The sequence below is a fragment of the Amblyomma mixtum genome, chromosome 2 (genome assembly GCF_055824585.1).
Source record: "Amblyomma mixtum isolate Tamu chromosome 2, ASM5582458v1, whole genome shotgun sequence".
In the NCBI taxonomy this organism is placed as follows: domain Eukaryota; kingdom Metazoa; phylum Arthropoda; class Arachnida; order Ixodida; family Ixodidae; genus Amblyomma; species Amblyomma mixtum.
This window is the reverse complement of record NC_143013.1, coordinates 256,816,102-256,960,280: the sequence shown is the minus strand read 5'-3', so window position 1 is coordinate 256,960,280 and position 144,179 is coordinate 256,816,102. Positions and strand designations below refer to the sequence as shown.

Below are 144,179 nucleotides of genomic sequence, written 5' to 3'. Positions count from 1 at the left end.
GAAGATGAAACACGTAGTACGTGCATGCCATATTTACGTATGTATACTACTAGGGTATTAAACACTGTTATAAGCACTTTCCCCTGCACCAAGTAGAGGATTCTTGGACATCAGTTTTAATTGTGAGGAAACGGTTGAATACAATAAAGTACTGTTATGGAAATATTGCAGGTAATGACTCAATCTTCCCGTGCTTTGCAAAATCTTCCTTTCAAAGTTTGTCCATCGTTCGCAACGAGTCGTTAAGACTGGCCTAGAAGACCAATAGTAAAGGGTGATCATACCAAAAATGCTAATCGCAATAAAAAGTGCAAACCTGCCAAGGGGTAAACTGCGAATGTATCGATAGGTATAGAGAAAATTTGCGATATATGAAAAAAAGTTTGTTCCTTAATGGCTTCTCGTTGAAAAATGCGCTTGTCCATAATTTCTGGATATGCTATAGCCAAACGGGCGAGTTGGTGGTACATATTGAAGGCAAACAGCGCAACGACGCAGACAGAGTGGAAGAAAACACAGGACAAGCGCCGACTCACAACTGAAATTTATTTAGTTTACTGAAATTTATTTATGAAATTTATGAATAACACTGCCGCACTGGCATCGATGATAGCTCTTTAGCTGATAAGTTGGCCACTTTTTCTATAAAATGTACTGCTTTCCTTGAATAAATTTCAGTTGTGAGCCAGCGCTTGTCCTGTGTTTTGTTCCACTCTGTCTGCGTCGTTGCGCTGTTTGCCTTCAATATGTACAACCAACACGCCCGTTTGGCTATAGTGCTGAAATTAATTAATTAATTTATTTATTTATTTACCCTAAAGACCCAGAAGAGGACATTACATAGGGGGGGAATGATTAAAAGAAAGCACACATAACAAATCAACTCATAACAAATCATGGTAAATATACACAAGGCAGAGTTTCGGTAACATTTGGTTAAGTGCAGTATAACACATTGAAACCGCAAAATTCAACACGTTCAAACAAGTGAGTAATAATTCGGGCAAAATAAGTAACTACAAATACAATGGCACACAAAAGAGGCTCCGGAGCTGTTCAGCACACAAGAAATGACAAAGCAAAAAAGGACCGCCAAAAAGTGACGGACACGGTAAATCATCTAGCACTCTATGACGCATTTTCCGTGTTCAGAAATGTTAGTAAAGCTGTTTGAAAAGATGATAATTCAGTATGGCCGACAATGCTGGATGGCAATGAGTTCCATTCATTTATTGACAAAACCAGCGGTGACTTCTGATATTTTAGTGTGCGATTTCTTCTACTTCGGGCTCTATGATTTGTCCTAACCTGGATCTGGATAACAGTACTGCCGCACTGGCATCGATGATAGCTCTTTAGCTGATAAGATGGCCACTTTTTCTATAAAATGTACTGCTTGCATTGAATAAATTTCAGTTGTGAGTCAGCGCTTGTCCTGTGTTTTCTTCCACTCTGTCTGTGTCGTTGCGCTTTTTACCTTCAAATTCTGGATATGGTTTCTAGCGTTTCTGTCCTCGCCCACTAGAAGGAAAGGGGAGCCACTATTTTTTCTTAGCGGGCGATATCTTCGCAGTACATTCAGACAAACACCTTTCGTAACGACAGAAACTGTCGGGGATAGCGTTTTCTGAAGTATGATCTCTTGTTGTCGCGACAGAGCTGGTTCTGGTGTGACCATACCGGTGACTGGACGACAAATTCTCGACAGATTATGAGTTCGAGGGATTCGTAACGCCCATACTTTCTTTCACTTCCAGCTGGAAGCAAAATATGTTGACTCGCGGGGATGAGACCTGTACGGCAACTGTTTATATCGGGGGTTTCACTTAAGATGTTCTGCAATATTTAAAAATGGGCTTTTTGAGCTAGAGAAGTGCTTTCATTGCAATAGCATTGTCAGCGGTGTAGCTCACCAAAATACACATTACACCGCTGGTTGAATAGTATTGAATGGGCAATTTTAACTATTTTATATTGTTAATTTCTCTATTTTTTGAGGGGCATTAGCTCATCGTAAGTAATATTCGTATCAGTTTTTAGAATTTCGAAAGCGCAATTACCCTCGGCGCTGCAGCGAAACAAATTCTGGCTACCTCGCGCCAAAATGAAAGCGTTATCGAAAAGTTCGCAGGCAAAGCAGCCTTTTCAACCCACATTAATCGTCTAAATAGCCAAAACTTATTGAGCCATAGCACCGAGGGTAACTGTGCATTCGAAATTCTTAAAACTTGATATGTATATTACATACGTTGGGTTACATGCCTACCAATAAATCATAGATGACAGGAATAGTTAAAAAGTTAACTATTCCATATTAGTTAACCAGTCCACTATTTAGCGCGTGTTATCTGTTTTCTCATGTGCTACGCCGGTGAAAATGCTGTGCCCAAAAAAGTTCTTTTGTAAATCAAAAAGTTTATTTTTAAAAACTACAGAAAATCTTAGGTGAGCACCCGGTAATACATAAGTAGGCTGTGGTACCTATCCGCTTTTTCCTGCGCTTACAAGTGTTCCCAGTGCTTCCGCGTGAACTGTACCTTGAGGAGACGAACGGTTAAAGAAAATCAAATCAAATCAAATCAAATCAAATCTTTATTTACATCATCCAGATGCTAGGGGCGCAGGCAAAAAGCTCTCACTGGAGCTTGATTGAGCGCCTGCACCCCCGTACAAGGTTTCAAGAATTGTTTAATTATAAATGTTGGCAACAACTGACAAAACAATTGCGTGTGAGTAAAGAATGAGCAAGACACAACTGATAGGAAAAAAGAAAAAAGAAATAAAAACAGACAAACCGGCAAAAGCAATAATATGCAAAATAAAGGTTTGAAAGACTAACACAAGACATTTAGCAATGATGGCAAGTGATAGCTGAGTATTTGACGTTCATAATTAGTTCGCGTTTGGGGAATGAACCATTAATCACGGTTTCTTATGGCCTGAGTGTGTTCTCTGGGTGTTAGATGAGACAAAGTTTCAAGAAAATTACGGTAGGTATTAGTACTTCTCTTATATCGTTTTGCTAAATAAGACAAGGTGGCCTATTGCTGCACAAAACTGCATGACTGCAACTGCTGGTTCTGCGCAGTTTTGCTAGACCCAAGACTACCACCCGCACACCGCCTCTCTCACCGCCTCAATATTTTATGCACGCCGGCACTCACCTTCATTGCAGCTTCTGTATAACCCACTCGAAGCTATCGCAGCGCGTCCTCCATTTTACCTTACCCCGTCTGTCACGAAAGCTGAAATGTTGCGATGTTTTATATATCCTGACAAACATATGCTTCCCAGGGTGCCAAGAGATGAACTTTTGGGTGCAAGTTTTGGATTCAGATAATGAGAGAGCAGTAATTTTGACATGCTATGGATTTTGTACCAGTTTAAGAGCCCGTTGCTCGTGGCCATGTATTTCTGACTGAAATTCACTGTGCTGGCATTGAAGGAAAGTGCCTGCTAAATCAGGATATATGTGTTTTTGTTCGCACGTATAGTCCCGCGCATGCTCACATTCGCTACATAAATACTGAATGCCTTTGAGAAGCCTCTAACGTATGTATGAAATTTATTCGCCCAAATTTTGGCTTGCAGATCATAGTATAGTTGTTATTTTCATAAGAAGAAAGCTCAGGTAGAACTCCCCCTTAGTAGATACTTCGCACAGAAGCTCTCACACACCGCGCGAAAATTACATGACAGAAGATTTCTCTGCAAATGCACTTGCCCCTAGCCAAAAACATCTAGAAAAAGTGCAAATGCTGCAAAAAGTAATTTGAAACGAGTTAGGACATGTACTCGTATACCTTTGGTCGATTGCGTTCGGTTCACATGGTTTGATTTTCAGCCATGTAATCGGGATCTTATGGCTCGCCTGGAACTGTAACTTTTGTGGAGTGAGAACAACCCTCTTTTTTCCTTTGGTGTGCCGCAACAGCTTGACTTTGGGGCTAAAACCAAGCCATGTGACCAGAACACTTTTGACCAATTCTCTACATGCAGGCTTGTGTCTTCTAGGGCAACTGCAGCTCCTATTCTAGTAAACATAAGGAAGGAAGATTCACATTCCTGCGGCTGCAATTATTTCTTTCATATGGTGGTAGTTGCTTTAGGTAGAAAAGATTACCTTTAATGTTTGATAAGTGGAATCGTCCTTGTAATTGTGATGTTATGTGCGGGTTTCTAAACAGTGTGTTTGTAGAGCTGCCACCCATGCATTTTATACTGAAACTGAATTGGCTGCTTCGTTTGGTAGCATGCCAGGTCAATTCGACCTAGAGAGCAATAAATTACAAAACTGTACAGAGTCCCTTTTAGAAGCGATACAACCAAATTCAAACTAACTTTACGTAACACCGCCTAACAAAAGCTATCAGCAAAAGCATCCCGCAGAATAAGCTGCTAGCCTAAGCATGAAGCATTTATGAAGTTGGAAAACAGTGTATTTGCACGCACGTCTTTCTTCGCCTCCGGTGAAAATTTCCTCTCAACATAAAGCTGGCCGACTGAAGGCTGCATGTTGCCTCTTTCATCTACGGCTTCCGTGCAGATGTCTCGTTTGTCTTTGAGAATCCGTCGCTGCTCGTGAACGTTTAATGGTGTGCCCTTACAAAGCTGGCAAACGGGGCCAGAGCAGCTATACTCTTCCAGGCTGCGTAATTTCTTATTTGTTGCCTGTGGTTAGAAAAGAAGGCAATCAGCACGCATATAATGGGCGCATAAGTGATTTCACTGACCGCTGTATCTATAGCGTTGAAAGGCCGCATGGAAATTAGATAACGCGAAGAAAGAAAAAGAAATAAAGGGAGTTTGCATAAACACTTTTCCCACAGGAAACAGTTACTTACCTTTCTGCTAAAGGAAAGGGAGGAAAAGGGAGAAAGGACGCTATTACATGAAGCTTAACAGGCTAATTGTGAGAGGGGCTGGTTTTTATCTGCGTGAAAAAATAATGTCGGAAAGGTAGCCATATCTGGGCACAAAAAAAAATTCAAAAAGAAACAAGCCAAAGACTCAGAGGGGGAATGGATTGCTCAGTCGCATTTCCTCTTCCCCGAAATGGATTAAAAAATTAAGGAATTGTTCATAACTGTAAAAATTCTCTTGGACTTCTTTTCCCGAGGCAAATATTGAAATCGATGGTTGTACTGCTGGCCACCCTTTACCCTAAGTGTCGACAACTCAAATTGTGTTGCGTGCATGAGTCATACTTCCGTACGATCATGTTTAGACATGTTTTTGTGGAGGCATTTCACGAAAATTTACGTCGCATTGCCAGTGCTGCTCACTTCAGTCACTAAATGCGAATTATTCAAAACGTACTCTTTTACGCGCCATTTCAGCGTATTTTGCATGCAGCGCCCTCCCGTGTCTATAAACACAACAATAGTAGTTTTGTGTGGTGCCGACAGACGGCAGGACCTAATCGTTTATAATATTGCTGATTTGAAATTTTTAGGCGCGAGTAAAAACTCCATTCATCGTGTTACCTCCCACATGAAGATTACGTTGGTGGCGTTGAGAATATTGAAACTTTTAATCAACCGAATGAAAATATAAGAAACAAATAACGTGTAGTGTCCAATATATCTCCCACAAAACCTAGAAAAAATGCGTTCTGTACACGAGTCAACAAATGGGACTTGTATGAATAAAAAAGCCTGAGGCCGTTCGCATGCAGAAGTATATAAGGGCGAGTTCGCCAGGGTGGCGCCAAAATGAGCAGTAAGTTCAGTAACTGCGTGGTGATCTAGATGTTTGACAGCTATGATCGTAGTAATATAACCCAACAAACACAAAACCTCCTCAGAAACTCCAAAAAAGGATGGAATGTCCCAGTCCCACTACAGCATTTATGAAACGTTTCCAGACCATAGAGGCAAGACATAGAAACACAAGAAAAAAGGCAGTGCTCCCACTAAATGTCTAGAAACGTTCTTTCGGGAGTTTTAAGCAGCAACAAAAAAGAATTAATGCATTTTGGTCTCAGAAAGCTAACTGGGTATAGCGTTTTCGGGACCAATGGTTTTCAACAAGAAATAAAAATTGACAGCTCGCTGTCTTTTCTCTCTCCCTCGCGCCACAAGCTGCGGGGAGAGAAGGTTTTCCTCTTGTATTCGCCGTTTTGAGAGATGAAACAGCAGTTTCATTCGAACAGCCGAAGGAAACGGTAAACCCCGCATCTCTCTCGGCGCATGCGTTTCTCGCACGTGGGCCGTCGGCTCCATGCTGCAGGCAGGCGGCGGCGGTCTGCATTTTCATCGCGCCGCCGGCAGCGGCGGTCACCAGCTTTCACGTCTTCTAGCGTTTTCCCAGCTTGCGCCCAACTTAAACATTATGTGGTGGTCCCTCCAGGCGTCTCCGACTATCGGCACTCCTCGCTGCGCCGCTGTCTAGCAGAAGTGCAGTAATGGCCTCCCGTCGCTCGCCCGGCTTCCTCGCTGGACGGACGCCATTTTGCGCGCGCTTATTCGCGCTGCCCGAGACGTTCGAGCACAAGCCCCAGCGCGTGGCAGTTCTTGCTCTCGTCACTGCGCCAACTGGGCTATCGTGGACTTCGTAGCTACGGATTCACGGAAGTTTTCCCGCGCACCTCGGCGTGCCCACACCATTCCTTTTGGAACTGATGCCGCGGCGGCGCATCGCAAGACCTTTACGCAGCTTCACGGCCCTACTGATGCCGCCGTTCGAGGCGGCGTTCGCGGCAGCGGAGTTCGTGGCAATAGGTGACTCATCGCACGCACCCTGCATTCCTCAGCGGCTCCGACAACTGCAGCACGTTGGTGGTGGCAGCGTGGCCGTCTACTACGGTCTGAGGCGGGAGGGACCTTCGGAGGCCCAACACTCCCTTTCTGCGAGTGCCCATGGATTAGCCTGCTCTACCTAGTTCGCCACCGCGCAGCCATCCTGCCGCAGCGGTATAGTTTGTGCAGTGTTCGCGTGGTTATATTGACTCTCTCCCACTGGATTAATCGTGCCTTGATCTCGACTCCCAAGCTGGACTGTGCCGCATGCGCGGTCTGCCGCACCATGGATGCAGCGCGCCACCGCACGTACCTGAGCACGTTCACCTTCCCGCCTGGCTCCAAGCAGTCTTATCCCCACACTTAGTCACAAGAAAATAAAACTCCCAGGATCGTTACGAGGGTGTAACGCGTATGTTTGAGCGCTCGCTGTGCTGTGAGAAGGCGCAGGACAGAAGCCTGCGTTTAATTTATGGTTTCAGCTGTTGCAGTGATGTATTTCATCCCTGGGTTTCCGTAGGCAACGTCGTCAAGGTATGTTGGTTTATTTTAATTAATTATTTAATTTATTTATTTATTTATTTATTTAAGCATACTGCAGGCCCTTTTCGCACTTTTTTTTATTTTCGCCTAGTAGAACTAATATTTTTTTTCTGTTTTGATAACACGTCGCTGAAGCTTGCTCCGAGTCTCTAAGCGTGAGGGGGATTTCAACTTGAAGAAAATGCGTGACCTGAAACTGCGTGTCTGCAGCGTACGCCCATCTCGTCTTTTCTTTTGTCACCCAAGTTGCTCTTTACATACGTTTGCTTTTGCGTGTGCATATCTGCTTTTGTAGCCCTTAGAATGCTCGTTTAAGGTGCATCAACTTTCAGCCTGTATTCTGTTTTACTTGCTTCATATTGCAGATTTCTCAGGGCTGGAGAAAAAAGTGGCCATCATTATATGCATGGTGCCGTAGTGTATGTACACTGTGTATTCAGTGGTGCATACGTTTGCGTCTGCTGTTTGTATTCATTCAGATTTGCGCCGTTCAACGTAAGTTTTGTTCGGCACGGGCTTTCAATTCGGTCTGTATTGTTTTTCTTTGACTGAAACATGAAGGCATTTTGATTGTGGTGGTGTATGGTGCGGTCGCCGGCATGGACGACAGGATGCAATTCGTGCTAAGAGCACAGCTACTAAACTGAAATTACTTCTGTATGGCGCTGCTATTTGCTCTTATATGGGCCAAATCGGGTGACTTTTTGAGTTCATATTTCTTTTGTGTGCAAAATGCTAGGACATTTCACGTAAACGGATAAGTGCAGAAAAGCCGAGCCAGCACGCATTCAGACAAGTGGAAAGGTGGATTACACCACCTGTAACGTAAGTATGCACCTGAAATTTGGCACATATGTGCGCTTGGATGCCTGAAGGCTGCATGAAAAAGGAGGAATAATTTTATTGAACCAGAGCCGAGAAATCGAGCATTAACCTTTTGGGGCTTTCCATGGGACGCACAACTTTTTGGACATTGCTAGTTGTGGGGACGTTTTTTAGATGTGTTCCGGAAAAATGAGCACCTCCTGGGGAGATTCCAAATGTCCCGATGGGTCATTTTTGGGAGATTTTGAGGAGGTTTTGTGTTTGTTGGGAAAGTACCGAGTTTTGTAAGCACATCAACAGGAGAGCCCGTTTTCTAAAAATCTGCCGCACACCAACCAGAGGATGTTTTTAAAAAGTGAAGCTTGATTACATTCCGTGCTCCGCCTTTCATTTCATTTTCAGTCTGCCTGCCACGGATGGTGCCTAATTTCTCGTTATTACGCATCTGCTTAAATGTAATATGGCAACCTTTTCTACGTTCATCAAAGGTGTCGTAGCTACATTAACGCAACACTTTAAAACTTCCACTGGTTTTCACAAGTAGTTACGAGCGAATGAGTGTTGAGCCTTCCAAAAAATTACTGTATGTAGAGTTCAAAAACACAACGTAATTTTATATAAACATCAGGAACTCCATGAGCGCATGAACGCTTAAGCCTCTTACACCGAGGTACGTCAAAGAGGTTGGGAATTTTGGAACATCTGTTTCGAAGGCATACAGTGCGCAGATATACGAGGTCTGTTAGAAAAGTATCCGACCTTTTGCCGAAGAAAAAAAAACTGGCATAACTGGAGCGTTTGAAACCTAATTACCTTCAACGTAGTCTCCTTGGGACTCCACATACTTCTCCCAGTGGTGCTGCCATAGTTGGAAGTATTCCGAAAAGGCCCCTTTCGGAATGTAGTTTAGCTCAGCTGTCGTTGCAGCCATAATGTCCTCTCTTGTCTGAAATTGCGCTCCTTTCAATGGCCTCTTGATATTGGGAAACAGCCAGAAGTCACAGGAGGCCATATCAAGAGAGTAAGGAGCCTGCTGAACTACAGCAGTCTGGTTTTCCGCGAGAAAAGTGTGAATTTAGTGCGAGGAATGTGCAGGAGCATTGTCATGATGGAGGCGCCAATTTCCTGTTGACCTCAACTTCGGCCTCTTGCGCCACACAGCACCACGCAGGCGACGGAGGACATCCCTGTAGTATTCTTTTGGTTAATGTTTACTTTGCGGGGTGCGTACGCGTGGTGTGCCACACAGAGGGAGTCAAAGAAAGCAGTCAGCATCACTCTGACATTGCTGCGCACTTGGCGGGCCTTCTTTGATCTTGGTGACGTGGAATGCTGCCATTGTGACGACTGGGATTTGGTTTCCGGGTCGTACCTGTACACCCAAGACTCGTCACCAGCGATTATGGTGTTGATGAAGTCGGGGTCACTGTTTGTGGAATCCAGCATATCCTGTGCGACGTCAACACGAAGCTACTTTTGCTCCACCGTGAGCAGCTTGGGAACGAATTTCGCCGCATCTTTCTCCATGGCCAAATTTTCGGTGATAATGGAATGTGCAGAAAAATTGGTGATGTCCACCTCTTCTACAATTTCTCGGATAGTCACACGATGGTCCCGCGTCACCACAGCGTTCACTTCGGTAATGACCAGGTCATTTCGGCATGTTGATGGCCGACCGGAGCCTGGCTCTCTCTGCACCGATGTGCGGCCGTCTTTAAATCAATTGTACCACTGCTTAATCTGTGTGCTGCTCATAGCATTGTCCCCGAAAGCCGTCTGAATATTCAGAATGGTTTCCACTTGGCTGTCGCCTAGTTTCTGGCAAAATTTGATGCAGTAGCGCTGCTCCTGTCACTCCGCCATTTTCCTTGCAATAAAAAACCGACGAGAGCACTGCGCACTGCCTCACTCAAACGCTGCGCGCCAGTGACTGACGCTATCGGCAGGCGAGAAAAAGTTTGTGCATGCGCACGAAGGTTCAAGGTAGGCTGGTGCAAGCGTGCTTGTTTCAAATCCATCAGGTGTTCGTAAAAAAAAGTAAAGTCGGATACTTTTCTAACAGACCTTGTATATGGAAGAATCGGTGCTCCTGTAACTCAAGAAGCCTGAAATACGTAACGGAAACTTCTGAAGTAAAAAACAGCAGTCCTACCGAAAGTGCGATCGCAGCGTGTGTTACGAAGTCAGAAACTGAAAGCGTCGTTAGAAAATAATCTCGTTCATAAAATTAGGCGCCCTTGCCAAGGTAGTCTCCAATGCTGCTTGGCAAGAGTATGATCATTGTCCATAGTAATCATTCTGCGCCTGAATATTCATCCACAAACGAATATTTTAACAAGCCAAACATAAAATTTGGGTATATTTTATATTCGAATGAGACTTCTCAACCTCTATTCTGAATGTAAAATAGCTCCTCAATCCTAGTTTGACCCCATTGGTAGGTTACATATACACTCCTCTTGAAGAAAGTCATACACGTTCCTACTTTCGGGTGTATTTCATTCAACTCGCTCCCTATCGTGGGAATGGCACATTTATACAGTCAGCTCTGAGTCTAGCATCTGCCAAATGGAAAGCAGCAATTATTATAAACATGAACAACAACGTGAGTTGAATTCACCTTCTACTCAATGGCGATACTTCTCCATTCCTCTGGATGCTTGGTTCTTTGCCTGAATACCACGGTCGCATGTGCGGAAATCTACAACAGCAGGGTTATCCTAATATTTTCTTTGTGGTAGCACGATGAGAAAAATCATGGCAGGATCTCATTGCTCACAAAAGGCAAGTGGGTTCCGAGAAGGAGAGAACTCAGTCGTTTACAATAAGCAAAAAACGGTTAGGTAAAAGCTTTAAGATGCGGGAAGTAAGATAGTGTAATAGCTGACCCACAACTCTTATTTCTGTTCTCCCGATCGCTATTTTTCACCGCACAAAAAGTACTGCTCCGAATGAAAAAAACAACAAAAAAATACGTGGCATTTGTCGCTTGGGAAATCTAGGTCGGAGCTCGTACTGAGTTCTGGATTCGAATTTAAAGGGGAGCATGTGACTTATAATACCAGAGTGCAACCTTTGTAGTATTTAAATGCTGTGGTCACTAAGAACATCTTGCAAAAAAAAAAAAACGGTTTACGAAGAGGCATTTGAATCTTACCGCAGTGTTTTTCGCTTCAACTCGCACATTTTTTTTTTTTTTGCTGTCCTCATAGTTTCAGACAGAGATAAGTTCTTCGTGACCTCCATTGCTTCGGATACTTGTAATTCATACTAGAGTAAACTGCAGGTGTTGCATAGCCTTGCAAGAAAAGAAGAGAAGCCAGGGAAGACTTTCAACATGGTGAGGTGCACACTACCAAGTGAAGGTTTATTCTTGACATGAAGAAAACGATAAGGCGAAGGGGGACGAAAGAAGAGTCGCTTGATTACACGAGGCAAGTCAGAAAATAACAGGTTGTTTTTAAAAATTGCTGCGTCGGGTTACTGTTGCGGCTGTCATGTACAACTCTGCAAACTTTTCTGAATGCATGGTCGTGAAGGTTCAAATACAAGATACTCACAAAATAAATTGCAGACATTTAAACAACAAGTACAGAAAGACGTTAAGTACTGCAATCATGGCATTTACAATATGTAAAGCACAGAAATATTCTGAAAAAAAAAATTTAAACAAAAATATTGCTAGAGAAAGAGACGAAACGAAAAACAAATTCACAAATGTACAAAACAAAAAAAAGTATTTAGCCCCACAGTTCTGTACAAACAAGAAAATTTGTTTTCAATAAGGCCGAAAAATTGCGTTTAAGTTTGATGTCATCGGGAACTTCATTCCATATCTCGGCACCATTGTATTCTAATAGCGTTTGACCGTAAGTGTTGTTAATTGTTGCGTTCAGCCGTCCAGGCGCTGCCTTAACGAGCGGTTAAAGGAGCACCGGTGGTGGTGGTGATCTCTTTTATTACTCCCAAAAACAGGGGACCAGTCCAAGGACCGGTTGCGCTGGCTTAGAGGAGGTCGGCGGGGATTCCTTGGGATATCGCGGCCTCCACCGCTCGCTGGATAAGCCGGCGTTGGTCTGTCGGCTCGGAAGTACGCCGGACACTCCCACGTCTCTGGGTGTTTGAATTGTTTGTGTTGTAATGTGTACAAGTCCACACCATGTGTATGAGAGTGGCCCGAGCTGAGCAGTGTTTGCACATGGGGTCTATCTGTTGCGGAAAGATCCTGCTGTATAAGAGGGGGTTTGGAGAACTGCCAGATTGTAGTTTGCGCCATTGGACGGCCTCGTGTCTTGTTAGATCTCTGTGTGCGGAAGGATAGAGACATCTTTCGGGCCGGTAGCGCTGGAGTATGTCCGTGTAAGTGGTGAGTAGAGAAGCCCGTGAGATATTAGTGCCAGAGGAAGCAGGGAGGCTGATCATACACTCTGCTCGGCAGCTGAGATCTCGGGCGAGAGTGTGCGCCTGGGGGTTTCCGCTGAGCGATTCGTGGGCTGAAGCCCAAAGAATTAAGCGAGAGTTGGAAAAGGATGCAATAGAAAGGAGAATGTGTAACGCCTGGCAAGAGATACGGCCAGCATCGTAGTTGCGGATAGCCTGTTGAGAATCACTGATGTCGATTTTGGTATTAGGGTCAGCTAGCGCTATGAGCACCGGAATTCGAGCCCATGACATTAGCATGTCACGTGCAGCACTAAATGAGAGGTGCGAACTGCCCACAAATCGTCACGCTGCGTCAATATTGAACCTCAACTGACATCCCGTTGCGTTGCCTTTCAGCATCTGTGGTGGCTTGAGAAGACTTGGTATTGAAACAAAAATTTTGCAGGAAACCTGGCGTTTATTGCTGACACGAAGAATGAATTAAACAATGAAAAACAGTCATGCTGAGCATTAAAAGGAGTACGGCTAACAGATCTGGCTGTTGATGCTTGCTCCGTTCGGTGGCATCAGGTGGCATCTGTCTGCCTCCTCGTTGGAGTTACATTTAAAAGTTATGTTGAATGCCTTGTAACCATACACGACTTCGTTCAGTCTGAAAAGGGAAAAAAACATACATCAGGGATTATTGCGCGAGAGCGTTGTTCCTAATTGCCCATTTGCCGCATTTATCTCTAGAACCTACGATTACAGACTATGCGAAACCTCAAAACAGTAATTGGAAAAGGAAAGTACTGTCGTGCGACTTCTAGCAGATGTGCAAAATAATATCAAAGTACATGCACCCACCATAATTAACAACCGAGAGTAAAAACACAGAAAACAATGCTTAGATTACAGCCACAGCAAAACCAACTACCAAGGAGACTGAACGAATTGAGCGGCAGCAAAATCTTCCTTGAAAATATCTCCTTCAACGAGCTAAGAGCTGATTTTATCAGTTGAGGGTTGTTTTCTTGATATGACGAGGCCATACACAGAGGACATCACTGTTCTAAAGAAGCGCAGTCGAACTCGTTTTACGTCTTCTTGTTTTAGTGTTTGCAAAACCAATTGTTTCGAGTGGAAGTTGCGACGAGTGTTTTTGCCGGCAGACTGCTTTTTTTTTGCCGGAGACTACTTGCACTCATGAGCAATTAACCTCTTGAGCTGCTGCTAAAACGCCCCCCCCCCCCCCCCCCCCTACCTCTTCCGGCCAACCGCCGGGTTTGGCAGGCAGGGTCCGGGCTCAGTAGAGTGATAACGTTGCGTGTCCAGCCGTGGCCCGGGCCTGGGCTGTGAGTGTCGCGCCCGGGCCAGGCTTCTGTCTCAGAATGCGGCCCGTACAGTGCTCTGCTTCATTGCCTCAGGCGGCCAGTTGAAGCCGGCCCGCTTATCTTCGCCGCATGTTCACGCAAGAATGCGAACGCTGTAAGCAAGGAGGGCCGCATTGCAGGGCATCCGCGACAGTGAGGGAAAATGACAGCCTGGCCACAAGAATCCCAACGGCGTTTCCCTTGCTCAGCTCGCGCCAAGCTCCGTGTGGTCAGGAACGATGTTCCTGCGCCGGATACAGGAGCGTCTGTGACAAATGAACGTTCCTTAGTGCTCCCTTTGAGACCAAACAGGCTTTATTTATATGGCATTTCCTTTCCCTTTTTCCGGCCTAAGTGGCTTCCATCGCATCATTCCGAAAACAAGAACATATAAAAACCCAAAATGACATTCAACGTATCTGTTGCCTGTGGGGTCTTATGGATACACTCGTTATTATCACATGTGGCTGAGGATCTCGAGAATCTCAATGCCACCACGACATCAACACTGTCTATATCCGCTTGAGAGAGAGTGTAGACTCCGCACTGTGTGCCGTAGAAGACAAAAAATAAATACCGGTGCACACCTGATTGAATTTTCGTGCTGACATTGATGGCCGTTAAGATATTCCCCGAATAATTTTGGGCTACGCCATAAGAAAGCGGCGGCGCTAGTTTACTGCCTTGTTGAAGCCAAGATTTATCCAACTACACGGTACCTGTTTCGCAGAAGGCGGCACTGACGTCTCAGAGCGCCTCATATATGCAGGCGCCTCTTTCTGAGTCACGCGATGAATTTTTTAAGACGTGGGAAGCTGAATCAATTAAAGTTTGCGGCGCGATTCTTCCACCTTCCTCAATGCAACTGAACTGACAATGACGAGGATGAGAAAATTGATTTTATACTTCTTTCAGCATTTGTGCATGCCATGCTGACTTTTAAGGTAAAGCCTTAAATGACTGTCGTCCGTTAAAAAAGCGCGTCACATTCGTTTAACTCGGGAACTAAAAAAGATGGAAGGAAACCAATGGTTGCTTCTGACAGAGGAGGAAAAATGAACCTAGAAGCCGAGTTGGATGACTGTAGATTAATTAGTTCATTAGTTAAAGGCAAAAATGTCGAAATTGCGTCGAAATAGCGCGGACGTCGATATAGCCACGGGAACGGTGTGACGTCACATCCATCAGAAGTTGTCATGACATAGTGAAAATTGTCACTGAATGGTCGGAAAAACGTCGGATTTGTGTCAAACTAGATGGAAAAATGTGTAATTAAGCGAAATTAACACTTAAGATCTCCGAAAGATGTACAATTTGGGTGTCGATATAGCCACGGGACCGGTGTGACATCACATCTACCGGAAGTCGTCACGGAATAGTGTCCTCGGCTTTCGCCTGTCGACACTTTAGTTGCCAAAGTGCCCTCGCAATTTTTTTTAATAATTTCTCACAGTTGCCATAAACGCGCAATTTGGGCTCGCTGTATGCTATTTAAAGGAAATGATGTAAGCTGTCTTTATGGAGGAACCAAAGAAGGCTCCTGCTCCTATTCTAATCGGTCAGCCAGTTGGAGTAGTCCTCCTTTCTTGTCGCCGTTAGTCCCACTTCCTGTAAAATTCGTATCCTTGAAGCCCTTGTCCTTGCACAAGTCCGCGACAAGTGACGAACGTCCACCACTGCAGCCCGAGTGGAACACCTCGGGCAAATGGCGGGTCCTGCGTCTTCTTCAAAGTCCCGTCGGCACGTGACCAGCGGGGTAAGGGTCGCCCTAGCCCTGATCCTTCAAAGGGATACCTCATCCAATCTCGTTAGGTTATGAGGCAGGGGAACAATGCACGGAGGAGTGAGTGCACGTGCACCTTTCCATAAAGAAGATGCTAAGATGGCGAGAGCGAAGCATGCATCAAATGGGAGCTTGGTGGGGGATGCATTAGTGTTTGGAGCTTGGTGAGTGAGGTTGTCTACTTTTCTCTGCTCAGAGTTCTCAGCATCGTCTTGGGTCCAGTGTACAGTCGGGGTCAAAAGTCTCCGGACCACGTGTTCCTCTAACGAAGCCGATAGCTCTGCTATTAGACGGCGGCTGGAGACCGCACTTGTTCAAGTAAAAGTTAAATTTTTGTTCTTTCATCTCCACAAGTGCGGTCTCCAGCCGCTGTCTGATAGTAGAGCTATAAGCTTCGTTTAAGGAACACGTGGTCCGGAGACTTTTGACCCCGACTGTACCTTGATGTGTATATTTGTTTTCATTGAATGCATGCATCTCCTGTTACACATAGCGTCTGTCACTGTTTTCAGTTGTTTTATGGTGGCTAATGAGTCTGTATAGATATGACCTTCTCTGATAGACTATTTTCTCACTGGGACATGATTGTTTATTTGTTCATGTATTCATTTATACAATACTGCCGGCCCTGGAGTGGCCCAAGCAGGAGGAGGCATAAAAATAATAATAATACAACAGAACAATACGAGCAGAGATGCAGAAAAGATTATTGAACAGTGCACGGAATACCAAACCAGTCAACCAGCTGTAAGAACAAATCACGGAAAAGGATATTACTACATTTTTTTTTTGAATCGCTATACTGTGAGGACGAGTCACGTCAGAATATATTCTGTGCTGGATGTGCATAGTAGTAAGTTCATTCTTGGAGAGATTTAATATTTTTTTTTTGTGACCGGATACAGTTCTTTCGGCACCCTAAACTCGGTACACATGCCATAGCTGATCTCTCTAATCGCTCAGAGATCAAAAAATCTAAGGAGCATATGGACAGCGCTCTTCCCACATATACGTAAGTGAGACATATAATTGAGGCGCAATAAAAATGTGTCCTGCGTTCATCGCAGCAGTTATCCTAGCAGAAGTTGGTCTCTTTTTTAGGGTAACGTGATATTCATGAGCATCATGGAGTTCTATACACCAGAAATTAATCTACTGCACGCCCATAAACGCAAGAAAGAAAGCAGACGACTTACGTTTCCCGGTAGAAATCGCTTGACTGGTCAGCCCTGGCTTGGATTGGGTTTTCGTTTACACTGTATGGGCAGTAAAGCTGTAATAGAGATGAAAAACGCCGTCATATTGATATTTATTTATGAATTTATTTTGACACCTAATCTTCATAAAGCTAACTGTGAGAAACAAAGTTTATCGGATATGAATGCTTTATGACGCGAGAAATGGCCTCGACTAGAACTGTTAATTAACAAGATCTAATTAGGTGGCGGTTAGATGGCGTGGTTGGCCAGGTAACCGATGGACTATTTAGGTTATTAGCTTTACACATGCAAGGAAAGAAAAAGAAAGCTTAAATCGGGTTGTTGGAGAAAAATTAGTGAATAAAGAGCAGCCCTTCGGTGCTTTTAAAGGTAAGCGTATTGTTCTCTCATATAGTTCAACGGAGGCTCGCAAAAGGTACATGCAAATTCGCTGTGCCGGTGAAGCTGTACATTTACACGGAGCCGTTCGCTCTAGATTTTCCTGGGTCGCCGAAACAGGAGAAAGTAGTCATCGCGGTTACGTTGTGCATTCTTGGTACTCACGTTTCCAAATGCGATAAAAAATATCTTTTGTTCAGTGTCGAACTTCTCTCCAGGAAGCAAGAATGGGGCAGTGTAATTTGATTTGCTTCGTCTTAGAGCCTGCAAGAAATTCAGTGAAATTTTACCTGCTTTTCTAAAAGCTAATGTGTAGTCACTGCATTTTTAGATATTTATATTCATTTGTAATCATGATGAGTATCAACCTCTGAACACAGAATAACGAACAATATCACAACATTATGGTTGTGTCGATGGTATCTTTCACGCCGCAAGCAGCTGTACTGCTCCAGAGAACTCTCCCTAAATTTTTAATTTGGTCCTGCATACAAGGGAGAGCTGTGTCGTAATGAACATCTTGTAAACAAAAGAATTGCACTGACGGTATTTGTGCAGAAAAGAAGGTTATGGAGACACGAATGCAGCAAACGATATTGTCGCGTATCGGTGACAATGCCGTAGGGAATGGATCAGCAGAGTGGCATGGAATTCAAACGGTTTATTTCGGTGACTTCCGCCCACAAAGAACTGAACAACTAGGCGGCGGCGGGAGCAGCAGATGTGCTCGGCGGTAGCTGAACACAGACACCACCGATCTCGACGGCGCTTAACTTAAATCCGAGGATGAACTTTCGCGATAACGTGTGGAAACCATAGACAACGGTGTAAAAGAAAGAGAAACAGCTGTACGCAGCTGCACTTATTCCAGGAAAATCTGGTCGAATTTCGGCTTACAAATTGATAAAGCCGCGTGCCAGGGGTTTCGAGCGTGAAGACACAAACATGACAAAGCTTCGCGCAAATATTGGTACCAAGCTGCAGTGTCATATTGTGCATGTCAAGCCAACATTTATCTGTCGAATATCTTTCCTCGTGTATCCAGTTTCTGGGATGATACTACGCCGAGCGCTCGTAATTTATGTGGTTAGCTCGAAGACCTTAAAATTTGTTCCTTTGTAACCTCTCGTATAACCTTGAAGAAAGTTCTTCAAGGTTAGCACAAAGCTTTTCCGTGCCTCTGTTTCACTTGCTTAACTCGCTGTCCTTGCGATGACTTATGAACAATATATATGTAGTCATTGCAAGTAACACTAAAAAATTCAGTTTTGCTTAAGAAAGAGTATCGGTCGGGTAGAAAATAATATAAATTAGATAATCACCTTGAATGCTGTGCGAACTCCGAAGTAGTCCCGTAGATGGGCGTAGTTTGAGCTGCGGATGTCCTGAAAAAAAAAAATACGAAGAGCACTTGCTACTCTGACAGCCCCGTGTTATTCAAACGTAAAGCTTAGAACGTGCAAAGATAAAATGCCTGTAGCCTCAATCCATGTAACAGAGAAGTCGAGAGGGCCCGTGTCAAAGTTAAATACCTCAATATGAAGTCTACGCAGCTTTAATGGCAGCCACAAGGATATAGAATGTTTTCATCCGAAGTACAGACTCCAAAGCTGCACAGCTTCCCGTGGGCACATCAAAATTGGGGAGACATTCTCTGAATATCACGCATAACCAAGTAACAAGTTTTCAAATAACATTTTTAGGGATATCTGTACTATGTAGTAAGCTGCAACAAATAACTTACTTGCGTATCATTGCATTCTTTTGCATTATTCAGGCAAGACGATGATTTGCAGAAGTTTTCTTTGGTACTATCATTCCAGAAATCCACAGTAATTTTTGTGCCATCTCGGTATGCATCTGGATGTGGCATGAAATATTTTGGCACAAACATTTTAGTTCACGTGAAACGCCGTACAAACTAGCCTTCAACATGAAATATCTAGCACTGCGCAGCTGAAATGACAATAGAATTCCGACTGAACACCATTTTTGTTCTTGTTAGTGTTGGAGGTTGATTCGTTATTACTGAACACATTTTCATCAGATAATGTGAAAAGTCAGTTTCATGGGGAATACTGTGCTTGTAATACCATAGGCACTTGGCGCAAATACCAGCGTCGTCTGTGTGAAGCATCGGCGAGTGAAACCTTCACCCACCTTTAGGGTCAACCCAGCTCCTCACGCGTGCTCCATCACCAGAAGTTCCTCCCACCACCAACCAATCAGTCTGCACCCTCCACAAGACCTCTAACCCAGAGGATCTCGCACAGCAGAGCAGCTAAAAAGATCGCAGACGATCAATGCGATTCATTTAGTACAAATTTGCGTGAATATTTTGTTCACGCGTGTGATATCTGTTACTTCCATTCATGTTCGCAAGCAAGGAAAATACTGTGTATTATTTTCAGACTGCCTCCTTGCTTGTATTCCGGATGACTCAGCTCAATGTAAAAAAAGGGTCTACCGGTTGCAGCGCCTTTCATCGCGTATGCCTTAAGAAGCAACGCCACCTTTATTCCGAACGGCACTGTGTGATGCTTCTGAACAGAATATTTTAGTGTGGCCTCAAACAACATTCGAAAGACACAATAAAATAAAATTTGAAAATTCATGGGTGGGGTTGGCCACGCAGCTTGGACAGAAATCTGTTTTCATGATTTCGAAAACTATTGACTATTCTGTGTGCATCGACTGTAAGAAAGACGCATTTTGCTAAGCACCTCTAGGTTGAACCTTCTTAATATATGTTGTTAGCTTGAGCTCATTCTATTTTAGCCGGCTTTCACTACTGGATTTACTACAAAAAGAAACACGGAATGGAGAGCGCCACAGCCATGGAAGTGTAATTTTTCGTAGACGAGTTATACTGCTGTGAACTGCGGCCGCTGTATTGAAGCTGACTGCCCCCGGCCTTCACAGATTTGTTAGACCATGTGACAACTGTACAAAGTAAAGAGCTAATCAATTAATTAATTAAGTAAGGCTGAGATTTACCTTCCTTCGGAGTACTGAAAAGTGATGACGGAAAAACCATGGTGTGCTTTTATACATACTTCAGGCCAGTTAGTCCCCCATGAAGTGGACTACGAATGATGCTCATCTCAGATAGATTATTGCCGAGAAAAACCTCTGAACTATGCCTTCTCGTCTTTCTTCATCTTAGAAAAGAAATCTGGTTTAACATGTGGATTTCAACAGTAAAACCAGCTACTCAAAACTCACAGGCTAAACATATGTTGCAATACATCGCAGTATGCCTTATAGAGAACAATGAAGAATCAAAACAGCCTGATGAAGTTAATGCTGTGTCAGCAAGCCATACACCTATTCATGAGGTATAAGCGAAAGAAATGAAGTGCACGCACAGTCAAACCTGTCAATGACGTTGGTGAGCAGCTGGGCGAGGATCGTTCCTATCGTGCCAAAGTTTAAGGACCTGCACATTAAATAATTAAAGAAACGTTAGACGGTTTTCTTGGGTCAAGAAGTATCACATCTGTTCACCTTGGAATCGGGGGCTTTCTGTAATGAGTAGCCAGTGCAGCAGCCGGGTAAACTGGAAGGGAGCAGAGATGCATCCAAAATTAGGGCTAGCAGGCACTGTAGTCCCTCAACTTTGCGATTCAGTTCATGTTGCACTAATATATTACATAAAAATATTGACAAGCTGGCGCATATTCCTGACACAGACAGTGAGTTGGTTAACTGCGAATAAACTAAATGATTTCGGTTACCCTATAGGAGTTGAGAACCTGTAGAGGCTCAGCTATGTACAACGGTAGACGGTGATTCGCCGTTTTCCAAAGACCCTGAACAAGAGAACCTGTAAGAAGCTCAGCTATGAACAGCGGTAGACAGTTTTTTTCCAGTTTTCCAAAGAAGCTCAAAAGCATTTTTAGATGAATAGATTCAGAGATTTTGGAACCTGATACAGGCAAGAGCTTTGCACTTTCGAACCCTTGTACAGTACGCCATGACAACATGTGTATAGTTGAGGCCAGAATAACACGAAACACGCTCCAGCTTTCTAACTCTTCGCTGCGTTGAATGAAGGAAATTCAAAGGATTCACATTCACTACTAGTTTACAACTCATTGGTGCTCACTAACACTTACCAAGGGTCTCTGTTGGTTCATTGTAGTATGCATGGGAACTCAAGGGAACATCTTCATACCTTAAAGAAACGTCAGAGCGAGAAATTAAAATGCTTAGTGTGATCTGGCTTCTCCGAAAAAGGCTTCAAACTAAATCGTCCCATTTAACAAGCGTCGGTAACTTATTGGCAGTTATGAGGCCCAGAGTTTTAGTGCATAAGTGCAGTATAAAATATACTGAGTTACTGGCCCTTTTACGAGATTATTATTTGCTTTGAAATATGTGACATAAGAAGTCGACGTTACCAAATTCTCCTCATCCTAGGGTGCAGTAATTGCAAGCGTAAATGACATGTTTAATGCAGTAAGAGAGTGCTGTGAATTTGTTCCTTGGAAAGTGTACCCTTGCATAACTTCATAGAAACTTATAGATAAAAATCTTCTCATATATGTACTCACTCTTTATTGATATATGTTTTACTGAGCTTGAGAAGTTGCTGGTTATGATCGTTCTCCTTCATCCAGAAATAATGCTTGACGAAAGACTCACTCACGCGTATTTTAGGTACCTGTAAAAACATGCACGGTAATAAATCTATAGAATCCTAATACCCTCGTAAAGAAAGTAGCTTTTTATTATTTCTGGAGTGTGAACTTAAATTCAAACTTATACATAGCAGTAAGCACGAAAATAAGTTGAAAGCTGCGTATGGAATACAAGGGACGTCGCAGGGCCAGGTTTCGGGTTAATTTGGATGAATAGTTTTATGACGCATATAAGCATAATGCCGGCACCGTTCATGTCAGCCGCCGCAAAAAGTGCTCAACAAGCCGTCCCAAATAACGCCAGCCAAGTCCTGGATTACCGGCTGTATATTTGGCAGCCTTCCATATTCCGTGAAAACTATTTTGCAGGGGGCGATAGGTACGAAGCCTGATTACGGTGTGGCTTCGTACGCAGCGGAATATAGTCCCTACTTGCACATATTCGTTTTCTCTGAAAGCATAGTATTCTATCAATATTCTTTACATTGGGCATATTTCTCTAACAGAATTGCCAACTGATCATCCGAAAGTCAGGGAAAAAAATTGTTTCCTGATTAAAACAAATTTTCTAGGCCATTCTTGTTGCAAGAGACGTTCACAGATGGCGACAGCTACACCCAATACAAAATGAATGTACTACGAATAGACAAACGTGTGAGAGCCAGGTGCACTGTCATGCGGCTCCTCGTTATTCTAGGCGACGGCGAGAAACACGCACACAGCGTGATCCGGGAACTGATTTAGAGCTTCATTATATTTGGCTCACATTATGTCGGATATCAAAGATGACATGTAGGCTTGAAATTATACCATCTAATGGACAGCCAAATTGCGGAGGCAAATGCCGAATCATTTTACGAGTTGCAAATGAGTCTGTTTTCTTCAGTCGCTTATAAAGTGTTAGTGCCCTGCCGTAGACATTCAACTTATGTTAGAAGCATGCTGAAATTACACGTCACTATACCGTAATAGACAGTTCACAAGGCCACTGATATCATTGATATCAACGCTATCAAGTCACATCTTTCATTTCTGCTCTTCTTTCTTTTACGGCCTACGCTTGCATATCCATTTATACGCAATCAGAGAAAAGTAGCCGTGCAAGACTAGTCTTCTTCACCAGTTTATTTCATAATCAGCCTGGCTGCATACGGAAAGAATTTATTGCACAACTGTGGGGCGAAAATTTTCGCAAATTTTACACCGTCATCAATAAGTTATATGACTATCCTGCGCAGTTTTGGGGGCCAAAAAGACTTGTTATAGTTTCTTTTGATCAGAAACTCTTGTCAGAGTGCGTTCTTTGAAATTAACTGTAGGCAATAATTTTTTTACGGCGTGGATCACACTATTTAGATTGCAGAGTAACATAATGCAAATCGCGCTTCATTCATGCCTCCATAAAAAAGATTCAAAGGTTTAGGCCGATATAAAATAATTATCGATAAGTTAATTTTCTACTTACGAACTTATACAAGGCGTTGAGAGTGGACTCGTTCATCATCCATTCAGGGTATCCGATTACGGTCTTCATATTTTTTATCTGTCAAAGCCAGCGCAATATTTGTTTAAGCTTGCAAATTGCGACAAATACGTTGTTCCTTCCTTAACAGTCTTTTGGGTCTTCTTGCTGACTAATAATAAGTAAATTAAAAAAAAAACCGCATCTCACCCGTTGAAGAGCCCGTGTTTTGGTACGGTTTGACATCCAGCTATTATTTTTGATGACATACTTGAACGCTGACTTGACAAAATCCATCATCTTCAATACCTGTTCAATTATTTCAAAGTGTATTGATTAACCTTGTGCCTCTTGGTGTACGAATTGGTACTATTCCATTGATTTTGATACTTACGCTCTCTTTGGAGTTTTCATCAAATTTAGCTTGGCTGTAAAAACTTGCTGCAGCGCTTTTCATAACGTGATGATTCAGAAGCTGGTGCACGCAAGCCACTTTGGTATCCTTAATTTCTTGCTCAATATCATCGAGACCCTCAATGGACGTGTTTTGTTTGTATTCTAAGTAAATATTGTGTAGAAGAGTTCCTTCAGCTTGAGCCATTTCTCTTATTTTCGTCCACAGCACGTAGTTTTTCAATGCATTTCTGAAAGCACGAGAAAGTTGCGCAGCTACTTGACAAACCGATCCCAAGTAGTAGACGTGAACGCTATCCTTTCACCCACGAAAACTGCTAATGAAGCTGCTCCTCAAGTATTTCTTTTAGGTCCTTTACTTTTTTTGTTTTACATAATTCACTTACCTTAAGCGCTTTTTAAAACTTGGTGCCTTTTATATGCGGGTGACATCACAGTATTTATTTCACATTACTAATTGAAATCGTTCCGGCTCAGCTAAAAAGTTATGTAATAAGTATTCAGGTACGCTGCACCGATAACTTGCTGCCCATCAATGCGTTAAAGAGAGCATATAGAGTATTTCATTCACCCAAAGCAGTATTACTAAGCCTTCATCAGTGAAAATCGGTAAGCACTTAGTAAAACTTCCTGACAGTGTTAATTTCGTGGTTGGTGTTTTAGATAATAGGCTCAAGTTTCATCATCATGTCAAGTGACTTTTCCAAAAAACTTCATCTGGGACTGATAATCAAGACTCTCCTTCCTGAGGCAACACATATTTCAGTCATCTGTCTCTAAAGCCAAGCACTTAGACTGATGACATACAGCAAATTTCGCTGCCATTCCATTCGACACTATTCCAGTCTAAACATTCAGCATCGTCGCCAACTAGTTAAAATTGTCAGTGATTGTTTATCGGGTTATTCATCATTACAAGGAACTTGAAACCTTCCCCAACCAGTATTTTAACAACATCAATGAAAATAGGTCTCCTGCCGTCGTAATCATCTCCTTTAAGTAGTGCTTACTAACTCTGGAAAATTCTCCGCTATATTCAATGGTATAACGTGATGAAATTCCTAACAATACAAAATGAAATCATTGCCCAACAGTTTCATTTTTCTACACTTTTTAAATATATTAATCTTGCTAGTCGTGATTTATTTTCTTGTACCATTATGTTATTTTCGTTAATCTTTCCTACTGTTGTACTCCCCTCATATTGCTGCTTGCTGTGCTTTGTATGTGTGCTATTTGATGGTTATTTACTACAGATGTTGTTATTACTAAGACCATTTTACTTCATATGATAGCAACTAGCGATCACTGCCTTTGTATATGTTTAAACTTTCTTTCCCATAGGAGGTCCCTCCGACGGCTTTGTAACTATGAAACCACCTACAATACTAATCTGTTGCACTTATTTTGCTTGTATTCTTCAAGCCCCATAACTGAACCCGACTCGGAACGCCAATAGTGGTTCCATTATCGCGCTAAAGAGTTGTACCCTTGTTATTTATCGTCATCATTATGCGTAATATGTACACTCCACTAAAATGGCCTCTCCCGCTGGCCTTAATTTAGTCCTGCCCTGCGCCACCTGCGGTCATCCTATACCAACAAACATCCTGATCCCATATACCCAACCAACCTGTCTGTCGCTCCCTGCTAGACTCATTCCTGTGGAGTCCAGTTCACTACCCTAACGACCTTCAGTTATCTGCTCTGCGCTTTATATGCCCCGTCTTGCCTATTCTGCATTGTTGGTCTCAATTTAAATTAGGCTGCGTTTGTTCTCTGACCCATTCTGCTTTCTGGCTTCCTTTTAATGTTAGCCCTATTAAATTTCTTCCATAACCCACTATGCTCTCCTCGATTAAGTGCGATTCGTTTTTGTTATCCTGAAGATCTTTGTGCCACGTATAAATACTCGTAAAATAAACCTGTTTTATATGTTCCTCGTGAGGAATACGATGGACGAATATCGAAGATTTCATACTCATTGCCGCGTAAAAGAAGCTAACCGCTACTCAGTGAAATCTAGGAAAGCATATGTTTTTTTTATGGTGCTGTATTAATTTCAGTTGGAACATAATTTAATAGAATGTAGCGGCAAGTAACGTACAGAGTATAAGTGGTCATCTTTTCTTCTTTTCTAGGTTAAAAATTATCTCGTAAATAAAATAATGACGCTGTTAATTTTTTCCAATTCATTCAACTCCCCTATTCAAAAAGAAACAGTTCGCAAAGGTTTGCTTTCTTTCAGTACCTGTTGATTTTTTGCACGTTTGTTCGAACAAGGCCCTCGTTCCCCTGTCATTGTCTGCTTAAACCCAGTACCACGAAGATCACTTGTTATAAGTGTACATCTTCTGCTATTAGCGATGAGGGAGTACTTCGTAACTATAATTAGTCATGACGCGGATGAAAGAATAATCGGAGCCTCTTGATCCATTTTTCCATTTTAAGTTCTGAACCTTTTGCTCGCGGTAGAAGGCTCACCACTCTGTGTAAGCCTTGAAAGGCAGAAACATGCCGATATGCCAATGAATAGGTTCACATAATCTTTATCAAGCGAGCTTCACTTGCGGAGTGTTTCATCCGCGAGCAAAGGCTATCTTGATGGGTGAAACTTGACTTCAGTGACGATTGTACATGTAAAAAAAATGTAAATCTTGAAGTCATTGTTCATATAAAACCTTATACTTTTCCTTCGACAAAGATGGAACTGCAGCGCGCAGCGTCGGTATAGATGCAGCATAGCCTCAAAGGTATTTCAAGAAATGCTTCGGCGCGGCAGACAAGGACAAAACGTAGAATAACACCACAGAGCGCCACCACTCTGTGGCGCTCTGTGGTGTTATTCTACGTTTTGTCCTTGTCTGCATTTCTTGAAATATGTATGACCAACTGGCCTACAAAACAACCCTTCTCAGCCTCAAAGGGTCAACCTTGCGTCTTCGGTGTTTCAAACCAACAGATTTTTTCTCCATATATAATACCAATTATGTATTATTATTGTCTCTGATGCAAACGTGAACAATAGTCTGAAGCGTATGAGAGTGCACGAGAATAGTCTGAGAGTATGAGAAAGAAAAAACCTTTGGTGGAGCAACTAAATAAACATAATTCGACTTTGTACTAGGCAAATCACAGCAAGCCAAACCTAGTTGCACACAGTCACAGGCCGTACAGCGCATCAAGTGATGCTATAAGGCAAATATCTAACAAGAAATGCACCCAAAATGCCATGTTATTTCGCATACATTTTGTGTTATGTCCTTGGGCGCTTCACAAGGCTCTGAACAGGCGAGTACAGTTGAAGACTGGCCGGTGCGTTTCTTTTTTTCTCTCTCTTTGGCTGGATTTGGTGGATTATCATGTTCGTTGCTGTGATAAATGTCTGGGGCTCATGCTCTCACCACAAAGTGGTGTTCTGAGAACATTTCTCAGTTTCGTTCTATGTATTTTCTCTAGACATCATTTCCTTCACCAAAGCTTTTCATATGCTCAAGCCGATATTGCACTGCATTGACTACTTTTTTAAAAATCTTTCTGCAAGCTTTTTCTCTGTAGTTTTTCACCATCCGCTGATATGAATATTGCTGTGATAATGACGTTTACAAGTATTTGCTTCTTCTGTCTAGTTTGACTGTTTGGCTTTCAACCGTTGGCATCTAGTACCGGCGGTAGCGTTAGGATTGCTAGCAGAAAATTCGTCTTCCTTAGCCCTTACAGTCAAAGGGCTGGAGATGACCATTGTCGAAGACGTAAAAGAATCGAATTGCAAAATAAGGGCAACAAAATATGCCCCTGGCTTTCTTGGTTTTCGCAAGATAATTTGTTCCGGCATTTTCGCTAATAAAGCTTCCCTTATCACTCGAGCGCACTGCTCTTCGCGTTCACGGGTTCCTTCGAGTAAATTGCCATACTTACATATTTTCGTGATTCTGTATGAAATTGACCGCGCTCTTGAAATACTCAAGGTGCTCAACGAATACCGGGGTACTTTCTGTAATATTAACACCAAGTTCTTCAAAGTCCTTGCGGAGAGTCTCAGTCATAGAGAACTAAACAAAAAAGAAACGTCGTGATAATTAAAAATCGCCATCGTTCTTCATGAAGCAACTGGCGTGTTAACAAAAATAGCGAAATTTTGTGTTTTCATTCAACAGAAAATGTCAATCATTTTATTCACAAAAGGTACATTTATTCAGCCGAAGAGAACCAGAGCTAGCCCTAAAGGGTCAGAAAAGCAGTAATAGTCTGTCACAGAAAGAGTGATAAAAAGTCTTGATGTTCAGCAACAACATCAATGCACTCGGAATAATTTCGGTTACATCTATCGCACCCTTTATTTTTATGAAGATCATGAAGACCCTGCCTCCACTGAGAGCGGTACCAGGATGGGCACTGGGACTGATCGCCTCTGTTGTGTTCGCGAAGAGCATGTTTTGAAAAACAGGCAATGCCGTCAAGCTTCTTCGTAATAGTATCGTAGTCATTAGGAAGACTGACACTCCGAGAATTATGGGACACCAAAAATTTTGAGTACGCAGCATACCTGAGGACAGTATGCATACGCTTTATTACCTGAATATTGTGTGGGTATCCGTTACTTTTTCAGAGCTAGTTCTAATATGAAAGGAAACATTCAGCTTGCATAACAAATTTCTAACAAATTTTCTCATGTTTTCTGCAAAACATATTAAAATCTCTAATGGGTATGATACGTGCAAAGAAAAACTCTTCAGAATACAGAAAAATGTGTGTGTCACATTTACTTACAGAGTGATCATAACGTGTTCTCTTTCACATAAATTTTACCTGTACGTCACAACTCACTACGGCAGCATTCTCGATATGTCTGCGTACTGTAAACCTCCACTAAGGCTCAGTTTTCTTAGTTTAAAGGAACAGAAATGACGATGAAAAAAGGATGAATTATGTAATCGACCCATCACCATCAGGTTGAAGACAAAATTACTCAGCTTACATTATTTCCAATACTGTGGCTCAAGAGCATAAGATCCATTTTTTGCCTGGCCTCTTCTGTTGAAGCAGCCAACTGAAAATGAAAAGTGATCGAGTGTTAGGTGCTCTGACATTGCGATATTCGTTTTACGATTTCCAAGGGAAAAATTAATTGTCACATTAAGAAGCTGAACTCAGCTTGGCCAAAGAGTTTAGTTTCCAGAGATAGACAGGACATTAATTGTAAGGGCAAAGGCAAAGAGCTATATCACGGTGTCGGGCACTGCACTCGAACTTCTGAGAGTCGAGGGCCCCGCTAGGGCTCTCGGCTTTCGAGCCCGGACTTGATTCCGGCCGGGCAAATACCACGGCTCTCGATCCGGCCCAATCTCGGTGGCCTCAGAAACGCAGGTGACAAACTGCATTGTGCCGGCGTATATACTTCGCTATGCAAGAAAATTAATAACGCACTGTCATGATCAAACACACCTTAGCTGACAGAAGGCTGCAAAAGGCGTCACGGCGTTTTCTACATTAGAAGCTTGAAGCATCAGACACTGAAACAAAACAACCAGAAAAACTTGCAGGTTGTTTGACGAGTTCCACGAAAAGCGAAGAATTATAAGAAATGAAGTTACGGTATGCAACGCAAGTCCGACGTGCCTGGTGCCGACTAGGACTATTGAGACGGCGCAGGGAGGGGGTCCTTGGAAGAGAGGAGAGGAGGACCCACTCTCATGGTCCGAACACGTCAGTGGCAGCGGCTGCTCCATCCAGGGGGAAGATTAATGATACCGCATACTATGCTGCATAATTCGCATCCATCGTCTAAAATTTCTCGATAAAGGATCAATGGAAATTTGACGAAAAGCCGACGGCCAAAATGAACATATTACACAGCTGTACTTACTGTTTGGCCGGCTAGTAGATATTTAAGAAAATACAGGAGTGCAAACCAATACAACGACGAAAGGCGAGGACAGCTCCCTTCTTTCATGTCTTGGACTGCACTCCGGTATTTTCATGAAAACGAACAAGTTATGACTAAAACTGCTTTATGTGAAACATGTACACGGTCCCACAGAACGAACATAGTCTTACGTAGTGCTCAGCCACACAGACAGACGTACGTTTTTTTAGTAGACATTATGCTACATATATGGTGCTTCAGTGACGCGCAGAGAATGTTTAAATAAAATTACAAACACCGCGTGTACTGTAAGAGGGCCTTTAGGGGTATCTTGAAATAAATAACTAAATAAATTTGAAATTTGCAGGAACTTGCACCACACCTTCGTTGCAAAAATGCCTCTGCGGCGTAAACAGTGACCGCCACGTTTCCGCAGCGTATGTCGCCGGATACACACAAATAATTTTGACTTTTTGTTTTATCTGCACAAGAGAGTGACACGACAGTGCCGTAGCTTTAGAGCCAATTTAGTCGGTCTTGAGAAGAGCGTCTGGAGTTCCGACGAAAAAAAAAACGGGGACACAGTGGCTATTTTAGCGTTGGAGCAATTTTTATTTTCTGAAATAAGCTTGAAATTATGCCACACATTATGTATAAACCATGACAGACTTAAAAAGGTTGCTCTTAAGTGTTTCCCTTAATATTAAGCTTTTCCATTAGGCATCACGTGCAGAAAGATTGATCACAGAGTTGTGAAGCCTTCATTTTGGTATGCCAGCTAAAATGAAATTTAAAGCCGTCGCTAATAATCCGGAGCGCGAAACTACAGAAAAGGTTTTCAACTTGGAATCATAATTCCAATCACATTTAGAGTTTACGTATACTTTTGACTTCATAGAATATAATATTACTGTACCCTTGAGACATGTGATAAAAGTACAGGTACAAGTGCAAATTGGGAAATTTATGCGGATCCTACAGTGACAGGAATAGAAGAGACTCCAAGAGCTTTTTTTCGCTTTGGGACAATTTTAAATCTGCAAAGTGTTTTCCGCTACAGAACTACAGTATTCATTCTCTACGAGAAACGGCTCTGCATGAACGCAGTGGTTCTCAAATGTTGCTACTAATCTATTCAAGCCGTTGATGCCTTTACTGGCCATAACTTCGTTAACCAGAAGTCGAATATCGAGAAATAGGCTGTACCACAGTAACAGATGCAGTACCGGTCACCTAATTCTCAAAGTTATTTTCCCGTGAAGGAAGCTTGTTACTGCCCTAATTATGGCAGCCAGCGGTAAGATAACCAACTACCAGGCAGACATACCTTCCTACAAATCAAGCTGTCTTTGTGAACAGAAATTCAATCATGTTGACGCGCTCTTTACTTTGCGTAGGCTATTGCGTCACTCAGCACATGGGTCGAGCTCCCATTGACATTTTGCTGGGAGCTATGCTAACTCGATCCATCTTGTGTAGCGTTCTTCGCTCTCTCTATGCTTAGTCTAAGACTTGATAACGAGGCAACTTACTCTTCTAATTGCTTCCCTTTTCTCTAGAGAAGGGCAAAGATCTTTGATTTTCGAACTGTGGCAAACAATTTACTAACACAGCTGTACGCACTTACCTTCGATAAGTTTTTTTCAAAACTGGTGATGTCATCAGCCACTTGAGCCGCCTCTTTTTGAGTGACAGAGGCCTCTCGTAGTAACTGTATGGATTTTACTATGAATGTCTTGTAAGCGGCTTCTAATCTGGTTTGCTCAGCGCTGTAATCAAATGAAGTCTCTGCGACCACGCCATCGCTTTCATAGTCGGAATAATCTATCCCGGACACATAAAAGTCATTCGGCACGGTCATCTAAAAAGAGGAGGGAAGGCCAGTATAAATCAAATGCTTTAGGCTTAGTTGCCCGCGTTAAAAACAAAAAATTTTACCACAATAGTTGGTGGAGAGTTGTCATCGGATACAAAATACCGAAACACAGGCCTAGGACCTGTCAGTTTCAGTATACTCTGGAAAGTTTCCCCGCGTGCTGGTTTCAATACTGGCCACATTCCCAATCTGTAGTGCCTGAGAACGTTCTTTATCCCTGCCTGCAGTGCTTCTTTGCGTTCCCCTGAGAAGAAATCATGAATGGTTGAAAATTTTACTCGCTGTATACAAAGTTAAGCATAGACACTCGAGACGTTAAAGTGCAGGTCAGATAACTGTAGTGTTTTAACGGCATGCTGTTTGTCTTCTTCCGATTTAGTGTGCATTTTGCTGCAATAGAATGTCTATCGTTCAACGTGAGCGTACTGTATTAAGCTGCATGATCACAGCGAAGAATACTGCATGCAGTCACGCGCACTTACGTATCCGATGTCACAATGCGAAGCTCAGGTTTTCTTAGAATTAATAGGAAAACAGAAGAGAGTGACGAAAATAAACGTGTCATTCAGCTTCTCTCACCTGAGTTGGCACATGACTTGTAGGCAAGAATCAATTTATCCGTAGCGTTTGGCGACCGTTTTGATGGTGCAGTCGCGTTTTCCAAAAGATCTACAGTAAAAAAAATGGCAGTGACTTAACTCAGCTAGGTCAGGAGATACGTAGCGAGAGTACGGTTAAACTTGATTACATCTTGTCGTTTAGCTTAGTTTCTCTCCGGCTACGTCTAATGTTTAGCTCTGGTGGTTATCCCCCCGTTGCGTCTGATTGCGGCTGCATTAAAGACTGGACTTTTGTTATGCAGCACAGTTTACCGCATTTATCTTATTTCCGGTTCTTCGTCTTGTAGTTGAAGCCTCGCTTCTTTAAATCTCTCCGACTCACTACCCATATCTACCGACGGGTACAAGGAGCCGCCTTCTATACATATACAGCTGCACCAACCACCTCCTCCTACGGCGCATGCGCACAGCTGTTGCAACTCGGTTTCGCCGGAACACCGCGGCACCGGCTCCCCCTGTGACGACACGCCAGATAGCGCGGTGAACGGCGGCCGCCAGCTGCGGCGGTTGCTAGGCAACGGCTTAAGGTCACGAAACGTCCACGGCGAAACTGGTGCCACGGCGAAACGGCGAGACTTGCGCGTAATGTTGCTCTCGCTACACAACAATAGTTGAATCTGCTGCATCTCACTCACGCGAATATGAAGGCAACCCTTAAATGTTGCACAACATATGTAATTCTATAGGCTGAAGCCTCAAATAGGTTAGCTATATTAGCTGCAAGGAGAAATTTGTTGTAGGCAGTCCAACACAAGGCAAGCCTCTGATGCGACTAGCCTACTTACGGCCATCTTAAGTATGTATGTCTTTTTGTACTGTCGGTCTGGAAAGGCAGTACACCTAATGCAGGAAAACAGTAGTAAAAGAAAATGAGAGCACTTGCCAACGAGGTCAGCGACTGCTTTTTTCTTGAGTTCAGTTCCTTCGAGTTCTTTATCGCCTCTCCACTTTCCGCAGACGTAGTCATGGAAATCATCGCATGGCTGAGAAGATCCCATTTGGTGTTCGATGCGCTCAGCTGCAAAAGGTGTTTTATAAGGATGGTAAGAGTCCGTCATGCTGTGTAATTTCGAAAAACTGTTCCCCAATACACGAAAAGCTCGTTCCTTTCTTACAGTGAGCAGTGGTGGGGAAAGATAGAAAAAAAAATAGGAGGCGACACTTAAGCTCCGCCTTAACGATATGCCGCGAGAGCATTAATGAGTTAATGCCCATATAAGCGGAATTGGTCATTGTCAACTTTACGTGCATATAATTCTGGTAGTCCTCACTCCAATCCTTCTGCAATGGCGCAGCGGTTAAGCGATGTGCCACTGCCCTGCGATAGCAGAGGCTGCCACCGGTGGGTCTTGTGCGAATAAAGTTACTCTTCTCAAGCACCCTTTCGCGATAAATCATTAATTTAACTGCCACATGCTGGGGTGGTTAGTTTGCTCCGAATCTGGTGGGCAGGTTCTGATGATGCCACAAGGACACGTGACCTTGGTAGCCCACCTAGATTGCTTCTCCGAGAGTGGCTGCCTGGGCCACCCTATTTATCGCTCACACGCCGACGGCGACGCCGGATTTTCTGGACAACAGGAGCCTTAACGTTATAGCGTTAAAATGTAAACTGCGCGTTTCTTTCACGTCAGCTTTTCTTTATTATATTTCACACAGCATGCAGCGACTGCTTCATTCCCCACCAGGGAACGAGATGCAAGAAGAACATGTCTTGCTTTGAAAACATATTTACCTCACAGCAAATCCGTTTAGAAAAAGTATAGTGTTCCTACTGTGGCCCATGCTGCAGTAATTGTTTATCGTAAACAAGCGTGGAACACTTACCGACTGCGATACATTCTGCTTCATTGCAGACGTCTTGTTTTACGGCGGTAACTTGTATACCTAATCAAAAGAAGCAGGTATATTAGCGACGAATTGCGGGCGGGAAATGTCAGTCAATAAAGCTGGTGAAATACCGAATAACGAAGGATATCTTTGAGTTAAAAAGTATTCTAATCAATAAGCACTGCTTATGTTAAATTAAAAAAAATATGGCAGTCTATTGCCAGAGCAGATTTTAACGCGAACGCTACCCACCCGAATACGATGTTCTGTATGGAGGGTCCCTCATATCATTTTACGCAAGGGCCATACGAAGTGTGTGTTCATTCACCACATCCATATCAATGTAGAATGGAGCCCTAGAGTCATAGCGCATAGCTGTGCTCGAGTTTGAATTTAGCTCGGTATTAGTGTCGGTTGTGAAAGCAGTTGATATTCAGGTAAAAGTTCCCTGATTACAGTCAGCTAATGTCATGAACCTAGCTTTCATATATGAGTGCTGACAAGGCTCAACTAGTTGATGACCCGAATTTTTTTCATTTCGTTTTGTGTGTGTTAGCTCGTATATTTTCCGTGATATAAATTTACGGAGGTGCGTTTCCGAAGGTGCGTTTTCGAAGTGAGTTTCCGCAGTGAACGCAAAGTACCATCGGAAAATCGTCTCTCACCTACTACCGGTTCTAAATTTCCCCCACACACTGCCTTCTGCATTGTAATTGCCGTGCATTCGTGCGTCGTTTATTCTCTAATCTATTTATTCTGCGACATTGCGTATAGCACAGCATCACCGTAAGATCAGCGCGTGCTGCGTATGAACGCGTCCTGAGCGCAGAAAATGACAATACCGAAAGTTACGAGTGTTTTTACGTGGTTATAATAAGGCAACGTAGGCTGGATGTTCTGCGTACACGCAACAGTCGGTTGCATGTGCGTTTGAACTAGTTTAAAGTGTCGGTCATTGTATATTTGTTTGTTTTTTGCCGCGCTGCGAGCGTAGCGAAGTCCATAAACGTGCACAGTTTAGTATGCGGTCGATGTATTTTCGTCACAGCTTGTATAAGCTGCCTGTGGGCTAGCAAACCATTCATACCTGCCACTGTGCGCACAGCGCACATACATAGCTCTCCATACGCAAAGAAAGTGTCTTACCGTTTACATTTTTTTTTTGTTGCATTTCGGGCGAAAACACACTAAGAAGCAGGGCAGAGTTGCCATCGCGTTGGTCTTACTATGATGCAATACAATCAGCTGTGTTGCGGTGCAAAAAATTTGTTTAAAAAGCGATATTATCACATCGACTGCCGTGAAGCAAGCGAGCAGAGGGAGAAATTTGGAACCGGGAGTAGCGGCAGCAAACGACTTTCCCATAATCCTCTGCGCTGCATCTAGAAACGCAGCTCACCATAGGGCGGCAGTGCGCAAGCATTATCTTCCGACCAGAACTCCCATGTCCGCTAGTAAGAAATAAGTGTTCTGGTTCAGATATTTCCCGCAGTTTACAAAAGCAAAAGATTGCGCGAACTGCAACATCAGATTCTTCTCAAATTCTTCTTTGGCGTGGTTCGCAGCTTTGTCGATTCGAAGGCAAAACTAAATTTTAAAGGTGACATACCGTTGTTAACTGTACTCCGCGAATGGACGCGGGCGACTGTGAAGAAAATGGCCGCGCAGTAGCGTCTGTGACAAACGCTTGGGTAAGGTTTAAGTCAAAAGGTGGGCGGCCATAAATATGGTGTTAGTTTGCCCGCAAAGCTACTATCTGTTCTAAGATTAAACCACTCATAATATAACGCAAGTTAAGGTTTTGACGATACCTAAGGATCATTTGTCTCCATATTGCTATTGTGCTTTTCTGTGCCTAAACAGGGTTTGACGTTCAAAACAACTCGTTGTCATGCGCAGCTGGATTGTAGAGGAATGTTTCCGCATTCTTTAGATTTGATTCCCTATTGTAGATGGATTTTCTGCCTAATTTTTGACGAATCAAAAGGTCGATCTCACCAATTCTTTACTTGTTAAGCTTAAATCTAGATTGAAAAGAACACAGTCCAATGTAATACGAGAACTCACCTTCTATTGCGATGATTATCAAGCACAATAGTCCAAATGCCACAGTATAGGCCATTGTTCTGCACAAGATGCACAGAGTTTTCGGTTAGCCACTCACGCTTTGTGACGTGTGTCCGACTAAGGCATCCCCATATGACACAAACTGCTTAACCGCAACCTCCGATTCCCTGTACACTGCAAGGCCTTTGATCAGCTTTACTATGCATGTCATTTTTTCTTGCCATAAACTACAGGCAGCTAGGTCTCAGCAATTGTCTCGGCTTTCTCCCGGTTCCGTCACAAAACAATCTAGATCTTTGATTTTATTGTGCTGTGTGATAATCAATACGAATAGCTGATGTGAGGGTTGCAGTGCTTTGAATATATGACCAATAAACGGCTAGGGAATAAGTTATGCACCGCAATATTTAGAATATGTCGGCACGTATAATTAAAATCAAGTGAGTTTGTGACCAACTTTGTCTTTTGTCCTTTATTTTCCAAGCATCAATTGTTCACTATGAAGGTCGTGTGTGCTGCGGGGGCATTGCCCGGCCATTGTCGCTCTGCGCGGCTTCAACAGTATTTATCACTCAGTGGCAGTGGCCCCTCATTATCCCTTGCTCAGAAGCATCATGGTGGAAAAAGTGCATCCTCTTCATTTATCGTAAAAAGGTTTTACCTGTATGCTCGCGGGAGGTTTATCTTTCGGGTCTATTAACACGCTAGCGTTAAAGGGACACTGAGGAGAGCTCTATTAATATTTTTTTTATAGCAAAATCCGATAGTTCGGCATTTCATGACTTTGTTGCCACTTGGCCGGCAGCGAAAGATGTATTTATTTCTAAGAAATTTGGATTCGAAGTTGAAATAGTTTTTCCCGCCGCTCTGATTGAAACTTCGGATTCTGCTATGACGACACAGAACTAAGTGACGTGAAACATGACATTCACGTGACGTAACGCAGACTCCGTGATTTCTGGCGGCCAGCAGTGCGGCCCAGCAGCAGCCGAAAAGAAAGCTACCGCCGGCCGCACGTTGAAGTTATCTATCGGCTATTGCGGCCGTCGCTTCGTTTACATTTGCACCGGCGTTTTGCCAGCGTTACAATGGATCCCGTTCTCGAAGTCGTCAACGAAGTTCTCGCAAATAGACGCATTTAGCATACCGTGTACCTTGTTACCGTTAGCCGAATACCGGGAGCCCCCATACCGCTGAGAGCAAGCGCTGATTGGTCCCGGCGCCGCAGGAGCGCGCGTAGCTATCGGGTACGTGGCGCTATCTGGCGACGTCAAGGAGATTTGCGCATGCATTTGCTGCGCCTCAGTGATTCGTAGCTTCTCGTGTCCTAGTGTTGCTAGAACTATTGGTTCTAGCAACACTGTTTTGTTCTATGACGCCATGAAGCTTGTACTTGCGAGTTTGGCCTGTGGCGGCGATACCTGTATTTTGGTTCTTGCTCTTTTCTATGTTACAGGAGCTTTGTTGTCAGTATGAATGGCGTTTTTGTAATCAGGAGCTGGTATTCTGTCGATGCAAGTCAACTTCAATTTCTCCTCAGTGTCCCTTTAAGAGTCCTCGTCCAGCGATGAGTACAACGTCGTAGCTGGCGTTGACATGTCCAGAAAATCGGGATTGGTCGAAGAGGCAATCACGTCACAACCACATGACCTCGCGCAGATAATTCAAACAACCCACAACGTTCGCACAGTGCACAAGCGATGACGTGACTACACAATTTTGCACTGATCTATGGACACGTGATTCCACTACCATTACGTAGTAACTCGTAAGAAATAAAAAAAACTTAGAAAGAAAAATAGTCGAGCCTGGACTCGAACCTCTGCCCCTTGTGTTGCGAGATGTGCGCGCTACCCCTCTATCACTGATCCATTTTTTTTTTCAGCATAGTATTTATTGCAGTGAAACTGTATTCTATTTACACGAGCTATTTACAAAGCTTATAGGAAACGCCACGAAAGACATCTCAAGAAACGACAGAGCAGCAGGCGCTAGACGGGAGATAAGGCTGAGGATGCCACTAATAAGTGCCACTCCAGTTTAATGTCTGTCTGCTTATACATTTCATGAAATGAACAATGATTTGGAATACATGACATTTCGTCGTAAAAACTAATTCACAATGCCGGTCAATGCTCTATGCCGCTTTCTCGAACCAAGCGAAGGGGCAAGGTCACTTTTTCAAACGGCACACACTATAAAGCGATTTTCTGTAGGGCGACAGGCAAGTAGATTTTGTCCAGTCACCATCGCTAATTTATGTGATTATGTTTAAAGTAAAGTCAGTTTTGTCTCAGTTATTGTTAAAATCCTAGATATATCGGCTTTGCTGTTCCTTTCGTGCCTTGGGCCCCGTTGGGATGAAATATGAAACGAAGCAGTATAAGTGCGTCTTGTGAACAAAGCATCGAATAATTCATAATTCGTAATTCGTAACACTATTCCGTACAGGTGCTGATGAAGAAAAGGAGAAAATTTTATTATTCGTTATTGGTCCTTGCATTAACACCTCGAGGATGCTGAATAAATCCCAGGTTGTTTGAGCACGAGAATTAAAATAATTTAATCTATTAATACGATGTTAGTGCTTTGTTAGACGAATAGCAGCTTTAACATAATTTTTGTATTGATATTTCAAAATTTATTTTATTTGTATATACTGCAGCTCATACACGGGCTATCGCAGGGGTAGACGTATACATTACAGTATAGATACATTTCAGAAGAGATGAGGCTTGGGCATGTTGGTAATAGCGCTTGTCTGTGTCTCCTCGCTTGTCCTGTCTTCTCTTGTGCGCTATTTATTTCCCTTAAGTATAGATACACCATCGATAAATGACTGTCGTCAATGTCAGCAGTTAAATCCGGCTTCGCTTAAAACCACAACGAGACTTTTTTTTTTCTCGGACCTAAAATTTTTGACGAAACATATTTTTTGTTCTTATGCACTTTAAGCGAAAAAAAAAATAAGTAACCTTACACGCTTTTTAGACTTTTCTACTGCTCGTCAAGGGAATAACTTTTAGGAGTTGCCTTTTTTTCGGTAGGTTTGACGTCAAAATTTCTTCAAAATACGTGACCTTTTACGCTTATTTCCAGAAGAAGCACAGAGTTGGCCTCGAGGAAAACGGTCCTTATGAGTTAAAAAAAAATAGCGGCTCACGCATGTATGGCTTCAGCTCATATCTTTTTTTTGTAGTTCGTAACCATGCGATTACAAAAATAACAAAGGCTGACGTAGGATAGCCTGTTGTGTCAACGTCCCAAGTTGTTAAACCATCAACCACCCCTCCAAGCAACGAAGGTGCAAATGATCCACAAGCGAATATAAAGATAATAACAAGCTCTTTAAAAATTATTTTTATATCAGCAAAGTTCGAATGCATACTTGACACCAGAGAAGTTTTCGGAGAGTTGGCGACTGATTGTTACGAGAAAATTGGGGCGCAGTAAAGGAGAACAATGATAAACTCGAGAGGATGCATGACGAGCTATGATACTTGAAAAGAGGCTTAATTTAGTCGGTGATATAGCGCACAAAAGATAAATAAAAGAACGAATGAGAAGGAGATGATGATGAACGTTTGCTATTGTGGAGGTTAGATGCTCCTGCTCTACCCTTGACCACAATTTAAACAATAGAGTAACTGGGTGATGGCCAGCGCTTGCAACTTTGAAAGGTTGGCTGTCAAATATAGTCAATATCTTTAGTAATCGACCTCACAAAAAACACTCTGGCATTTCCTATGACCGGCTTCTGGAGGTTTGTTGAGGGAAGCGCCTCCTGAGCACTTATACATAACCTACATAGTTAGCTAATGACAGCGTTTTTCAACTGTTTCATGTTTGGAGCTCAAACAAGGATACGATCATATTATCAGCGGGTCAAGAAACAATTCAAGGGGGGGTGAGATATTCAGGAAATAAACGCACTCATTTCGTGCGACTGGGTTGCTCACTCTGCACTGAACGCTGATTTTGTTTGTTCAATGAAAGGTTCCTAACCCAACCACAAATTATCCCGAGTTTATGCCTGAGCAGCCTTGAGCATGCTGAACTCCCGCAACTGGTGCGACAGTGAGGCAATCTCCAGTTTCTGCATCAATAAGAATGTCGCGTCTGATATTGAAGAGTGGACTCTGGATATTTTCGGTACCGATATGATCGAAGAGATTTGTTTATTGTGCAGTATAGTATAGTATAGTATAGTATAGTATAGTATAGTATAGTATAGTACAGTACAGTACAGTACAGTATAGTATAGTATAGTATAGTATAGTATAGTATAGTATAGTATAGTATAGTACAGTACAGTACAGTATAGTTTAGTATAATATAGTATAGTATAGTATAGTATAGTATAGTATAGTATAGTATAGTATAGTATAGTATAGTATAGTATAGTATATATGTTCTTTTATACGACTCTTAGGAACAAGCGTAACGATGGCAGGTTGCCAAAATTGACACGAAGATCTCGAGAACTCGACAGAAATCATACCTGCGCAGGCATAAAGTGTTCCGGGGCCGGGCAGCTCTATCACACAGATCTTTGCGGAGTCTTTGCAAAGAGCAGAAAGCTTTGGCACTGTTGGCAAACCAAACATTTATATAGCCTTTCCTTTGTTTTATTTGTAGATTATTTCTTTTTTTTTTCAAAATAAGAATCCTTTCTCCTTCATTAAAGAACAGAAAAAAAAGGTTCCTGGGAAACACATTGTTATTGAGTTCAGGTGATCCTTGTTTTTCTTCGTGATGCTCTTAAGTTCTCGACATTTGAAAAGGCTGTTTTCCAAAAGGGTTCCGCGAATATGTTTAGCCTATTAAAATTATTAAAATATCCTGCTCTTGTTTGGCGTCTTATACTTAATTAGCACCCGCTTCTGCATTTCTTGTTTTTTATTCCAAATTTTCTATCACAACTTGGAATTCACTAAAATGCCAGGGGTAACTGAATACTGATTGGCTAACCATGTGTTTCTGTTTTAATTTTTCTCATCTATTAAGGCAACGAGGAAACAGAAGCTGAAATCTGCGACTAGGTACAAGCTTTCAATTTTCACAGCTGGCTGCCGCGGCTACATTTGATGCATGCGAAATATAAGTACACCCGGCTCCGAGATCTCGTTGCTCTTTAAGAACCTTGCCTGTGGTCGATAATATGTGATTCCCGGCAGAGCATTGCCTGCAGTCTTTATTGTTTAGCTTTGTTACATTAATGCACCATTTAAAAATCTGTTTAAAACGCGCAGCTTTTGCTACCAAATACTGCTTAATGACCACTAAGTGGAAATGGTTTGACAACTACTAAGCAATGGCCTGAATTCTTTCTTGCCTTTAAGATACGGTACCTTGTGCACATTCAAGCGTTAGTGAGAAGCAAAGCTTGTTTTGTGCTGAAAACCGTTGCTGAACTGTTCCGCCGTTTTATGGCACGTTCAAAGTTAGACCTGGTTTTTTTCATCAAGCGATGCACAGTACACGAAACTGTTTTCGCGTGCAGGTGATACGATCGGGCGGACAGAGACTGAGAGGGTAATTGTTATTGTTCTCTTGTTAGTAACTAACATCTATTAATTAAATTTGTAGCTACTGAAGCTGGCGTGCGTGAAAGTTTATACTGGAGGCTGAGGCAGTTCATTTCTAGACAAATCGATTTGATAGGATTGTCCTAAGAACGTGCGTGTTCAAAAATATTTGCGCCTTCAGTTTTTCAGCTCAGTATGCGTAAATCCGCGTGCAAGGTGGTGACGATGGGCACAGAACTCCTCCTATATATTGGTTATTGTTAAATATTCCTTGAGGCCTCCATGTGGTAGTGCTGATATTTGGGATAGCTTGTTCGACTGTGGACCAAAAAAATCTAAAATGAACAGTTTAAATCTCATGCTTTACTTGGCGGGGATTATAATGTTGCCGGGTTTAGAAGGGATGACAACTGTGAGGAAACTGTTAAAGATAGATTGCCATCATACTAATCCTCCTATCGCTTTCTTGAAAAAGCAAGCGCGCCTTCTCCCGTACCAGTAACTCAGGAGCATGCGTGAAGTGACTGAATATTTCACCTCACTTTTATAAGTGTCCCTGAGACTCTTTCTGAGAACTTGCGTGGAACATTTAAGCTATCATAAAATGGTTATTATGGACTGTTTGTACAGAGTTCCTCCTGTCCCTACCAGGTCAAAGCGTATTTTTTAATGTCCGAGGGAGAACCTAGATGAGTGCAACACGGGCATGACAAGAGTTTTGCCTTCGTGCCGTGAGATTTCTTTTACCGCTCAGCTGAGCGCAACTGGAAATTTCTCAAGGGGAATATTCAGGAACTGTTTGGGACTTTTATTCCAACCATCTCATACCAAACACATGTAAGACATCTGTGGTTAAACTCCAACATCATCCGTATCAAAAACTCTCATGACAACTGATATGTGTCTTGTATCAATTCAAATTTGCAACTCATAAGTGAGATGTGTCACAAATGAGTTTATAAAGTTTATATTGACTGCATACGAGATATTTGCGTCATGAACTTGTCTCGGATGAATTCATATTTGCTGCATAGTGTTCCTATGTGTCAGAAATGGATCTCACATAGACCCCCGTGCAGAAGACGTCGACTGATACGAGATAAAGGAGCAGGCTTCAGCTTAGATGTGTCTGTTTTCAAATAACATCTGCCTCGTATGAAACAAAAGGCAGCTCATGACGGCTTCGTATAAACTCGCGCATGTTTCGTGAAACATACGGTAAAGAATCGAATAACAGGCGACCAATCAGAGTGTTTCTGGGATTAGTTATTGCAGCCTAACATACAACACGGGCGTATACGCGGGTTTAACACTGTAACACAATTAGATGAGTTCACATTTTGCTCAACCTTGATGTTGGTAACCAGATTTATGCCATTTTTATAAATTTCACGAAGGCAGTTGACGTCATATTACCTTCTTGACTTCTTACTAAACTTAATGCTGCACTAAATAATCCTAATTTAATGAATTGGATTGCAGTCTTTTTGTCATTTCGCTCCAATCCATCTCTTAATGTTTGACTGACTCTGGTGCCCTAAATGCGAGATCAGGAATGCCCGAAGTCTCCCTCCTTGGGCTGCTACTATTTTTAATATACATGACTGATTGGTCACTATACATCTCTTCCAACACTCGCTTCTATTTTTTTAGGGGCAATAGCGCGAAAGACAGGAAGGAGATGTATTACCAGCCCGCCTTTTTAGCTATAGTGTTGAGATTCTTCTCAATGCTGAGTTAACGTGAATATATCACCTCCAAGAATCATGTGCTAAGTTTTGCAATTGGTGCAACGGTTAAAAAGCGAAAATTATTTTTGATAAATTATTCGTGATGTCTTTCTGTAACAGATCTACCCCTTTCCCCTTTCTAGGCGACTTTTTAAAGGGGCCTACCTTAGGTTAGGTTTCTGAGTATAAGTTTTTGGTGTTATATTTACGTATAACGTGTCATGGTCTAATCAAATCGGCTACATATGGAGTAAAACACTACGAAAACCAGGCTACCTACGGCGTACGCTAGGTCGTTTTCCTAAGGGCACATAGTTGCTAAATGGGAAATATTTAATCTGTTCTGCTTTTATTATGCATCTATAATCGTATCTATAACCGTACAAGGCGTTATATTTTAACAAGTTAGAAACCATCCAGAAAAAAAAGCTGTTCGATTCATATGTCGTCGTTACGATCGCGCCCCTCTGCTACACTTTCTTCCCTGAACATTACCCGATCTCGTCGATTTATTGAGTGTCGAGGGTTTACTCAACTTCATTAAAAAGAAGCTTAAGAAATTCTGGAGACCCATTGCACATTCCTTAAAAGTAGCTTTCCTGTTTTGCAGATAACCACAGTAGTCCTCTCTAATCTTCTAGACTCGCAAACGCAGTATTCTAGTCAGGCCTCTGCACCTGCTATGCAGCCAATTGCAGTTTTGCCTGAAGGCGCGCCATTTTAGTAAGTAAGCAGCGCCTACGCCTTCCACCTTTAGCTCCGCTCACACCCGTGTGTTGTTCCTTAAGAGCGCTAAACACTGGTTAAGTAATATTCTGACAAACCTGTTCACTGAGCCTCTCAATCATGGGCGTCCCCCAACACACTTAAATACCACCAGAGCCGTTGCTGTGTTTAAAAGAGAGGATCGCCATTTGCTATAAACTACCGGTGTACCTCCCTAACGTTTGGTTGGTTTGGTTTGGTTTGGTTTATAGGTTTTAAGGTCCCAAAGCGACTCAGGCTATTAGGGACGCTGTAGTGAAGAGCGCCAGAAATTTCGACCACCTGTGGTTCTTTAACGTGCACTGACATCGCACCGTACATGGGCCTCAAGCATTTCGCCTCCATCAAACTTCGACTGCCGCGGCCGGTATCGAACCCGCGTATGTCAGCAGGCGAGCGCCATAACCACTTGGCAACCGCGGGGGCTAACTAGTGCACGTAGTCAGGAAAAAATTGGGACAGATTATCTGCAACAATGTTATCAATCACCTTTATCAAAGTGATCTGATCTTTGCAAACCAGCATGTATCCCTCGGCAAATTGCATGAAGAGAATCAGAGAATCAAGTATTCGAATTCATTTTTGAAATTTTTTAATCTGTGCTTTTTAGAGGACACTCATGTTGACTGCTTTTAAGAAAACATTAGGTAATATGTACCTAGCTGTTACTTGCCCCTTAAACTTGTAGACCGCAGCATAAATCTGTTCTTTATTACTCGGATAAAATGTTTTTCGAACATATATAAATAAATTGAGAGAGACAACTGCAAATCCTTAAATGTTTGAGTTTGCATCCGTTTTTCTCAAAAAGTACTATGGGGTCCCTACTATTCCTTTTTCATGTTAGACTTGCCCTGCCCATTGCCTTTAGCGACGTATCTTTTTGCCGACGAAAAATAGTTCACAGTGTAAGGTTTTTCAAGAAGACCTCAATAAGTTTTCTTTATAGTGGTGAGAATTGTTGATGAATATTTGTACTTCTAAAAGCATGCTCATTATTTTTTGACTAGCGAAAACGCCTATTATTTACAACTAAACTACAACTGAACTAACTGAAGCCTAATTGGAAGTGCACTTGACTTCCACTCTATCTTAGGAGGTCCAATAAGCCATGCATTATCGTCGGCTAGCCGTACCTTGATTTTTCTTTGTCGGTCTTTCCGTTCTTCTGCAAATAACACTGAATTCATTGCTTACAAAACACTCCTTGGGAAAAGAGTAGAATATGGCTCCTTAATTTGTAATTCTCGTCCTCAAAATATGACTAACCGCCTCAAGCCCCTTCCAAATAAAGCAGCCCGATACTTTTTGTCAAATTATAACCGAATCTCTAGTTTGTTTGACATCAAATTAACCTTATCTTTTAGACCTGGCTGAGACTTAATATTCAGTGTAATATTTGTTTCACACAATATTCTTTAAGACCCCTAAAAAAATAAACCTGTTTTGTCTGCTTCCTACCCAGGTTTCTGCTAGAACCGCTAACCCTTGCAAAGCTTTTCATTCGCCGTCGTGGACAGCATCGTTTTTGCCCTGAACGTTTCTCTGAGCTATTTTACCTTGGAACAAAGCCGCTGAGTAAGTTCTGTCCCTAAGTCGTGAAAATTTTGTTCCGTGGTCACTGCTACCTTTAACTGTTTTTAATTACCGGAGCGGTGGCCTAGTCGTTTGAGCACCCGCCTCGCATGCGGAAGGTGCCGGGTTCGATCCCCAGTGCCACCGCTACCCACCGGTGACACAATGAGTACAAGTTTTCCCCTTGTCTCGTTCTCGGCTTATTCAGGGTGAAATGTTGGGATATTGGTCTTTGATCCCACCTTGAGTAGAAGAAAAAAAAAACCTTGCGCCATGGCGCCGTTTGGCCGCCGATGGCCTAGCGCCATAAAAATTCATCATCATCAACTATTCTTATTTACCATTTCTGCTATTTATTCGTTCTGTCGTCGCCGCTGTATTGCCTGCCGTCGATATCATTGAATAATGTTTCTAGTGGTAATTTTACTACGAAATCAGTACCGTTATCGCAATGCGGCGGCGTCTGTCAGTAGTCTCAGATAAGGAAGCCTTCGTCCTCAAGAACCACCTATCGCTAGCCAACTACCAACCACCCACCGCAATCCTCAATCCGACTTTCTGCTTCACCCCCGCCCACTTTCACTCTTCAGATGCCGCATCCACCACCCACTCACCAAAGTATACCTCCCAGAAACACTGCCAACCTTCTTACCACAACCCTCCACAAGGTCTTCCCCCACTAGCGACACCGTAGCAGCAGAATGAAAAAAACTGGCAGATGCTAAGATGGTCTAAGGGAATGAACTGCCTATGCAGACTGCGCTTTTAGGATGATGTTTTTTTTCTTTTTTACGCTTTAACATTTCATAGTTTGTCCTTCGTCGCATCGTACTGCCTGAATGTCGCGCCAATTAATTTCGCTTCACTTCAGCTGGCTTTTGCAGCTCGCTAATGATTTTATCCTTTACATACGGTGATTTTGCACTCGGTTCGCTTTAGGCGGCACGTGGCTCGCTAATGACTTCTTTACGCTTTTACATTTGCTGCATTATGCACATTTCGCCTTATTTGGAGCGCCGCGTTGGATCAGCCGATGACGCGCGCTTGCTGACGTGATCGGCTCCCGCGGAATTCACTTTAGGCGCCGCGCTTTCCCTCTCTCCACAATCGACGCTCGCTCGGGGGCTTCGCTATTCTTCCGCGTCTCCGCCTTCGCTATTACAGATTTTCTCTCTCGCCTCTCGTCGAGGACCGCTTGTTACACTCGGCGGCTGGTTTCACTTCAAGCTCGCTGCCGGCGTCAGAGGCACCCCTCAGCGGTCACGCTGAGACGCACGATGGCATTTTCGTCTATTGACGCTCGTACTGCGTACGGAGTTAATGCGACGGTGGTGTCGAATTCAAAGACGCAGTGATATTGTCAGTTGGCCTCAAGCAGCACCCTCCTCGAGCCATCTCCATGGTATACTCAGCAGGTAAAAAGCTGGCTTCACGCCCAACCACTCACCGCTATCTTCGACCCATTTCCTCATCACACCTCCGGCCACCTTGACCCTAGAGAAAAATACTGTCGCGTTTGTGAAGCCTCCGCTTAGATTAAAAACTCTCCTTGGAGTCAAAGCATCAAAGTAATCATCAAAGGTAAATCTAAATGTCTGCGCAGAATTTCCGCATCAGATATTTCATTTTCCCGGAAATTTTTTGAAACATATTGGTTATGGAAATTTTGTGCTAAAAACTGCGTGACGATGGGTGACGTTGGCGTGCCATCTGCTACTTTAATATAATTCTACACCCCCCCCCCCCCCCTCACGCCACCTTTTGGAATGCCCTTTGGGCATTTAAGGGTAGAAAAAATAATGGTAATGATTGTAATAAAGCTTGTTGCGTTTTGGTTGCACAGAAAGTACAAACAGGTCAAGCGCTAATACGTAATCGCATCATTGGCGTGTCGGGTTTATTGTCCCTAAGCCGCATCTGGGCAAAGGGAGGTGTCGTAGTAGTGAAGACTTCTGATCAATTTCTGCGGCCAGCATTTCCCGCACAGCACACGGGCGTATTTAAGCATGAAATGCTTTTAGCTCAAATTCTGAGCAGTCCCAGTTGAACATCCTTCCGAAAGCACGGCTAAACTGAAGCCGAAAATGAAGGCAGAACTGGCAAAAAACGGAGATAATTTGCTTCTGAAACGAAGTGACATAAAAAATAAGCGCCGAAGTGCCTCAGTCCGGATCCGTGTCCATGCTAGTGACAGCCTAGTAGATTGCTCGCCTTACGCCTTAGACCACTCTGCCATAGCCGCAAGGATCAAAACGACTTTTCCAACCGGTATTTTAATATGTTGACTGTTTTGCGCCTAATATTTGACGCCTCAATGAACTGAGGGCTTCTTTACTTGAAGATAACTGAAGTTTCTTTTGAGTTCAAGCTGCATAGGTCTGGTCAGGTGGAGTAAAGAGACAAGTCTGCGGCGTACACTCGAAATACGAATACACCTAGACGGGAGCTAGAGGACCACTTTTTCCCTTTTTACTCCCATATAAATTGGTTGGCTTATGGGGTTTGACGTCCCGTAGCTTGAGTCACTTTGGGCCATTAAACCCCATAAACCAACCAACCTATATGGCAGTAAAAAAGGAGTAAATTATCCTCTAGCGTACAAAAACTTACTCCCTTTTTGCTCCTTTCAGTTTAGCGTGCAGCAGTTTTAGAAGAGACACCGCTTAACTTCGGGCGACGTTTGCTTCATATTTACTTGAGGGAGAGGGCGAAGATGGCAGCGCCTGCGGGCCGGTGCGCTTAGCGCTTTGGTCGTGGTTGTTTCGTTCTGATAGCTCCGATCGCTGCAGAGCCGGTGCATCGCTGCTGCAGCTGGCGCCATCTATGGGAGCGTCTTGTAACCTAAACCAAAATTGCTAAAGTGATTATATAACAAGAATGAATGGCGCCACATAGACCATGCCACTCTGAAAATCTCAGTCGTTTAGAAAACCTGTTGTGCAATTTCTTTGCAATAAGTAACGCGATAGTCATCCTAGCTTCAAGTTTGGAGCACCGGCTAAATTTCAAAATGAGCGTTCCATGGCTAATTTTGAACTGATGTGGTCAGTGAGTTTCTTATTGTCATGCATAATGCTGTCTTAACGGTCTCATGACGCTGGTATGACAGTCTACATTTCGAGTCTAGGACGTTCAGTGCATTTCACGTCTAAGGCAAGAAATGTACAGTTGACAGAATACGAATATACCAGAGGGAACATACCTGCGCTGGCACGCCGTGTCCCTGCAGCTCGGTCCTGTCTGGTGGGTTTCCTATAGGCAGCTTTAAAGAAATTGGAGTGTAGAGATCACGCTTATAAGCTCCAACTCATTCTAGAATTAAAGATGGTCGTTAACCCGATTTTCACATAGCGCCCTCTTTCTGCCTCATTAAAACCGGTGAGAAATCTCATGTGAGAGGTCATTGTCTTCAAACACAGGTGAGCCGCCTTGATACACCCTGCTGATATCTCCAAGCACATGTCCCCTTGAACGACCTCTGTCAAGAAAAAGTTCCGCTAATCTGCCGAGCGTGTGATAAGACTGGTCTGAAGCAGATATTACTGTTTAGCGCCCTGCACATTCACAAGTACATTTTCCATCATCTCTGCATTTGTCACTGTCTCTCTGTAACACGGTTAAAGGCCGCACTTTTAGCAAATGTATGTACTGCGGTGGAAAACAAAGGTTCCAGTGTATGTTTTATCTTCAGCTTGTTATCTCCCACACAACAAATTATAGTGCGATGCTTCTTGTGCTTCTTGTCTTACTGAACAATACCTGAGGTAAGCAGTAATTAGCTATCCAAGGCACTAAGTGTTACCGCTAGGGCTTTAAGGAGTCCGTGTCGCAGAAAGGTAGGCGTCGGCGTCGTTGACCATGAGCGAAAAAGGCACGAAAGGTCCCCAGAGAGAGAGAGAGAGAGAAATGGACGGAAAGGAATTGAGGTTAACCAGGCTATGCCCAGTTGGCTACCTTACACTTGGGGAGGGGAACAACGGGAAAGAGAGGAAAGAGAGCGGCAATGAAATGAGTTTTCTAAGTGTCCAGCGACCACCATGTCACTGGGACAGAGGGCGCGCACTGAAAACTTATAGATTATAGACTGGAATATAACCCCGAGTCCCTCAAGAATCTCAGGAGCGCTTTCACCGCTTTCCTTTGTGAGGAAGTTTGTGTCCAAGGCCCCAGAACGTTGGACTCTGTTAAAGGACGCGAGTCCAAGCGGCACAGAGTAGCAATTAGGAAACCGTGCTCTCGCTCAAAACGAGGGTAGTCACAGAGGAGGTCTCCGATCGTTTCATCACAACCGCACTAGTCACACGCTGGAGAGTCTGCCATTGCGATGAGATGGAAATAGGCGTTTGTGAACGCCACTCCCAGCCACAGCCGGCACAACAGCGTAGTATCACCGCGGTGGAGGCCGAATGGTATATGATGTTGAAGCAAGAGGTTGGAGCGGTGCGAGCGGGGTTTCCAACCTCCAGGGTGTTGTGACTGTACTTCGGACCACGTGGGCCCGATCAAGCAGCTACCGTGAACATTCATCGAGGCCGACAACCCCGCGACGGCGGTGGGAAGTGGGATGCTTGGAATGCCCCTCCGAGCCTCAGCGGATTAGTATAGCAGGAATTTCAAGGGCCATTGTCAGCAATAGCCCCTGCTGTTGTAACTGTACTTCGGACCACGTGGGCCCGATCAAGCAGCTACCGTGAACATTCATCGAGGCCGACAACCCCGCGACGGCGGTGGGAAGTGGGATGCTTGGAATGCCCCTCCGAGCCTCAGCGGATCAGTATAGCAGGAATTTCAAGGGCCATTGTCAGCAGTAACCACAGCGAAATTCCTTGAGCGGATTAGTGTAGCAGGGATGCCGGAGGTATTGTCCGAGCGACCACAGAGGAGGCGACGGGCCGGCGCCGGTCACGCTGGCGGATAATTGAAGAATTCTGTGTCTCCGACTCGCGTTTTGGGCAATCGGCGGGGAAGCAAGTTCATTCACCTGCTGGAAGACTTCGGGAGATTCCTTTCCCGCAGGGCTGGACCAGCGGCAACTCCCCCTCTCATCGACCCAGCGGCGAGAGAGAGTGGAAAAGCTCGCACCTGCCCAGCCGTGGGCGCTAACAAGAAGGTCCCCTTCGGTCCATCCGATTGGACAGTGCTCGTCGACCATTATTCCCCAGCCAGGAATCTGGGGAACCGAACGATATTTAACTCGGCCGTGAGTGTGGCCGAGAGAAGCCTGCTAGCTCCAGTCGACTACGGTTGACGAAGACGTTCCCCTTCCACTGAGAGCCATTCTCAGTCCCGCTCTATGTAAATAATGTAAATATGTGAATACAGTTTTTCCTTCACTTCCCTACTCCCCGTCTCCGGCCCACGTTTCCTTCCTCCTTCGGCAATGCGGCGGTGATCCTGTACTCGATGCCTGGTGGGACACGCTACTAGTACGGCAAAATATATCAACTGGTTGGCAGCGGCGGGATCTTCCACGCTTGGTCCTGGCTTCAGCAGTGGTGAGCGCTTGACTTTCTTTAAGAATCTGCCAGGCTTGATAACTCGGGAAATTTATCACTACCTGTAGATTGTCTTTCTGCACGTGCTCGCTTAAGCATTTCACGTAGCAGCTTATTTTTGAAAGTCCTCGTTCGAGAATTGCCATGGATTTGAGCAAGCTAAAGAAGCCAGAGTTGATGTTGCTGTGTGAAAAGCTGGGTATTGAGGCCAGGAAAAGTCACAGAAAGCCGCAGCTGATTGAGGCTATTAAGGAATGTGGTGCTAAGGAGGAGGGTGACAAAAATTGGGAGACCTGGGAAGTCATTCAGGAGGGAATCAGGAACGCTAAGGAGGAGGCCGACAGGGTTGAAAAGGAACGCAAGGAGGAGGCCGACAGGATTGAAAAAGAACGCCTTTACCGCAAGGAAGCCGCTAAGAAGGAGGCTGACAGGATTGAAAAAGAACGCTTTTACCGCAAGGAAGCCGCTAAAAAGGAGGCCGACAGGGTTGAAAAAGACTGGCAGGAGCAATGCCGTAAGAGACTCGCTGAGCTCGAGGAACTACGAAAACGAGAACAGCAGGAGCTCATACGTACTACTCAGTTTCTCAGACAGCGAAGGGCCCGAGATCGGTTGCGGACTTTTCAGAGAGGCGAGAGCTTCAGAACGTTCCTCGCGAATTTTGAACAGTTATGTGCGGAGGAGGAACTAGATCAGGGCGAATGGTCAATGATGTTGCTGGCCATCCTTCCTTGCGATGTCAGCGCCGTATTAGCGCGACTGTCCGATGAGGATGCCAGAAACTACGACAAAGCCAAAAGTGCCCTCTTCCGATACTTCGGAATTCGCGTACAGACCGAGTCTAAAAGCCGAAGTGATAGCAGCGGGCCGCGCTCCCGTCAGTGCGTCAGTGACCAGCCAAAGAGCCTCGCTTGGTCAGCTACGCACAATGTAGTTGCTCAGAAGAACAGTGGCAGTCGGGAAGTTGACGCGATAATCTACGGCACAGAGCGTCGTTGTCAGTCACCTGACAGCGACTGTGGCGCTCCAAGCCAGAGCGCAGCGTTAGCTGAAAAGCGGGATGCCGCAGAGATTGCCCTTGCAACTCAGAAAGGTGTAGGCGCAGTGCCGAGATATAGTCCTCCAGAAAACAGTCGCGCGCTGAAAGCGACAGATGACGGTTCTACTGTAAGCGAGGAATGCGCCTCATCGCTGCCTCGGAACAATGATCAGTTCAACGATGAGGGAACGACAGCCGCTCGCGACCAAACACCCGAAAATGAGTTATGCTCCACTGAAACTAGTGTGTCTTTGCCCATTGCCCGCGTCACGATCGAGAGCCCGCTCGAGGTGCGTCTGACCGAGGCAGCCGTCTCCCAAAACCTGCCTAAGCAGCAACCCTCGATTTTCTCAAATCGCTTGGATATGCTGCCCAAAGAAAAGGGCCTTTGTTTTGGAGATAACGCTGCCCAGGTCCTTACCATTTCGAAGACTCGTGAGTCGCGGCGCCAGCAGAGCACGTGGTTGAAGAGGGCAAACCTCAACCTGTAAGCCCGAAGCCTGTAAATTCTCACGGTGATGAGCTAGAGCAGGCTTTGTCACAAACAGACGATGAGACGAACGCCGGCGACTTAAGCTGTGACGGCTCCGCGTTACCAAATGACGAGCCAGCCCAGGACTTACTCACCGGTAGCACAGGGGTAAAGAGTACCGACGGTAGTGCACGCTATAGTGAGTCTTCCGAAGCAGGCGCAAGTGATGAGCTGGGGCTAGGTGAGGAACTGAAAAAGAATCTAGCATTGCCCCACTCAGATGGCTTTCTCGAACTCCTTCGTGTGGACAGAGAAACGTTCACCGCTGAGCAAGAGAAAGACCAGACTCTACGCAACTTGAGTCACCAAAGTGACATAGGTGTGTCACGGAAGAACATACCTTTCCAGCTCCGTTCTGGCCTGCTGTACCGCCAGTATAAGGATAGGAAAGGTATCCAACACGACCAACTTACTGCCCGCGTCGCGATCGAGAGCCCGCTCGAGCTGCGTCTGACCGAGGCAGCCGTCTCCCAAGACCTGCCTATGCAGCATCCCTCGATTTTCCCAAATCGCTTGGATAGGCTGCCCAAAGAAAAGGGCCTTAGTCTTGGAGATAACGCTGCGCAGGTCCTCACCAGTTCGAAGGCTCCAGAATTCGCAGCGCCAGCAGAGCACGCGGGTGAAGAGGGCAAACGTGACCCTGTAACCCTTATAAACTCTCACGGTAGTGAGCCAGAGCAGGCTGGATCACAAATTGGAAATGAGGCGAACGCCGACGACTTAACCTGTGACGGTTCCGCGATGGCTAGTGACGCGCCCCGCAAACCAACAGCGAGGGTTTCCACGGAGCGGCAGCGTAAAGAGGTGGCCAAACGGGAAGAGTTAATTAAGGGGAAAGTGCGGCTCTTGTTGACTGCTCGACTGAAATCCGAACCGCGTAGCCGCCCCAATTTGGCACCTCGGTGCTCAAGAGTTAGCACCCTCCCCGTGGGAACACAAGCCAAGAGAACGCCACGCGCGAACCCAATCCGAGAGAGACGGATACGCTGGCACGGCATTCGCACTCGTTCGTTCCCTTCTCGCATTCTGCTTTCTGAGCGTCAGCCAAACTTCAGAACCGCGAGACTTGGACGAGGAACAGTTAAGGGTCCCAAGCTGAAATTCCTAGCCTTGTGTCCTGTTGCACCTGCTAGAGCAGCAATCCGACCGCGGCCGCGCAGGGGGCGGCTGAAGAATAGGAACCAGTAAATTCCTCTAATCGTAACGTTGTTTCTGGACGGTTTCGAGGAATAATCCTATTCAGTTTATTGCTTGTTTCTTTTTGTTCATTTAACTCTCCTGTACAGAAATGCAAGCTGAAATTCCTAGCATTATGTAAATGTCTCATCTGCTAAAGCAGCTGTCGGACCACGGCCGCGCAAGGGGCGGATATGACGCATAATCTCATATTGAGTTTAATGCTTGTTTTTTTTTGTCTTTTGTTCATTACACTCTCCTATGCGAAATGAGAGCGAAATTTCGGAGCTTGGCATTGCGGGACTCAGTTCACATGCGTTGCCGAAAGGTGCGAGTAATGGCAACGCTGATGGCCTCAGCCGAAGCTTTCCCATGTAATGCCCTTTCCTGACTCCCCGGACGTTAATCCGCTATGCAAATTTGTATTTTGTTTTTTGCTTTAGCGGGAATCATTTTTTTTTGTCTGTTTTGTATGTGTGTTCAGCAGCTCCACCTTCCCTTTGTGCTCTCACGGGCGGTGGCTTTCTGTGACATACACCGTGCTACGGCACCACCCCCCAAAATTTTAGGAAATTTTTCCCTTTTGGCTAAACAAGCTCTCTGTATTCTGGTTTGGTCAAACTTGGAAACTTTCGGAGGAGGACGTAAATTTCACGCGACAGCTCATTTTCTCTAAACAGACTTTGTCGACCGAAAACAGCTTGGCAGTTCTTAAAGTCGGTTTGGCGCTTTCTGCTTGTTGGGCTGTGTACCTTGCTGGTTGAGACCGTTACAGTTGTCAACGAAGCAAGAAGAACCTTTGGGCCCAGCTGTGACCAAAAGCCGAACGGACACAACTCCAGGTATCTGCGCGCAGCAGCGTTGGCTGCAACCACTACGAGACCTCTTCGGGCGGCGGACGTGCTGTTGTGACTGTACTTCGGACCACGTGGGCCCGATCAAGCAGCTACCGTGAACATTCATCGAGGCCGACAACCCCGCGACGGCGGTGGGAAGTGGGATGCTTGGAATGCCCCTCCGAGCCTCAGCGGATTAGTATAGCAGGAATTTCAAGGGCCATTGTCAGCAATAGCCCCTGCTGTTGTAACTGTACTTCGGACCACGTGGGCCCGATCAAGCAGCTACCGTGAACATTCATCGAGGCCGACAACCCCGCGACGGCGGTGGGAAGTGGGATGCTTGGAATGCCCCTCCGAGCCTCAGCGGATTAGTATAGCAGGAATTTCAAGGGCCATTGTCAGCAGTAACCACAGCGAAATTCCTTGAGCGGATTAGTGTAGCAGGGATGCCGGAGGTATTGTCCGAGCGACCACAGAGGAGGCGACGGGCCGGCGCCGGTCACGCTGGCGGATAATTGAAGAATTCTGTGTCTCCGACTCGCGTTCTGGGCAATCGGCGGGGAAGCAAGTTCATTCACCTGCTGGAAGACTTCGGGAGATTCCTTTCCCGCAGGGCTGGACCAGCGGCAACTCCCCCTCTCATCGACCCAGCTGCGAGAGAGAGTGGAAAAGCTCGCACCTGCCCAGCCGTGGGCGGTAACAAGAAGGTCCCCTTCGGTCCATCCGATTGGACAGTGCTCGTCGACCATTATTCCCCAGCCAGGAATCTGGGGAAACCGAACGATATTTAACTCGGCCGTGAGTGTGGCCGAGAGAAGCCTGCTTAGCTCCAGTCGACTACGGTTGTCGAAGACGTTCCCCTTCCACTGAGAGCCATTCTCAGTCCCGCTCTATGTAAATAATGTAAATATGTGAATACAGTTTTTCCTTCACTTCCCCTACTCCCCGTCTCCGGCCCACGTTTCCTTCCTCCTTCGGCACTGCGGCGGTGATCATGGACCCGATGCCTGGTGGGACACGCTTCTAGCATCGACAAATATATCAAGGGCCAGACCACGACGTTACAGTCAGGCTTCGGGCGAGCAGTTGAAGGATGTGCCTTGCTGCGTCAGCTCTTGTCAGTGGTATGCGGACAGTGTTTGTTGTATCGTGAGCCGATCGAGCAGCATCGTCAGCTAAGGCGTTACCAACAATGCCGCTATGGCCTGGTACCCATTGGAAGATGATTTCATGATCTTGTTCGATTGCCTGGTGGTGCAGATATTGTATCTCCGCTACAAGTTGCTCATGGTCGCTATGTCTCAAGGCAGATTGAAGACATTTAGGGCAGCTTTTGAATCACAGAAAACAGCCCATTTTTGAGGTGATTGTTGTGAGATATACTGTACCGCCGCAAGAAGTGCGCCCAATTCTGCTCCAGTAGAGGTAGTCCGATGCGAAATTTGTTGGTGAATTTGAGTCTGTCGCTCAAGAACGACCACAGCGCAAGCAGAACTAGTAGAGGTTACTGAGCCATCCGTATAGACGTGAGTACGGTCCCAATATTCGAAGTAGAGCATGGACAGTGTCAGTTGCCTAATGGCTGGCGTCGATAAATTTGATTTCATCGCTATCCCCGGAATAGCAAGGCGCGCACATGGCAGCCGCATACACCACAGAGGAGAGGGATGTAGTGCTGCCGGGGTGAACTGTGTTGGGATCGACGACTGTTGCGTTGTTATCACCTTTGCAAATGCAGAATGTGGTCTCTGCAGCGGCAGAGGCGCAAGGTGATGCAGTGGAATCCTTGAAATATGACGTATGTGCATTCGCAAGCAGTCTAGGACAATATAAGTAGATATCGGGTGGTTTTTGGCGAGTGCAATGCTTCCCGGTGTTGATGCGCTCCGAGGGAGACCTAGGCATGTGCGAAGGGCCTGACCCTGCACTGTCTGGAGGGCACGCATGTTAGTCTTGCACGTGTTTGAGAGTGCAGGTGTACTGTACCGCAAGTATCCCAGAAATAGAGCTCTGTACAACTCCAGCATTGATTGGATCGACGAGCCCTATGATTTTCCACCCAGAAATCGGAGTAAATGAGCGAAAGATGTTAGCTTTTTTTTCCAGTAGAGTACAATGCAGGCTCCATGATAAGTTGCGGTCGATCAGGACCCCTAGGAAACGATGAGTTTTGCAGTAAGACATGATATGACTTTCGATGCGTACCGGATATGGAGTCATGCATTTACGTGTAAATGCCACTAGAGCGCACTTTTCCGATGAAACGCTGAGACCTTGCTTCTGGAGATAGGAGGAAGTGATCGATTCTGCCCGCTGAAGTCTTGCACGCACCTGGAGACGCGTCACAGAGGAGGCCGAAATGCAGATGTCATCGGCGTACGTAGACATCTGGACGGTGTTGGGGAGGTTCCCTGGCAGGGCGACAGATTAAACAATGTAGGGCTAAGGACACCGCCCTGGGGCACGCCACGGTAGGTGTAATGCGCAGGCGTCGGGCCATTCGCAGATCCCTAGAGAAGCAACATAGCGGCCCACCTAGATGGCAGGGGGGAGGGGGGGAAGGCACCTAGGTCACGTGACTTTGTGGCGTCATCACAAACCGCCAATCGGAGTGTAAGCTAACTGCCCACCCTGGCAAGTGGCCGTTAAGTTACTGATTTTTCACGAGAGGTTGCTCGGAAAGAGCAACCTGGGTCGCACAATCCTTATCTGGTGGGAACCCCTGCATCGAAGGGCAGTGGCAAAGTTTAATCTACAATCTACAAGCCTGGCCGGGCACTGCATTCCCGCGTCGAATCTTGTCGCATGCTGGGAATGCTGCTGACCTCCGACATTTTCACCTCTGCCATCAATCAGGCCATACACACATGCAACACAATCACACACTTACTTCGCTACGTAGTCTTTAAAGGGGTGGAGACACCAAATTTTGAAGCTATAAAAAGCCTGCTATGGGATTCCTATGTATGCAAGGGCACTCACAGCCAGGTGTTGGACGCAACAAACGTTTCAAAAATATTTTAATTCTGTTCCAAAGATTACCTAAATGCTCACTCTCACGATCTAGACCCATCGCTAGCGCCATCAACCATGACGTCACAAGGGGTGTAGAAAAATTAGTTTTAGTGACGTCATACCAAAATACAGTGACGTACGATGAGCGGGGCACAGCCGCGTGAGCGCAGTCGACGCACCAGCGAGCCGCGTTTTCTGCTAACCGCCACTCGCTCGGTTTGCGGCACGCCGTTGCGAACAGCGTCGCAACGTCCGATTGCAGCTCGTTGCCTGCGTCCAGCCTGCTAGATGTCAACGGCGGGCCGCTCGCGGCAATGCGAGCGCGGAGAGCGGCAGCGTCATGATGACATAAGGCGCACTCCTTGGAGCCGGGCGGTCTGCGCCAGTCTTCGTGCCGAACGCCGGCATCTGAAGAACGCGATAGTATTGTTTGTTCACGTTCATAGCAAACCCTGGGATATATGAATATCAAAAATGCATCGTTTCTGACGATCGTTGGCAAATACCGAGTTCCTGGTAGAAGTGATGACTGCGATGCAAGCAAATTTCATCAGCCGGTTTTGTGCTGCTGCTACCTGGTGCGGTTCGCCTGCCGTCTGCTAGCTCTGTTGCTGAAGACGTCGTGAAAATCGAACATATCTTTTATTATGGGACGAGTTCACAGTAAAGGGGTGCCGAGCGGAGCACGTTTCTGAGCGCTGGCCAGTCCTGAAGCGCCCTGAGCTGCGGAGTCGATATGCGAAAGCAGCTAGGCCTAGCGACGACTAGGGCAGTCTGGGACCAGCGCGCAGGTCGTCGGCCGGCGTTGCCGCAGGCAGTGTCGCTGCCGAAAGATCCACTTTTAGCACAGTCATGCTGTCGTATCTCGAATCTAGAAAGCATCCTTTCTGGTAGCATGGCTGTTTTGTATTTTCTTGTGCGGACGTGAAGTACGCCGAGTCTGCCTGCCGGTAGGTCAGCCTGGATACCGTCTGCCGACGTCATAAAAGCGAGCTAAAGAGTGTTCTTGACGTAAATAATAAACCATGGGACAAGAAATGTGAAAAAAGTGTCATTTTTGAGGATCGCTGACCAATACTGAGCTGCTAGTAGAGGTAACAACTGTGATATGAGCAAATTTCTCACAACCGCGCCTAGCAGCTGCCGCTGGCGCGACGTTGGGGTCCGGCTCGCCTGGCGCCCGCTAGCTCCGCTGCCGAAGGCGTCGAGGAGATTGACCATACTATTATTTTATTGTGAGATGATTCTGTTAACACTATACAGCTATTTGTGAAAAGTAGGCCTTTTATTATAGCGCAGGCGACTTCCGAAGCGCCGGCCGCTTGCTAAACAGGCTATAGGCCTAGCGACGACCACGGCAGCCAGGCAGCAGCAGAGCTCGTCGCCCGCGAGCGGTGCCGTTGACGAAAGCTCCCAACATAAGCAGACATGCTTTGTCGCTGCTCGAGTATAGCTGGCAGTTCTGATAACAAGGCGATCTTGTCTTTTCTTGTGATATTTGTACACCATCCCACGCAGCGCTCAGGTACTGCTGCACGGCAGCGAAGTGTGACACCGGTTGTGGGCGCAGCTTGGGTAGAGCGGCGCAGCGATGCTTACTGGCATTTTGCAAAGTGTTTCGCATCCTCACGCGAACCCGCGAAGGCGATATTAGCGTGCGAACAAAAAAAAAGTCGATGTCCTCACTCATTAGGATCAGATCTGTCAGAATCCGAGCTGCTGGGACTAGACGTGCAGTTGTTTGTTTTCATGTGCTGGTCAGCACGTGTGTGGGAAAGCAGACGATGCAGCAGTAGGTGCGTCACAACTTTTGTGGGCCCACGTGACCAAGCGAAGCAGTTGATCTTCCCCCTCTGTGACGTCACTGTACAACTCGGCGTTCCGAAACCGAAACCGAAAATCGTTCACCTAAAAATGCTATAATAAATTATTCACTGTGAATATATGAATCTTTGAATGTGTATCATGCTTCCTAGAGCCATAAGAAACGTTTGAAACTAAGAACGCGCGAACCACAAATTTGGTGTCTCCACCCCTTTAAACATCCCGGCCTCTCCGAGATACACGCCAGCCGGCGTGCTCAAGCAGTACTGGCCGTGAACAAATTCATATACTGGATTCCTTACTGCCCATAAAAGGCGCACAAGCGTACAAATTAAACCAGACCCTCAATGCACTATACAAAACAACACTAGGACTCGGCCTCAGACTTTTGCAAACACCCTGTACAGAGAGGCCTTTATCCTACTCAAGCCCACCTTATTAGCCTACGCCAGAAATTGGTGTGACCGCTGAAGTGTTTGTTTGGCCGGGCCGAGCTCGTAGTCGGCTGTGTCAGAGACAGTTGTCTTCTTCGTCTGCCCCGAGGTTGTGGGCCTAACGACTTCGTTACAAAAACTTTTATTCCTCGGACGGTGTAGTTAGCGACACAGTGCAAAATAAGAATCAGCAGGAACTCGGTAAGCGCTTTTCACTACGAAAAGGCTTTTTTGTCGTTGGCTTCTCTGCTTGGCTGCCTCCGCGAAGCGTTAAGCCTGCTCTGAAATTGCGCTTTGTGTTCTACACACATCGAAAAATATGTAGTTTGTGATGATCCCATCAGATTCACGTGTATATCTGACGCACAATCACAGCTCAGTAATCCATGACGGTTCCTTCTCTTCTGCCCAGCCCAGCGAGAACTGCATCATGAGCCAAACGTATATGGTTCGGCTCTATAGGCTTAGCCATTTTTGTTTTTCGATTTCGGACTTTACAGAGAAGTGCCACTAAGGGAAACAGCGTGGCCAAAAATTACCGAGTTGACAGACTGTCCAACGAGACTGTTATCGCGGTGCTTTAGGAAATGGCCGCTCTCGAAAGTGACTGCAGTGTGCATTATTGGCAAGAAAAGTCAGCGGACTATGCTTTAAGATTTCATCGCAGGGCAGCTTAACACCGCATCGAGGGAAGGCCGTACACGGTAGGGGCAGCTTACTGCGATAAACTTGTACTGGGAGAGCCAGGCTTCTAGACAGAAAGCTTTAAGTTGGCTCTCGTGGCCTATTTATATTTCGTGTCTTTAACTCACGTAATGCTAACGATCAGGCTTTGCAGGTATGTACAGTCTTTGTCAAAAGTAACCAGGCTGCATGGTTTGCTTCTGATTTGTATAGTGGAGCCTTTACGGCTTTCCCTAAGGTCGAAAAGTTCTTGGAAGGTGAGGACAGGGGTTGTCCCTGCCATACGGAGATTTAGAGCTTGAGGGCTGGCATAATAGTTTAAATATACGACTGAGAATTCAAACCATGCAGCCTGGTTACTTTTGAAAAAGGCTGTACCTTAGAATGAACGGTGTCGAAAAGTGCGTGGGCTGAATCATGGATACGTTGCACCTACGGCTGTAATTTTTTTCAGACCTGAGCATAGAAAATTTAACAGTCGTGAAGTTTCGGTTACATTTTTGTGCCCGGGCAGCTGTTTTTTTAATTTGCATTATATAGTTATGTACAGACTTTGCCAACAGTAACCAGGCTTCATGGTTTGCTTCTCATTTGTATTGATACATGCATTCGAAGAAGAGACAGAAGTAGCGCATGCGCTAGAAGAGGAAGAAGTTAGTTGGCTCTCTCGCGCGCGCTCGAACCACTAGGGGACCGCCGCGGGTTTTTCGTCTCTGCGCGGGTGTTCTTTTTGGCGTTGCACGCTACAGTTTGGTGGAGGTGCGGGGTACGCTTCCCGACCTGCAAACTCCGTACAGCGTCACTACGGACCTCACACCGGTTCACCAGCGACCCAGCCGCCGTCTCCGCGGAGAGTCGCCTGAATTTGGGCCCCTTCCCCCGCCAACAAGGACGACGCAGCCTCTACCGCCGAGTCCAACTGACATGGCCACTGACACCAGGACCCAGCCGCCGATCCAGCCTCTACCGTCGAGTCCAACTGCCATGGCCGCTGACACCAGGCCCCTGGCGCCGCTCCTTTGCCACCCACCGGAACACCGCCATCTTTTCACGGTGACGTGTTCGAAGACGCTGAGGACTGGCTGGAGACGTTCGAGCGGGTCGCACGCTACAACGGCTGGTGCGACGAGCGCAAGCTGAATAACGTCTACTTTGCCCTGGAAGAGTCTGCTCGGACGTGGTTTGAAAACCACGAGGCTACACTTCCCACCTGGGAGACGTTTTGCCGGAGTCTCCTGGCTACGTTCCCCAACGCTAACCGCCGGGAGAAGGCTGAAGCTGCGCTGCACTCCCGAAATCAGCGCACGAACGAAAGCGTGCGCATGTACACCGAAGACATGACCCGTCTTTTCAAGCGCGCCGACCCCAACATGACAGAGGAGAAGAAGCTGCGCCATCTCATGCGTGGGGTCAAGCAGGAGCTGTTCGCGGGCCTCGTGCGCAGCCCACCCCGCACGGTGGCGGAATTTCTAACCGAGGCGACCACGATGGAGACGACGCTGCAACAACGGGCCCGCCAGTACAACCGGGACATCAACTGCATGGTGCCCGAAGGCTTTTCGTCGTGTCTCGGCGGCAGTGCAGACACCTTGCGTGAACTAATTCGCTCCGTTGTCCGGGAGGAACTGCAACGGATCCATCTGCCTCAGGTTGCACCTGCGCCGCTGGCAGCGCTGTCCGAAGTTGTCAGGGACGAGGTGCGACAGGCTGCGCAGGCACCTCCTGTCCCCGAAGCGCCATCCCGGTTCGATGACCGACCCACGTACGCATCTGTTGTACGTCGCACGACAGGCTACGGTCCCATTACCCCAACGCCTGGCGTGAGCAACATCGGCACATGTCACGCAAGCGTGCCTGGCTACGGTGTGACCCCGTCGACCTCCGTGAGTAACATCGCCACGTATTCTGCAACCGCATCTGCTACAGCTGGGCCACGCCCTCGCAAGTCGGATTTGTGGCGTACACCGGACCGCAGGCCTCTCTGCTACCACTGTGGGGAGCCTGGTCACCTCTACCGCGCCTGTCCGTACCGCCAAGTGGGCCTTCGCGGTTTCCATCCCGACGCACCCTGCCCTCAGAACGGCGAACGACCGCATGAGATTGCACAGCATCTCTGGGCACGCCAGAACCCTGCCTACTCTGGAAGGCGCGAGTCCCGTTCGCCTTCGCCTCTCCGTTATCGCTCTTCCAGCCCTGGCCGCCAGAGTAGCTCTGCTGGCCGTCGCTCGCCGAGTTCGCGTCGGGAAAACTAACACCAGCGACCTCTGGAGGCAAGGCCGCTGACGTCGGGACGTGTCAAGATCCTCCATCGCGGAACCCTCGAGCCGACGATACCCGGACAGAGAGAGGCAGCGACAGTATCAGATACGCTGCATCCGATTTGCGTGTGACAATTGATGGCACTGACATTACCGCGCTGCTCGATACCGGTGCTGATTACTCTGTTATGAGCCGTGCCTTCGCTGGAGAACTTAAGAAGGTTCTGACACCGTGGACGGGGACCCCCATTCGCACCGCTGGTGGCCACCTAATTTCCCCTGTGGGCAAGTGCACGGCTAGAGTTGGGATTAGTGGTTTTACGTACGTTGGTGAATTTGTCGTACTCCCCGAGTGTTCCAGAGACTTGATTCTGGGGATCGACTTCCTGCAGTCGAACGGCGCTGTGATTGACTTTCAGGAGGCACGTGTCACGTTCTCGACCAAACAGGCCGTGGCGCGCTTTGACTCCCGCGATCCCTGCAGCAACGCTCTGCGCATTGTCGAGAACGACGTCACGGTGCCGCCGCGGTGCAGTGTTCTGGTGCTCGTGCGGAACGACCTCTTTCATGACTACGAGGGCCTAGCGGACAGCCATAGTCCACTGCTGCTTAAGCGGGGACTTGCCGTTGCAAGAGGGCTCGTCCAACTACGTGACGGCCGCACCCACGTCCTCCTGACTAACTTTGCCAACGAATATCAGCACCTGGCCAAAGGCATGGCTATTGCCTTCCTCCACGACGTTGCTGAGGTTCCAGGTTTGTGCACCGTGGGAGGACCCTCTCCGGAGTATGCTGGCCCACATCACGTTCTTCAGTCAGTCAGAATAAATCCTGCCTTGCCGTCGGTTCAGAGGGATCTTCTGTCGGCCCTCTTGGCAGAATTTGCGGACTGTTTCGCTACGTGCTCGAAGGTCGGCCGAACTCCACTCGCCAAGCATCGTATCATCACTGACGAGACTACGCGACCCGTCTGCCAGCGCCCATATCGTGTTTCCCCGGTGGAGAGAGAAGCCATTCAGAATCAGGTTGCCGAGATGCTTGCAGACGATGTCATTCAGCCGTCCACCAGTCCGTGGGCATCGCCTGTGGTTCTTGTCAAAAAGAAGGACAATACTCTGCGTTTCTGCGTGGACTACAGGAAACTTAACAGCGTGACCAAAAAGGACGTTTACCCGCTGCCCAGGATAGATGACGCGCTCGACCGATTGCGGAACGCCAGATACTTCTCGTCATTGGATCTTAAGAGCGGGTACTGGCAAATCGAAGTGGACGAGAGAGACCGGGAGAAGACGGCTTTCGTGACGCCTGACGGCCTCTATGAGTTTAAAGTGCTCCCATTTGGTCTGTGCTCAGCACCGGCTACTTTCCAACGCATGATGGACACTGTCCTCTCCGGCTTGAAATGGCAGTCCTGCCTGGTGTACCTGGACGATATCGTTATATTTTCGCCCACCTTTGACCAACACTTGGAGCGGTTGCGCATTGTGCTACAAGCGCTCAAATCCGCGCAACTCACCATCAAAGCCGAGAAATGCCATTTTGGCTTTGAGGAACTTCGCTTTCTTGGTCACGTTGTCAGCGCACAAGGTGTTCGCCCGGACCCTGACAAGACTGCTGCCGTCTCAGGTTTTCCACGCCCAACTGACAAGAAGGCCGTTCGCCGGTTTTTAGGCCTGTGCTCCTATTATAGGCGCTTTATTCAAGATTTCTTGAAAATCGCGGAACCGCTGAACGCACTGACCCGTGACGACACGCCCTTCCTGTGGGGGACCGACGAAGAGGCTGCATTTGTCGAGCTTCGCAGCCGTCTGCAAAGCACTCCGATACTCGGCCATTTCGACGAGCATGCTGCCACGGACATCCACACTGACGCCAGCAATGTTGGCCTTGGTGCAGTACTGATCCAGTGGCAAGACGGTGCAGAACGGGTCATCAGTTATGCTAGTCGGACACTTACGCGCTCCGAGACCAATTATTCTCCGACGGAGAAAGAATGTCTTGCAGTGATATGGGCCATCTGCAAGTTCCGACCGTACCTCTACGGACGACCCTTCCGTGTGGTAAGCGACCACCACTCCTTATGCTGGCTGGCGAGCCTCAAAGACCCCTCAGGACGCTTGGCTAGATGGAGCTTACGCTTGCAAGAATACGACTTAACAGTAGTTTACAAGTCTGGCCGCAAGCATCAGGATGCGGATTGTCTGTCGCGCGCGCCTATCCCAATCAATACCGAAGAAACCACCGATGATTTTCCTTTCCTGGGCTCTGTTAGTACCACCCAAATGGCGCAGCTTCAGAGGGCGGACACGGAGTTGGCGCCGCTCATCGATTACCTCGAAGGCAGTGACGCTCCCATTCCGCGTGTTTTTCTTCGAGGGCTTCACACCTTCACTTTACGGTCTGGTGTTCTCTACAAGCGCAACTTTGCCAACAGCGAAGAAGTGTTCCTACTCGTCGTACCATCACAGCTGCGGTCTGAGATCTTGAGTGCCTGTCATGATGCACCATCCGCCGGCCACCTTGGAGTCAGCCGTACATTCGCGCGGATTAGACAAAAGTATTATTGGCCCAGGTTACTCTCATCGGTGCGGGCCTACGTCAAAACATGCCGTGAATGCCAACGTCGGAAGACTCCTCCATTGAAACCGGCCGGATTTCTTCACCCCGTCGATCCACCGAAGACCCCTTTCCATCAAGTGGGCATGGACCTCCTTGGCCCATTTCCGAAGTCTTCGTCTGGAAAGCGTTGGATAGTCGTTGCGACTGACTACCTCACACGGTACGCTGAGACCACGTCTCTTGCCAAAGGCACTGCTGCTGAAGTGGCGCAGTTCTTCGTCCACAACATTGTCTTGCGTCATGGAGCACCCGCCGTTGTTGTTACTGACCGGGGAACTGCTTTCACGGCCCGCTTAACCCAGTCCGTGATGACTCTGACGCACACGAGCCACCGACGTGCTACGGCGTATCACCCGCAGACAAACGGGTTAGTAGAGCGACTCAACCGCACACTAGCCGACATGCTATCAATGTACGTTGACGTCGAGCATCGAACTTGGGACGCCATTCTGCCGTACGTAACGTTTGCGTACAACACCGCCCTGCAGGAAACAACCCGACTGACCCCCTTTCAGCTTGTCTTCGGTCGCCAGGTGACCACTCCGTTGGATGCTATGTTGCCCGTCGACCCTTACTGCGACTCTGACGCTGACATCGACGTAGATACCTTCGTTCAGCGTGCTGAGGAAGCGCGTCAACTGGCCCGCCTGCGCATCCACCGTCAACAGGAGGCTGACGCCACTAAGTACAACTGTGGACGCCGTTTCGTCAGTTATGCTCCCGGCGACCTTGTGTGGATTTGGATACCTGTTCGTCGCCGCGGGCTCTCTGAAAAGCTGCTGCGCCGATACTTCGGCCCTTACGAAGTAGTGCGCCGCATCAGTGATGTGACTTATGCAGTTGCTCCCGCCCCGACAGCTTGTTCATCGCGCCGGTCGCACCGAACTGAAGTCGTACACGTTGTTCGCATGAAGCCTTACCACGACCGGCTACCTGACTGAACTGCGGTCCACTACAGCTGTGTTCTACCCTTTCGCTGACTTTTCACTCCCAGCCGCATCGTGTCGATGCTGCAGAAGAGGGGGGCAGTGATACATGCATTCGAAGAAGAGACAGAAGTAGCGCATGCGCTAGAAGAGGAAGAAGTTAGTTGGCTCTCTCGCGCGCGCTCGAACCACTAGGAGACCGCCGCAGGTTTTTCGTCTCTGCGCGGGTGTTCTTTTTGGCGTTGCACGCTACAGTATAGTGGAGCGCTCACGGCTTCCTTAAAGATGAAAAAGTTCTTCGAAGCTGAGGACAGGGGTTTTCTTTGGCATACAGATATTTAGAACTTGAGGGCTTGCATAATAGCTTTAATATACGACTGAGAAGGAAAATGTGGAACCTGGTTACTTTTGGTAAAGACTGTACTTACCTTGATACCATTGTTGCATAAAACGCTGCAGTAGACGCTCTCTTAAACAAGCCCTTAATGGTATTCACGCTTACTCCATCATTACTGACGGCGACAGCCGTTATTGCTGTGAAGTCCAAACGAGTGACTACATCCGGGACTTGGGAACAAGGTGTGAAGATCACAGGGGTAGCGGATCGGGCTAGTTGGTTCAGATTTGACATTTTTCGAAGCGCTAAAACAACAAGGACGCAGAGGGAACATACCCTCTGTTCCCTCTGCGTCCTTGTTGTTTTAGCGCTTCGAAAAATGTCCAAGGTGTGAAGAGGGAAGACTAAAGGAGACGCTGGCATGGTGGCAGTGAAAAGGTGACGAGAGAGTCTGAAGAAGGAAAATAGCATAGTCGACTTGCACGGTTAGTCCAGATGCGTACGAGGTGCGCTAGCTATTCTGTTTTCACCGCTTTCCGTTTTTCTTATTCAATTTTCACGGATGGTCGTTGTTCAGTCGGCGATAATGGGTGGGCAGCAGGTCTTTCAGGAGGGGGACCGGTGAACTTCAATGTCTTTCAGTTCGAACGCCACAGGCGTCAACTTCTTTTAGCCTGAGCGCCGCCAGGCAATATACCGTATTTACTCGCATAATGCTTGCACTCGCGTAATGCTCGCACCCCCCACATTGGCTATCAAAAATTGGGAAAAATTTTTTCCCCGCATAATCATCGCACCCCCAAAATTACTGCCGCGAGCCGTTTGCTTCTCGTAGCGGTCGCCATCTATTGACCGCGGCTACAACTACCGTATTCACTCGATTCTAAGCACCCCCTTTTTTTCACGATCGCGATGCCCAAAGTGATAGGGGGTGCTTAGATTCGAAAAATCTAAACTGACCCCCCCAACCCGGGCCGCTTTTTTCGCGGCGAAATCGATGAAACGGGCGCGAGAAAAAAACATTTTATTTAGGAAACATTCAAAAGAAAAATAGCTGCAGACAGTTCTGTGCCCCCATCTGTCTTGTAGTGTCGGAACGCAGCAACACAAAAAGCGCCGTGGACGCCGCTGTCCTCGCTTCGGCGAGCGCGGCCTCGCCCGCTTATCTCGCCCGCATTTGTTGCTGCTACGCGCGTCTTATCTTTTCTCTTTATCTTTCCTCTGATCTCTTAACTCTCCTCTATCTGCACTTGGCAGCGGTGGTGGCTCGGCTCGAGCCAGTAGGCAGGCCCGTGCAATTTCCTTTTCATCCTTCTCTCAGTCACAACAACGCGCAGGCCGCGCCTCCTCGGGACTCCGACTGCACAGGCTCGACGAAAAAGAGAGCAAGTGCACTTGGCGGCCTCGGCAACGCTCTCTTCCGCGCAAAAAAAGCGGGTGCTTAGATTCGCATGCAGTTTTTTTTTTCAGAAATTTTTTTCTGAAAATAGGGGGGGTGCTTAGAATCGCGAAAATACGAAAATACCATGGTTGGGTGCGCTTGCTACTAGGCGGCGGTACTGTGCTATCATCCGCTGCCACCGCCGCCAAGGTGGATGTAGAATGGTGGCGAAGGCTGGGCCCGAAAACGGTTTAGCGCGACTGCAGCACAGCCACTTTGGGCGGCCGAAACACTTATATAATGAAATTCAAAACTACAGATAAAAATGCTATAAAACAACAAAGAAAAATGAATATTTTAATGCCACTTTTTATAAGTTCAGTAAACTATTTCAGCTAATCATTACGCCGAATTTTGTATTTTTTTTCAACGCTCTTGTTGCGCCCTCTGTTGATGAGTGTGCGGTGCATTTGCAGCGCGACTTTGCAGGCCTTCTTTCGGTACCCGGCCACCATGCCGGCCGCTGTGGCTGCGGGCTGCGGGAGCTTACAAAGCGATTTTTTATCTCCAGCTGCCTGCTATGGCGCGCCTTGGAAAACGTGCAAATTAAGCTCGCCGGTCTCGAAATGACACTTTAAAAACTTTTTGTTGTCCTTGCACGTCGCCTCTCTGTCACCGTTTGCCAAGATCTGCACCCCGCTGGACCGCTGCAGCGTTTCCTTCGGTGTACGGCCAGTGCGAAACCTTTTCCCGAGACTTCGCGCTCATCGCTTCAAGTGCTTAGCTCTGCATTTCAAGATGAGCTTGCGGCATGTGAAGAAACCTTGCTCCGTGGCACATTGTGACAGCGTGGGTTGTACCGTGGGTGTCTTACCAAGACTACACCGCTTCCCTCTGGACTTTCGCAGGTGAGCTCTGGCCGTTGTCGTCTGCTCTAGATATGCTTTTGTCGGGCTTTCCGCGCATATTGTAGCTGTAACCGTTTCATACGCACTTGGCTGCATGTTATCGAGATATTTTAGTAAATTGCAGGGAACGCACTTGCAGTCATAAGATGTGCAAAAGACACAAATCATTTGTCTTATTTGTAGCTAGTTTCGTGCAGCCGACTGTCACCAACGTGAAATTGATACCGGGCTCTCACGAGCAGCCACGTGCCCTCTACTTGCCGCATGGTCAATTTAAAACCAACTGCGCTGCCTAACAGCTCTGAGCATGACATTAATGGGTTTTGCAGCACCGTGAAGCTAATTTGAGGATCCCCTCGCAACTGACAGCATCGAAACTCAACCATATGTGTATGTGCGCCGCATTGACTGTGCCTTAACTGAATTCGGCCAGTAGTAGTTATTGCCGTTCTACGTATACATGACCGTCAATGTAGTTTTAAACTCATTTCGCTGCATCGCTCTCGTCACTCTTTGAGCATAGAAAAGTAGCTAGCCGCGTGGTATCAGGCGAGCGTAACCGCACTCTGAGGCTTGGAGCGAGCATTTTCTACCATAGTTATAACGTACTGCATTTAGGTGAAAGGAGTCTTGGCGTATTGACGTTTGGAGTATATGGTATTCATTTGGGTGCCGTTGTATAACGTGGATGCTGCATCATGTACAGGTGCAAAACGTGGGTGCAGTTCTGCCGCAACCTCAGCCTGGAGAAGACGCGGTGCCAGCTGCAAGACCTGAGGGCTTCTTCCAAGCATTTCGAACTGTTTGTGTATCTGCGGCCAGGATGGCTGCGTCTCGATGCTGTGCCTACTCGAGGAAGGAGAGGCTGTACTGAATGTCCTTGCACTTCAAACTGCACTTCATGTATATTTTAGTTTGATTAGAATTGCTTCAAATTACTTCGGTTAGCGACAAGAATGAGGTCTCGAGTCTGTGCGCAGGCCCTCTGTATGGTGTAATGCTCTAGCGATGAGCAGATTTGTTGATGCTGAAACTTGTTTTTAATATTCTCATGCAGGTGTTAACATAGCTGCTATATTCCTTCAGTTGAAGAAACGAAATGTGAAGAGTAATCCCTGTGTGCTGCATGGTCTATGTGTTGATGCGCCTACTTATGTCTCATGTTTGCCTCAATGGAAGCTGTCGTAGCATTGTTTTCTATACTTTCTAATTTCCTACTTGGCAACGTTTGTGGAACTTCAGGGCTTTTTCCTATCCGCACTGTGACCATTGAGATGAATAGGGAGCTTAAAAAAACTACTGCTTGAGCTGCCTGTGACGCGCATTTTTTGTTGGCGTGCTTTATCACTGTATTTTTTGGTTGCTGTAATAAACCATAAATATGAAAACCATACTTGCCGTACACTGTATTGCAAACTGTGCACTTGAGCCTGTACTTTGTGCATCATACCTTGATGTACTCAATAGTACTGGCACCAGTATTTTCACCAAGGTTTCCACTACGAATCATGCATCCTTAGCCAGCGCCTGAAAGAGTTGCTGCCTTTCTATGCTGCCTTCTTTGCCAGTAACTTTCATTGGGTTCACAATTGCACATTAACAAGGCCATAACTAGCAGGAACGCGAGCACATTTGACTGGCAAAGGTTGGTGCGCGCTGAAAGGCAACCTTCTAGAGATACCGGTTCGAAAATGCGGGTTCTATAAAAAGACCACTTTATAATTCGCGCCAAAAGCATACGTATGCGTGACGTCATTCAACGTCACTCATACGTTGGTTGCCCCCCTAAATGGGGGCGCTGGGGTGCCCCATGAGCCGCCATTCTTTGGACCAATGGGCGTCTATGGAGCCTTCGCTACCATGGTATATCTACCTTGCCGCCGCTACCGCACTCACCACCGCTACGCCGTCTTGCGAAGGTGTCTCCAGCTCTCCTGTGTCTCGTAGGCCTCGTTTGCCTTGTTTGCGTGTGGCACCGTGTTCTTTGTGCCGCTTCGCCATGGGACGCTACGGAAGCTACACAGCTGCTTTTAAGCTAAAAGCTATTGAGTATGCGTTGGAACATGGCAAACGCGCCGCCAGCAGACACTTCGGCGTCAACGAGTTTTGCGTCCGGTATTGGAGACGGCAGCACGACGAACTCAAAACGACCGCTAACGGGACGGGAGGTTGCGCGCGGCAAATAAAGTGCTTTAGCAGCTTGAGCTTACGTTCACCTTGTACTTTCATAACGAAGGTAAGTTCCACTTGAAAGTAATGTTTTCGCTATATTTACAATAGCGGACCTGACAATCCCGATCTCGCACCCATTCATCTTTTCATTTAACACTCCGAAACATTTGCTTGAAAATTTTCCCCGCATAATTATCGCACCCCCAAACTTCGCGTTGATTTTCAGGGAAAAAAAGTGGGAGGATTACGCGAGTAAATACGGTATACCTCGGCAGGTGAGTAGCCTGCCACAAAAGAGGCTTCAGACAAATAGACAAACAAACAACGGCTAAAAGCCGGTAATGGTCACCATAAGTGCTAGAGCACTAAAATGCATAACAGGCTGCGACGAAGATGGCGAATAGGCATGTTGGAAGGCTGAGCAGGGTGGCGGTATTATCTGTTTCCCATGTCGTAGACGAGATGTGCAGATTGAAAAAAAAAACAGCAGATGTTTCCACGGCGAAAGTGATGACAGCGACGAACAGAGGAGAAGGGGGCGTGGAGTGGGCTTGAGTGTGTTGGCCTTCACCCCCTACAAAAACTTTTTACACAGCCTATAGACTATCCACAGACTTCTGTCTATAAAGTCTATAGACTCTCTATAGACAAATCCTAAGGATCAGTCTATCGGTAAAACAAATACTATATACACTGTATGGGCAGTGTATAGGTTTATGGCCATACACTTTTTAATAGACTTTTGTGTATAAACTGTGTACAGGCTACGAATATACAAAAATAAATATCTATAGGGAGGCAATAGAGTGTATAAGAAGTCTATAGACCATTTTTACAAGGGACCATGTCTTTACTTGTCCAGGTGGGAAGTGGGTCGCTGTAGCGTTTTTCATAGCATAGTGTCTGCAGGCAGGATAGAGTAGGCAGCCAAAGTCGGGATGCAGTCGGCACGGAACCAAACGAAGGTTGGGTATCGATGAAGAAGTCGCTCGTAAGTGCAAGCGAAGTGAAGCTAGCCGAGGTTTGCTAAACTTAACTCAACCAGTTTAGTGTTAGTGGCAGTGAAGACGGTATCCAGTACATCATAAATCCAGCTAAATAAATTGCTGATACAGTTATCATGGTACTTGCTCACAGCACTTGGCTTCTCGTCAACGTGTGCGTGACAACGATGCATGTCTAAAAAAATTTATGTCGAGAGAGTTTGGACTGCAGGTGCATAAGGATGACAATTCACCAACGACGGACAATCCCAGTTTTGGAGGTTGTTTTTAGGAAGGACTTTCGCACCGTCTACAATATAAATTCATGGACACATCTCAGGTATAAGCCTGCCAGGCATGTTGTGAGCTAGCAAATTTCAAGCAGGGGCGTACAATCTGTTCTATGCAACTGTGTATAATCTGTGCACAGCCGAAGCTGCAGGTCGTCGGCTGTAGCCGCTATTCATTTTCAGGATACGTAAAAAAATGGAATTTCTTCAAAACGAGATAGGGTAATGTGTTTTTGTTTACGAACACAGCAATTATTCTTCGTGAAAGTTAGCCCTCATTTGGCCGAACAGCAGGCACTTATTGTGTCCTGAATTAAAGAATGATAAGCAGACGACCTTTCACTTCACTTCACGACTGCGGAAACCGCCTTAAATCTGCTGTAAGTCCTGCAATAGCAAAGAGAGCGGTTGCCGCATTTCGCTTCATTGCTTTCAATGATTCAGGGGCTTTGTAAATTTGTCACTCATAGCCTTTGCATTTTTACAATTCCACAGCCATTACTACTGCGCAAGAACAGCAACCGCATGCATTTTTTCCGCTTGCTGTCGGCACATTTTTACTACGTTGTTCACTCTCCTAGGCTTTTGACGTTTGTGAACACACACAAAATGAAAGGGGCCTTGGTTTTCCGCTACGCACAAGCATGGGCCTTCTGCTAAAAAATTAAGTTTCTAACAACAGCAAATTGAAGGCCAAATTTTCTTACTATTTGAGCGCAATTCTCCTATCAACGGTCATGTATTTAAAAGTACAACCAGCAAGACATTTTCTACGCGTTGTACACGACTTAGAAAAATATGCATGTGGATTCATGCTCATTTTCTTTGTGAAAAACTACTTTGTTTCTCATAAATGATGACAGCGTGGATACTTTGGCTTGGCTTGAACACAGTAATTTATTGCTTTAGATCACATGTCAGTTGAAGACTTAATTTAAACTGACCCGTGTTAACATGAGCTGGTGCTTAATTTTTCGGGAGGCATCAGGTTACACGTGTCGGATAGGGTTTCATTGCACCGGAACGTTGAGTTAAACTTCATATAGGTGGACACCACTTCAACCAAGCTGAAAAATACAAAAAGTAGAACAAATATTTTTTGCCGTTAAGTTCACGAATAATAAACAATAAAGAATAAAAGCGATAGCTGCTGTGGTTGCGACGGGCCAGTATGAGATGTCACAATGCGCCAAAAAAAAGTGGCGACTTACTGTTCCTTACAAAAAGGGTGTGCACACGTGACAAGGTAAATAAACTTTCATAAAAGAGTGTTAAAAGTGTTCGCCACACCTGGGTTAATCTACGATTTATAAAGGAACAAACACTGCTGCATCTTCACGTGCACTTCGAGAAAATGTATGCTTGGAAGCATAAAACCAAACAACTTCGAGCACACACTGTCTGCTCATGAATGCCATCCTGCGTAACGTTAAAGGGGTAGAGACATCAAATTCCAAGGTTGTACAAAAGACTGCCATACGTTTCCTTTGTATGTGAGGACCATAAGAGCGAAGTATTAATTTTAAGGGAGGACTAGAACATATTTTAATTTCATTTTAAAGTTTGTGAAAATGCTCACTCTTGAAGTCTGGGCCATCGCTAGTGCATCAATGTGACGTAGGAACAGAGAAGAAAACACAAGCAAGTATTTCCTACGTCATTGCACAGTTTTCTGACGTACGGGACCAAGTTTTGCGGTTTCGCGGCCTAGCAACCTTGGTTACGAGCGCAGAGACTAACTCAAATGGAGGAAACAAGGTGGGCAAAAAAGGTGTACAAGTATCTGTACATGAAAAGTATTAACACAAAATGGACTAATAGAACCCGAAAGCTAAGAACGAAGTATTTACGGGTGAGGGATGGGACGCAACAAAAGACTAACGTGAAAGTGGAGGTAAAGGAGTCGGAAAGAAAGATGTGGAAAGAAAGAATGCAGGAAAAATCGGCGCTAGGCATATATAGGACACGAAAACAGGACATCAAAAAAGAGCGATTATTCGATAATTCGCGGGGCAGTTCACTGCTTTTTGAGGCTAGGACAGGGACTCTGAGAACAAAAACGTATAGGTCCAAATTTGAAGAAGTGGATATTTTGTGCTCTGCATGTAAAACGGAAACGGAGACCATAGAACACTTGGTTCTGAGGTGCGCAGAACTCCGCCCAGCCCTCCCAGAGGGGACAGCAACGACCATAGAGATAGCGCTGGGATTTACTGGGGAGGACGGGCGAGTGGATGGGAAAAGCGTGACATTGACGAAGGGGAGGTTGGAGGATTGGTGGCGGAAATCAAGGGAGGCGTGAATTTCGAGGGTAAAAGGATAGACAGATTAGATATTGTAAGAGCGAAAGGGAAAAGAAAATTAAATTAACAATGGGGGAAGTATAGGCTAGGTGGCGAAAGCTACCGCCCGGTACAAAGGGTAAAGCCATTATCATCCATCCATCCAGCGAGTCTTTTTTTTTTTCTGCACGCTCGCGAGTGCGACGGTGCTTTACGCCCGGCGTTGCCGAAAGATCCACTTTTGCACAGGCATATTGCCCGTGCTCTAAGGTAGGAAGCATTCTTTGGTATCATGGATGTTATGTATTTTCTTGTGCGAACGTGAAGTACGCCGAGCATGCCGGCCGGCCGGCCAGCCTGGATCCCGTCTGCCGGCGTGTCATAAAAAGGAGCTAAAGTGTGTTCTTGACGTAAATAATAAACCCTGGGATAAGAAATGTGAAAAATGTGTCATTTTTGAGGATCGCTGACGAATACTGAGCTGCTGGCAAAGGTAACGACTGTGAAACGAGCAAACTTTTTGCCACAACCGCCTCGCAGCTGCCGTGGCCCGACGTTGCGGTCCGGCTCGCCTGGCGCCCGCTCGCTCCGCTGCTGAAGACGTCGTGGAGATTTACCATACTATTATTTTATTGTGAGATGATGCTGTTGACAGTAAAGCGATGTGTAGAGTAGGCCTTTTATTATAGCGCAGGCGACTTCCGAAGCGCCGGCCGCTGCGGCTTCGATGCGGAAGAGGCTATAGGCCTAGCGACGACCACGGCAACCAGGCAGCAGAAGAGCTCGTCGCCCGGAGCGCCCGCGAGCGATGCCGTCGCCGAAAGCTCGAAACATAAGCAGGCATGCTTTGTAGCTGCTCGAGCAATCTTTCTGAGGGACTGCTGTACGGCGGCGAAGTGCGACACCGGTTGCGGGCGGAGCTTGGGTAGAGCGGCGCAGCGATGCTCACCGCTCCGTGTCCCTGCTTGCAGTGGGGCGGCAGTTCGCAAGCGACGATCAGTGCGGCGCGTCGGCCAAGTGGCCATATGGCTTGATGAATGTTGCTGCGCGTGCATTATTTGTCTAAATAATGATTGCACTTCACGCTCTGAGCTCGCTACTTGTTTTTGGTCGGCGAATGTTTCCGCTCGGCCACCGATATGCCCAAGGCACGTCGGCCAACGGGTCTCGTTTTGGTCGGCGGCGTTGTCACACTAGGACGACGCTTGGTCGTTGGGGCGTCGTCGTCGGTGCAGTGTGACTGGCTAGTCGGGGAACGACCAGGTTGGCCGACGCGACCGTCGGCGTCGCTGTCGCGTCGACCTCGGGGTCCCGTCGGCCTAGTGTGAACGCGCCTGAACTGCGCGCTGGTCCCTAGGCTGCCCTAGTCGTCGCTAGGCCTAGGTGGTCTCGCTTCCGCAGTTGACGGCGCTTTGGAAGTCGACTGTGCTATAATAAAAGGCCTACTCTTCACATCGCTTTAGTGCGAACTCGTCCCATAATAGAAGATAAGTTCGATTTCCACGACGCCTTCATCAGCGGAGCTAGCAGACGAGCAGCGCGCACGAAGCAGCAGCGTCGAGCTATCGGGATGGGACAACGTCGGCGTGAGGTCAGCGCTGTTAACAGCGCTGACCTCACGCCGACAATTGTCGACAATTGTCGACGCCGACACTCTGCCGACAATTGTCGGCAGAGTGTGACACACGGGTCGGCCGACGCCTGCTATCTCGGCGACGCGACGGCGATGCGCTCGTCAGGCGACGACCGGCGCTCGGTCGGCGTCTGCGCAGTGTGACAGACGCGCCGACGGCACGAAAATCGCTGCCGCCGACCATCGCCAGACTGAAATCGGCCGATCGTCGGCCTAGTGTGAGCGCGCCTTTACCATTTGACGTTGCCTACACGGTCGGCGTTCGCTGGCACAATCTGAGCTGCATCGGGCCTTTCGCCTGCCTCCTCTTCGGAATCTCTGGCCAGCGGATCAAAAATGAAGTGGTTGTCGGGGTTCGAACCGCGGCGTCTTCTTCCTCGTCTGCGTCACCCGCGATTCCTCATAATCGGTGTCTTCGCCGAAATAAAACTCTTCTTTCCGACTCGGAGCTATTCGACTTGCCCTCCGCCCGGCTCTCTGTGTTTACGCGCACCACGGGCGTGTCAAGCAGACGACATGCCTACACGACGTCACGGCTTTCCGGACCCACGTGACAATGCATTGTCTGGTTTTTGACGTCATGCAAGAGCCTGGCAAAACCTGGCAACTACGAACCGAAACCGAAACTGCTGGGTACAAATAATACGATTATTAATAATATAATGCGAGTTCATGCTTCTAAGATGGTGTTCCATGCTCACTGAGTCGCTACGCATTATTTACAACCCAGAGATACAACACAAAAATTTGGTGTCTCTACCCCTTTAAAATTTGTTCGAGAATAACATTCTAATGTATTGTACCCATACAATAGCCGATGTGACAAGTGAAAACAATGAGCAAAATTACCTTTCGGCTAAAGGATTATCTTGATCACCAGTTTTGTTCTCTCGAACTCTGTACGGGCAGTAGAGCTGTTTAAAAAGAAAAGAGATTTATTTGTTATTAGATCATTTTTTCGTATTAAAATCTTTGATGTATCTTTTTTTAACAGGGATGAAGCTGCGAAAAGCTCAAAGCTTTTTAATGTATCCACACATGATAGTGTCACTTTATGCACTATACAAACTTCTTAAAGCGAAAACATTATATGGCTCATCGGCAACGGCAAAGATAAGTTGTTCAAAGCGAAGAGATTACTGGCAACTCACGCTTCCGAATCCAGTAAAAAATATCTTGTCCTCACTGTTGAACCGAGGGCCCGGTAGCAGGAATGGACCCGTGTAATTCCTCTTACTTCTCTTCATGGCCTGCAACATTTATAGTAGAATACACCTTACTTGATCGCACCGATAAGAGGAATACTCTTCATGTTGTGTGGTACTTTAGTCCTGTTCATAATTTACCATCAATAATAAAGGGTTCTTACAATAGGCGCAACGTATACGTTAAAGAACCCCAGGTGGTCGAAATTTCCGGAGCCCTTCGCTACGGCGTCCCTCATAGCCTCAGTCGCTTTGGGACGTTAAACCCTCAGATACCCATAAACAATAGACACACCGGTCTGCCTCAGTGGCTATGGCGCTCACCTTCTGGGCACGATGTCGCAGGTTCATTTCCCGTATTGGGCAGAGAAAAGTTTGAAGGAGGCGCAATGCAAAAACGTTTTCCTCCTGAGACTTTAGTTTTATGAATATGAGACCGCAGCTAGCAAAAATCATTACACCACCCCAAAGGCCTTGTTTTGTAGCCTGCACAGTTGTTCCAGCATCTATAAGTCCTTACATTCAATAATGATGCTCGGTAAAAACAAAGAATTATTGCCGTGTGTTTAGCCAAGGGATTTTAATATGTCCTAGAGCGGTCGAATAAGTGTGTAATAAAGGTAGCGCAGGCGGTTGGGACAGTTTTTATGCTCAGCTTTGAGTTGTGCTTGTCTTCTTTTTGTGAATATCTCGGTGCTAATATGCGTTAATTAGTGACGTAGACGTTGCTTCTTTCATTACACGTGTTGAATAGCGCTAACTCTGCGCCTGCACATAGTGTATAAATTCCTCATTCGGTTGCTGTTTCCTTTCAGTACAGTCGCAAATTTACGCTCTTCTGTCTTTCTCTCCCAGGTCCCATCTGCGTGGCGCCAATATTTCCTTGCAGTATAACAAAAAGGGTGTAAGAGAAAATTGCGCAAATAGAAAGCCGCCCGACGCTACCTGATGGTCATCCTTTATTGTTAGAATAAATGTAGGGTCTAAATTATTAACCACAAAACGCCTTTAGCTCACATTCTCGAAAATTCAGGTGAATATCGGCCAGAAACCACCGCGAATCTGAGGGCGAATTTAAGTCCGAAGTTCACCGCCAGAAGTTACCGCGAGGACTGATCAGTGTAGTTGAATCTGACATAGGGGTAGCACGGAGCAGTTTAAACGCGTATAATCTCGTAAGACATAATACAATATCGGCTCCGGTTCGATCCCGGCCGCAGCGGCTGAATTTCGATGAAGGCGAAATTCTAGAGGCCCGTGTACTGTGCGATGTCAGTGCACATTAAAGAACCCCAGGTGGTCGAAATTTCCGGAGCCCTTCACTACGGCGTCCCTCATAGCATGAGTCGCTTTGGCACGTTAAACACTATAAACCAATGGACCAACCACTATCGGCTCCACCTGGACGCCCCATTTCCTGCACTACAGCCTTCAGTCCCCTGATTGATGACATCCACAAATAAGTTATATCTCATCAGATACTTGGCATTTTCCTTATTAAATTTTAAAAAAATTGTTAAACAATGGTCATGCTAAAAATTTGCGCAGTGTTTTGCGATAAACACAATACACTGCACCCTTTGTCTGAATTAACTCCTAAGCACTGCTGAACGCACTCATGAAGACAGGATTCATTTTGAGATTCAGCGTTGACTGAGCTTGGATTTATAGCATAATTATTAAGAACATAGGAGCCGCCGTGGTGGCTCAGTGGTTATAGCGGAAGACGCGGGTTTGATCCCGGCCGCGGCGGTCGCATTTCGATGGAGGCGGAATTCTAGTGGCCCGTGTACTGTGCGATGTCAGTGCACGCTAATGAACCCCGGGTGGTCGAAATTTCCGGAGCCCTTCACTGCGGCGTCCCACATAGTCTGAGTCACTTTGTGACGTTAAACCAGAGTATACCAGTATGCCACTTTTATAATCTTTTTTCTTTCGTTTAAGCATAGCTGCAAATATGATTTTGGATCTTTAAGGCGTTGTTCTTCTTTTCCCAATTGTACTTAACGCAATAGATATTTGTTCCACTCAGAAAATCAAATTGCAGAAGGCAGATCAGTCAAGAATTGAAATGGTGATTCCTGTGTCTCTATTCTGACGGGCTTCTTTCGCATTTGAAGTGAATTCGTTTGCCGTGGATTCATTTCCAATGATCCACTCCTAATTTACTCTTCAACATGGGCACAAACTGTAGTCGTATGCTTTTCGGCAAGACCGAATCGTAGAATTAGTTGCTTAGTGACAAAACAGGGTAATTGGTTGGTGTTAAGTGAAGTCTCTATGACGCGAGGCGACCTTGCCTGTTTGTTCATTGGTCTCAACGAAGCTGTGAAAAGCTGAAAAATTTTCAGGCTTCCGGTGCCATAAAAGCACTTGGCACTGCATGCTATGAAATGCAGCCAATCAGCAAAATCATAAAGCTCGGCAAGCATAACGCTTACCGCCTTTCGGAGCTTCTTCAAAGGAACTTCACATTTAAAAGAGATGGATGTCTAAGCCAACCGTCTTGATTATAATCATCGGCGGGGCAAGAAAGAACATTTGGGACATAGTCTTGCCTTTTAATTGTGCGTGGAAAACTTGAACTGCCATGGTTGGGGAACTGAGCTTACCGTATAAGCAACTCGTACACCGAGGTAGTCATGCAGTTCCTGACGGCTGGAGTTTGTGAATGTCTGGAAGAAGACAAAAACAATGAAATTATTCACAATAGGTGCAGCAAAATACTATTGTAACTAATTACAGGATGACTTAAATAATGCTAAACGAACGAAGTGAAAGTTATTTCGACTGAAGTAAGCAGAGGATAATGATTTTGACGAGCCTGTGGGGTTGTAATAGAGGAGATAAATACATTCTTCCAGCTTAATCCCGGCTGATACAGTCCCAAACCACCCGGACCCCACGCTACTGAGCGCACGCTGACCACGGCACGCCTTACTTTGAGGGAACAAAGGAATGACACACTGGCTGAGAAAAACAAGGCATTTATTGCTGGAACAACAATACGGCCAGCTTGCAACAAAATACGCTAAAGAATCGAGGAAGTCTGACTCACCAGCACGGTTACGAGAGAATGTTCGCTCACGCTAGGGTAAGGGAGAAACTCCGAGCCCGACGGCATGGGCTGGCGGGAGCATGTTCCCACCGCGAGGCCTCGCACCGCTGGCGGAGAGCGAAGCACCGTGCCTGAACGTCAGCCCGCGCCGAAACCCCGAGCATAAGTGACTGTGCTCTCCCCCGCGCGCGCGCAGCAATCACTTCGTGCGTGGCGCTCCTGGCGCTGCGATGCCGGCGTCCTCTCTTGTTAGTTAAGGTAACTAAATAGGCTAGGGAGGGTGCAATGGGGGAAGCCAAACACAGGGGACGAGAGGGACAGGTCCCCACAAACCAAAGTTATTATAATGTCTTAAGTGCTTTCCAGGTAAGTTAATACCACAAATAAACATTACGTTTCATCTGTGCATTCACTGCTTATATAAAATTGAGTAATTTTGTTGTGGAATATTGATTTGTAATTAATATACAAGCCTAAAATATTCTGGCACTTCAAAAAACTCACAGGAATGTTACGAGTGTGTAACGCGAATGTTTCAGGGCTAGCTACGATGTGAGAGCAAAGAATTTTTATACTGTTGTGGCCTGTTGCTACTAGCCTTTCTTCCTATTGTCGAGTGCATGTACTGCAGCAGACATCGCTTTGTGTATCATTCCACACCATGAAACATGACCGCCATGTGGGCGCAGCTATGAATACGATTAAGGCAAGTACGCTACCCAATATACCTGTATATGACTAATGCTCATGCTACAAGCCAGCTGCGGGCCATGCGAACTTGAATCATATAAGGTCTGCCACAGTATCGCAAGCGAATTTTTAACGCTGTGAAGGTTCACAAGCTGATCAAGCTTCGGAATTGCTGCGTCCGTGCTTTTTCGGGCAAGCACGTGAGCACGTCTACCAAAAGAGATCCACAGTGACCTGGAAGCAAGAATTTATTCTTTTTCAAAATTTTGGCTTCGCATTATTTTGCAGTGCGCTGAAATTTGTTGAACTAGAATTCATTTATCTGGCGAAAATACCGTTACGGTGGGATATTTTCCAGGACTGATCAACCGGCCTAGTTTGTAGCCATATTTATATTCGTTCACTCCTTGGTTGCAAATGTTGTTCCGTTTTACCTTTTTTTCTTTATGAGTATCTTACTTTCGCACGTACTGCGAATTCAGGTCGTAAAGATACCTTGCTGTTTTTCTCTTGTTGGCGCAGTAGATCATGCAATTTTACCTTCTTCCTTCCCGAAAACAATCTATCTTAATATTTTGTTCTTAGCTTGAAATCCGGCCCTCACGTTTATTCTCCTTCTGCGGCGCATGTCGCCATACTTTATCGTTTTTTTGTCCTTTTATTTCCAAGCACATTTTGACCAGCTGGGCCTCTCCTGCCTTGACAGCTTGAAAATGAATCCAAAATGATAACCCGTACTAGCCCCAAGTGCCTTGGCATTCGCCCCGCGAGTAGTAAGCCCTCCAACGAAATCTTTAGTAGGCGGCATGGACATAGCATTACTATCTTCAGTGGTTCCCTCGTAATTGGACAAATAAAAAAAGGATAAAGAACTTGAAGTCTTGTTGGCCTAATCTTTGTCCAAGCCTAAACGAGAATAAAAAACTAAATAATATGGATAATAACACTAACTACACTGCGCTCGTTCCCATACGCAGAAATATTCCACGACGCTTAAAAAAGGTAGCAGATGCATTTCAAAAACGCCTCATTTTTTCATTGTAACAAATCAGTGGTGAGGCAACTTTTTAGGTATTTCGTGGCTGCCCACTGCAGCAGTAATATCAAGAGGACTGCAAAGTTTTTACCCCAACTGTAATGATCTTAGCACTATCTGTAATAGATTATGGATTCAAAGAGAGAGACAAGTTCTTGCTTACAGGTTTGTCGAAGCATTCTTTGGAATTGTTCAAGCACATTGAGTTGTTGCAGAAGTTATCAGTTGTCGCATTATTCCAATAGTCAACAGCTGTTTTTGTGCCATTCGGAAAAAGATCTGTGCATATGAAAGTAAGGAGATCACTACAAATGTGCCACAATGTTTCAATGCATTATCATTCTTTTTCTTGAGTAGCATTCCCAAATATGCTTAAATAAATATACATACATTCAGTAAACATAGTTTGTCAAGAAATGAGCACTACGTTGAAAAATAATATACAGGAAAAATAGAAAGTCTGATGATTCCTAACATCTTAAAACGTCAGTAAATTTTTTTTTCTTTCGGTGACGTACAGATGCGTACCATTTTATGCCGCATTCTTCCGTGCAATATTGATTTTTTTTTAAATAAAGGCAAGATGCGGAGGGGGAGGGGTGCAAGCAGTAGCAGAAGACGCAAGAAACTGATCAGCAGAATGCAGATCTTTGAGTCACTCAGTAATTCAGAAAAATAGTTAGGAAAAAGACAAGAGTCTTGAATATATACCGTCAAACCGATCAATGGCTTTACTCAGCAGCTGCACAATGACAATTCCTACTGTTCCGAAATTCATTGATCTGAAAAAAAAAGAAAGGCAATTATATCCATGGTTTTTTTTTAAATTTTACATTCCTTGCGCACATGTTTTTTTTTACCTCGGAATGGGGGGCTTCCTGTAATGGGTCGCAAGTGCAGCAGCTGGGTATGCTGCAGGAAACCAGAGACACATTATCAGCAGTTAGAAATAAATTTAGCTTATTCTTAAACTTTCAGGCTAGAAAGATAATACATAAAATATGCGCTCCTTCACGTAGTGAGATGGTTTGTGTCGGTTCTAGTCTTCGCCACCGCCAGATAGTCAGCGGTAAAGAGCAGAAATATTCTCATATGAAGAAATGGAAGATGACTTTCACATTTATCTTAGTCTATAGGGCTCGTGCTCCGAACAAAATCGATTTATTTGAGGCAATCAGTGGCGTTTACCACTTTTTTTTATTCGAGCTGTTGGCCATTAGGCATAATGAAAAAGGAAAGAAAGTTATAAAAAGGAGTGCGAACAAGCCTCGCTTAAAAAGCGGCTCTTTGGGTCACTTTACATGTCCGCTGATAACAAGTCGAAACCAAATGAGCATTATTCTGGAAGAAGTCAGGGTCTGTTATCCGTCCTCTCAGACGACAATTTTACCATACGAGAACATATATCTGAGACATAATATATTGTCACGTTGGTAATAAACGGCCTAGGGTCAACAGCGGCCTAGCCAGGGACGTGCGCTTCTAGAACACTTCCACACACACTTCCTCCTATTCTTGAAAAGCGCTTTGGTCTGCACGAGCGCTGGCGTCATTAGCTCCCCTCCTCCGAAGGCATCGACCCGATGCCGGCACGAACGCTGGGGTGGTCGCTAGAACAGTTAGTGCGTCCTTTCGTAGTAGGGCTTCCGGCGAACCACGTGGGCCACCTCGGGGGGGGGGGGGGGGGGGGGGGGCGTCGAGATTGTTGAGTCCCGTGAGGGACGACTTCATAATTCAGGGGCTACAAGGCGTCGCACAATCCGGTAAGGACCGAAATAGCGGCGCAAGAGCTTTTCACTTTGGCCGCGTCGTCGGATCGGGGACCAAACCCAGACAAGATCACCCTGGAGGTACTCAACAAGCCGCCTCCGTAGGTTGTAGCGTTGCGCGTCTTGGCCCTGTTGGTCTTGAATGCGAAGCCGTGTGAGTTGGCGGGCAGCTTCGGCGCGTTGTAAGAAGGATGCAACGTCGTCATTCGGGTGATCGTCGTCATGGGGCAGCATGAAATCGAATGTTGTCGTCCCCTGACGGCCATAGACGAGGCTAAACGGCGGCATGTTGGTGGTTTCTTGTAGGGCTGTATTATACGCAAACGTAACATATTGCAGGACGTCGTCCCAGGTCTTATGTTCCACGTCCACGTACATGGAAAGCATGTCTGCAAGCGTCTTGTTTAGACGTTCCGTCAGTCCGTTAGTTTGTGGATGATAAGAATTCGTCCTACGGTGACTGGTGTGACTTAAAACTAGAATATGGTGCAAGAGCTCAGAGGAGAAGGCAGCCCCTCTGTCCGTAATCAAAACTTGTGGAGCTCCATGACGTAAGACGATTTGATGCACAAAGAACTGGGCTACTTCGAGGGCGATGCTACTCGAAAGGGATGCCGTCTCGGCATATCGCGTGAGATAATGAGTGGCTACGATTATCCACCTTTTTCCGGAGCCTGATGTAGGGAAGGGTTCCAGCAAGTCCATGCCGACTTGTTGAAGCGCTTGCGAAGGCGGATCAATGGGCTTGACGAATCCGGCTGGCTTCACGGGCGGAACCTTACGGCGCTGGCAATCCCGGCAAGTGCGGACGTAACGTGCAACGTCATGGCCCAGGCGAGGCCAGTAGTACTTTTCTTGAATTCTGGCTTGTGTTCTAGTAACCCCAAGGTGGCCGGAAGCTGGTTCGTCATGACAGGCGTGAAGAATTTCATTGCGTAGGGACACGGGGACGACCAGCAAGTATGGCCTAGTGTTGGCAGAGAAGTTCTTCTTAAAGAGAACATCGTTACGTATGCAGAGAGACGACAAAGCGCGCCTGAACACTTTAGGAACTCTGCTGCTGGCACCTTCAAGATAACGAATGACGTTGCAAAGATCGGGGTCGGTGCGTTGATTCTCGGTGAAATCGTTGGTATATATGTATTGCGCTCAGGAATACTTCATCATCGTCAGCAGCGTCATCCGGAGCTGGTTGCACAGGAGCACGAGATAAGCAGTCTGCGTCTGCGTGTGTGCGACAGGATTTGTTAATGACGGTGATATCGAACTCTTGAAGTCGAAGGCTCCATCTAGCTAGGCGGCCGGAAGGATCCTTGAGATTGGTCAATTAGCATAGTGCGTGATGATCTGTCACTACTTTGAAGGAGCGGCCATAAAGGTATGGTCTGAACTTGGAAACTGCCCACCCGATGGCGAGGCATTCTTTTTCAGAGGCAAATTAGTTGGCTTCTGTCTTGGAGAGTGCGCGGCTGGCATAGGCGATGACACGTTGTTGGTCCCGCTGAACTAGAACGAGGACTGCGCCCGAACCAACGTTGCTCGCAACGGTGTGGGCCCTTGTGTCAGCAAGCACATCAAAGTGCACCAGCACGGGTGGTGACTGCAGGCGGCGTTGAAGTTCTTGAAACGCCTTCTGCTGCTGAGGTTTCCACTTGAATGGTACATGCGCTTTTGTCAGATCAGTAAGGGGTGGAGCAATTTTAGAGAAATTCTCCACGAAGCGGCGGTATTACGCGCATAGCCCGAGGAAGCAACGAACTTCCTTTCGGTCACGCGGCGGTGGAAAATGGGAAATGGCGGATGTTTTGCCGGGATCCGGAAGGACCCCTGCTTGGCTCACGACATGCCTAAAGACTAACTCTTCATATGCAAAATGGCATTTTTCGGCTTTTAGAGTAAGGCCTGATGACGTTATGGCCTGCAAGACCTCCTCGAGGCGACGAAGGTGCTCCTCGAAAGACGGGGCAAAAACGATGACGTCGTCCAGGTAGACCAGACAAGTTTGCCACTTCAAATCCGCAAGAACGGTGTCCATGAGCCTTTGGAAAGTCCCGGGTGCCGAACAAAGACCAAATGGCATCACCTGAAACTCATACAAGCCGTCTGGAGTGATGAATGCCGTCTTTCCGCGGTCTCTCTCTTCTACCTCAGTTTGCAAATATCCAGAATTCAAGTCCATGGAGGAGAAATATATAGTGTTGCATAAGCGATCCAAGGCGTCGTCAATTCTGGGCAGCGGATACACATCCTTTTTAGTGATGTTGTTTAACCGATGGTAGTCAACGCAGAATCGTAAGGTGCCGTCCTTCTTCTTCACAAGCACTACATGTGCCGCCCACGGGCTCCTAGAAAGGCGAATAACGTCGTTTGCGAACATTTCTTTCACTTGTGTGCTAATAGCCTCACGTTCTTTGGTAGATACTCAATAGGGTGACTGTCGTAGTGGCGGAACATTTTCATCTGTAATAATGCGATGTTTCGCAAGATCCGTCCGCCCGACGCGTGGAGAGGACGCGAAGGCACCACGGTAGCGATTGAGCAGTTCCCGCACTTTGTCTCTCTGGTCGAGCGGCAGGGTTAGGTTAATGTCATACTTAACACCAGTAAGTCCGTCGGGCCTGGTTGTTGAGGGAGTTGTTAAACTATGCACACACCTAGTTTCACGAAGAGCGTCAATATGCGCCACAGTCGTCCCCTTGTTAAGGTGTTGGTGTTCGTTGCTGAAGTTGGTGAGAAGACCATTGACCTTGCTATCTTCAAGGAAGACAACCGCCCTGGCGACGGAAAGTCATCTGTGCAGTAGCAACAGCTGCTTGCTTTCGACGACACCCTCAATTTGCCAAATGTGCTTTGAGCCGACGGTTACCATTACACTGGAACGTGGAGGCACGGTCATGTGTTCGTCCAGAATGTGCAGCGCCGCTGGGAGAACACTATCTACGGATATGGCCTTCTCGGTCGAGAACTTGATGGACTGCGATTGGAGATCAATAACTGCACCGGTTTCGGTCAGAAAGTCCATACCGAGTATGACGTTCCGGGAGCACTCGGCTAACACTACGAACGTTGCCAAGAATGTTTGGCCTTGCACGGTTACCTTCCACGTGCACGTTCCCGTAGGTGTAATGAAATGTCCCCCTGCAGTACGCATATGTGGGCCATCCCAAGCGGTTGTGACCTTTTTTAGTGCCGCGGCGAATTCTCCACTAAGTACAGAATAATCGGCACCAGTATCCGCAAGCGCAGTTACATCGGCGCCGTGAACCGAAACCCTAAAATGTGCATATATTAAAGACCCGCTTATGAGACGAGGTTGACGGGACGAGTGCTCATTTAGTCAACTTTGTTTTTCCTGTGTGCTTTTGTGTTTATGCATTTTGTTATTAATGAATCCTTGAGCCAACTCCCACATAAGAAGTGCTGCTCATGCACGCTAGGCTTCATATGAAACCACCAACGACCATAAAACCGTGGTCATGAACCGAGTCTAACACCAGCTGATATTTACGAAGCGACAAAAGTATTAGGGGCACGCCAAGACATTTAACCTTTGACTAATAAAGACTACTTTTTATTGCACGTCATGTAATATTATCATATACATGCGACAATGCTCCTCCTGTTATAAGCAATACATAGGTGAGGCAGAACAATCCACAAGCGCGAGACTGGATGGGGACCATGCAGACATAGCGAAAAGCCTCTAAAGGTAGTTTCCGAACATTTTAATCAACGAGGTCTCAACATCAACACGCACACACACTGTTCATCTTTTAACCAGGCTTGAAATCTGCAAGAAATAGGCAACACAGAAAGGCGTTCCTAGTTCGCCAATTTAGAATACTACAACCAGCGTGTGTAAATGTCTCCGAAAGAAACAGAATCTCTTAGGCACATTATGGCCCTGACGTAAATATTTGGAAAAGCCTTTCAGCTGGAGAAAGTCAGGAAAAAAATAACACCCCGAGAGAGAAACACTACATCAGCGTTGCGCGCGCTTCATATCGCCTCTTTCTAGATTATTTCGTCTTTTTTCTTTTCATTTCTTTTGCTTTTTAATAGCCCCCTGCACCGGCTGTTATGTCTTTTGCAGTGATCCTATGCTTTCTCTTTCTCTAACCTGTCTCAACCCTTTCCCCCTGTCTCATAGTTTCTGACATGAAACACGCTTTTCTGTCCATTTCTCTTCTTTGCTTCCTTTTGAGTGTAACTTTTTCACCCTCAAAATTGTATATGACTGCTTTATTGCCGTGTACTTTTTCTTTCTGGCTCATGACGTCTCAGCTTCCTCTTTCCCACGCCAGCTGTCGCAGCCTCCAAGCACGGACAAAAGATCTTTCAAATTCAAGTTTGCCCTCTTACTGCTGCCCCGCTGCAAATCCTCTTTCTCCTCAGCGGTGCATCCTCCTCGGAGTGTAAGCCTTATTTAACCTCTGCCAATGATGGCCGCATTGCTGAGGCGGAGGCTAGGCCTCCTGTCGAAAGGCTGGCCAGCGGACTGAGATCCCCCTTGACTGTCATTCATTTTCTTTTGTGTTGTCACTAATTCGATAATCCCGCCTTCTCTCCGATCAAGGACAAAAGATGGTCCTAGCGATTGTTTTTCAGTGGCTCCCGGTTTCTACTGAAGTTACACCTTCACGCTCTCGAAGTTTGTTTTCCTCCCGACTTACAGGACTCCACACGTGTCTCTATTATCGGCATAGAGCATGAGTTGTGACTTAAATTTACGCGCCTACCAGAATCGAAGTGTACTATCGCGCTCAATATGAGTTGCAGCGCTCGGTCATCGACCGGGGCTCGTTCCGTGGTGTGCCTCCTCCAAACAGTCGCTCGGAATTCTGGGAGAAACTGCTGTTCCAGGAAACAACAGCACCCCCGCTCAGGAAAAAGTTTCTCCCAGAATTCCGAGCGGCTGTTTGGAGGAGGCACACCACGGAACGAGCCCCTATCGATGACCGAGCGTTGCAACTCATATTGAGCGCGATAGTACATACCCAAGGTGTCAGACTTTTCTTCGTAATATGCGTGAGAGCGCAATGTGATCTCTTCATCCCTGAAGACGTGCGAAAAAAGAGGTTGATATCGGACGCCGTATCGAACAGCTGGTGCGAATGCGCATTGTGCTAATAAAATCTTTTATGCTCTATCTCAACCTATTTGGAACACTGTGGAGCCTACAGGCCTCAAAAAATCGGGAGAGCGCACGGATATTAAACGTGTTCCTGGGCTCCATTATGCGTATCGGGGATTTGTTGAGTTGGGTTTGGGATGTATTCGGCGACATCTACACTGCCAGCAATACAAAACTGGTGGACCGAAATTTAGCAAAGCATGACAGTTGTCAACCCAATTGAGCTTGAAACCGACTGCTTCCTCGGCATCTAGCACTAGTTTCAGTGGCAAGGCGGCCGCATCCGGACTGCAGATTCCGCTCAGCTCTGACTGCACACACTTGCGCATGCTACAAGACTCTGTTAGTTAAGAAATTAGGAGCTTCGAAAAAAAAATTTAGGGCCTTTCAGCTAGATTGATGCGGAGGTATAGCGATAGAGTATTTATTTCACTAGCCAATTTATTCCAATTCTGATTTTATTTCAGTTTCAAATTATAATTCAGTTATATTCCAAACAGTGGTAGAGAGGCGGCGGGGAGAGAGGCCCCTTATCCGGTGTAGCGGCCGCCTGAATTTCGCTCCAATGAGGCTTGAACTACACTATCGCATGAAATGCACTGACATGGCCGGCCTATAACCCAGCACTGGTCAAATCTTCGTAAATCCCTTCGCTCTTTTCTAAATCTTGGCACAAGTTAGTTGAAGCACACTGTATGCGACATATTCATATCAGAACAATTTGTTACTGCATGCAATCAGGCGAATTTCCGATAAGTGTTATTTCGTAAACCTCCGCCTTGTACAGGGCGATTTTTTGTAACCTTGACCGACTTTTGTCTTAGAAACCCTGAAAGATACGTCGGTGCAGTTTGTTCAGGTGGGCTACACAGCAATGTGAACAATGTGTACCTGAAGTGGATCAATACTTAAACGAAATTTTTGAATTAAATTAGGCAATAAATTTTTATTTTCATTTTAAAGGGAAAGGTTCTATTGCGAAATTTATGGCCGTTGAGCCATGTTTTTAAATTTTCCTGGTCGGCAGTGTGGTTCGAAATATCGAACGTCAAAAATACGCATTTGCAAGCTTGTTGCGTTGGCTTTCCCACATTGCATAAATATAAAATGGCGCCGTTACGTGTGGTATCTTCGCTGAAATCAAGCTAACTTATTGTACATTATCAAATACACCAACTGCGCCTGTACTTGATGCATAAAAAGTGCGAGGAATACCATTTTATAAATATGCAATGCAGAAAAGTCTACTCAACGAGCTTACAAATCCGTATTTTTGGCGCTCGATATTTCGAATCCCCTAAAATAAAAGATAACAAAGATTAGTAGCTAACATTACTTAACTATTAATCTAATTATTGATCTATATGAGATAATTAATGTCTGCATCCGTCTTTCACTGTTTTTTAAAATGCTGCAAAAGTTTAAGAAATCTCTCTGCATACGCGCAGCTAAAGAGTATTGCATAGCCTATTGCATACTCTCAGTTGTCTGACCTGCCCGTGCACTTTCTAGAAAAGATTGCAGCCAATGTGCTCCAATTAAGTCTCTAAAATGCGAGCAAGTCTAGGCGCGAACGTCTAGATGCGGTGAAAGTTTCGCTTACGATTTGCTCAAGTGACTTGAATGGAACACTCGAAGCTTTTGAAGGCGGTCGTTTTGCTGCAGCCAGTGATAGTGCTCAGCGAAAGATGCGCTTGCACTTATGTTTGGAACCTGCAAAAAGTTGAAATTATTGTCTTCTTTGCACCGAAGAAATAACACGGAAAATCACACCACAAACATATTTTGTCCTCGCACTAAACTCAGTAGAATAAGCGTGCAATAGTGTTGTATCTTTCTGCTACCTGTTCAAGGAAAATAGAAGGCTAGAACCTAACAAAACAGACAAAATAACAGGATGGGCGTTACATTTAGAACTGAGCGAATAAAACTTCGCATGGTCCATGAGCAATAATTGTCCCCGTGCAAAACGTCAAAAGGTAACAGAAACAGTCATCAGGGGCCATGTGCTGTTATGTGTCCATTTTGCGTTGTTGATATCGCGTCCATTCGCTCCTGTGTCAGTGGTCACACAGGTGTACCCGTGGTTTTCAACAGTCTGTGGGCAGCGTCCCTGCCATTGGGTGTTTGGTTGCTGAGCCTCCCCATTGGCTGAAATTGGATGCAATATGCAGCCAATGATGAGGTGAATCGCAGCGTTCTGCCAACAGCACGTGACCTGGCCTGACCACTGGCTTCCATTGGCTGCGACATGCAGCCAATGATGAGGTTTTGTCGCCAACCACCCGATGGCCGGGTTGCTTCCCATGGACGCTTGAAAGCTGCGGGTTTATCAGAGTGGGAAATGGCAAAGGACAAAATGGACGCGAAATGGACAGCGGAAACTGGACAGCTCATAGTATACGGCCCCTAATGTCCAACAAAAACAATGCAGAAGCTTTGAAAGACTGCACAACTAACGCGCAAAACTAAATGTGAATTTCATATGAGCTGGAAGTTGTTAGAAAATACTTTCTTTTTAGAAGGTGGATGGATGGCGCACATTAATGTACGAGCCACTGCTGTATTCCTTTATTTCATTTGCTTACGAGATTTTTCTCCACAATCTATTGATCTCTTTCTCACTATTCTTGGGTACGATTAAGAAAGGAAAGGCGACATACCTTTCAGTGCGCAGAAAGATGTGCGCCATTACTTAGGGTTAGTGACGCGGTATGTTCTGTCAAAGTTATGTACGTAAGTTCCAAAGGTAAAAACTTGCGCAAACAGTAGAAGAAGAAGGAGACGGTACAACAGGACAGAGCGCAAACTTCCAACTGGTTTATTTAGGAAACTGTACCTACATATATAGACAGGTGAAATCATATCAGAGTGATCAAGCGTAAACACGTGTGCACACAACCAGCGAAGATCCACTACCAAGCAGGGCAAAGCTAATAAAATCTCATCATGTTATCACTGAGGCCAAACGATGCTAGCTGTCAGAAGGCTGAATGAAGTATGCAGGGTAATACCAGCAACGCAGACAGATACACACACATACACATGCACGACTGCGCGCGCGCAAACAACACATGCACATACACACACACACACACACAAATAGACAAGCACACGTAACCTTGTAACAACACATATCTTGGCCAAAGCCAAGTCAGACCTAAAAACAAAGTAAAACAGGCAGTCACAAACTAAAACCGATAAAACAGCCAAAAGGCTAAACCTGAGCGAATAAAATCAATTTTCTAGGCAAAAGCCGCGTCACTCATAAAAAACCAACAACAAAAAACCAACAACAAAAACAAGACGTATAGATTTCTAAGCAAAAGCCGCGTCAGTTATAAAAATCAACAACAGACAAGAAGGTATGTAACAGCAAGTAGCCCAACAAATCACACATGTCCTAAAAAGGCTAGCTCCTTATCAAGGAGTGTTAAAGAGGCGGAACTAATACATTTTTCACCGTTTTTCGTTATTAAAAAGGCCTCAGTGATCTCTCTCTGCATTTTGGTTTTGCTACGTGCGAGAATTATAGTGCCCTCATACACAGGTTTGCATTTATGGCAGACAATATGGTCATACAGGTTGCCAGTTTTGTAACTTTCCACATTCCTCTTGTGTTCAATGATGCGGTCATTCACGCATAAATGCAAACCTGTGTATGAGGGCACTATAATTCTCGCACGTAGCAAAACCAAAATGCAGAGAGAGATCACTGAGGCCTTTTTAATAACGAAAAACGGTGAAAAATGTATTAGTTCCACCTCTTTAACACTCCTTGATAAGGAGCTAGCCTTTTTAGGACATGTGTGATTTGTTGGGCTACTTGCTGTTACATACCTTCTTGTCTGTTGTTGATTTTTATAACTGACGCGGCTTTTGCTTAGAAATCTATACGTCTTGTTTTTGTTGTTGGTTTTTTGTTGTTGGTTTTTTATGAGTGACGCGGCTTTTGCCTAGAAAATTGATTTTATTCGCTCAGGTTTAGCCTTTTGGCTGTTTTATCGGTTTTAGTTTGTGACTGCCTGTTTTACTTTGTTTTTAGGTCTGACTTGGCTTTGGCCAAGATATGTGTTGTTACAAGGTTACGTGTGCTTGTCTATTTGTGTGTGTGTGTGTGTATGTGCATGTGTTGTTTGCGCGCGCGCAGTCGTGCATGTGTATGTGTGTGTATCTGTCTGCGTTGCTGGTATTACCCTGCATACTTCATTCAGCCTTCTGACAGCTAGCATCGTTTGGCCTCAGTGATAACATGATGAGATTTTATTAGCTTTGCCCTGCTTGGTAGTGGATCTTCGCTGGTTGTGTGCACACGTGTTTACGCTTGATGACTCTGATATGATTTCACCTGTCTATATATGTAGGTACAGTTTCCTAAATAAACCAGTTGGAAGTTTGCGCTCTGTCCTGTTGTACCGTCTCCTTCTTCTTCTACTGTTTGCGCAAGTTTTTACCTTTGGAAATTATGAACCAACTCGCCCAGAAGAAAGTACTTATTTATGTACGTAAGGCATTAGAAGATGATTGATGGGGAAGATGAAAATTCTCTGCTAATGAAACCCATCACCTTGCTTCATATTTAGCCACTTTTTTTGTCTGATCATGGATTTCTCTGACCATGGACTAGCAGATTTGGCTCTTGAAGTTAGTAGCCTCTTTCTCAAGAGCAGGATTTTTCTAGAGGATATAAATTTTCGTTTCACTAGGACTGTGCAATACACGGTCATGGCATCGTGTCCTAGCAACAAGTGGCGCGAAAGGATACTCAATAAAAAAATTCTTAAGTAAAGAAGAGGGCACTTTCTTAAATAGGGCTTTTGGCCGTTTCGATGTTAGAAATTTACTATTAAAGCCTTGCTGATTGTGATTTGTAATTAGCACCTTTGCTGGACCTCATGTTCTTCCTCTATTTTTTATCCACGCAGCAGAACGAACAGTCCGTTCTTGCTTCTTTAGGTTCTAAAAATATCTAGGTTTTCATTTTCAATACATTTCACTTTGCTCACTTTTTTCAGACTATAGTTGCGGCCCAAAAAATTCCGATGTGTTCAAATACCATTTGTTTGTTTTTCTTTTCCTTTCGAAGATTTATTTGCTTCGGCCTGTCGAGTGAGCTAAGGGCTCTAAAACCACTCCAGGTGAAATTTCACTGAGCAGTTACACTACGCTGCTGTCATTTCGTTTACCCCACTTTGAACTTACATATTGATAGAAGGAGTTCACGACAGCGCTGTCCAGGATCCAATCAGGGTATCCGATCACGAACCGTATTTTATTAACCTGCAAATCGCAAGTGAAGAGTTAGCCAATGGGTGCATTTTGTTATGGTTATTTTTTGAACATTTTTTTTTCCTCTCTGCAGAAGCTCAATATCGCCTTTGATATCGGACGCAAAAAACATTGCTTGCTAATCACCAGCCTTGACCCGTCGGTATGGCTCAGTGGTTAGGGCGCTCGGGTATTATGTCGGAAGACCTGGGTTCATTCCCGGCCGCGGCGGCCGCGTTCCGATGGAGGTGAAACGCAAAAGATGCCCTTGTGTTGTACAATGTCGGTGAACGTTAAAGAACCCCAGGTCGTCTAAATTATTACGAAGGCCTCGATTACAGCCACAATCGCAGCCCAGATACCGCTTCTGAAAGTTCAACCTCACAATTTACGATTTATTTATCAGCTTTGATGTACCACATAGTAGAGGCGAATACCGAGGGAGCAAAATAATGGTTTGGGAGACGAGTGTTAGAGATCGCAAAGCAAGACATCGCCATTCGTTAGCGATTCCTTTTTTAGTTCATTCCTCCCCTCTATTTTTTATTAGGCTGCTCATACGACATTGCCAGGCTACCGGCTAACGTTCATTACCGATTGTCATGTCTGGTACTTAGTGCTTGTAGGCAATGACGGATGCGCGAGAGAGTGATTCAGATTAAAAGCTGTTACAAACTGCAGCCCAGGATCGCGCTTTATGCTGAAGTAAATCACTGATGCACCGACTTCTTTATGAGCATTTAGGGGCCTTATTCACCAATTTCTAAGAATGAAAGCTAAGTTAAGCAAGCCCTAACAAATTGATATAAAATATCTTACACGTTTAACGGCTTTTTTCTTATCTTTTTCCGACATCCAGGTGTTGTTCCTTATTACATTTCTGAATGTTGAGTTGATGAAGTGTAGCATCTTCATCACCTGTCGAAAGATTTCCAATGCAACAATGTAGCGGCATAGTTAGGTAATATGGATCTGTATAAGTCCAACACTTACATCTGCCTTCGAGTCTTCGTCAAATTTGTCGCTACTGTAATAGCTTGCGCCCGCAGTGTACATGATGTCGCTCTCGAGCAGCTGTTGCATGCAAAGCAGCTTTGTATCATTGCTTCGATTTGCATCGGGGCCTATCTTTCCGGCATCCAAATCGATATTTACAGGTGTACCTGTTTTGTTCGCGTATTCTAAGTAAAGTTCATTGAGTGGCGTTGCCACTGCTTTGGCCATGCTTCTAATCTTTGTCCAAAGAACGTAGTTGGTCAATTGAGTCCTGCAAGAAAGCGAAACCATAATTTCGTTGTGAAACATTGTGCACGAAGGAATTCGGCAGATCGTGAGATGAATTTTTCACTATTGCACTTGTGACGTTATGCTTATTTATTTGTTATTAACTAGTTTATCCACAGAACCACATGATATTTACAGTTGGTGGTGGGGCGGTTAAAAACGCATGAAAATTACGAGGAGCCGTTACAAAAACTATTCAAACGCTTTAATTGCCAGTAATACTAAGAAAAAACCTGATAGTGCGTATTCCATTCCTGAATAGCGTGGGAAAAAATTGCAGATCACTGCAGTCTGCGACCAGTTTTATCTCGTATAATCAGCCACACGCAGGTGTTTCTACGAAGTTGAAAATTGTTATGGCTGCTTTTGGCGCTTTACTTCGATGGTTCATGGCCAGCTTTAAAACTAAAGCGGCCGAGAGCGGTGACATTTCATTCTGTTCAACGACCGCCTAGATCGCTTGTTTCTATCGCCACCGCCGAGATATTCAGTTCTTTGCGGGCGCAAGTCAGCGTAAAAAAAATAATATTTTGGGAACCTTTCCCTGTCTTCCTGACTGCCGGACTGCTGTCACCGATGCGTGGCAATATTATGAAAAATTTTACGACGCCTTTTTCCAGGATTCAAGAGGCTCTCATTTTGATTCCTGATTTACGCTAGACATACTAGTTTGTTAAGTAGAATTTAGAGAAACATAACGGGCCGTCAAGGTCCGAACCCCTTCTAATTTTTGTCTATCAACATTTGACAGCGGGTCCCAGACAGTACAGGCATATTCTGGACATCCCCTTCACAATTCAAGAACTGAAAGCAGCTCTTTCTGCTTGTACGCATCCTTCGTCCCCAGGACCTGATGGAATAACATACAATGCGCTTCGTCATCTAAGCCCACAGGTAATGGAAGCCCTCTTAACATTGTTCAACCACTCTTGGGCCTCTGCCACTGTTCCACAGCAGTGGAAAAGAAGCCGCATTGTGGCCTTGCTCAAACCAGGTAAATCGCCACTCGACTTAACATCCTACAGAGCAGTAGCTCTGGCAAGTTGTATTGGCAAGACGATGGAGCGTATGGTGCTATCCCGTCTAGAATGGTTCCTTCAAAAACGTGGACTTTACCCTTCCACAAAGACGGATTTCCGCAAAGGCCGGTCTGCCATCGACAGTGTAAATAATCTCGTGTCAACGGTAGAACATGAAAAACGCCGTCACAGGTTGACTGCTGCTATTTTCCTCGATATCAAGGGCGCATTCGATAATGTCGAGCATGATGCAGTATTAAATGCACTCGATGAACGTGGTATAGGCGGACGTCTACACAATTGGATTGCAAGCTATTTGACAAACCGGACACTCTACATGGAGACTCTTGAAGGAGACACAGCAGATCATCATGTTGCTTGTGGTGTTCCTCAGGGAGGAGTGCTCATACGTTGTTCAATCTAGTGCTCATTGGCCTTTTCAAATAACTAAGGAAGCCTGTTTCGATATCCGCCTACGCAGACGATATTTGCATATGGACATCAAGTGTCACGCGTCCCCAAGTGCAAGCAAGGTTGCAGCGTTCGGTTTCCATTTCGTCTGCATACTTGCGCCGTCAGGGGCTTGAACTTTCGCCAACTAAAAGCGTAACATTGGCTTTCACACGCAAGTTAATGGCGTGGTATCCGGTCACAATCGACGGGCAAATTGTTTTATACGTAACACATCACAAATTCTTAGGTGTTACGATAGACCGTGACCTGTCCTGGACGAAGCACATTTCTGTGTTCAAGAAAAAGCTCGACAGATTTGCAAGCATTGTGCGTTGTATGGCAGGGAAATGTTGGGGTCCCTCTGAGCGATCTTTACTTCACGTGTACTAGGCGCTGGTAGTCGGTCTTCTCAGATACAGTGCATCCGTTCTCTCCGGGGTCAGACTATCAGGCCTGAGTGCGCATGAAAGCGCGCAGGCTCATGCTTTAAGAGTATGTTTGGGTTTGCCATGTGAAACTTCTACATGGGGCACATTTTATGAGGCCCGCGCCTGCCCAGCACGAATTTATTTTCAACAGGAGCCACTTCGTGTGCATTTGCGGCATCTGACCAGGCATCGTCATCACCCCCTGACCAACATTAGGGCTGTGCGTCCAGATGCAGCCTTTTCCAGAGCCTTCTGGATGCAGCGCAATGCGGTGCCTTCGAACTACGCGCCACACCAGATTGCGGAGGTGCCACTTTGGGCAGTACCAAAACCATCTATACGTACAACAATCCCAGGGATAACAAAGAAGACGCACATCCCAACAGTCGGTCTGAAACAGCTGGCGCTGTCATACATTACATCTATGTATACTGACACCCAGCATGTTTTCGTGGACGGATCCGTGACGACCACCTCTTCAGCTGCAGCGGTGATAGTGCCAGGAAATGCCTCATGTCACCGTTTCAGGCTCATGCACAAAACGTCCTCTACGGCAACCGAATTGGTAGCCATACGAGAAGCCATCCGTTATATTGGTCACCAGCCAGCGCAGCAATGGACTATATTCAGCGACTCGAGGTCGGCATTGCAGGTCGTACAAACTTGTGTAAAACCAAGGGCATGTGAGCAGCTGGTTCGAGAGATTGTGCTTTTGTTAGCCGAAGCTTTCCACCGCGGCCATATCGTAAAGTTTCAATGGATACCGAGCCATTGCGGCATAGCGGGAAACGAGCGTGCTGACGCCGAGGCTCGGATGGCACATAGTGATGGTGCTTTCATTGAAATAAATAGCCTTTTCTAGATCGGACATTGGAGCCTTGTTGGCGCATTTAATGCAAACCGCAATGCAGTTGCACTGGCATGATTCGAGTCATCAACAGGACCGCGTCTCTAAGCTTGACGCTGGCTCACGATTATATTTGCCATTTATGGTGGTGCGACGTCATGGGACTTTACTCCACCGGTTACGGCTTGGCGTTGCCTACACCAAACACTATCTTCACAAGATCAGCATCGAAAGTAACCCAAATTGCGTACAGTGCCACACTCCAGAGACTATTGGACACCTTCTTTGCGAGTGCCCGAACTATACTGCTGAAAGAAGAACTTTGGAGGCGACCGTGAAACAACTGGACTCTCGCACTCTCTCTGAGGAAACTCTTCTGGGCGCCAGGCCGAGACGTTCTGATTGGTGGCATGCGATAAAGGCCGTGCTCAACTTTTTGTGTGAAACAGGCCTGGATACTCGTCTGTGACCGCCTGTGCACTGCCTACATGGTTAATGACATGTGTCGGTGTTTGCGTTGCAGACACCAGTTATATGTGCGATGCGAGTGCCAGCCAGTGTTGTGTGTGTGTGAGTGTGTGTGTGTGTGTGTAGACATCACCCGTGAAACTCATTGTATTATGCCATCATCAACCTTCATTCGCACTTTCCTTTTCCTCCTCTTCCCTTTCCCCCTGTGGAGTAGCAGGCCAGGGCCATGTTACCACCGGCCGACCTCTCCACCTTTACCTCATTAAAATTCCTTTCTCTCTCTCTCTCTCTCTCTAGCAGAGACCAGAAGTAAGTTTTGAAGAGTAAATCCCTGAAATTTGTGGAGAAATCTGCGTGTTATGAGAAAAAAAACACCACTTTTCTAGTTTTTCCGGAAACATAATCGATATTCTGATGACAACACAGTTTCAAACTGACAAACGTGCCTAAACACTTATGTTGGATTACAGTTGACAATAGGCGTCCGTTTATAATGTAAACATAAGTAGGTGAAATTTTTTTTAGTGAAACACATATGTACATGTACACTGTTTTCAGCAAGTTTAATTTCAAGTGCCAAGGTTGGCACCAGTGGTGCCCAGTACCGAGGTCTTGTAGTAAAGGATATGTAGTGCACGTTAAAGAACCCCAGGTGGTCGAAATTTCTGGAGCCCTCCACTACGGCGTCCCTCATAGCCTTAGTCGCTTTGGAACGTTAAACCCCATAAACCAAACCAAACCATATCAGTCATGGACACCGTTTACTTCTCTATACTACGTACAGTCATCGGCGTGTAGTTGCATACATATACAGGAAAAAACATTATCTATCATTGATAAGCACCAGAAAAAAAAGAGCACCAGAAAAACTGACCCTTATGGACAGTATGTCACACCTGACATGAAGGAAGTTATATTTTAATTGTCTCCAAGTTATACATTGGGACCCTAAATATTCTCTGATAGACTCAACAACCTTCTAATTCACATTTAAAGGGAATACAAAGACAAGCTATACTGATGGGTAGGGTCACCTGACAGAAAATATGTCCTTTTTACTGATAACAACGCTTTTCTAAGCCAGAAACTTGCGTAAAAGAAAGGTGCACATTGCGCCGCCACTGTAAGATTCTTGCAGCGGCGACAAGAGGCTTATTCTTGAACAGACGCTATTTCGCCGTCTCGTTGAGAAATTACCGTCAAAATACGAGGAGAGCGGCGCGGCAAGCATAGCCGACATTGCGAAGAATCTTGTGATTAAAACAGCGTGAGAGAGACGGCATAAATAAAGGTCTGTTGCAAACACGATCGCTGAAGTTTTCGCCCTGACTTCTGGGGGCTCAGAATGTGTGTAGCCTTTGTACACAGCAAGATCAGAACCTCAAGTTCCCAACGGCATTCAAGCTGTGTCTACTTGCTACGCGGCTAGTGAAGCGGTCTGGTTCTCACTTCAGCCGTTGAAATCGGCAAGTCTGTGCAATCCGTGGGCGTTAAAAAACAGCGAAGTATTTCATTATTTAGTTTTACTACGCGCTCATGCAGACAGAATGCACGTCACGTCGCCAACGTGAGCAGTTAGAAGGCGAATATGGTCCAAATGTGCTGAAAAATATCAGAAAAGTACCACACGTATGCATCATAAACTCTCATTCAGCTCGTTAAAGAAAAAACATTTCCCAGCGCGCCTCATCATGCATGCAGTACGGGACGTGCCAGCACGCGGGGCAAGGTTTTCCGCGAGAAAAACGTTCAACCACCTAATGCGTGTTCGAAAAGATTATGCGTCCACCCCGGACGACATCTATAGCCGATAGGCCACGAACTAATTGGGCTGAACGTATCTTGATTCTGTACCGCTTACAACCCACAAGAAGCAAACCACGAACTATAACTCGCATTGACCACAGCAGCACAAGGATTTTCTGAGATCATACTTACTGCGCAGTTAACAAACACGCGATAATCAACACCACAGTGCGCCGTTTGATGAGAAGTGCACGTGCAGTGCGTCACTCAGCTGTGGTGTTGAGTGAATATGTCAGAGCGTGACAGCTGTTGCATGCTTGCGAGGATCCCTCGAAGCTTATGTGCGCACTTCTCGACAGTACACAAAGCACCGAAAGCCACATGCTCGCGTTATTGTCGCCGATGTTTACATGCGTGAGCGCGATCTACAGCTTGTTCTGCAATCTGCGGCTGCCCTCATTAACTTTACATAGTTCCTTTCTATCAACGGAGATTGCAACAAGCCGCAGGTGCACACGATGCAGCAGAGACTCGCATATAAATGGGGGGGGGGGGGGGGGGGGGGGGGGGGGTGGAGGCGGCCTGCTGTTGCACCTTGCCGCCTGGGCCAGTGATCTGTTGTCTTTCGGTTTTCGGTTTCTTGCAGCGTTTGCCACCTTTGAATGCGGCGGCTCTGATAGGTAGGATTGCAAAGACGTCATAGAAATGACATCGCGGCAGTTTATTTTCCTCCGGCGCTTTAAATTTCGAAGCGTTTCGGGAATTTCATTTCATGTTTCCTCAGCAACATCGTCGTAGAAGAAACGCCAATAGTGTTCCAGAGAAACAATCTATCCGTCTTGCCTAATTTCATATTTCCCTATGCTATCCGTTTTAACAACGCAGCTTCTTGACTAATAAACCATGATATGCTACATGAAAAGCCTTTTAGAAATATATGAACACGCAGTCAATGATGCTCAAATTGTCCAAAGCTTCACACACGTCGTGAACAAACCCCGTTAGTTGCTTAATCCAGGATTTACTTTGCAGGAAGCCATGCTGCTATGTATTTGATACGAAATTTAGGTGGGTCGTTATGTTTTTCTATAAAGTGCGCTCCATAATTTTTCAGGCATTGCTTATTAAGGAAAATAGGATGGTAATTAGAGACTAATTACAGAGACCCTGTCTTATTTAACGGGATGACGCAGGCAACCTTCCAATCGGTATGAAGGGAACTGGTGAGCAAATAGTTCCTGTGTTAGAACGGCTCCTTGGGCTAGTTGGTATAGATTCGTTGCTACCAGGCAGCGCGCAGACACGACGGACAAGAAAAGACACACAGCATGGCGCTAACTATAAAGTGAATTTTATTCAGAAAAAAACATATCTTAAATATCGCTGTTTTGCACGTCAAGCGGTTTGCTGGTTGTCCATTTCCACGTGATGTGCAACCGCCATACGTGCAAAGCAGTGATATTTAAGCGATGTTTTTTCCGAGTAAAATTAAGTTGATAGCGCCATGCTGGGTGTTTCTTCTTGTCCGTTGTCTCTGCGCGCTGCCTCGTAGCAAGGAAATATTTTCTGGACGAGACAGCTAAAAATGCCGGCGCAGATTGGGTACAGTCTTTGTCAAAAATATATAGCTCAAGAGGTTCACTTCAGAGCCCTTCAGCATGGCTCATTTTGCAGCCTCAGTGAACCTAATCTCACAAAGGTGGGGACAACTTGCGTCCTCGACCTTCCCAAAAATAGTACTGCCAAATATGCTTGAAAGTCCGACTACATGACTTGGAAGCAAATATCTTGGGCTGCGTATTTTTGACGAAGACAGTACATATATTTAAAAGGCCGCTGGAGAAACCATCAAGACCTCTGGCTTTGGACACATCTAAGGGCAGGAGAAGTGCGGTAATTATCCTTTTACTTATTTCTATGGCGGCCATAGGAGTAAGCTGAACTGGGTAGGAAAGCCATGGGGTATGCTGGGCAGAAACAGCGAACTGAAGGCGTCGTTAAAATCGGTAGCCTATTCGAGAATTCGATTGATCATGTCGCCGTTATTTGGGAGAAGTGGAGTGACAACATCGCTCCTGACGTTCCGTTTGACGAATCAGAAAAATTTCTTTTGGGTCTCTTTGAACCTTGACAAGAAGAAGTCAAGGAAATCTTTTTTAGTTTGCGAAAAGGCCCCCTGTTGGCCATTGTGAGCAGCCGAAATCTTAAGCAGCCATCGTGTACTGCAACGAACACGGCATTGAAAATGTACAACCTTCCTTTTATTGTCCCGTCCTGTGATATGATTAAAATGATAGAAACAATATAAATTAAAATCGCTGGCTCTAATCAAACCACCCTAATTTCTTCTTAGAACAGGAGGAGACCTATCCTTCATGGAAGTGGTTCTGCTGGCGCTGCGTGAATTTTGGGGCTGTGGCGCATTTTATAACTTTCCGGAAAGAAAAAAACGCAGTTGTCAAGCTTCTTGTTTAGGAGCTTATGAATTCAGTGACACATGCACTGTAGTTTGCTAGCCCTCAGTGCTCCAAGCGTTTTGCCTTTACTAGAGAACTGCTTCTGGTTTCGGACCGACTGGTCGATGTGCTCTTCCTCTCGTGTCTGCGATAAGCATGGCCAAGGACTACAAAAACTCGTTGTCAGCAAACTGAAATCGCACTGCATGCTCAGTGCACATGGTAAGATCGACAGGTGGCAAAGTCTTCCACTGTTGTCAATGCTGCCATGCTAGTAGCGCTCAAATTCTGGTTTTCCGTTCGAAATCTTCGTGGGCAACTTAGCGCTTCTAAATCTAAAAAGACGGGTGCGGTTTCACAGACAGATAGGATTAAGAATAAAGTATGCCGCTCATTGCTACTAATCACAGCTAAACAGGTGACCTGTAAACGTATGCTTTTTCTATTCTTATTTCAGCGTAGAACGTCAACGATAAACTATCACTGACAAAGATGCTGTGCCCTCTGTAGAGGCTGTTATTTCCATATAAACAATGCAGCAATGTCTAAAGTAAAGATAAATAAGAAAACAGCTTTCATACTTACGTGCTAATGTTGTTTTTGAGGAACACAGCCGCCTTTAGAAAATATTCCAAGTATTTCACTTCTACTTTGGTTCCTTCGTCTATAGACACATTTGCAAGGTCGAATTCTCCTTTTAAAATGTCCGTGGGAAACTGACAGAAGAAAAGAAAAATAATTACAATTATGTTCAAATTTTGTTTTTTCCTGCGAAGACAAGAAATGCATAGCGGAACGGTTTTATTACAATTTGCGGTGCTCACGATAGGGAAACGAGTGAAAGAATTATTAGAAAATAGAACAAAAGGCAACTCCATGCCACCGGTGGGAGCCAAACCGACGACCTTTGAACGTTGTGCACGGTGCTGTACCAATTGAGCTACGGCGGCGGCTGTCCAAGCGTTTAGTTTCGAAGGTACTTGTTATTAAAACTATTTCTGCCTGGCAAAAGTGTGCCTTATTAACTTGTTCCCGAGATGGAAACGTAAAAAATCTATCCCTACTGCATGAAATTCCTGAAGCAGGGCTTTAGGGCAGACGCGCATCCATAGCAATGCTTCCCGGTTTAATTAATTTGTCTTTCTGTAGTCTGTTTTCGGAAAGTTTGGAAGTTGCCATCTACCTTTGAAATTTCCCAAGATCTTTCTCTACAATGTAATTCTGGTGCCGAACCATTGTGCGCTTTGAATATGTCGGAGCAATAAGTGCCGTATATTGCAGGAAAAAAACTTTATTTTAGCCTATTTCAGGCTCTAAGTACTTATTAGTGCCCATAGCATCTGATCTTACCTGGAAGTGTCACAACAACTACATTATTTACCACGCACACCGCACTCTGGGCTCTCTATGTCGGAAGTTCTGAAGGCGGCTACTTTAGTCAGTTACCATTTTCAACACATTAATTTTGCCTGAATTTAAATATTATTTATTAATCTGAGACCCTGGACATTCGATACTTACATCTCCAATAGACCTAATTCAGAACAACTCGGCACGGTGTATCGAATCCAACTATAGCGCGCAAGCAGCATCGTAGCTATGTCACACCAATGTCACACCAACTTCTTGAAGACTGCAGAAAAATATCTAGACTGCTTATTTCATATAGTCTATCAACCTCGCGAAAGAAATTGTCAATTAATCAATCGTCGATTTTATATCTCATCGCACATGAATCACGTTCACAGAGCTCATACTGTCACTGGTACCAGCAACCATGTTTTGCATTCATTCATCCCGCGCACATCAGCTGAATTGAACCGTCGTCTAGAAGGTGTTCGGTGAATTACAAATCCTGTTCTTTTTTTATGATTGACTAAGTAGCCTCTTTTTTATACCTGTTATATATTACCATAATATTTAAGTCGGTATTTTGTGTTCTTTCGTGCTTGTTTTGCTTTTGTATTTTTGTTACTACCTCCGCCAGTAAAGATTTTGTTATTGAAAGCAAATAAAATGAAATTAAATTCCCTACTCAGCAGAGGGCTTCAGAATCAGGTGCGCGGAGGAGATCAGAATATTTGAGGGATAAAATGACCGCAGCTGGCTCAGGGCAGGGTTATCTCAGGAATATTGGACAGGCGCTTGTTCTGTAGTGTACATATGCTGCTGCTGATGGTGCTTATTACAGCATTCTTCGTGTAGTATCTAATCTCTCGTACCGTAAATGAGTTTGATAAGAAAAAAAGCTTGATGAACACTCAAGCTCTGCCTTTAGGATATGAGTCATTAGCGTTAAATAGTACCTTCAGCTGCTTTGCGTCCTCTTTGCGTATCTCTTTCACCTAGGTACTGCTGAAAATCCCATATATGCCGAATTGCACCGTCATTCTCTACTTTACATCGACAGATCATGGGAGCGGTCAAGCGCTTCAGGAATGCCCCACTGCCCTGGCGGGTGCTGTCCTTTTTCAAGTCTTGAGAAAGGACAGGCGCTGTCCGAAACGTCAACTAGCAATAAATGTTCACCTAAATGAAGCGTTTCTGAATTTCGCGCGCGCACGCGCGCACGCGCGCACGAACGCGCGCGCGCGTGCACACACACACACACACACACACACACACACACACACACACACACACACACACACACACACACACACACACACACACACACACACACACACACACACACACACACACACACACACACACACACACACACACACACACACGCACGCACGCACGCACGCACACACGCGCGCGCACACACACATACACACACACACGCACACGCACACACACGGACTGGTCTTAAGACCAGTCCCTGGTCGAAACGTTGAATAAATGTGTTAAGTTTTTCAATGTGACTTCCCCAACTATTTATATATTTTTAATTAGTTGCCTTGAAGATTTTGTTATCCCTTAAATATATATATATATATATATATATATATATATATATATATATATATATATATATATATATATATATATATATATATATATATATATGTATATATATATATATATATACAAAGGTAGCTTTTCTAATCATGGCAAAAAAGGAACACATGTTGTAGCTGCCAGAATGATTTGAGCCTCTTTCCCCAGTGGGCACGAGTAAATGCCACTAAAATGTCGCAGCGCTAAATTTAATTATAGTCGGTCAATGGAAAAAAAACAAAAGGACGGGTAGTCTGAATTCGTCAGGCTAGCAGGTAAAGATATACTTACGGGACTAGGTAACAGAGTCTTAATGTATGACAGATTGGCCGTTATTGGGTCCTCTTGGGCTGAAAAAGCGAGCTGAAAAAAGAAATAATTACGACTCTCGACAACTTCAAGCATCGTGAAGGCAACTCTCAACAAACTTATTATTTGCTGGCTGTGCAAAATTTATTCTAAACTAATACACTCATGCACTTTCTCCCAGCTAAATATAGTTTTCCTATTCATTTGCCTTTGGAGGTCTACGTTTCCTTCACATTTATGCTAAAAATATTGTGTCCCTATAGACCACAATTTTGAGCCTTTCCTGGGCGCGGCCATTTTGAACCGACTGGCGCGCCGCGGTGCGGGCGTTCCTTTGGGGACTGCGGGGCTGCGGCAGTTCAGCGGCCGCGCGTGCATATAGCCGCGCTTCGGGCGCTAAAAAAACATTGTCGAGCATACTTCCGCTGCGTGGCTGTGTTGCAGGAAGTATTTACGTGATCACAGCGATAACATTGACGCGTTTTAATGACATTTAGTTTGACATTCAGGCTAATTGTGCCGGCGCTTAGAACGCGCTCGTGCTTATATCGAATTCCGTCTTGGTACTCCACCGCAAAGAAACTTTTTGTTCAATATCAAGCGTTAGGTGTGCGGCTAGCATGCAGTTCCAATTCCCATGCACTCTTATTCCTTCCTGCCGGCCGGCCATAAAGGCCCCCCTCCCCCTTCCACAAACAGGGCTTTCTTGTCGCCGCGCCAGTTTATCAACAAATTACCGCTGTGAGCTGAACTGAGTCGCAGCGCCAACAGAAAACAAATTTTGTCATGGTTTATGCAACCTGGTGCATAAAAACGTACTTTCGCTTAATTTATCGAAGCTTGAGAGAGAGAGAAAAACTTTATCATGGCAAGTGTGTTTAGACCCCCCTTGGGTCCCTGGACCACCGCACGGTCCCACTCTACGTCGTAACGTTCATGCGGTGTTTGTCCATGACGTCGGCACCCCGAAGCACCGCAGCAAGCTGCGATGGCGGGTCCGGAGACGAGAGCACGACCTCCCAGTCCTCCCAACTTGATAACGCGGGCTGTCCCTGCGGGGGAGGATCAGCAGGGCAGCCGAAAAGGATGTGGGAGAGTGTGGCGTGGGGGTCGCCGCACAGGGTGCATGCAGGGGAGGTGCCACAGTAGAGAGATAGCAGCTGAGGGGATGAGAGAGAGCGGGTCTGAAGGCGTCTCCAGAGGATCTGTTGGGAATGGGTAAGGGAGGGGTGTGGAGGAGGGTAAGTCCGACGGTCCAAGCGGGGCATTTGCGTTAGCTCTGCAAAGGTGTGCGCCCGCTCTCTCGAGAAACCTGGACCGAGGCCGTCCTGAGCCCGGCAAATCAAACCTCGGGCCAATTTATCGGCAGCCTCGTTTCCTGGATTCCCAGAGTGAGCCGGCACCCACTGGAGCTCTACCCTGCGTGGTAAGTTTTTGGAGGGGGTGTTCAACAACTTCCAAGCAGGGGCGTGAATCCTGCCTCTCGCGAAGTTGAACAGAGCCGTTTTGGAGTCGCTAAAGATGTAGTTTGCATTGGAATGTACAAGGGCTAGGGCGATGGCGGTTTCCTCTGCCTCCTCAGACGTACAGCCCGAGGGAAGGCGGTGTGTGAGGGGCTGTGCTAGGGCTGGATTGTAACCAACTGCTACAGCTTCGTGAGTTGTGCACGCGGCGTCTACCCAAATGGCGTCCTGGGCTTGTCCGTAATACTTGTGTAAGGCCTTAGCGCGAGCCATGCGGCGAGGGATGTGGTACTGGGGATGAATGTTCCGGGGAAGGGGTTTCACAACGAGGGGGGTATGAATGTGTCGAGGAATGGCTATAAGGGATGTCTGATTAGCGGGAATGTTGATGCGAAGGGAAGCGAGGATATGCCTGCCAGTTGCGCTCGCGGCAAGTCTTAGATACTGTGTCTGAAGGTGCGCGTCTACTAGTTCCTGAATGGTGTTATGCATGCCTAATTCAAGGAGCTTGGCTGTGCTAGTGCTGCGGGGTAGGTTTAAGGCTGCCTTGGTTGCTAGACGAATCATGGCGTTCACTCGCTCTGTTTCTATGCGGTTCAGCTTAAGATATGGGGTGGCGTATAAAATGCGGCTAAATGTAAAAGCATGCACTACTTTCATGCTATCCGCTTCGTCTAAACCTTTGTGCAGGGAGGATACGCGGCGTAGAAGTTGCAACACGGATTGCGTGGAGGCCTTGAGTGTTTTAAGGGTATGATCATTGCGTCCGGAATCCTGCAAGTAAAGGCCAAGGATACGGAGGGTGGGGGTGACGGGGATAGGGGTTCCTTGTAAATTGATTTGAATGGGCGAATTAGCTGCAGATTTCGGTCTTACGAGGAGAAGCGCGGATTTAGAGGGGGAGCATTCGAGCCCATTAGATGACGCATGAGCGGAGATGGTGTCAGCTGCTAATTGAAGAGTTTCCTCAATTTCTCCATCAGATCCGTGAGTGGTCCATGCCGTAATATCATCAGCGTACAAGGTATGCCTTAGGTGTGGGATGAGAGCGAGTTTATGAGCTAGGGGGATGAGAGCAATATTAAATAGAAGGGGGGAGAGGACCGCGCCTTGGGGTGTTCCAAGCTCGCCGAGTGTATAAGGTGGTGTGCTCAGCTCAGCTATGTGCAGGGAGGCAGTGCGGCCCGAGAGAAAGGCGCGAACGTAGTTGTAGCTATTTGAGCCTACCTGTAGTGCCTGTAGTTCTCGCAAAATGGCATCGTGTCGAATCCTGTCAAATGCCTTTGTGAGGTCAACCGCCAGAATAGCTTTAGTGAGGTGGGGGATCGTGTCATTAAGCACGTCATGTGTAATTTGTAGTAGGGCATCCTGTGCTGATAGATGCGCACGAAAGCCCACCATGCTGTGCGGAAAAAGGTTGTCTTCCATGTACGTGGTTAGTCGGGCAAGAATTGAATAGATATGAGTTGCTAATCCAGCTTTCACTATTTCTGAGGTCCGAAGTCGCGTTATTTTATTCAGGAGCTCTCGCCGCGTGTGAGAGCGTTGCGTAGCCGTTTGGCTAAGTGTGGAAATGTAATGAAATCGCCCATATTTTTCTATGAATAAGGTAGATACCGCAATGCTGCGGTGGCTCAGTGGTTACGGCTCTCGGCTCCGGCCCAAAAGACGCGGGTTTGATCCCGGCCGCGGCGGCCGAATTTCGATAGAGGCGAAATTCTAGAGGCCCGTGTACTGTGCGATGTCAGTGCACGTTAAAGAACCCCAGGTGGTCGAAATTTCCGGAGCCCTTCACTACGGCGTCCCTCATAGCGTGAGTCGCTTTGGGACGTAAAACCTTAATAAACCAAACCAAACTAAGATAGATACCAACAGCAGAAAGATACTATAGATAAACCTTTACCCCTCCAGACACCTCTGACATGCGTGCGGAAAAAGCAGCTGAAATCAGTAGCGTTCGTGCTTACAATCCTGTGCATGAAATGTGTTTAATGGGAACAAGAGGAAGCTCAGCGCAATGATGCCGAACACGTACTGGTGATCGAAAACACGCGCTCCGTCGGGACAACCTTCAGTCTGCAGCTCGCCTATCAAGTTACTACTCCACTGAGTCAAATCAATAGATCTACATTCTGATGCATAAAATTATCATAGATGATCTCGCACGTAAAAGGCGACAACAAACGACACGACAGCGAAGAAATCTGCTTAGAAGTGCCGGTTTCCAGTCCGTACACTACCTGGTCGACTACCCTCGGATGTCACGTTAACGAGTATCTGCGCACAAGATAACCGCAGTACTGTCTGGAAGAGGGAAAATGTGAGTAGTGACGCACAGCACACACCCTCATAGGTTAGCTGATGGAGCACAGCAACGGCAGAAGCGAACACGTAAACATGCGTTCTACGCGCGGCGCCGGCGCGACCCGCAGTCCCTCGGGTCGCGCGCGCCGGCAGATGGCGACTGGTGTCGAGAGTAGGAGCGCGCCCGCAGCCTGCGTGCGAGGGTAAAAAAATCTGGTCTATAGCGCGCTGGCGCTGTCCTGCGCGTCTTGTATACGCCCGCAGCTGGCCTGCGGTAAACACCACTGTGCTTGCCCGGCAGGTTTATCGTGAAGAACATGTCAGCACGTGCATTACCGCTGCGTTGAGGGTATAGAAGTGCCGACAGAAAGCCATCAAGATGTTCTGCAATATCATTTGAAATGGGTAGCCAAGGCGAAGTCTGAATGCGCTCTAGAACCAATGAACTCAGCTTGGAAAAAAAAGCTCATGTGTTATAGGCTAACAAGAAATATATGCCTAAATTGAAAAAAAAAAGAAATTGCTTACGTACAATTCTTTACAAAATGCTACTCATTTTTATCCTAAAAATATTTGCAGTCTACCTCCTTGTGCAGAGTATGAACATGAAATGCTTAGCATAATAGAGATGGTACCTCTAGGACAGCTCACAGTCGATGAAAGCCCCACAGTTGGATCGCCCAGAGCCCTTGGCTGCTTTACGGGCCGCCATATTCGCCCCCCTCTGTCGATCGAGTTACTCTACGCCTGTGATATCCCTGGCTGCTTTAGCGGCTGGAGACGCATCTGCCAGCAGCCATTTTATGCAATAAATGCTCTCAGTTTTTAACCTGCCGCGGTGGCTGAGTGGTAAGGCGCTCGTCTACCGAGCCGGAGTACCCGGGTTTGAACCCGACCGCGAAGGCCGCGTTTCGATGGAGGCGAAACGCAAGAGGCGCCCGTGTGCTGTGCGATGTCAGTGCACCTTAAAGCATAGAGTTTCTTACTATTACCTAGAGGGAAAGCTGGCGGCGCTGCACTTCAGCCACCATGGACGCTCAAAACATCATGGGGCGGTGAGCTACTTGTTGCGGGACAGTCGTAGTTTTTCAGGAACACGGAGTGTCATTACTAAGATGTTTCATTCCAAAAACGCTGTCCGTGTGTGCGCAGACGACTTTCGCGCGAACGCAGTGTGCAAAAGCCATAGTAGTGAAAACGCGACAACACACGACGGCAATAAAAGGTTTTACTCTTCCGAAATGCCATTAAAAAACCTCTTAAATTATCTAAGCAACAACATTTTTTTTTGAAAACATATTTACTTTTAAAAATGCGTCCGTTAATTATGAAATATTAGTTTTTTTAGTGTTAATCACCTGGCTAATAGAAAAGCTAGTCATCTGTTATTTTGGGCAAACTTTGCACTTAAATGCTTTTCTGCTCGTTTGTTGCAATCATTAAACAAGATATTGAATGTTAGGACATCGTAGTTATCGAACAGCTTTATTTTTCTATTATTTTTTGGCCAAAAGTTGTAGTTCTGCAGTCGGTAGCTCACCGCCCCATGATGCTTTGAGCGCCCATGGTGGCTGAAGTGGTCTCGAGGGGTCTCCATGCAAACTCCCATAGAGGGGCCGCCAGCTTTCCCTCTATGTAATAGTAAGAAACTCTATGCCTTAAAGATCACCAGGTGGCCGAAATTATTCCGGAGCCCTCCCCTACGGCACCTCTTTCTCTCTTTCTTCTTTCGCTCCCACCTTCCTGCCTTCCCTTACGGCGCGGTTCAGGTGTCCGCCGAGATATGTGAGACAGATACTGCGCCATTTCCTTTCCTCAAAAAATTAATTTACAAATTTACCGTAGTCGACGGGCCGCGGGTGACCTTCGCGCCGGAACGGACTAGAAAACGGAGCCGAACCTAAACGAAGAGCAGCAAAACTTTCCTGACATCGCACAGCGCAAGCGCGCCTTTTGCTTTTCTCCTCCATCGAAAGGCGTCCGCCGCGGTTTTTCCATAGCACGCGCTGGCACCATCCCCTCTCCTTCGCCACGGGCCGCGTGTTGGTCGCGCGGGTCGCCAAGCATAAAAAGCAGCAAAGAAAACATTCAACTCCCTCTATCTTCACGTGGCAGCGAGTGTGGCTCACCTCAAGCCAGTGGGCAGGTCAGTATATTTTGCTCCGCGTCTTCCTTCAGTCACAACAACAACAACAACAAGCGTGCTGCCTCTCGAGAAGAAAGGCTAAGGAAAGAAAAGTGTCTGATGAGGGACGTTTCCAAGACTCGATGGCGGCTATCAATATCTCTGGGGCGACCTAGAATACACTACGCCTTTCCTGCAGTGTATTTCATGCTTACATCTACTGTCGACAACAATTTAGCCTGTGAAGTTTCTTCCGAATTGGACAGCGCACTGGGCTTCCTCTGCAAATGATGGTGCTTCACGTGTCGCTGCGTGCAGTTATTTCCGATTCTTGTGTTTTGTTGAGTATTGTGTTTTATCGGGCGTGAGCGGCTAAACTGCCGTGCGCCAAACGGAAGATTAAGTATTTCTGCTTTCTGGAAGTAATCTAAACTTTTTCTTGAAGTGGCAAAGCTTGTTTAAAAGCATTGCACCGTTTCAGTGTGTATAAACACGGAAAATGGACAAGTGCATTTTCCCTTAGAAGTAAGGTGGAGTGAAAAGCTATGCATTTGTCATAAAATTGTTACCCATGTTTGTTCCTGAGTTTCTCCAGTTGTGCATACAAAATGAACTGTGGTTTTTCTTGACCACTTCTCCGCATCGCTCGCGTGTATATATGTCGTGTTTGGCGAGAATCAACTTGTGTGAAATCTGCACCCTCCCCCAGTCCTGGTGACACGCCAAGGTAATATTCATACCAAAACCGAACAAGCCCCTTACATTAGAAAATCGACGCCCAATTTCGCTCACTTCGTGTCTCGGAAAACTCTTCGAGCTCGTGGCGCTAGCGAGATTGACACTTCACATGGCGGACAACGACCTTTACCCGCACAGCATGATGGACTTCCGCCCCCACCTCTCCGCTCAGGACGCCATGATGCAGCTCACTCACGACATCTTCGATCCGGATATTCCGGCCCACACAAAGGCAGTCCTGGCTTTGGATCTCTCCAAATCATTTGATCGCGTCGAACATCAGGCGATTATGACTGCCCTCTCCCCCCTGAATATAGGTGCATGGATGTACACCTACATTAAGGCTTTTCTCACGGACCGCACGGCTGAAGTTCATTTTGGCCCCCTTGCATCCTACACCCTTAGGAGCGTCGGCACCCCACAGGGGTCCGTCCTCTCTCCTTTCCTATTAAACGCCACCCTCATCCCCCTCGCCCAGAAAATGTCTACCGTACCTAATCTCAAACACACCCTCTATGCGGACGACATCACACTCTGGACCACCTACGGTAGTGATGGCGACATAGAGGGCACCTTACAAAACGCCACCACACTCACACAAGACCCCGCCCAGAGCATCGGACTTTCGTGCTCCCCAGAGAAGTCAGAGCTGCTTATTCTCCGCCCAACCACCCGCAGGTACCCCACTGCACCCATTGTGATTGAACTTGTTGAGGATTTGCGGGGTCGCAGCGGAGCACCAGACAGAGACCACCAGCGTGGCAGGCTTCTAGTTCCGAACTGCCCGTGCCGGGCGTGCGCCACGAGCACCCGCTGTCCGTCTTTATTTTCCTCTAGCGCGCGCTGTAACGCCGATCTCAGCGCCGGCGCTTTATAGCGTCGCCGGGCGCTACAGGGCCCCCCGCCTAGACGGAACGGCGAAATGTACGCGCCGATGGGGTACAGATGGAGGTCACGCGATGGAGGGAGGGTCCGGTAAGTTCATGTCAGGGTCCGGGAAGAGCCGTCGGGTGGAGGGCGCGGATTCAGGTGGACGAGCCTGGCTGCTGCGCAGTGGGCGAATGATGCAGGGTGCCGAGCTGACAAAGCATATTAGGGCAATGGAGGCCATGGTGGGGCCGTCACCGACTGTAGTGCTGCCCGCTGGCACAAGTGTCATTGGTGCTGGACCGTTGCAGCTGATGTCGGCGGGAAGCTGGCACACAGAGTACGCCGTCACAAGCAAGGGAGCGGTCGAAACGGCTCCGTGGACAGATGTGGTCTTTAGCGTGGTGTCGTGTCGCTGCTGTAGCGCCAGCTTCAAGTCGTCCAAATAGGTGGAAATGGCTGGCTTACATGGCTCAGGTGCCCCTGATGTAGGGCGCGAGCAGTGCGGTCAGGCCACTAGGGTTGGCACAGGTGTGACCGACGAGACAACGGTGACAGCTGTGGTGATGACGGAGGAAGTTGCTGGGTTCAATTCCAGGTGCTGGGGTAAAGCGGGAGTGGCCGTCCGGAGCGACTGGCCAGTGCTGATGCGCGTGTGGGCATGGTCGGGCTTGAGAGCAAGCGCTGACACTGGGTCAGGAACTGTTTCAGGCAAAGTGGGGCTGGAGGCGATCGCCGTGCTTGTTACTGCTGTCATCGGGTTGGCTTTCTCATCCTGCTCCTGATGATCCTGATGACGAGTAGTGCTCTGCGGACCTTCTGAGGGGCTGGGAGTGTGACAAGCAGGCTTGGTCGTTGTCGAGGGCTCTTTAGCATCAGCGGGCGACGGCTCCAACCGCACAGAAGAGGCCTGCAGAGCTGTTGGCGGTAGTGACGAGGTAGATGGAGACGCCGGAAGCCTCGGCACGGCTGCTGCCGCAGAATCGTCTTTGGCTGCAGGAGGCTCTGGCGACAACGCCACTGAAGCGCAAAGAGGCAGGGCCAGAGACGCGGGTACGATAGTAGTGGGAGAAGGACGCGAGGCGAAGCTCGTGCGGATCCCACCTGGTGTGGCGTCGAGAGAGACAGCCGGGCTGGAGACGCTGGACGGGAGTGGCGGCGATGCGGCGAGGGGCTGCTGAGGCGGGCCGGGTTCTGATGAAGGCTGCGTGGGCGCGAGCGAGGCCGGTCCAGGGACAGAGGCTGGCGGCGGCGAAAACGGGTCCGCTGCGTCGTAGAGCGGCGGCGGAACGTAGTAGGCGCCGAAGTCCGCCAAGACGGCCGCACGCAGCTCATCGTATGGCCGGCCGCCGAAAGCAGAGTAGGTGAGCCGACGCAAGAGGTCGGCCGGGAGGATGTCACAAAGGACTTCGTGTTTGAACGGCTGGATGGTGATGCCGTTCAGGTACATCGCAGCCTCCAGTTGGGCGAACCACCCGCCGACGCCTGCAGGCCGGAACGCCGGGAGCGGCGGGTCGAAACTTGGGTGCTGCCAGTACGCCATGCTGGAACGCCGCTGAGATAGAAGGCACGGTTCGCCAGGTCACCACTGTTGAGGATTTGCGGGGTCGCAGCGGAGCACCAGACAGAGACGACCAGCGTGGCAGGCTTCTAGTTCCGAACTGCCCGTGCCGGGCGTGCGCCACGAGCACCCGCTGTCCGTCTTTATTTTCCTCTAGCGCGCGCTGTAACGCCGATCTCAGCGCCGGCGCTTTATAGCGTCGCCGGGCGCTACAAACTGAATGGCTCTCCCATCCCGGAGGTGGATACTCTCCGGGTTCTGGGACTCCACATCCAGAACAATGGCAAAAACACCGTAACCCTCAAGAAGCTCTAGCAGGTGACAGGCGCGATATCGCACCTCATCCGCAAAGTTCCGGGCCACCACAGAGGCATGAAGGAGCACGACCTATGTCGTCTCATTCATGCCTTCGTCCTCAACCGTTTCTTATACACAATTCTTTATATTCGACTCACCAGACAGGACACGGCCGCCTTGGATGTTATGTTACGCACTGCGTTCAAGACGGCCCTACACCTGCCAGTTAGCACTTCCACAGAACGACTTCTACACCTGTTCCTCCACAACACAGTTGAGGAGCTTGTGGAAGCCCATCGCCAAGCTCAATACTTGCGACTTACCCAAACATCCACTGGTCGCCATAACCTGGAGTCTCTAGACCTTCGTATCCCAGCGAATGACCCTACCCTCCTCCCCATCCCTAGGCCTCTCCACCGAGAACTTCTCATCAAACCTCTCCCTCGGAACATGCATCCCCAGCATCATGAGTCGCGCCGCCGAGCCCGAGCAAAGGGGCTCCACAAATACTACGGCTCCGAATCAGATGCCGTATGGGTGGACGCCGCATGCACGGGTGAGGAAGCGGCGGCGGCCGTCGCCAACTCCTCTCTACAGCGTCTTGCTACTGTCCCCCTCCCCTCGGTCACCTCCTCAGAGGCAGCCGAGGAAACAGCCATAGCCTACGCGCTTGCACACACGGAAGAACGCTACATAATATCGGACTCCAAAATAGCGATACTAAATTTCGCGCGCGGGCGAGTTCACGTCCCTGCGTTTAGCATACTGAGCTCGCCTGCAGCCCACCAGCCCCGCCATGTGGAGCTGATATGGGTGCCTTCGCACTCCGGGAATCCCGGTAACGAGGCCGCCAATGCGTTAGCTCGAGGTTCTTTAAACCGGGCGCCGTCGGCCTCCGATCTGGGATTCACGCGGGATTGCGTACACTCCTTCAGCGATCTGACACAGGCTTTCGGGCCGCGCGCCTGCTCTACCCCCCACCCCACCACTCATTAGACAACTACCACCAGACGCTCTGGCGACGCCTCAAGACGCGCACCCTCTCGTCCCCCTATCTGCAATCCCGATATCACTCCACTAGCCCTTCCTGTACCCTCCGCCAGCATCCCTCCGCTACCCTTTCCCACATCCTCTTCCTCTGCTCGGCGGACCCTCCCCCGCGGGGCCTGGATCACCTCACCACTTGGGAGGCATGGCAGACCCTGCTGCGCTCCACGGACCCGGCCAAACAAGCCATCGCAACCAGCTGGGCTGCCGACGTCATGGTCCGCAGGAACATGAACGTTTCAGTGCAGTGGGGCCGTGCGGTGGCCCAGGGGTCTGTGAGCCCCAAACTCTGCTTAAAATAAAGTTTTTATGGTGATGATTTCAGTGCCCGTGCGAAGACGACACAAGATCGCTTCATTGAAACATTTTTGATGTTTGCATGACTTCCATTCTCATTATGACTTTGTTTATGAGGAGTAACTCATAATGCACTCCATTTTTTCATTTATTCTGGTATGCTTATCTGAGCTTACAGTGGACTAACATTATGCAATCATGGCTGAGCACATTTATTTCTGTCATTTCTTTGCTCCAACCTTCTGCCGCACACACGTCCGCTCTCTCATTGCCACTTACTCCGACGTGGCTAGGGACGCAGTAAAATTTTATATCGCGTCCTTGCACTGGGCCTCTTGCTAGTCGCGTGTGGCTTCGCCGTCTAGCGGTGTGAATGCTTTTCTAGGGTGAAGGACTGTGAGAGCTCGTGTTAATCTAAATAATGCTGCCCTTGATTTCCCATTGAGTTTATTTTCTTTTTTCACTGCGATACAGATAATATAACTTTCGGCAGTAAAAATGGTTTCGCACTGCAGAAAACTTCCTTTTTACCCAGTCAGTTCATGCTACTGCAATTCCAACGTATAGAGCTGTCTTCGAACCGTCTGTACTAAAGTTAGTGTGATTGTCACATGTTTCATTCAATGTGAGACATTCTTGCATGATATGCTCAGGGGAGGTTTCTTATAGAATCATGCACGATTTCTGTTGACGCGCCCTACTCGTGCCATTTGGTTTGCTTTCCCTGTTTATTTACTGTATCTAACAAGAGAGGGTGCTTGCGCCGCAGCGCCGCGAGTAGCAAGGACGGCATGATTGCTATGCGTGCGCGCGGGAGAGACGACTCTCTCCTCTGTTAGGGAACTCGGCGCACGCTGACGTTCCGGCGCGACGCTCCGTTTTTCACCAGCGGGACGAGGCCTTGTGGGGGAGAATGTTCTCCCGCATCTCGTCCCGTACGGCCGTGGAGCATCTCCCTTGCCCTAGCGATGGCGAACGTTCGCTCGTAACCATGCTGGTGAGTCGGACGACCTCGATTCCGTAGCGTGTGTTGTTGCTACCTGGCGTTATTGCTGTAGCAATAAATGCCTGTTGTCAGGCAGAGTGTCATTCCTTTGTTTCCCCAGAGCAAGACCCAACGTGGTTCGGTGCGCTCGGTAGCGCGCGTTATCTCGGGTCGGGTGCTGTGTCAGCCGTGATTAATCAGGGCAGAACGCATTTATCCCTCTATTGAAAACCCTCAGAGTAAGATTGCAGACTGACAGAAAGCTCGACGATAAGGCAATAAGTTCCAGTTTAGTGAAGGGTAATGTGTCCAGCTTGCCAAGATTGTGATATATTCCTTTGAGTCAGCAAAGCAGTGGCTTCATTGCTCAAGGTTTATTACCAAGTATTGTTCTAGAGGGAAAATTTGTTACAAGTCAACACCAAAGGCGTTTTGATGGTGGTCTGATTTTAACAGTATGCGCACATATCAATACGGCTCTTTTTTCTAGTGAAGGCTGATTTGCTTCAGCATGGCGCTGGCCACAGGCGACATTCTGTATGCTCGGCATGAAAGGCCCAAACCGAAGTTATGTACTAGATATAATCATGTAAAGTATTACCACCTCGGCGAACCATAAATCACACATCAGTTATTTAGGGGAAAATATTCCTTAGAGCAATAAACATGTTACGCAGATGGCATGTCCTGTAAGACCTCGGATGTTTGTGTAAGATTATATAAAATTCTGACAGTGCCGTTTCACGTAGATAAAGGCTGGGATCGGCGAAGAGGCCTTGTCTAATCGAGAACACCACAGCCATTGATTTTTCTGTGTGAAAACTTGAACCACTTCAAGTTCAAGTTTATTTACTGCCAGCTGAATTTGTCTCCCGCTTGCTGATGCGATAGTGGATGAGCATGCAATTTTGAAGTCGTTGATATAGACAGAATATGTAAGCTTAGAATTCATTTTTTTTTCTATGTACTTAGTATTCGATAAATTACACTCCTGAGGTAGTCTGTTCGGAATAAGGTGAATGTCTTCGAAAGCGTGGAACCAAGACGGAAATGATAGATAGCAAAGAAAATCGCTCAAGCATTTCAACACCCTGCTGCGGACGCCTAAGGCTTCCAGATCGCGTAGGATCCTGAACCTCCATGTGGTGTCCTAGGCCTACTCCAGGCTAAAGACCGCAAAACATTGTTGTCTGTGTATGAAAGGTGCTCACACCAAATTTTCAAGCGCACGTACGAGTGGTCAGCTGTTGAAGATACTTTTTAAAATCACACTGGTGGACATCAAGAAATACACAGGATTCAGTAGTGGACATTAACCTAATATTCAGAGGCTCTGCTCATGAACATGTGCTGTTCGTGAAGGACACATGTGTTTTTTACGATGTTTTTTCGGCACAGCGATGAATATGCTGTGGTAGTCCCTCACTTTCTTAAAATTTAAAAAGTTCACATATGCTCTACCGCTGTAAATCTTACCCCAGGCTTTATTTTGTTGCTTTCTCTCTTGCTTACATTCTCGCCTCCAGCACACTTTGTGCTTTTGTCGCACCACTCCTGAGGACTGAGGAATAGACATAGCTAGGCGCGCGGCAGCATGAACAGAAGCGGTAAACATCTTATCGAGTTTGTCTACACTAATATTTTCTGAAAATTTTCTCTCAAGACTTGTTTCAGACCTGAGCACTGCACAATTACCTTACAAGAAAGACGTGGTTTGCTTAGGATGACCTATGTGGTGTTAATAGGCCTTAACGACAGGAAGGTAATAGCTTCTATATGGGTTGTTTAAAAAGTTCACCATAAAACAGGCGAAAAAAGGAGAAGCCGTGGGGGTTTCGAACTTCAGGTGCCAAAGCCAAGGAGGAAGGTGAAGGGAGGATTGTAGATTCTGAGATTTAACGTCTCGAAGTGACACATATGGGCGACGAGGGACGCCATTATGGAGGGCACCGGTTTCATTTAGGCAACCTGCAGATCCTTAACGTGCGCTGACAACGCACAGCCCACGCGCGTTTTTGTATTTCGGCTTCGAAGTGCGGCCGTCGCAGCCCAGAACGCATCCGGTACCTTGGGATCCGCAGATTAACACAAAAGCCATTGATCCACCGCGGTGGATGTATGAAAAAGGAGGTAAAAAAGCGAAAGGTGGAGAAGGGTACCGGAAAAGCCGACCACGGGTTTTTCGCTGACGGGTCATACCGAGGCCAGCGGGAAGCGTAGGCCTAGCGATATGTTGCCTTCAACGAGTAGCCATAAAGGTCCAGCCACTCGGCGTCAGAACAACCACCAGGGTCCCCTTTACTCCGGGCGCAGCCAAGCTCCAGGCACTACTAAGCTTTAGAAGGGTTCGAGCCCACAAGTGATCGGGAAGGCGTAATGTCATAATTCACCATTATCGGCTTGTTACAGACGCAACTGCTGGGCGAATGGAAGCGACGCCGATAAAGCCAACAACTTGATTCGAAACTAGCGGAAATTCATGAATGAACCCGTAAGATAACTTTTACTCATCCAGTTTCTTTTAAAAAGTGGATGTTCAGCGCAGAAAAAGATTATATGTGGTGGCGCGCCGCTTTTCGGCTTGTATAACTTGCACTCTTGAATTCGATGCACCGCCGGAGACGTCGAAAAAAAAATAGCATTACTTAAACACAGAAAAATAAAACATTTGAGGGTTTCCAATTGGGAACACATTTTTTTCCCTTCAAATGACAAAGTAGTTGAAAACATACTTGTGCACGCTTACAAGAGGATAAAAATATCGTCAAATTTGCTTCGCATAACAATTATCTCCAAGAGTGAGAAGCACTAAATATAGAGGATTTGCCTTTATATTTTGAGCTCTGTTATGCGGAAAGTTCCCAGTAATATGAAACTTTGGCAATCATTTACAATGTTTAAAAAATAACTACCATGTGATTACACACTGTAGATGCTGCTGAGCCAGCTGATTTTCTTTTGTCCGCATACATTGGTTTCTCGGGACTATTACTTTTGATAAACCGAAGCGTTTTATTGTTGGATTTAGATGCGGGAACCCTCTTTCGATTTCTGTGTTTTTGTAGATCTTTCTACATGTTCTGGGGCATGTAATAGCTCATTTAGCAACACAACAATTTTTCGGTTTCGACTCAATGAAAAATTGAGGCCTAATTTTAAAAGATGTATATGATAATGTGAAATTCTCTCAGAGACAACAGCATAGCTAGAGAAAACGGGCGTCTGTCCTCATCCAAGCAACCTCTTTTTTGTTTTTATTCAAATTGTACTGAAAGATCATTTGCAGTGCTTCCTTCATCGAACGGCAAAGTTACTCGTCCTTTCTGTGAGGACAGTTGTAATGTAAAATAAAATTAATAAAATGAAACATACGATGCTGAAGGTTTTTGTGAACTTATTAACAGCTCAAAAATTAAAAGGAAAAGCGCGAAGGCATTGAGATTTATTTTTTACCAGATCATTTGCAGCAATGTTGCAATTACGGGCGCAAGTAGTTTAAGGCCGGCTTATGCCAACTTAAAGTCAAAGTTAAAACACGCAACAAAATACACCTTAACATATGTCGCAATTAGCGTATACTGGAAGAGACACCGAAGAAGTTACGTGCGAGATCGTTGAAAGCCGTGATGAATGCGAATTTTATCATGTGTCTTTAAGCAACGACAGTGACTGCACGTTATAACATTTCTTGGTTTCCTTATCTGACCACATAACCATTACAGAGAGGGAAAGAGTGCTTGTTACTGGCGTTCTCGGGGTTAGTCGTCAAAGCGGGAGATACTTACTTTGGAAAGATTCTTCTCTATGGATATGATTTCGTCAGCTGCCTTCGACTGCTCAGCTGTAGCTTCCGTCACGTCTGTAGCACAGTCACTGAGTAGAAGCATTACTTTTTTTATAAATTCTCTGTATGCTTCTTCCGCCTGTCCATTGTCATATTCGTATTCGGCGTAATCTTCATCGCCATCGATGTCAAACACGTAGAAGTCAATAGGCTTGCTTATCTGCAGAAACAATTGTTTTGGGAAGGAACGATTTTTCGAATAATCTTTTAAAGGCTCAAGAAACAGACAGACTTACCGTGATCACAGGTTCCGATTTGTCCCATGATACAGAATATATAAATAATGGAAGCGGGCCTACTTTTCGAAGAATCTCTTCATATGTTTTCTTTTCTCCTGTAGCGTTTTCCTGCAGTGGCCACTGACCTAACTTATAGCCCTCAAGCACGCTTTTCACGGAATCTGTAAGAGCCTGCGTGTTTTTCGCTGCAACAGAGGAATATAGCTTAAAAGAACATCTTGTTGGGCTAGTTGGTAATTGATCATTGCAATTTAAATGCGCCAAAACCACACTCATACACAAGAGAAGAAACCGGAACAAAGCGCCCTGTCCTGTTATCTTGTCGTGTGTGTGCGTGGTTTTTGGCGCCTTTACAATGATATATATTTGAGGAGATCAATGAGCACCGTCCAGCCTGAATTGGTAGTCAACGAATATATCCTTCGGGTGGCATTTTCTCCATAGCATATATATGTTAGATCATCTCTGTGTTACAAACGGCACCGCTAGAATTTGGTGGCTTCATCAAAATTGCATTAGTCGCCATGCACCTTGCCATCATTATGGTTTCAATATAATCACATCGGCGATAACGGTAAGTGCATTAAGCTTTCGCCGAACATTAGTATATTCGTTACTCTCGGCGATGAGCATTGTAATGTAAAGAGAGCCCGAAACTTTCAGAGAGGACGTATGTAACAACGAAAATTATCACAAATATTCTTGAAACGGCCGCGCGTGATTATGGTGAGATTATGGCGAGAATCCAGCAGGGCGGAGAGGTGGCTTCTCGCCTAACAAGACAAAATGATGAAGCCGCTTTGCGCCAGCGATCAAGAAAGAAAACTCAAGCAAAGAGAATAGAAGAAGGCAAACACCGTCAATATAAATAATCGTCACCTTGTTGAGTGCATGACTGGAACGCATTTATCAGCTTATCCGTGGCGTTTGGGTGTTGCGTAGGCTCTACAGAGGTCGCTTCCAGAAGATCTGTAAATAGCAGTTATTACGTATTAAATGTAACTCGTAGCCACATACTCCATATCCCACCAAAATAAAAGAAAAGGAAATTTCATAAACGCGCCTGGTCCAAATGTCCAGTACTCGGTGTTACCAGAATAGATTATTTCGGCCCCTTCTTTGGAACGCTGCGTCCCTCATAGCCAATGTATCGTCCAGAGGGGTAAAAGCTGAGTGAGGAAAGCGGTCCACGACAGTAAGTCGCCATCTTGGGCGCCATCTTACAACACATTATTGTGGCCAGCACAGTTTTTCTCGCTAAGTCAAGGATGGGTGAAGTTTGAACATGAATCCTAAAAACTGCGGTTGATAAAATAATTATATAGCATCCTTATGCGTTTTTCTAATGTTTTAAACACGTTTTGTAATGTTTGGCATACTGATTGTGGTCAATGCAAGAGCGGGGGCTAGTTGGTGCTCCATACTGATCAATTCGCGCTACAAGGAACATACACACGAAAACTTCGCTGCTTCGTCCGTTTGTGTTTCCGTGTGTATGTCCCTTGTAGCGCGAATTGATCAGTATGATTGTGGTCCTTTCTTTTAATATCGGGTGATTGTGTACGATGTTCACGAGTAAACTGAGTAAACGCTCTCGGAGTTTCGATTCAAACTTCTCCTTTCGAACGTGATTTTAGGTGGCGTAGGAAGGTTAAGGTACGGTATCAAGGCTTTTAATGCAAGGCGCCGCATACGACAGAGAGTTACTTGCGTTCTCATGCGCCACGATGCTACCTTCATGTGTTGCATACGTGGCAGAAGCTCCAAAAGGATCGGGCATGTCGCATCAACTTTTAGTAAACATGGAAAATGATACATCTGCACATTTCACAACTATGTACGGCAAAGCGTGTGAACCCAAATCCCCCGCTCTCAGAACTCTCTTTAAAGGCAGATGACACCAAGCGAATCAACCTTACTACTGTTTACATTTTCATGGCATTCGGCTTTCTTAATGTCATTGCCTCAATCTGCTTGACATAGTACACATTAATGCTACTTATAAAGGATGTGTGTTCTTAAATGCGTTCCGTATTACGTTTTGCAGCACTAATGCATGCGGTAAGTAAAGGTGACACTGCTGAAATGAACGGCCACGCGACGACAACGGCACAAAAAAAGGACAACACATGCGCACACCACCAACTGGTTATTAGACAGAAAAGAGGCACACTTATAATCCTCAGCTCAAGAATCCTCAGCTCAGCACCCTCAGCCCAGCAGCAAGTGACAGGAAATCGGCATGAATACAAGACAGCATACGTGTACTCACAGAACCCTTTTCTCCTGTGTGTACAAAGTACCAGTGGTACTAGCTTCTGATTAATGGATTTTGAAACCAAAGACAAGAATAAAAAAAATCTTAGCAAAAGTTGTCTCGAGCATTCAAAGCAAAAGCAGGGTCATACATTCGAAGCGAAAGCATGTCAGAAACCTAAAAAAAGCAAAAGTAAATAAGAACAAAACAACAACACAACAAACGTCCAAGCACCCACAATTTAATAAAGCAAGATATGAAAGGAAGGTATCTCAAGCGGTACACACTGTTTCGTGCATTTCTGCCTCCAACTTGTTTCAATCGTTCCTGATGAAGCTGTGAGCGTTGCTGCGTACGAAAAATCCCATTATGAGCTCGTCCCGCACAGGAAAAGATACGGCACCGTCTACCTCAGCGAAGAAGACAGATAAAAAATATGCATGGGGCCCGCGGTTTTTTAACAAACCTTCAAAATATACTATAAGAAAACCCTGACCATTAAACATAAACCAGGCAGAGCAGTTGCTCCATGTACTCTGGGAATTCGTTTCCTTTCGTTCGCCCTTTTGGGGTCAAAGCAATTTTCCGACGTGCATTTGCACTCGGCAGCAGAGGACATGCAAAATTGCGTGCGCTAGACGGACGAAATACTTGACTTCCAATAACAATTAAGAAGAAACCCATATGAAGTTATAGTCGCTGTGCGACGCTGAATACCATCAGAAATGCTACAAATGGGACAATTATCCCGTTGTTTACAGCATGTTTACAGCAGTCGAGAGGTACTCCGCATACCTCCATCTTCCCACGGACTACGTTGCCAGGTTCCAACTCCGTTCTTTGTCCAAATTTAGAAAGTGTCTATACAGCTAGCAATACACAAACCGTTGGATCACAACGGCGTTCATGCGTGACCCGCTGGCTTGAATGGGCTCAATGCGCAGCTTTTTCTCTAGAATCAGTATATTTACTCTATGGTGTCGTCTTAGGACACTGAGCACAATATTTGAACTCCAAATATTTTAAAGCGTTTTCTACTACATGACATGGCACCAAACATAAAATTGGCTTTGATTTGCTCTGGTTAAACCTGGAGTGACGCGAGAGCCCCGCCGAGCCACCTACTTATACACCTGCGACACCTCTCACCCTCTCCCCCCCCCCCCCCCCACCCAACTCGACACGGCGCATGCGCAAAGTTGTTGCAGCTCGGTTTTGCCGACGCGCCGCGCCGCCAGCAGCAGCAGCGGCCGCTCTGCACCACGTGACCAACCGGCTCAAGGCCACGGAGCTCAAGGGGTGCCACGCTGAAGGCTCGAAGAGCTGGCGTAGTGTAGCTCTCGCTACAAAAAACCGTGTCTGATAAGTCCACATAAGCTACCATCGTCACACTCCGTCCGCACATTCGTAAGCCAATTTTGAACGCAAAGGCACTGCTTGGCACTCACCAGCTAAGGCGTGGTAACTTCCTCACTCAAACGTCCGCACTCTGGCTCATTGTGAGGACAAAGGAAGCGCTCCAGAGGTGGCCTAGAGAATTCAACACGTGTCACGCTGCGTTTTTTACTTTTCCCTACCCTTTGTTGAAGAAATTACTCATTCTTCTTTCACCTGCAATTTGTCCGACATTCTTGAGAATGGGCTGGCAGCGATAACTTCAGTTTGCAATCTAGAGAGTAAACCATGGCAGTTTAAGACAATTTTGAAAGAAGCCGTCCGTGTGCAGCGTGCTTCGCAAATTTGGCATCGTCCAAACTGAGAATATGTTTTTTTTTTTGCCAAATGATTTTCCGCGATCCCACAGCCTACCAGCGAGCGCAAAAAATGTTGGGTGGGCAAAAAAGAACAATACTGCCTTCCTCAGATAGTGATGGCCAACGAAACCACGCTGACCAAAAAGGAAAAAAAAATGCTTACATTAGTCATAAAATTGCGCAGCTCCTGTTAGGCCTCACTTAGGTCACTATGCGGCGTACCAGAACACACATTCATATTCAATAAACTTTCAATCCTCTCGAGGAAAAACTTTATAGCTTTAGCGGCATTATTCTCTTCGCCTAACAAGAACGCCAACTTCCGGGAGGCAAACGTATGTCAGCTCCCTAGGATTACACATGACACAAACTTAAAAAGGTTTTTTCCGCTTAACTTAGCTGCGTTCTTCCAACAGAGTATCCTTGTTAGCTGCAGGTGAGCTGATATTTTCTGCTACAACCTACTACGACAATGAGCAATAGCGAAAAACCTACAAAATGAGTGAACGGGGGCCCTCATAAGCTATTGCAGCAGTGTTTTCCTGCCCAAAGCGTTTATCCTAAGTGCCTCAGCATTGATTTAGAGTTGGGATTACTAGTAAAACTATACATGGTGAGGAACAGGAAGCCCCCATACATATATTGAAACTTACTTAAAATTTCTTTATAAAATATGTCGAAGGCGGCACACAATGATTTTTGGAAACGTCTTGCCAAGAATATTTCTTTACGTTCGTCATTACTTCTCGCTGTACTCTGCATACCTTGCATGCACTCCTGATTCTAACCATGAGGTCAGAAAATGCTTGATTGATGTTTTGTAAGTCATATGAACAGAACCACATTGAGCGGGACGCTTAATAATAAGAACAAAACAAAAGTTTGCAAAAAGTTGGTATTAACACTGGTGTTGGGTAACTTACCTGCAAGGTCCTTCACTGCTTTCTCCTTCAGTCGCTTCCTTTGCAGCTCTAAACTTCCTTTCCACTTTCCGCAAACGTTTTTGTAAAAGTTGTCGCATGGCATGGCACTTCCCATTTGTGATTTAATGTCATTAACTGGATTACAAAAACAAAACAAACGGTTTCAGAGAGGTCAAAATGATGAGGCACTAAATAAATTTGGCCTTTTTGTTTAGAATACAGTCGCGTTGCCAGATCAATTTATGAATTAAGAAATTAAACATTTAAAAAGCAGCCGGGACAGAAAACATAATACCCTTCTAACATCAGTAACACATGGTTTGCAGAGAGAGGCTGTAAAACGCGACTCAACCGCGATGGCCTGAAGACAGCACTCAACACGCGTCGGCTGCCTTCGTCGTAATAAGGCCTACCGCGAAGCGCAAACGCGTCCACTTCCAAATGGAACTTGTATCTACTGCTATCACCCCACCTGTCGCCAGCTGAACAGCACGAACGAACGCTTGATTGCGCCAAGTCTCTCGTTTAGGCAGTTGAGTGGACTGGATCCCGGTGGCGTTCAGTACGGCATCCTAGGACCAGTGGTGAATTCTACATGTCCACAAGAATCGACGGGCGAAACATATGTAACGAAGCATACATAAACGAGTGCGACCAACATTAGATTTTTAATGTGTCAGTTCAGTGCCCGTCAAAGATCCCCAGACGGTCCAAATTATTCCGGAGTCCTCTACTACATTACCTCTTTCTCTCACTTCCTCTCTTCTCTCATATCATGGTCGAGGTGTGTGCCGGGAAATGAGTCAGATACTTAGCTTTCCCTTTATCAAAATCAATCTTTAAATATTGGCTGGAGTTCAACTTGGCTGAACCTAGTTTACATAGCGGCAGCTCGAAGCGGAGGCAATGGCAGCGTGCGCTACCATTTTCCTCTGCCGTTGTTCACGCCGCTGCGGCCGCTGCTTGTCCAGACGAGCCTCTCGTTCTTCTTCAGTTTCTGCTTCAGTCATAGAACGTTTCCTCACTCTATCCTTCGCCAACGCGCCCTGTCGATGTTCTTGATTATGAGAATCATCAGATTCAGTCAACCGTCTAAAATACGCAGCCGAAACACTGGTTATAGCGCGCTACTCCACTGTGGCTATCTGCGAAAGTCAAGCAGCGCTTTGCGCATTTTACTATCTTATCAAATGAGTGGAAAATCCCGTGGTTGAGCACAACTTCGAGGCGAGCGTTTAATCGCGTTCTTCAACGCAGTTGTGAAGGCGTGCGCACGCCGCCGGCTGCGCGGGCCGCAGCTGCGCCGTAGTGTTCCTGTATATGCTTGCTCCCTGCGGGAGCATGCACAGGAACACTACTGCGCCAAGGCGCGGCGAGTCACATGGTATGACGTCACTGCCACATTCCCGCTCTGCCTCTTGAAATTCATTCTTCGGAGCGACAAGCCTTGAGGTTTTGCATGGGAGAGGTAGAACCTCCGTTCTAAAAAGCGTTTGCGAAAATCATGTAAAAAGAACGCTCTGTACGCTTTTACTCACAGGCGGATGATTTCAGCGCGCTCTTTTAAAAGTTCCCGCGCCCTCATGAGGGTACAGGCAGCAGGGGGGGGGGGGGGGGGATTTGGCATCTGCTATGAAGCAGCCGTCACCTCGACTGCAGCGGACACGGCTTCTGCGACACGCGTCTTTTCTTTCACATCTGTTTCATTCAACTTTCTTTGTGCACGCGGCAGTGACAGCGGCAGAGCGCAGCGACAAATGTGTCGTAGCTGCCGCCCCATAAAAGTACTTCACAGCTCGCCGCTTATTCTTTACTGACACCCACTAACACTGGAACACGGCGACGAAGACAACATGGTGACGCTACTGGCGCAAATCGCTTTTCGCTGGAATAAGGTGAACAGTTTTAAGCCACTGGGAATTTTTTTTTTCGCTCATAAGACGAGCAAGTGCGCATTTTAAAGTGTACCTAATAAACATAGTTCTGTTCCACTCATATAGAGTTATATTAATAAAATGTAGACGGACGGGATTTTAAGAGATTTTTACAATTGCCAAGCTGAATGTAATGCATTGTCAAAAAACAAAGAAACATCAACCGGAATTGCAAAAAACTCGGAAACATGTTCGTCAGCAGCGACAGACGAGCAACCCGTTTACATGCAGCCAAATAGATATATTTGGGACAGAAATGAAAAATCAATAATTGCGGCTAGCTTACCCAAGTCCTGGCATTCTTTTTTCTCGCAGACATTTTCGCCTGAGCTTGTTTTACCTTAAGAAAAAAGTCACAGCATTTTTGGTCACTTAACGCAAATAAACGCTCTAGTTAATACAGGCGAGCGCAAAAAGCTCTTTGTCACAAACCCGAAAATAAAAATCAGGACTACGCTTTAGCCTCGCCTTGAGAGTAGACGCGATAGCGCCTTTTCCTTATTTTTTATTAACTATAGCCTTGCGTGCACATCCGCAGCATACCTTACTGTCATGTAAGTACACCACAAAACGTTCAATTGATGCCCCTCTAACACGCATGTACAGACGGCTCTTCGTGGCATACATCAACCACACTGTTAGAAGATAGCTCGTGTACATAAAACATCGCATCAATGTAATAAATACTATGCTGAAGAAAAAATAAATAAACTCTTTGTGGCATACGCGTTGCGTGCCCGCCTGGCACGCAGAGGACCGTGGTTCGAACCCCCTTTCGAACTTGTAGAAATATTGGTGTTCCATTTCTGAGGCCTTTCTCTCAATACTAGGTTCTCAAACCGCTGCACGCCTGCGCCGGGAGTGGTATGACGACTTCCCGCGATCTATAAATGTAAAGTACAGAATGACCAATTCCGCATATATGAGGATCTAGGCAGAACCTAGGCGAGGTGACACGCAAAGAGGACCTGAGGCCGCTGAAGGGACCATTAACGCTGTCAGGTCATGCCCTTAACAGGCCCTGAAGTTTTATTGACGTTCAAACTTTATTGACGTTCAAACTTTTGGCTGTATACGAAAAAAGAGTAAAACTCAAAGTGCGTTTATTTCTTGACAGCCGTACATCCAACGATTGCTGTTTCGACTCATGTCATAAGAAGCCAAGCTGAGCTACTTGAGCAACTTCCTAAACAAATCAACTTATTCTTGTATTGTTCCATGATCGCCACCCCCTTGCCGCTGCCAACCCTTTCGCAGGCTCAGTTGCTGCTGTGAGATGTACCACAGAGTGTCCATGTGTGAATCATTCCACCCACTAGCGGCTCACCCAAAAACACTCCTGTCTTATGTCGACCTGCTAATTTAATTCGTGGCATCACTGAAACTGAATGTGCCCATAATAAGAACTTAGTGCTGGGAGTATGCAGTCCTTGCGTACCTACTTGATTTGTATCTACAGTCATCATCATCATCAGCCTGACTACGCCCACTGCAGGGCAAACGCCTCTCCCATGTGTCTCCAATTAACCCTGTCCTTTGCCAGTTGCGGCCACCCTATCCCCGCAAACTTCTTAATGTCATCAGCCCACCTAACTTACCGCCGCCCCTTGCCTACGCTTGCCATCTCTTGGAATCCATTCCGTTACCCTTAAGGACCAGCGGTTATCTTGCCTTCCCGATACATGCCCTGCCCAAGCCCATTTCTACCACTTGATTTCGACTAGGATCTACATTAATACCAGCTTTCAACCGCATAATGTTTGGAGAAATAGATAATCACCAGCTTCGTTCTCAGTAGTAAAACCGGACCAAACACACTATCTGATTATTCGACTCAGCGCCATAACATACGTTGGTCAATTGAGCACCACTCCACATCATTACGAAAACATAAGAGCAGTATAGCAAAGACTTCTACGAGTGCATTCTCTACTTCGTAAAGGCTTTCATATTTAATAAACTAGTTCGTATGGCAGTGCCTTGGTCAAATGCAAAAGCTGCCTGCGAGAGACTGTATTTAAGAGAGACTGAAAGGAAGTACAACAACAACGAGAGAAAATATTTTATGCTAGACTAATTAATCGATTGCCATTCGGAACCACCACGAACGCTTTACCTGAACGAAAAACTCCGGCTTGAAAATGCAAACAAACTTCCACATTTTTCACCTACATTTATACAATTAAAGCTGGAGGTGGTATGTTATTTTTATGACACGTGACTGTTCGAGGCCTTGTCGAATCAGAGAATACAAGCGACAACTAAACCGCTCGCTTCAAAAACTAGCCATCCTGTTATAGTATCTGTCCACAGCTGGCGCTTTTATTCTGTTTACTACCCGTTTCCTGGCCATTTCTCAATGGACGGTAGCCTGACTGCTCCGAAAGTGACTAATGAACCTGAAAGAGACTCGCTTCTGGATTCCCTCCTCACGGCAACTTCACGCAGGATGACTAATCGACGTGCGAAGTGAGGACCCTTCTCATGCATGCTTGTAAGCCGGCGCTAGTGTCCGCGCTACTTTCCTCCTATGCCGACGGCACTTGCCCTTGTATCGTACATGATACGCATGATACGGCATGTACATGATACGGCACTTGTATCGTACATGATACGCATGCGCTGTGCGTGCCAGCCCATCCCGAACCGACCGCTGCCGTTGTCGCCTACACACGTGCCTACATCGACCTGCCCCTATAAAACCGAGCAGCTGCTATCAATAAACGTTCATTCTGTTCTTGCTTGACCTGGTCGTTACACCTGAACGAAAAACTCCGGCTTGAAAATGCAAACAAACTTCCACATTTTTCACCTACATTTATACAATTAAAGCTGGAGGTGGTATGTTATTTTTATGACACGTGACTGTTCGAGGCCTTGTCGAATCAGAGAATACAAGCGACAACGAAACCGCTCGCTTCAAAAACTAGCCATCCTGTTATAGTATCTGTCAACAGCTGGCGCTTTTATTCTGTTTACCGCCGGTTTCCTGGCCATTTCTCAATGGACGGTAGCCTGACTGCTCCGAAAGTGACTGATGAACCTGAAAGAGACTCGCTTCTGGATTCCCTCCTCACGGCAACTTCACGCAGGATGACTAATCGACGTGCGAAGTGAGGACCCTTCACATGCATGCTTGTAAGCCGGCGCTAGTGTCCACGCTACTTTCCTCCTATGCCGACGGCACTTGCCCACTGAAATATGGTTGTGTTGTGTTTGAAAGTGAGGGAGTAGTTACTCGCGAAGAATTAGATTGAGTTACCAGAATGCTCAGAAGCAAACAACACGTTTCTTTCGTTTTGCTAAATTTGTTTGGCTATCCAAGCCTTGTTCCAGGTGAAATTGACATATTTGTAACCCTCGGATACTGATCTCTTTTTCTAGTTGGACTTCGCATTCCGGTCTAATCTCCATTTAAACAAGGTTGCAATAGGAGCTTATTGAATTCAGCGCCTGGAATTTTGCGCCAAGTGCAGTCGGTGGCAGTTGGTTCTTTCATAAGCGTGGAATAATGAGAAAGGTAATACTTTTTGGTGAATGCATGTACAGGCGATAATCCCAAAAGTTCGGTTACTTTATCGCAGCTAGTGGTTTGGAGGCGAACGCTCAAATTGCTTATAGTATGCATGTGAATGTTGAATGTGGTTAGAATGTGGCTGCCAGCATTGTTAATCAGCATTTTGTTCCGTTGAGAACATTTAAGTCAAGGAAAGATTTCGTTAAAGAAATAAACTACCTTAAAGAAGAACGAGGTTCATTTGCTGCAGTTCTGGGAATATTCTGAGACACTTGCTCGACTCTATGGCATTATGAACCTCAGCTGCATTTCGTTGTAGAAATTTCGGCACCGTATTCTGCTCGCTGAAAGCCCGAGTGCACTAATATTGAGAATTTCGAGATGAGCACTATTAAAGCCGGTTGAACAGTTTTATATACATAATATCATCACATGTTCCAGAACCTACCGGTAATTGAAGGTACACCTTCCGACGCGCAAATCGTGACGCACAGGATTCCAAGGGTAATCTGAAAAATCATTGCCGTCTGCAAAAGAAAAAAAGAAAAACATGGCATGAACTTAATGTTGGAAGTTAATAATGCATATTTTACTGAGCAGCGTTCAAACAGGCTGCTAAGAGTTGTATATATCAGCAATTCTTCACCAAATCTTATGTACGTATAATAATTGAATCAGCTTTTACATGATAAGTATGAAACGCCGGTACTTCCCCTGAAGATTCCATATCTTATGAGAATTCAGCGCATTCCAAGAAGTTTGACACCGACAGTAAATTTTAGTTTCAGGCCACGGAAAGCATACGGTTAGTGAGCGACAATTTAGATTGTTTTGTTCTGGGGATTGCGGTTCTACCGCATGACATTTTAAAGCGGCAACTTTTCATGCCTTATTCGCCTAGACCTGTGTTGTTGCAGCGACTGTAGGAAGGATGAAAGGGAAAGTGCACGGGCCTGCCCGCTGCCTCGGGCTGAGCCACACTGGCTGCCACGTGCAGATAGAAGAGAGTTGAAAGATGTAAGAAGAAAGATTTAAATAACAGACGCGCGTCGCATCAATCGCGTCCGCCGAAGCGACGACGCCGGTTAGCTCGACGTTGATATAAGCGCGAACGAGTTCCAGGAGGGAAGAAGAAGGAGAAACGCGTGCAGTGGGGAGAAAGAGCGACAGGAGATGGTGGTTGGGAAGTGGTCCGCATTGTTTGGCCCCAGAGGCGTGGGAGCGAAAACATTTTCGATTTTCGGTTCTCCACCACACAGCCGATAGTATCGTTCATTGTAATGGCATGACGCTCCAGAACTATTAAATCGTTTTGGTAATACATCTCTTCAGTGACTTTTTCCGAGGCCACGGAGATACCGGATACAGTGTACGCACGAGCTTTGCGGCGTGCGATCGCGAACGAAACCGTAGAGCCCGCAGAGACCCAACTCGTCGTGTAGCCAAAGCCAGAAAAAAATGCGAATACACGATCCAAATGCACAGCCTTGCTGAATAGCCTTCGCTCACATGGCCTGCTTTTGAGCTGCATAGTTGAACATTCAGGGTACCATTGAAGACTAAAGTGCCTTCAAAGGCAACGACAGGGCTTTTCGTCCGAGAAAAGTTTACAGATTTACGGGTGCGTTGAATGGTCTTCTACACGGTTGAAAGGCAAACCTTATGGCTTGAATACTTCTGACGGGGCCATACAGACAAACTAAGTAGTTACGACTTCCAGCAGTGCATGCAACCGAAGCAGTATGTGCAGCAGCAGCCGAGACGCAGGCGCAGGCGCGAAATTCAGCATCGAGTGCAGCAGAAGTAGGCATCAGAGGCAACGAGGCGTCAGAGGGAAAAAAAAAAGACGCAGGAGAACGAATTTCATTACTAGTGATTCAGGCAGATACGATTGGGTTACAGGTGATCTGGCTGGGATACCTGAAATCTGCGTTATAGGTGGTAACCATCCTGGGCTTTTTCTTCGCTAATAATCAGTTCTCAATAAAACCACTAACCACCCTTCTTCACGCAAACTTTATGGCAGCTATTTGTTTTAGATGGCGAATAAGACAATCATCGCAGACTTGACTGCTGCCACACTTCGAACTAGGGAGAGGAGCTGGTTCTTTGCCCAAGCACGAGTTTTTTAGACTGGCGCATGTGTCGACTTGTTCGTGCATAAATATCAGTTCTATGAATATGGCGGGGATTTAAAATTTTCGCTATTAGAACCACGCAGGGCAGCTTAATCACAACTGAGCTTTTGTCAAAAGTGGATACTTTGCTTCCTTTTGGGCCTTGAGAAACGTGGTGGTGATGATGATGATAATGGTTGTGATGATGATAATGACGACGACGAAAAGGAAACGAAGGAACCGTGTGGTGAGTGAACGATGGCAAAGAAACAAGCCACGCAATAAAAGAGCGAGCAAAGCATTGTGAGGTGATCATGGTGAATGTCAAAATCGTATATATATAGCATATATATATCCATATGCTTCATAAGAGAAAAGTCAGGCTAAAATAAAAAAAAGTTTTTGTTTTTTCATTATCTCAAATAGTTTTTCCTGAATCAGAGTCAAATCTCATTTGCGTGCGAACATTTCTTTTACCACAAAAATTATATTTTTGAAAACTTGGGTGGTGAGCTACTATGCTCGATGTAACACCGATTTGAGCAATGTGCGACTATGTCGCATAAAAAAACTAACAAAACAGGTACACTTATTTTCTGCAGCCTTAGATGGATTCTTAGTACTCGTATGAGAACAGCAAAAACTTCCCCGTGAGTTTTTTCTTTGTCCAATTTTTGTTCTAGACGCTGTGGGACTTGCCTGAACGAGTTGTTTACTCTAGCCAGCGGCTGCAGTAGGATTTCACGAGCAATATCGATTTGGCTCGGACATTTTTAATGATTGCAAAACTATTTAATTAATGTTACTAATAGCCGTCCATGATGGGCGACGACCTCAGTCTAGGACCCTGTTGGCTGGCGCAATCCGGTGCGCCCGCTCGATCAGCGATCGCTGGCCGCTCGAGCCCCAGGCGGACAGGGCAGCGTCCCAGGGGAAGAGAATGAAAGGTGGGAGATGGGTGTTTGGTTTCCTGGTCGCTTCGAGCCCTGCGATAATAAGCCTGTATTGACCATCATGCTGTCGAATTTTGGCAGCACCGCCAAACGCAGGGCACAGCGTCTATGTGATGACCAGCGTCTACCACGAATAATCATTCTCTGGTTGTCGGCAGCACACAAAGAGAAGCTAATGGTGACGTGCGGATAGCGGCATAACACTGGTTGAGCAAGAACAGAAATTCCTCCATGGGGAGAGAGAAAGCGCGAATAAGTCTTCAACAGTTTTGTTTGAGAGCGTGCTGGAAAAGGTTTGCTTATTGGTATTCAAACGCCGGAAATGTCAAGGATCAATGATGATGTATGCATTGTTGAAACGTACATTATCACGACATTTGTTGTTTCGCCAAGATGATACATGGCGCAATCGCTGTTTGAGGCAGACGGCGATGACGTTTTTGCGGAAAGGACTACAGAGATCATCACAAAAGAGTCCTGGAATGCACGGATATGGCTACGTGGCTAATGGCAGTTAAAAAATACATCAAAACGAATTGTTTAGTGTAATATTCTAATGCAGCACTTTCTTTCACTTCAGAGCCAACGAAATAAAAACAATACTTTTTCAGCACTTCACCATTTTTTCGGGAAGTGCCTCCATAATACGGTTTTTCTGATTTACTAAGTTAGCCCTAACTTAAACCGTAAATAATTTGTAACGGAAGCTTTAGCTGTAGACTGATTCGTATTCGTTTGCTGCAGCCTTAGAATTTCAGTCACATTTCGTAAAGATTGTAGTGATCCGTTAGTCTGCACACCTTATATAGTGCTCGTAACTTTTGCCAGCGGCGGTGGCTCAGTGGTTATGGCGCTCGTCTGCTAACCCGAAAGACAAGGGCTCGACCCCGGCCGCGGCATTAGAATTTTTATGAAAGCGAAATTCTCGAAGCCCGTGTACAGTGGGATGTGAGTACACGTCAAGGAACCCAAGTTGGTCGAAATTTCCGGAGCCCTTCACTGCGGCGTCTCTCCTAGCCTGAGTCACTTTGGGACGTTAGCCGCCATAAACCGCGAACCAAACCTCTGCCAGCAAGCAAAGTAAGGGTCCAGTACACGTTGTTGGACGTGTTTTGACTTCTGAGCGAGTAGAGCAGTACACTGACCACAGACAATGCTGCACAAAAATAAGACAGGCAAAGAACATTCCATAACTCTTTATATGGGCTGCGAGGCTGTGGCTTTTATGATGCTTGATCAAAGAGAGCTCATCATGGCACTGCGAGCAACATGCTGCACGCAGGAGGTCATAAGCAGGTATCCCATGGTGCCACACGTTGCAAGAGAGAACAGTTATGATAAGCACATAACTTGCCCTCTTGATCATGCTTCCAGGTAGATATAGCGTTGCTTAACTTGTTCAAATATAAAGACAGCCGGCACGACCTTCCCGCCAAAGTTCTTAGTTGTTGAGCTAGTTGCTACAAAAAAAAACCATGTAAGCAGGGGCGCAATAGGCGTAAAATAAGGTGCGAACTTTTTGGTCTGTTGTGAAGAGTGAAACTTGAAAAGCGGAGAGCATGTTCTCCAGACCCCCAGAAGTGGCGCCACTGAGCTTAGCGCGCGAAGACCAAAAACAGTTATTTAGTTTCGGTAGGTTATGCTGCTTGGGAATGAGAAGTTCTTTCACCAGGCCTCTAGGAACGACTAGCTAAATACACGAAGAGGCTCAGATGACTAAAAATGACGTCTTGGCGAGATAGTCGTGCGAGTTGGTGGGCTGTTTTCCCACGCGTTAGTACAGATGGTTTGTTTAGTCAGACTTGATTTAGTGATGATGATCATGAATGTTTTTATGGCTCAAGGGCATCTGTGGCCAAAGAATGCCGTGACACAATGTTTTTCCTTCTACTCAGGGTGCGGTCAATGAACCATATCCCATGCATTTCACCGTAAAGAAGCCGAGCACCAGGCAGGAGAAAGCTTTCACCCATTGTATCAAGGTGGGCACCCGGTAGCACTGGGGATCGAACCCCGCACCTCCTTCATGCGAAGGGATGCTGAAATGACTAGGGCACCACTAGTGCAAAAATGCTAGTGCAACTAGTGCAAACTAGTGCAAAAACCACTACTGCAAACTGCTAGTGCACCAATGTTCTGAGACAGCCTATGAAAAGAGCTCACGTTACCTCAGATGAGTGAAGACTGAAGGCGCAGCAAAGCCCCTTGACTCGCGAACGATGTTGCAGCCAGGCCGTGGAGCAGCGTAGAACTCCGTTTATATGTCATATCCAAGGCCAATAGCGATGGAGAAGACAATGACGCTTTTGCTACGTAAATGCTTCTTAGGCAACGCCTGCTGGTGCAAGAAAAAAAGTAAACACCAGATGGTCTTTCAGCCCATGACCTTTTTACATGCACGGATCTACGACTTCTGGATTGCCTGGACACCTTTATCGCGATAACAAAACAGAGGAAACAAATTCCTTCAGAAACCATCCATCCTTAAGTTTTGCTTCTCTTCTCCGGTTTTTGAGCGATGTCGAAACTGAAACAACATTGGACTCTGACTCATAACCTTCTTCCTTTAAGTTTTGCATTTTTCCATTTTTGTCCGATGTTAACGGAAACAACGTCAATCAGAAGTCAATATACTGCATAGGAGGAATGCCGTATTTTAATGTCACCTTGTTTTCAGCCGGTTTCCGTCGTATGGGACAAATCTACTGGTGTTTGCGAGTATGTTTTTGCAGGCTAGTTGGTGCCTAAGCATTGTGGGTTTTTTGCGCAAAAGACACGACACAGAAGAAACGAGGTAGAAACGAGTCTACCTCGTTTCTTCTGTGTCGTGTCTTTTGCGCAAAAAACCCACAATGCTACTGGTGTTTCTACAGCGACCCGCCGCGGTAGCTCTGTGGTTAGAGTGCTCGGCTACTGAGCCGGGTTTGAACCCGACTGCGGTAGCCGCGTATCGATCGAGGCGAAGCGGAAAAGGCGCCCGTGTGCTGAACAATATCAGTGCACGTTGTAAAGGTCAACAGGTGGTCGAAATCATTCCGGAGCCCTCCACTACGGCACCTCTTTCTTTCTTTCCTTCCGGTTCGATCCCGGCCGCGGCGGCTAGAATTTCTTTGGAGGAGAAATTCTAGAGGCCCGTGTGCTGTGCGATGTCAGTGCACGTTAAAGAACCCCAGGTGGTCGAAATTTCCGGAGCCCTTCACTACGGCGTCCCTCATAGCCTTAGTCGCTTTGGGACGTTAAACCCCACAAAACCAAACCAAACCTTTCATTCGTTCTTTCTTTCTTTCTTTCTTTCTTTCTTTCTTTCTTTCTTTCTTTCTTTCTTTCTTTCTTTCTTTCTTTCTTTCTTTCTTTCTTTCTTTCTTTCTTTCTTTCTTTCTTTCTTTCTTTCTTTCTTTCTTTCTTTCTTTCTTTCTTCTTTCTTTCTTTCCTTCTTTCTTTCTTTCTTTCTTTCCTTCTTTCTTCCTTCCTTTCTTTCTTTTTTTCTTTCTTTCTTTATTTCTTCCTTTCTTCCCTTCTTTATGTCAGTGCACGTTAAAGAACCCCAGGTGGTCGAATTTCCGGAGCCCTCCACTACGGCGTCTCTCATAGCCTTAGTCGCTTTGGGACGTTAAACCCCATAAACCAAACCAAACCAAACCTTTCTTTCTTTCACTCCTTCTTTTCTCTTACAGCGCAGTTCAGGTGTCCACCGAGATGTGAGGCAGATACTGCGCCATTTCCTTTCCTAAAAACCAATTTTTCCTTTTTTCTCAGTGCGGTGGCTCAGTGGTAAGGCGCTCGTCTACCGAGCCGGGGTACCCGGGTTCGAACCCGACCACGGCGGCCGCGTTTCGATGGAGGCGAAACGCAAGAGGCGCCCATGTGCTTTGAAACTACAACGGAAACACCTACCCTTGACACACGCCTAGCCCGCCTCTGGGAGGCTTCACCCATGCCCACCGCTGAATTCAGTGACGGTCAACACCGCTCTCGCCTGGATTTTGTCTTTGAAGCTCGGATAACGCCGTCGGACGCATCGGAAAGTCCCTTTTTGCCTGTTTGTGCGGACTTTTGTGCGTTTCGGCTCTCGCCAATACACACGGCCCGCTAGGCCTACGCCAGGCCTAGCGACCCCGCTCTGACGGGGCTGTGCCGCATTTTCTGAGTGGGATCTTCGCCCAACATTGCATATGGAAGTCACCGTGGAGGGGACTGATATAGCCCCCGAAGAAGTTTCGCACCAATATGGTTGGTTCACCGTCAGTGAATCTAAACGATCCGGTCACGAACGCCAAAGGAATGACCCCGCGGCACACAATGGAACCGATAGCGCCCAGGGACAGGGCAGCATGCGGCGCTCTGCCGACTCCTCTGCGAAAAAGCTTGGCCGAAGACTTGCTCGACAATCGGTGGCGTCCAACCTACCTCGCCTACCCAAGGGCCTAACCAAGGTGATACTCCGGCCATCGGGCGGCCTCCGTATACTGGAGAGCTGTGGCCAACTCGCCATCTTTCAACTCATTCGTGACGCCGCGGGTGTAACCTTGGCGGAATCTTCTGAAGACTGCATGCAACTCAACTTCAAGCAACACACCATACTGGTGGCCACCCATTCCGCGGCACGAGTGGAACGCTGCTTAAGCATCCATGAGCTCACTTACGGCGAGAACAAGGTCGCCATCACCTCGTATGTCACCACGCCGGATGGCAGAGGTAAACGAGTGATCCAAGGCGTTCCCAAAAATCTATCGGACGCTGTCATCCTAGCGAACCTTCAACATCCTAGAAATCCTCCAATATGCGGTGTCCGGCGCATGGGTGCGCAGTCGCAAACGGTCCTCATTCTCTTCAACGGTGAGCGAGTTCCCCGTTGGGTCAGCTTCGGCTGTGGCATGATTCGTTGCTGCCTCTATAAAAAAGATACGAAGTCTGTTCTTTGTGCGGACAACTCGGACATCGCAGAGACGTTTGCCTGGACCCGAAAAACGCTCGCTGCCGCGGATGCGGCATGGCCAACCCTTCCGAGACACACACCTGTCAGCCTTAGTGTGCCTTATGCGGTAAGGGCCATGAATTGGGCAGCAACAAATGCCGCGAGATCTACCGCCCTCCATACATTGTGAGCAAACGCCGCTGGGAACAGGAACGCCAACTTCTGACCCAACATAGCCAAGAGACGCCGCAGTCTAAAGAGCGACGCAGCCGCTCCAAAAGCAGGGAGCGGACGAACTATAGACATCGATCCAGCTCCTTTCCACGACTGGAACAGAGAGGCCGGTCCGCCTCCAAATCCAGGACTCCTTCACACCAGCCACGGAACCCCGGTTTGAACCAGGACGCCGTCTGCTCGCAAAAGGTAGACTGGACAGATAAAGCCTCCCAAAAATATAACTCCAACCCCTCTGAGCTAGCAGACCTGAAAGTGCTGGTAGGGAAATTACTTCGTGAGGTCGAGGAACTAAAGAAAGAAAATGCCGCTCTAAAACAGCAACAAATGCAGACTGGCTCACCGCATACGACCGGTGGCGCCAATAACCCTACCCCATCTACCTCCGCCGGAGCGGACATGCATGTTGAATCAACGCGGGCACCCCCGGCGGTCCCCTCTCCGAAGACCAAGAACTAGCCGACAGCATTCACAAAATTGAAGAAGCGCAAACGCAGACTAACAACACCCTCATTCAAATGCAGCTTACAATGACTTTCATCATGGAAGATTTATGCACACACCGGCAGGAATTACTTAACTTAGGCAGCTGGCAGCAGGAAGCAGAGAGCAGGCTCTTTCCCCTCAAAATTCGCAAATCCGCTTCTTCTCAAGCGGTATCAGACTAGCACAATATGGCGCCACAACCAAACTACACCATCTGGCAGTAGAACTGCCACAACCAAACTACACCATCTGGCAGTAGAACTGCCGAGGATTCAGCCGCAAACGAGCTGTACTCCAACAATTCTTTCCGCAATAGGGACGGACCGGACACAAACCAATAGCAAGCTAGCTGGATATCAATCCTTTTCAACGGGGAGTGAAACGCTTGGAGTCACGACTCTCGTCAAACGAAATATTACGGTTGTCCAGCACGACACCTCAGTCACAAATGTCACACACGTGCTAGTCCAATTAATCCCGCCTAGGAAACCCGACCACAGTCTGTTTGCGCTGAATGTCGATAGCAGCCCAAAGTTACCGAAAGCAAGCGTTGGCCCGCTCTTTCAGGCGACCCTGAAACTTGCAGGCAATCATCCCGTCATTTTCACGGTAGACTTTAATGCCCAACACCCGGCTTGCGGGTACCCACAGGAGGACATTAAAGGTCGAAAACTGTGGCTCACCGCGCAACAGTGTGGGTTGACTCTTCTTACAGACCCAGTAGTCCCCACCCGCTGCGGCAACAGTGTTTCCAGGGATACCACTCCCGATCTGACTTTTGCTAAAAATTCGGCAACTCCAACATGGATAAACACTCAACAAAATGTCGGCAGCGATCACTACATATTGGAAATAGTGGCCTCAACTGGTCCCAAAGGTCGTAGCGCTCGAGCTCCCACCCTTGTCGATTGGAACACGTTCCGTGCTAAAAGAGCCGCCCGAGAAACTGATACCCCCGATATACTAGACATAGATGTCTGGGAACAGGATCTTTGTAACGATGCAAAGGCAGCCGCCCGTACGTTAGAGCAGGCTGACCACCTGGAGATTGCGGACAGCCGGCTTCTTCACCTATGGGAGGCAAAGAGAGGACTCCAGAACCGACTCAATAGACAGCAGTGGAACCGCAATCTGCGCAGAAGAATAGCTAGGCTAAACATGGAGACCGAGGATCATGCAGTCAAACTTACTCAGCAAAACTGGGAGGACATATGCAACCGCATTAATCCCAATATGGCAGTCTCTAAGACTTGGAACTTGCTCCGTCATCTACTTGACCCTACAGGTGGCAGAACCACCCAGAGGCAGAACCTGCAAAAGCTTGTGCATGCATACGCAGGCACACCAGAGGACCTTTTCCTTTAACTTAGACAGATATATTGCCAATGCTCCTATCCAAGTCTTCCCACATTATGCTGGTCCGGAAAACAGGAAGCTCGACTCCCCAGTTACTGTGGATGAGGTTAGGGCGTAGACTGCTAGGCTAAACTGCAAATCCGCCTCTGGCCCAGATGCAGTATCCAACAAGATCCTCCGAAACCTGGATGAAGAGTCGCTACAATCACTAACTGAGTATATGCAACAATGCTGGTCGGAGGGCTTAATACCACAAATATGGAAAACGGCAGAGATCATTCTCATCCCAAAAGCAGGAAAGGCACTCAGCCTTGAGAACCTCAGGCCAATTTCGCTCAAGTCTTGTGTAGGTAAGATCATGGAGCACGTAGTTCATACCTGCCTCAACCGGTTTATGGAGAACGAGCTGTACCTCCCAACCATGACTGGATTTCGACCAAAACTTTCTACGCAGGATGTAATGCTTCAGCTCAAACATCAGATTATTGAGGCAAGAACGCGGGGCACCAGAATAATTATTGGACTCGACCTGGAAAAGGCCTTTGACAATGTCAGACATGATGCGATCTTAGAGAACCTTCATGAACTCGGGGTGGGAGCCCGCACCTTCAACTATATCCGAGACTTTCTCTCAGGTGGAAAGGCGCATTTTCAAGTAGGAGGTCTCCACTCGCATGACTTCCCCCTCGGCAACAAGGGCACCCCGCAGGGATCGGTCCCGTCACCCTTTCTCTTCAACGTTGCATTGCTGAATCTTCCACACCAATTAGCGCAGATCCCGCAACTCCACCACAGCCTCTATGCTGACGATATCACCTTGTGGACCACCGAGGGCAGTGAGGCCGAAATCGAGGAGAGACTCCAGCGTGTCATCGATATCGTAGGGAACTATGTAGACCCCAGGGGGCTGCGGTGCTCTCCAGCCAAATCTGAATTTCTCATATTCCCCCACCGGCCATCAAACTCAGTATTCGCGGAGGCCCCATTCCTCGAGTATCGAAAATTAAAATCTTGGGCCTAACTCGACAAGAACATGGCTTCAATGGTGACGTAATTCAGAAGCTTCAGGGAACCTCGCAGCAAATTATGCGACTCATTCGCCGCATTAGTAACCGCCACTCGGGCTCTAGGGAAAGCAATACTCTCCGTTTAGTACAAGCCTTTGTGATCAGCCGCATAGCTTACGTATGCCCTTACCTACATCTCAAGTCAGATGAAAAAGTGAAGGTGGAGGCCATAATCAGAAAATGCGTCAAACAGGAAGCTGGGCTACTCATGCACACAGCGACTGAGAAAGTGTTAGGTCTCGGTCTTCATAACACCCTCAGTGAGATTATTGAAGCGGTAACCATCTCGCAGTACGAACGACTATCGGCCACACCACCTGGCAGACACATTCTGTCCACACTCGGCATAACGT

The 144,179-nt window shown here is 46.4% G+C and overlaps 1 protein-coding gene across 1 annotated transcript; it reads right to left on the bottom strand.

The window, feature by feature from the left end:
• Positions 1–73,410: 73,410 nt before the first annotated feature.
• Positions 73,411–138,011, bottom strand: LOC149363644 (neprilysin-11-like). The gene is made up of 21 exons (XM_089573611.1): positions 137,937–138,011; positions 133,147–133,225; positions 129,468–129,521; positions 127,248–127,382; positions 123,193–123,282; positions 122,311–122,498; positions 122,016–122,234; positions 106,529–106,600; positions 103,877–104,007; positions 95,581–95,854; positions 95,407–95,505; positions 94,522–94,599; positions 90,923–91,032; positions 89,183–89,241; positions 83,277–83,328; positions 83,128–83,198; positions 82,580–82,695; positions 80,245–80,307; positions 77,579–77,677; positions 77,277–77,341; positions 73,411–73,579 (listed from the first exon to the last, which is right to left on the bottom strand). Exons 2-21 carry the CDS (start codon positions 133,217–133,219, stop codon positions 73,462–73,464), a joined length of 2,166 nt encoding a protein of 721 aa, XP_089429737.1. The 5' UTR covers positions 133,220–133,225; positions 137,937–138,011; the 3' UTR covers positions 73,411–73,461.
• Between the last annotated feature and the right edge of the window lie 6,168 nt (positions 138,012–144,179).

Coding starts and splice junctions, on each gene's coding strand:
- LOC149363644 (XM_089573611.1), bottom strand. CDS start 133,219: ATGATTTTTCAGATTACCCTTGGAATCCTGTGCGTCACGATTTGCGCG. Junction 83,199..83,276: donor AGGAAGCCCCCCATTCCGAG/GTAAAAAAAAAC, acceptor TTTTTTTTTCAG/ATCAATGAATTTCGGAACAG. Junction 77,678..80,244: donor GTGTACGAGTTGCTTATACG/GTAAGCTCAGTT, acceptor TAAATGTTGCAG/GCCATGAAGAGAAGTAAGAG.